We start from the raw sequence: 121,896 nt of genomic DNA on the forward strand, positions 1-121,896 counted from the left end.
GGGGCTGGTAATCAAAGGTTGGGCACCTCAAGTTGCGATCCTGGGACATCGTGCGGTTGGTTCTTACTTGACTCATTGCGGATGGAACTCAACCCTGGAAGGGATCCTTGGTGGAGTACTGTTGCTTGCTTGGCCAATGCAAGCTGACCACTTTAACAACACCAAGCTACTTGTTGATGAATTAGGAGCTGCAATCAAAGTTTGTGAGGGTTTAGAGACTGTCCCCGATGCAACCAAACTGGCTCAAATCCTGGCTGATTCGGTGAAAACAGCACGGCCAGAGAGAATTCAAGCCATGAAGTTGCAGCGATCTGCCTTGGATGCCATCAAAGAAGGTGGGAGTTCCTATAAATCTCTTGATGTACTGGCAGAAGAATTATCTTGCTTAAGTACTTAGTACATGTACTTAGTACAACAAAATAAATCTAAAAGCAAAAAAAAAAAAAAATCTAATCCCTAGGAACTATAGTTTCTTTCGGACTTACTAGTTAAGTGTTTTGCTCCTGATATATATTAAGTGTGTAATGTCTTAGTTTTACAATGTTTGAAATAATAAGTTTGTAATGTTTAGCCTACTGATCTTTGACATGTTGTTGGAATGGATGCTTAGACATTCAGGATTTGAACGAGCTTTTGCAGATAATATGTTTTTCAACCCAATAATTATTAGAATAAAGGGTTTAAAGGTAAATTACGAATTAAAAAACAAAGTTTGTAATGCCTGCTTCTTTGAATGAATAAAATGCATTTTATAAAAAGAATCTAGAACCAACTTTTGGGACTTGATTTTTCCACAAAACCAAAAAATAAATCTTTATACCAATTAAGGATCCAAAATTTTAATGTTCTTTCAATTCAGGCTTTTGAATTTGATTTTAATAATTATTAAAAGTTTTTATTTGATAAGAAAATCTTGTCATTTTGGGTTCGTCGCCCTTATTTATAATTTATTTTTCTTGAACAAACGATATGTTAATTGGTATAAGTAAAGAGTATTTTAAGAGCAAAATTTTGAATGTATCATGTTGATATCGACGAGTGTATCCTCAAATTATCTAATAAAAGAATTAGACCCAAGCAAAACTTGGAAATAACCCTAACTATATTACTAAAAAAAAAAAAAAATGATTCCAACTAGAATTTGATATCATAAAAAATTATCTTTGCCATTTATTCAATTAAACAAGATATATTTAATTAAGGTTTAAACTAAAATTTAGGATATAATCTATACACAAGATCAAATTTTAAGACTTTATCTAGAGGAAAATGTTATTTAGATATTATAAATAACATTTTATTTAGATATTATGTCATAACGTATAAGTCCGTGGACCTACCGCTAGACTGAGAATGGAAAGGAGTCGTTACCAATCTTTTTTGATTAGGTGCGATTGACCACCTGATTTAAGCTGATCTGCAAAATAGAGGTTAGGTTTGAAAGTTAATTGTGCATGAGAAAGGTTGTAGCACCCCCAAAACGTCCATTTAAAAGATAGTACTAGTTTAATTTTGAATTATTTAAGCCTTGTTCATTTTTATAATTTACTAGATAATTTATAAATTTTATCTTAACAGTAAAACCTTTTCTAAATTCTTGTTCATTTATTTATTGTTTTGAAAACATTATTTTCAAGAAAGTTTTTTTTCAAAATATTTTTTTTGTTTGAAATATATTTTTCAAAAAAAGATATCAGTGGCAGAAGTAATTTTTTTTATTCATTTGTTTTTTTTAAAACAAAAAATAAAAAAAAAAGGTTAGAAATAAAATAAAATCAAATCAAATGAAAAAAGAAAAACCTGCGATCGGCTCGGGTCAGGATACAAGTTGGCCTGTGGGTCTTCAAGTCGACACTCGAATTTTAAGTTGCCAAAACGACATCGTGTAGAGGCAATATATAAAGCACCATTCAGTGTTTTTTCCTTAGAACTCTAGAGCCTCTCTCTCTCTACCCCATAAAGCCTCTGACTTCTCTCTAGAAAATCCACCAGAAAGTTCAACTGAAAACTGAAAATCTCATCGATTTCTATAAACTTCATTAAAAAATTCAACCAAAAATTGAAAAATCAACCAGTTTCTGAAAAACCTGCCATATTCTAGAATCTCACTAAAATCTGGTCGAAAACTTTAACCTTCGTCAAAAAATTTCATCGAAAAATTCAAAGTTCTTCAGAAAACAAAAAAAAAAACTCAAAAAAATAAAAAAAAATATGAAAAAATTTCTATATCATCCTAAACTCCTCATGAACTTTATACAACCCTAAATTCACCTCCAAAAGCTTGAATTCACTCCCAGAACCATAAATTAACACCATAATTCCAATTCCCAAATCCCAGAAATTCTTACTACCAAAATTTTCCCAAAACTTCTCAAACAATTTTCTCTCTGTTTTTTTTATGTTTCTCTGCTTGTTCTTGTTCTATAAAATTAGACCAATTTATAAGCAGCCTAGTGATCAATTCAAGAAATGGACAGAATCAATCCCAAGCTTGATTCCTAGGTTTGCATTCTGTCCAGACGAGATTTTAGAGCTAAAATTTCAGTAGTTGTATTAGTTTGATTCTATGTTGACCAAGAAGATTCTGAGCCTAATTTTCTCATGCATGTTGAATCAAAAGAAAAGTAGAAAAAGAACAGAAAAGGAAAAATAATAATAATAATAATAATAATAATAATAATAATAATAATAATAATAATGATGATGATGATGATGATGATGATGATAATAATAATAATAATAATAATAATAATAATAATAATAATAATAATAATAGTAATAGTAGTAGTAGTAGTAGTAGAAAGCATCCACTTGGACCAATATGGGTCATAATGGGCCCAAACCAGGTGGGCCTGATCAAAATAGGCCTAGTTAGGCCCAGATCAAAATAGGATCAATTGAGCTTGGACCAAAATAGGCCCAAATCGAGCTCGGATCAAAATGAACCCAATTGGGCCTAGACCAAAATGGGCGCCTACAGCTATTCTATTTTGCACATCTTTATTAGACAATGATGTTGTAAAGACCTAGACACCCACTCTAGTCTCGAATTTTGAAAAATGACCTAAACTAAGCCAAGGTTAAGTGAACGAAATTAAACCACGAGTCAAATGAAGTGACTAGGACCGAGTTAACGTAAAAAATGAATGATCAAGGTGAAACCACGAATCATAAGAAATGATCTGGATTGAGCCAATATTAGGTGACTGAGACAAAACCATAAGTCAAAATAAAAGCAACCAAGATCGAGTTGAGGTTGAAATAAAGACCAGGATGAAACCACAAGTCATGAGAAATGATCTAGACTGAGCTAAGATCAGGTGACTAGGATAAAATCATAAGTCAAAATAAAACGACTAAGACCAAGTTGAGGTGGCAAATAAATGATTGAGATGGAATCGCAAGTCATAAGAAATGTTTTGGACTAAACCAAAATTAGGTGACTGGGACAAAACTACAAGTCAAAATAAAGTGACCAAGATCGAGTCAAGGTCAAAATTAAATGATCAAAACGAAACCACGAATCATAAGAAATGATCTGGACTAACCGAGATTAGGTGATGTAAATGCATGCTTTATCTAGGATGCAAATGAATCATTAATTGTGATGCCAAGGCTTTTGCCTTTTTCATTTCTATACACTTTTAGCAAAGAAACCATCGAATATTATCTTAAAGAAATCCCCCTTAACTCTTGGCAAAGAAACTATTTTTCATCAACTCGAATGTGCATTTTTGGCAAAGAAACCATTTTTTATTAGCTTGGAAAAATGCAAGGAAACCATTTTTCATTAGCCTGGAGGCATGTTTTTGGCAAAGAGTCTTTCATCTATTTATTTGTTTGTCCCAAAGAAAGCCATAGACGTCAATTTCCTTTTCCCCTCTCTTTTTTTTTTCATTTTATTTAGGGTTCATCTTTTGCCTTTATCTCCTTCACACTTCTTATGATTTTGTTCAATTATTAATCATTATTCCAATTTAAAAGTATGAGGATGCAAGTTATTCATTTCTTCCATTCATGACAAGATATAAAACAGAAGAGCAATGTATAGAATTAAGAGAATAATAAGATGGCTTTCATTTATTTGGACAATCAATTACAAATGATGGTGTGAAGGAAAGAAAATACACAGAGGTAGCTATTTTGGGGTAGTAGTGCCCCAAGATAAATGATTAGATAACTATGATAACAAATCTCAAATCTCCTTTAAAAGCTCAATTAAAACTTGATGCCCTAACACTTTAAAGTTCTCTAAAATTTACTGTCCCTGATATGCCTTTCCAAGTAGTGCCCATTGAAGCTGTCTTTCAAAGTTTCAATCCAAAACTTTGGATCTAAATTGCCCTTCTGAGTTTTCGGCTTAAACTTTCCTTTTTTTTTTTTTGGGTTCAAATTATTTTTTTAAATTTTTAACTTGAACTTCTCTTCCTTTTTTTTTCTTTTTTTTTTTTTTGAATCAAGTGAAATACTTCTTTACTGCGTTAGAAATGATAGGACCGAAAGTTCATCTCCATCCATTTCTAACAAGATCAAAGCTCATCCCTAAAAAGCTCTTTTTACCACGTAAGGCCTTCCTAATTCGGAGTCCATTTTCTTTTATCATCATGCTGACTTGGAAGAATCCTTTTCAACACCAACTCTCTTTTTTGAAACTGCCAAGGTTTGACCTTTTTATTATGAGCTCTCATCATTTTTTTTTTGTACAATTGGCCATGGCACAGGGCTATTAATCTATTTTCCTCAATAAAGTTCCATTGCTCATAGCATTCTTGAATCTATTCAGCTTCTTCTAGTCCCACTTCCCTTAAACCTTTCAAAGATGAGATTTTTACTTTTACTAGCAACACAGCTTCCATCCCATAGACCAAGAAAAAATGAGTTCGATACGCTTGTAGAGCAAAAGGTAATTTTTCGTATCAGTCATTTTATGTTTTAATCATCTTCTCCAGAATCCTTTTAATGTTTTTGTTTGTAGCTTTTACTACCCCATTCATTTCTGGGCGATACGGAGTCAAATTATGGTGTTTGATTCTGAATTGGACACATATTTCTTGCATCATTTTGCTATTCAAATTCTTCGTATTATCTAAGATTATTCTTTTTAAAAGCTTATATCTGTAAATAATTTCTCTTTTGATGAATTTACAGACCATTGATCTAGTTATAGTGGTGAAAAAGGTAACTTCAACCCATTTAGTGAAGTGATCAATCATCACAAAAATAAATCTATTTTCATTTGAGGCTTTTGGTGTGATAAGCCCAATGACATCCACTCTCCACATAGAAAATGGCCAAGGTAGTGCTATGACATGCAAAGCACTAGACGGAGCCTAAATATTATCAGTATAAATTTGGCATTTATGGCACTTTCGAGCATAATCAATACAATCTTTTTTCATTATCAACCAATAATATCTAGCTCACATGACTTGTCGTGCCATCATATACTTATTTGTATGTGTTTCATATACACCATTGTGCACTTCCTCAATAATTCTTTTAGCTGCAGATGCACTTACACATCGTAGTAACACTTGGTTTTTACCTCTTTTATATAAAATTTTCCTATCTAAAAAGAATCTCATGACCAATCTTTTCAAGATTCTTTTATCATTTTATGTAGCTAGATCTAGGTATTACTGGTTCTTTAGATATGACATAATATCATGATACCAGAGAAAGCCATATTTCTCTTCTTTTAAGTTGGTACAATGTACTGGTATGTTTTTTATATCCAATTTGATAGGTTAAATCTCTACAGTGTCACCAATCTATACCATTGCGACCAAGGTAACCAAGGCATTTGCCATCTGATTTTTTTTCGAGGCAAGTGTTCAAATCGAATTGTTTTAAATTGTTTACACAGCTTTAAAATGTATTTATGATAAGATATGAGTTTAGAATCCTTTGTCTCCTATTCACTTTTCAATTAATAAATGACTAGAGTTGAATCCCCAAACATCTTTAATATTTCAATTTTCCTATCTAAAGTCGCATGTAGCCTCATAACACAAGCTTTATATTTAGCAACATTATTGGTGCAGTTGAAATTCAATCTTGTAGTAATAAGATAGTAACGCTCCATTGAGAATATCAAAACTACTCCAATCTTGTACCTCATGGCATTTGGGCCCTATCAAAATACATCTACCATGTTTCTTCCTCATCATCATTTTCTTTCAATTCTGAGATGATCATTAATTTCTCATTTGAAAAATCAAGCCTCATGGGCTCATAATCATCAGTGGCCCTATCTGCCAAGAATTCAACAATGATACTTCCTTTGATCTCTTTTTGGTTTATATATACTATCTCATATTTCAAAAGCATCACTTGTCATCTTGTGATTCTTTCTAATAACGAAGGTTTCTCAAAGATGTATTTAATAGGATTCAATTTAGCTATGAGTAAAGTTGTATGGCACAGCATGTATTGCTTGAATCTCTTAGCTGTCCGAGCTAAAACACAACATATTTTTCCTAATGATGAATACTTGGACTCATACTCTATAAATTTCTTAGTCAAATAATAAATAGCTTTTTCTTTCTTACTGGATTCATCTTGTTGGCCTAACACACATCCTATTGAGCCTTCACGTACCACTAAGTATAAAATCAATTATTTTCTTAAAATAGAAAGAGCTAATATTAAAGTATTTGATATGTACTGCTTGATTTTATCAAAAGTTTTTTGACATTATTCATTCCACTTCCCAGGATTATTCTTTCAAAGGAGTTTGAAAATGGGTTAAGAGTGAGTTGAAAAATAAACCAGGATATATAATTCAATCTACTTAAGAAGCCTCGAACCTCTTTTTGTGTGCTTGGCAGAGATAAAATCTAGATAGCCCATATTTTGTTTGGATCCACTTCTATCCTTTTTTTCCTGACTATAAATCCCAACAATTTTCTTGACCTAGCTTAGAATGTACACTTAGTTTGATTCAGTTTAAGCTAAAACTTTCATAACCTTTCGAGTAATTTTTTGAGGTTGACTACATGATCCTCCTCTTTTCGAGATTGGTAATTATGTCACCATATACACTTTAATCTCCTTATGCATCATATCATGAAATAGTGTTACCATAGTCTTTTGATAGGTTGTCCCAGCATTATTTAATCCAAAAGGCATAACTTTGTAGCAGAAGGTTCTTCATATGGTGATAAAAGTGATATTTTTTATGTCATTTGAGGCCATTTTTATCTGATTATAGTTAGAGAATCCATTTATAAAAGAGAATACCTAATGTTGAACTGTATTATCCACCAGAGTGTCAATGTAAGGTAAAAAAAAAATATCATTAAAGCTAGCTCTGTTTAGATCTTTATAGTCCACACATATCTGCACCTCGCCATCTTTTTTGAGGATGGGCACTATATTAGCCATCCATTCAAGATATTTGATCACTTGCAAGAAGCCTACCTCAAATTACTTTTTAACTTCTTCTTTGATTTTCAACAGCATATCCGATTTCATTCTCTTTAGCTTTTGTTGCACGGGTTTGCATTTTGACTTTAATGGTAACTTGTGCTCTACTATTTTGGTGCTAAGCCCAGGCATATCTTGGTAAGATGAAGCAAATACATCTATAAATTTTGAACAAACCTTCTAACTATTATCAGTCACTAACTGAAAGTGAAGTGCCAATTCTGACTTTTTTTTATTTTCAGTATCACTCAAATTGACCAATTCGACCAATTCTTGATGAGGTTCAATGGATTTATCTTCCTGTTCAATTAACCTCATTAGGTTCGAGGATAAAATATATTCTTCAAAATCTTCTTCAGTATCAAGTTCATCGATATTAATTGAATTATCAAAGTTAAACCCTATATCGTTGTCATGATTGTCTTCACATTCATTTGAGAACCTGAAAGTTAATAGAATAGGAAAATATTGGTAAGAGATTTTGATGGAAAGATGAATGGAATGAAAGAAATGAACAAAATGCATGCTCCTACTTTTATTGAAATAATGAAAAACAAAAAACCTAAACATAAAGTTTCATCCCAATGCTCTTGGGCATAAGCAATTGAGATATATGATTACATTGAAAGAAAATTAGAAATAATAGGTATTTGGATGACCTTTCAATTTTATAATTCATAACCCGACGGGAATGGATAAACTAAGGCATCTTTTTTTTGGCTTCCATCATCCACCACATGAATGGATAACTTGGCAAAAGCTTCTTCTTATTTTGGTTCCTTCTTTGGGTTTTCTTTAGCTTTTGGAAACATGTGTCCTCTAAGAGTGAAAATTTTATTTAAGTGGAGAACAACAATCGACTCATTCCTTGTCCTCTTACTATGGCTTGGTACTTATTTCATCTCATAACCTAATCTTACTCTACCACTATTATCCTCAAGTTTTGAGAATTCTCTTATCCTTTGAAAGTTCTTGCCCAGACTGACCTAATACTCAAACCCTTGTTAATCATCTGATTGATCATAATCTGATTGAATTTGAGCATTTCACCTACTATATTAACAAGTTCAAAGGATCTATAAAAGCATTCCAATGATTCTTCTGTAGCTTCCACATATAGGACTTTTATGGGTTAGGTTACCAGCAAATCTTCCTCTCAGCCATAATTACCAATTATTCTTTCATATTGAATTTGATCTTTTGATGCAATGAAGAATGAAGGAAGCTTGTCTTGTGGATCCATGATCTTCTCAATAAGTAGTTGTATAATTGAAAAATATCCATAACTTGAAACTTTACATTGAAAACACATTGACCAATTTGTATGGGTAGCTTAACATCTCTCAATACTTCTCACCTAGTCTCATCAAATGCTCAAACCACCATTTGACTATCTTGGATATGAGAAATATCAAAGGGTAACTTTGTCAAAGTACACATAGACATTACATTAATGGCTAACCCATTATTAACAAGAACATTGGCTCCTATATGACCCTTACATTTAATAGTGATATGCAACGCCTTGATATTTCTTTTACCTTTTGATGGACTCTCATCATCACTAAAAGAGATATGGTGTGGTACCACTAGATTATTTACCAGATGATTCACATACTCCACGAAAACATTATGGGCCACATACGCTTGATTCAATACCTTTAATAAGGTATTACGATATGGTTTAAAATTAAAGAAAAATGATAATAGAGAAATTTTACCTGGTATCTAATTCAATTTCTCTACCACAAAGTACTCACTATGTTTAACTAGCTTCAAAAACTTGCAAACATCTTTTTCAAGCACAGGTTTTGATGTATCCTTCTCTGAAATCTCTAGTTCAATTTACTTTTCCTTTTTTTTCTATTTTATTCAAAGTTTTCAGGGTATAACATCTCTCGCTTCTAGTTATGCCCCTACTCTTGTTATATGGACAGTTTCAACCTTTATTATATCTTTTTGCTGCCTTTATGTGGTCACCCTACATTCATAGTTTTAAGGCACCGTTTTATTATATTTATAAGGATAAAGGTGTGGAACTTTGAGGGCTACTAGTTTGGGAGCAAACTTATTTTCCAGCTGATTATGGTTTCTCTTTACAGCATATAATGACAGGTTTTGGCATCCACCTATCTGTCATAGCTACCTCGATGCCTTCTAAGGCTTTCAACTTTTCATACAGCTCTATTTGGCAAATGTCCATAAGTTTTTTGAACTTCACCACGAAACTATTTGTAAACATTAATTGAATGACTTGGTGCCCTATTATGATATTTATATATTTAAGTTGGGCTATGTTTTCTTTTATAAGTGTATGGAGCCACTAGTTGTATCATCCCAATTTTATATAAGGCTTCATATAGTTGATCGAATGGCATCTTAAGCTTCTTTATTCTCCTTTTCATATGTTTTTCTCCTATGTTCAAAGTATTAATCATATGACTGGGTAAAGGATTCCCACTGACATTAGGTGTAGAACTTCTGCTTATATCAAAACTTATCAGTCCTTCATTGATTAAGCTTTGTACCTGATGTTTGAAGGGAATATAATTTTTAATAGAATGTCTTACCATTCCAAAATGATAGTCACAATGGGTATTGGAATCATACCTTTTAGGGTAAGGAGGTTCAAGTTGTTTTATAGAAACAAGGGCTATCAAATGATTTTTGTAAAGCTCTTGATATAACTCCGTGTAACTCATAGTTATGGGGTCAAAGGTTGGTCTTTCTCTGGTTCGTGGTTTTTTGGTATTACTTGTGGTGCTAACTAGATGAGCATGAATTTTAGAGAAGATGGATAATATGGTCAAATAGTTTATTGGTATGAGGATGCAGAAGTATGATTTATTATGTAGTGGTATGTAAGGTAAGCAAGTCGAGTGTAGCTTCTGAATTGCTACCCCTCAAGACTCACAACTAAAGTCTTACTTTTCTTCTCTTTAGGTGCTCTTTTAAAAGACTTACCTTCTTCAAGCTTACCATTCTTAATGATCTCTCTTGCAATCATTATGTCTACAAAATTCTTGGTCTTCTTTCCAATCATCCTCTCATAATAAGGCGACTTTAAAGTGCTTACAAACAACATAATGGTTTTTTTCTCTGTTAAGAGGGGTTGTACCTAGGTAGCCACCTCCCGTCACCTTTAAGCATACTGTTTGAAAGACTCAAATGCCTTCTTTTCATGGCTTGTAAAAAAAGATGATCGAGAGCTATGTCAATGATGTGATGGTACTGATTAATAAAAGATCTAGTCAGATCTTTTCATGTCTTGATACGAGTTTCATCTAAGTGAATGTACCATCTTACTGTTGATCCAATCAAACTATCTTGAAATACATGCATAAGTAGTTTTTCATTACTAGCATATATTGTCATCTTGCGGCAATACATAGTGATATGTGTGATAGGATACTAGGTATCATCGTACTTCTCAAACTCTGGTACTTTAAACTTTGGTGGCATTACCACATTTGGTACTACGCAAAGTCCCACTACATCCATGGATCCATAGAAATCTATTCCCTCTATAGCCTTTAGTCTTTCTTTAAGCTTGTTCATAGCCTATTCAATTTGAGAGTTTTCCAAAGGCGTAGTTGCTTGTGGCTATTTCTTTACCTCATCTGTAGTAGGGAGTTGAACGAGCTCAATTGCCTTTTTAGCAAAGACAGGATTATCATAACTTTGGACATTCTCATGACCTGGTGCATAGGTCATTCTTGGGTAGTTGTATTTTGGAAAAGCTACCTGTTAAGGTTGGAATAATGGTGTGATTTGTTATAGATCAAAGTCTAAAGATATACTGAATTAGTAGTGTAGACACCCAATTTGGTCTAGGCCCGGATCAATTGGGCTTAGTCCAAATAGGTAAGCCCATTTCAATTTGTTTTATTTTATTTTTTATTTTGTATTTTATTTATTTTTTGTAATTTATTTATTATTTATTATTACTATTTATTAATATATATTTTTTTTACTTATCTGTTTTAATATTTTTATTTATCTAATTATTTTCTTTTAATTATCTATTAACATGTTTTTATTTAATTTAATTTTTTTTCTTCTTATTCAGCTGGGATTGGGATGGAAATTTGGAATTCCACCATGAATTTGAGATTCAATCAGAGTCCATATTGGATTCAAGGATTGAATCCCAATCCAAAGAGGAGTTGGGATTGATCAGAAACTCTTCTGATCAATCCCTATAAATAGATCCACGAATCACAAAGACCAAAATAGGGAAACGCACACACTGACTGAGAAAAAGAGCAAGAAAAGAAAGAAAAAGGCATTCAAAAGGGCCAGAAGCAATTTCAAAATTTTTTTAGAATTTTAGTGAATTTTTTTCTAAAAATTTTTGAAAAATTTTCAGATTTCGGTTGAATTTTTCAATAAATTTTGAATTTTTCAATATTTTTTTGGCACTGTTTGAATTTTTCGACCAGTTACCCAGTTTTTAACAACAATTTCCAGAAATCGACTAAATTTTCAGTGAACTTTCGATAAAAACTCATATTTCGATGACATTTTTTAGAATCCGATGAGATTCAACCAGAGTTCTTCATCTGTTTAGAAAGAGGGAAGAGGAAAGGAAGGGAAGAGAGAGAGAGGAAAGTATCGATCTACTAAAAAATAGAGGAATTAGCCTTTTATACCTATTGAAAATGACGTCATTTTGGTGTTACTGTACCCAGAGGATCCACGTGTTTTGAAATCGGGCGACCTAACATGAGCGTCAACCCACTTTTGACCTGCATACCACCAGAGTGCGAGCCGCTTTCGAGGTCGAGCCATTCCTAGGTTTTTTTTTCATTTATTTATTTATTTATTATTATTATTATTATTTATTATTATTATTTGTTGATTAGATTAGAATTATTCAGTATTTTTTATTTTATTTTATTCTATTTTTATCCTTATTTTTATTTTTATTTTTATTTTATTTTTATTATTTTCTTTAAATAAAATTCAAAAAATATATATTTTTAAGAAAAAATTGAAAGTATCAATTTTTCTTGAAAATAAGCTTTCTAAAAAATATTTTTGAGAAAAAGTTGAAAGTATCAATTTTTTTTAAAAATAAGTTTTTCAAAAAAATATTTTTGGAAAAAAGTTGAAAGTATCAATTTTCCTTGAAAATAAGCTTTCTAAAAAATATTTTTGGGAAAAAGTTAAAAATATCAATTTTTTTTAAAATAAGTTTTTTATAAAAAATATTTTCGAAAAAAAGTTGACAGTATCAATTTTCCTTAAAAATAAGTTTCATAAAAGGTTTTTTCTTGAAGAAAAGTTGAAAGTATTAATTTTTTTTTAAATTAAAGTTACTAAAAAATATTTTGAGGAAAAGTTGAAAGTATCAATTTTTCATGTACAAAAACAATGAATTTTTGAAGAGAAAATAGTTTATATCTAAAGCAATCATTTTTTTCCTTTTTATTTTCTTGAATTTTTTTAATGTTAAATAATCCGACGATGGAGCTTTTGTAAGTGAAACAGTAGTTTTCTTCCATACTCTTGAGGTGAGGGAGTTTTCTTAATTTTCAGCTAAAAGTATTAGAGTCAATTGAGAATAATTTTCAATAATTAATTACTTAGTAAATTTTTAAAGCTTATTGGATAACATAAAATTAAGCTAGTACCATCTTTCGATAGGCGTTGTGAGGGTGCTATAACCTTCCTCACACGTAACTGAACTTTCGAACTCTGTTCTGGTTAGTAGACCCGAAGCTATTCTTTTAGGGACCCTTAAGCTTAGGTGTTCCTTGAAAGGATAGATTCCTTAGGTGGTCAATCGCACCTAGATAAAAAAGATTGGTGGTGACTCATTCAAGTCAATGTCTAGCGATAGATCCATGGATCTAGATGTTATGATAGCTTGACAACTCCACTAGGGATCTCGATGTTATGACAGATTTTTTTTATTTATTCATGTTTATTTACTTTATTAATTATTCCATTCATATGCATATGCATAACATAAGCTCTATACTCAAGCTTCGTCCCTCTATGAGGGAGTAAAATACCTATTGCTTTCGTGAGATTTAATGCCTCCATAGTGGCTAGCGAAATACTCCCACTCAAATTGAACCTTTTTCGTTTTTAGCCTGTAATGGGTAAGGATTAGGGTATCTTACTAGTCTGTGATGGACAATGATGTAAGGAGTAATTTGGGAACCTTTGACTTTAACTTCAAACCACATATAGTGAACCTTAAAAGTAGCTAACCTATAGATAGAGCCATCATTCCTCCCTTTTAGAATTAACCAAAAGCATAAGATTCACTCCTCTTATTCTGTGTGATATTTTAATTTACTTAGTTATTTATTCATTTCTTCTTTTCTAGGCATACTAAAGTTGCATAAAGAACATTTGCTTGAAAGACGGTCTTCAACAAAAATTTTTCATGGACTCCACAGAATGACTAGTTTGTTCTTCATCTGTATTAGTACCTTGTAAGTCACCCAACGAAGTAAGGGTCCAGTCAGAAAAGATTCAACTAAAGATGGAGGATTGTTTACCAATCGGATATGATTTTACTTTGTCTCAAGAAACATCTATCCTCTTCAAACAAAATAATCTAGAAGATTTAGTTGATATATGAAAGAAGATGAGTCCGTCAAGACAAGAGTAGTTTTACCAGAGACACGGGCATATAACACACCTTCTAGCAGTAGTTGTTGATGATCACCTAATTAGAGCTGCAACACAATTCTAAGATCTTGCATACAAGTGTTTCACTTTTAATGAAGTTGATATGACACTAACCATCGAAGAATATTCGATTTTATTGGGTTTGCAACTCAAGGCTCCTGATAAGATATATGTCAAAAAACACAAGTTAGGATTTCGTAAGGGTTTGGCCTAACTCATGGGAATAGACAAAGAAGTTGTGGATTCTCATACAAAGAAGAAACAAGAACAGGTTTACCTACCTTGAAAATTTTTTCATGAGTTTCTAGTGCAACATGCCAATGAAGAATGGGGATTAGATATATTTGCCTTAGCCATATATGGAATAGTGATATTTTCAAAGGTTTTGGGTTATATTGAGATAGCGATGGTTGACTTCTTCGAGAGCATAATTAACGGTTGTAATCTTTCAATAATAATATTAGCAAAAACTATCAGATATTTGAGTTATTGTTTTCGAATGGAGGGCGTTTTATAGGCTGCATGCAATTATTATACTTATGGATGAAAAGCCATTTCGAATGGGGAAAATGTGCTTTCTCAAAGCTTTATGTCCGTAATCGAGCTTCGATCAAGGAATTTTGTGAAAGTGGGTGGTCAGAATAAAAGTCTAAAAAATAATGGATAACTTTCCTACAAAAATTGATCAGTGTCGAAGTAAGATAGTTAGCCCAATGGATGAATCGTGAACCTATATTGTATCAATGTGGGGATAACACAATGGTCCCACTTTTAGGTTTATGAGGAGAAACAAATTATACACCACTCCTAGTGAGAAGGCAATTTAGGGCAAACAGTTCATTCCTATGACGCATGGACTTCATCAGTTAGATTTCTCTTACAGTGAGTCGAAAGTATTTCAGAGGATGAATGAGATGATTAAAGCATCGAAAAATCCCCGAAGAGTGAGTCTTGGACCGTTTACTGATAAAGTCACTCCAAGGTATTTAGTTTGGAGAGCAAAACGAAGATAAAAAATGGTATTTACTTATGAAAGCTTTCAACCGCCAACAAGAGAAAAATTTGAAGAGACACCATCAGAATTAGAGCTTGCGATAAAAAAGTTTGAGTCTAAAAAGTATAAGTTAAAGCAAGAAATTCAGAAGCTTCGAGAAGAAAAAAACCAGTGGAAAGATAGAGCTAAAAGACATGAAGCCAAAGTTTGCAAGATTGTTAGAGAACGTGATACAGCTGTTAAAAACCTAGCAGAGCTACACTAAGAACATAAAAGATTATACGTGAGAGAAAGGGCCAAAAAGATAACAATTGTTAAGCTGATTGAAGAGAATGCAAGATTGAAACAAGAATATGCTGAATTGGAAAAAGAAAGTACCCAAGTACAGACAGAGAATAACATACTGAATAGTTATCTCAGTAGGCTAAGATAAAAGTTGAATAAACTAGGAGACCATATTACTACATTGGTTAGAGAGCATAGAGAGTTATCATACCAAGTCTGGTGTGGTAAAAGAGAGAACTTAGGAAGACAGAAATACATTGAGTACCTAACGACCCAAATTTGTAAAGGGGTATACAAAACAAAAGAGATGGTAGAAGAGGTAGAAGCATTAAAACAAGTAGTGACCCCAGTAGGAGAACATAGGCAACATCTATTAAACTTCATCGAAGAAGCCAAGGCCCAGTATGAACAAATCAAGCAATTTTATGGTTATAATTCTAGGATGATAACTCAATGTAAATAAAAGTTTTTTGGAATAAATGAAATCTTTTAGTTAAATACTATCTTTAAGGTAAATGTTCATTGCATACATGCATTCTCATTCATTGCATTCTCACTCATTACACTTAACAAAGTAACCATGAGATAGTCATGCAAATTTACTAATTTTAAGATATGGTACTCAAGGTTCAAGGACAGCTCCATCTAGCGAGAACCCTGTCCATCGCTACAACACAAGAGCCAGAGCTAGACAAATAGAGCATAAAAACTTTCACAGATTTAAAAAGCTAAAAAAAGCATAGGAAAAAATTAAAAATGAGTTGAGCAAGATTTTAGATGCTCTCAATAAACTGAACAAAGGAAAAAGAGTAGAAAAAAATACAAGCCAATAAGTTCTCTAATTACAAGAAGTGGCTGACCCTTTGTATCTTTCAAATTTTGGTCCACCTCAAGTCCAGTCTACACAAGAAGTTCCACCACAATACTTCATATATCCTACATATCTTAGAGTGCCATCAGCCTCCAATCCAAGGCATTACCATAGCTATGTAAATCCTGTCTTTACTGAAAAGGTAATAGAACCGATTTTTTATCTAAATGACTTAAAAAATAAGGAGAAAGCAAAAATGATAGAGTCTCAAGAAGATCCAAATATTAGTATACTTAAACAAAGATTATGGGCCATAGAAGGGATTGAATTTTATGGTTCTATTGATACTGCTTGGCTGTGTTTAATCCCGAATTTTGTCATTCCACCAAAGTTTAAAGTACCAAAATTTGATAAATATGATGGTACGAAGTTCCCAAAAACTCATATAACAATTTATTGTCGAAAGATGGCAGCCCATGCCAATAATGAAAAACTACAAATGCATGTTTTTCAAGATAGCCTTACAGGCTCTGCTGCCAGGTGATATGTCCAACTAGACAGAACCCGCATTCGTTCTTGAAATGATATGACTCATAACTTTATCAGTCAATATCGACATATTATCAATTTGACTCTTAATCGTTTGACTTTACAAAACCTAGAAAAAAAAGTAAATAAGTTTTTTAAAGAAAACGCCCAGAGATTGAGGGATGTAGCTTCTCAGGTACAACCTCTTCTGACTGAGAAAAAGACTACAGTGCTATTTGTTAGCACTTTGAAACCTTCCTATTATGAAAAAATGATAGGGAATGCAACCAAAAATTTTACTGATATGGTAATTTCGAAGAAATTATCAAGAGTGCCATCAAGAATGGTAAGTTAGAAGAAAGTGAAACATCTAGCAAAAGAGTCCCAAAAAAGAAAGAGATCGAAGCTCAAGCTGTGAACTTTGATAGATAGTAATTTAAAGGTTATCAACCCTACTCACCATAAGGATACCTTTCATATTACCCTACTATAAATAACACATTTCCTTACCCATACCAATCATTTGTACAGTCATTTTATCCCCAAACATATCAACCTCTTCTTAGGCCTCAGAATACCATATATAATCCTAACACTCAACCTATCCCAAGACCTCAAACTCGTCCAGCTAACCCAATTGGTGGTACACAAAAGTAACAAACTACTCATGAAAAACTTGTATTTGACCTAATCCCAATGACCTATATAGAATTATATCATAAGCTTTACAATAGTCATCTGGTTGCTCCTAGTAAATTAGAGCCTCTCAAGCCACATTACTCAAAGTGGTATGATCCCACAGCCTATTATGACTATCACTATGGGATTACTGGTCACTCCACTGAAAATTGCATCGCCTTGAAACATAAAGTGCAATGGTTGATCAAGGATGGAATGATTAGCTTTGATACAAGAAGGGTGACTACACCAAATGTTAGTGGTAATTCTTTGCCTAATCATAATGTGAATGCTTTGAGTGAAGAACAGGAGTGCCATTTGAAAAAAAAAGTGACAGATATTAAGACACCTCTTAGTTAACTATTTGATATTTTATGAAAAGCTAACATGATACAACCGGTGAGTCCACATAGCTATCATGGAGTATATATAGCCGGCACTAGTTTTAAATACCATAGTGGGGCAATGGGTCACTTTATCGAAACTTGTGAGTAGTTTTACCAAGAGGTGTAAAAGCTCTTTGATTCAAACAAGATGAAGGTCTACGAAAAAAAAAAACTTAAAAAATATTGAAATATCCATGACTGATAAGCCTACAAAGCTATTTCCAAAGCTGGTGACAATTCATTATGGGAACAAGCCAAAGTCAATCATAGACAAACTCATTTCCAGGCTGATCACTTTTAAAGTTTTGACTCCCTTCTCATATAAAGATGATAAAACTGTACCTTAGAAATATGCTGTGATATTGTAGTTTAAGGGCAAGAAGGGGATGTCTTTAAAGCTGACGCCTCTAATATAACTAGTGTAGGAGGTATTATTCGAAGTGAAAGGTACTACACTTCAAAAATATTAGAGAAAACTAGAAGAAAAAAAGTCAAGAAAGGAGAAGGATGAAATAATCGTGAGGTAGAACCTGAGGAAGATCGCCCGAAATTGGTGTCGAAAAAATATGCTTGTAAATTTCTAAAGTTGATAAAACATAGTGAGTATTCAGTTGTTAACCAATTGAACAAAATGTCAGTATAAATCCCATTACTATCACTGTTATTAAATTTGAAGCCATACTGAAACGCCCTACTGAAAGTATTAAACTAGGCAAATGTGGCACATAATGTATCTGTCGAATATATGAACCACCTGGAGGGAAATCTAGTCATGTCGAATTACATTTCATTCAGCGATGATGAGATTCCTTCGAAGAAAAAGGGAAATGTCAAGGCTTTTTATATCACGGTCAAGTGCAAGAGCCATATCATAGTTAAAATCCTTATTGATAATGGCTCTGCTATTAACGTTATACATATGTCAACTTTGGCAAGGTTATCCATTGACTATGCTCATATGAAAGATAGTCAAATGATTGTGAGAGCTTTCGATGGGACCAGAAGAGAAGTCTTCAGAGATATCAAAATGCCCTTACAAATTGGGCTGTGCACTTTTAATGTAAAGTTTCAAGTGATGGATATCTCTCATTCTTACAGCTGTCTATTAGGAAGGCCATGAATTCACATGACAGGTGTTATGCCCTCTACCTTGCACCAAAAGATCAAGTTTAATGTAGAAAGTCAATTGATAGTGGTAGTTAAGGAAGAAGATATGCTAGTGACCCAACCGTTGAATGCTCTGTATGTAGAGGCTAACGAAGAAACTGTAGAATACTCCTATTGATCTTTTGAATTAGTTAATTTTATAGGTGAAAGACTTAAAAATCAATCTTTTTTAAGGATAGTGATGAGCCAAGTCATCAATAAAAGCTGGTATCCAAGATTAGGGCTGGGCAAGAACTTGTAGGAAATAAAAAAACCTCCGACAGTGATAGACAATAGTGAAAGGTTAGGCCTAGGCTATGAGGTAGCAGAATGAGAGATCAAGAGAAGGCCAGCAAGAAAAATAGCAAGACTAATGGTGATCCCATACCTGTACGAGACTTTCAGACCTAGAAGATTCATGTACCCAGATACAAGAAAAAGCATGGAAAAAACTTTTATCTAGTTAACCATTAATGCTATTGAAGATGAAGTGGGGGCTTAATCAAAAGGGTGGGTTCGCCTTTGTCCGTCAGATTATGAGCTGAGCAATTGGAATGCCATTGAAGTGCTTATGACTTTTGAAACTAATACAATGTAATTGTAACATCTCAATAACTGTTACCCAAGACATTGGGGTAATTTTTCTTGTTTGGGCCATTTATCTTTTATTATTTTAATAAAGATTAAAAAGGATGCATTTTTATTCATTTTTTCTTGTGTCTTCATTATTACCATTTTTACAAACACATCTTGCCAACATATCCTATTTCATCCAATTTCAGGTCCTTAAATAAACATGAAGATAATTATGATAATAATCAAGAGGTTAGTTTTGAGAATTCAATTAATACTAATGAACTTGACAATAAAGAGAATTCTGAAGAATATGTTATGCCTCCAGACCTAATGAGATTGATTGAACAAGAAAATAAACCAATTGAGCCTCATAAGGAGATAGTTGACTTAGTGAATCTATGAGATGATTGATTTAGTGAATCTGAGAGATGAAGAGAATAAGAAAGATGTTAAAATTAGCATTTCACTTTCATTAAGAGATAGACAACGTTTGACAGATCTACTTTGAGAATTCATGGATGTATTTGCTTGATTTTACCAGGATATACTAGGACTGAGCACGAAGATAGTAGAGCACAGATTGCCCCTAAAGCCAGAATGTAAGTTGGTCCAGCAAAAATTGAGGTGAATGAAGCCTGAAATGCTACTAAAGATCAAAGAAGAGGTGAAAAAATAGTTTGATGCAGGTTTTCTACAAGTGGCTAAGTATCCAGAGTGGGTAGCCAATATAGTATCAATTTGTAAGAAAGATGAAAAGGTATGAATGTGTGTAGACTATCATGATTTGAATAAGGCTAGTCCAAATGATAACTTTTCTTTATCTTATATCGATACACTAGTAGATAACACGGCTAAGCATTCAACTTTCTCCTTTATGGATGATTTTTCAGGGTATAATTAGATAAAAATGATTGCAGATGATATGAAAAAGATCACTTTTGTGACCATGTAGAGAACCTTTTGTTATAAAGTCTTGCCTTTTGGGTTAAAGAATGCTAGGGCAATATATCAAAGGGTCATGGTAACACTCTTCCATGATATGATGCATAAAGAGATTAAAGTGTATGTAGATGATATGATTGTAAAATCTTATGAGAATGAAGATCATGTTACTAGCCTCAAAAATTTATTTGAGAGATTGAAAAAGTTGCAGCTCAAATTAAACCCAGCCAAGTGCACCTTTGGGGTAAAGTCAAAGAAGTTACTAGGCTTTGTGGTCAGTAAAAGAGGAATTAAAGTTGATCCAGACAAGATACGGGCCATTCAAAATTTGTCACTCTGAGTACACCAAAGGAAGTTCGAGGTTTTTTGAGAAGATTGAATTACATTTCTCGATTTATTTCTTAGCTTACTTATAAATGTGATCTCATATTTAAGCTTCTCTGTAAGAATAATCTTCAAAAATGGAATAAGGAATGTCAAGTGGCTTTTGATAAAATTGAGTAATACTTGTCAAATCCTCTAGTGTTGGTACCACCTGTTCCAAGGAAACCTCTAATTCTATACTTGACAGTGTGTGAAAATTCAATGGGATGTATGCTAGCCCAACAAGATGAGTCTAGTCGAAAAGAGAGAACTATTTACTATTTGAGTAAAAAGTTCACAGAATATGAATCTAAGTATTCCTCATTGGAGAAAATGTGTTGTACATTAGCATGGACTGCTAAAAGACTCAAACAGTATATGCTCTATCATACCACATGGCTCATAGCAAAACTGGATCCAATTAAATACATCTTCGAGAAGTTTTCTTTGTTTGAAAAAATTGCTAGATGGCAAGTAATGCTCTCAAAATATGATATTATATATGTAAGCCAAAAGGTAATAAAATGGGGCACTATAGTGGAGTTCCTTGCAGATCGTACTACTGAAAAATATGAACCAATGAGGTTAGAATTCCCTGATGAAGATGTAATGACTATTTCCTAATTGGAGAAGGGGAAGCATGAAGAAAAATGTTAGAGAATGTATTTTAATAGAGCTGCCAATGCCTTGAGACATAGAATTGGGGTGATTCTGATCTCTTCAAAAGAATAATATTACCTGTAATAGCAAGGTTAAATTTTAATTGCACAAATAACATTGTTGAATATGAGGCATGTGTCATGGGTTTACAAGCTACTATAGATAGAAGAGTGAAAGCAATAAAAGTATTTAGGGACTTAGCTTTAGTTATATATCAGTTAAAAGGGGAATGAAAAATGAGAGATTCAAAACTCGTTTCATATCATAAGTATATTCTATAGTTGATAAAGTAATTTAAAGATATCTAGTTTGACCATTTACCTCGAAAAGAGAATCTGATTGTCGATGCCTTGGTTACTCTGGCTGTAATGATTCAAACTAATGACAATACTGACATTCAACCCATCAGGCTAGATGTTAAAGATATGCCAGCTCATTGCTTCAATGTAGAAGAGGAGGAAGATGAGAAGCCTTGGTATTATGATATCTTACAGTATATTAATGATTAGCAATACCCAATTCAAGTAACAAAAAATAATAAAAGGGTCATCCAAAGATTAGCTATGAGTTTTTTCCTGGATGGAGATATTCTGTAAAAAAAAGTTATGATTAAGTATTACTAAGATGCGTAAGTAAAGCTGAAGCAAGAAAAATCATTGAAGAAGTACATGATAGAATATGTGGGACACATGTTAGTGGATATATGATGGTGAGACAGATCATGAAAGTAAGATACCACTGATTGATAATGGAGAGTGATTGCATTGACTATGCTCGTAAATGCCATAAATGCTAGATATATGTTGATAAGATCCATGCTCCATTATCTGTTTTACATGTTATGGCACCACCTTAGCCATTCTCAATGTGGGGCATGAATGTTATTGGTCCTATCATCCCAAAGGCTTCTAATGGGCATAGATTTATTTTTGTGACGAAAGATTACTTCACAAAATGGGTAGAGGAAGTATCATATGCAAATGTAATACGATCTGTGGTTTACAAGTTCATAAAAAAAAAAAAGATCATCTGTAGATATGAACTTTCAAATAGAATTATTTCAGAAATGCCAAGAATCTAAATAGTAAGATGATGCAAGAAATATGTGCTCAATATAAGATCAAGCATCATAACTCGACACCATATCGTTCGAAAATGAATGGGACAGTTGAAGTAACCAACAAGAACATAAAAAAAATTCTTGAGAAGATGATCAAAACTTACAAAAATTGGCATGAAAAGTTACCATTTGCACTGCATACATATCAAATGTTAGTGCGTACCTCTACTAGAATAACCCCATTTTTTTTAGTTTATGAGATGGAAGCTGTACTACCAATGGAAGTGGAGATCCCATCCTTGAGAGTTTTAAAAGAAGTTAAGTTAGAAGAAGTTGAATGAATTTAAGAACGCTACGAACAGTTAAATTTTATAAAAAAAAAAAAGAGATTGACTGCATTGTACCATGGTCAACTATATCAAAGAAGAATGATGAGGGCTTATGATAAAAAGATTCGACCATGTTGGTTTTGAAAAGGAGAGTTGGTCTTGAAAAGAATCCTCTCAATCTAGCACGATAATAGAAGAAAATAGACTCCGAATTGAAAAGAGTCATATATGGTGAAACGGGCTTTCTCGAGTGAAGCACTGATATTGACTGAGATGGATGGAAATGATTTACCCCATCTTATAAATTTTGATGCTGTGAAGAAATATTATGCTTGAAAAAAAAAAAAGAAAAAAATGAAATGGAAAAAATGAAAAAAAAAAAGAAAAAAAGAAAAAAAATGAATAAAAAAGAAGAACTCAAGGCAAAAACCCTAAAAGGGCGATTTGAGTCTATGAGGTTTATCTAAGTTGAAAACCTGAAAAGGCAACTTAGATAAGAAGAATACAACATCAAATTTGAAAATCCATTGGCACGAAGACTAGCAAATTCGAAGAGGCTTTAAGTTGTTGAATGCATTAGATAATTGGATTTTTAGAAAAACCTTAATGTGTGTTATCATGATTGTCTAATTGTTCATTTTTTGGCATGAAACTCCTCATACTTATCATTGTACTTTTTTTTAGCCAAAATTTGCTCACATTTTGCTAATAAAAGATATTCTATTTCACTCTTTATATACCTCTTCTGTTGACTGTTTCCCAACCATTCTTATTCTTTTTTTCTTAATATCCTACAATGGAATAAATGTGCAAATGCATTCTTACTTGTTGAGTTTGAAATAATGATTGATAAGTGAATAATGGCATGAAAGATTTTTACATTACATTGAAGAAATCAAGAGTGATAAAAGTAGAATCGAGATGTTCAGTTCCTGATAAAGACATTAAATTTGAAAAGAGATTTCTTTTAGAAAGAATGTGAGTGGAAAAGATGATTGAGAGTTACACTGGCTCAATCTTAGAAGAGTAGTGTAATTTAGTCTTTGAAGAATCAAGGGTTCGAGGCCTAAGAAAGAAGCTTGAGAAACTTAAGTACCATAATTGAATAGGAATTAATTAGCCAGCAGTTGCATAACATGCATTGAATTTCACATGCATTGCATAACATATACTACATTCAAAAAAATACAATGCATAAATTCAAGAAGCATGGGTATTTCAATATCCCACATAGAGAAGACGGATGTGAAAATATTTTCAAATTTGAGAAAAAGCTTGTCAGGTAAGCTTCTAATCCTTGAAATAGGATGTCTATCGGTATCAGGGTTGATTTGTAAGACCTTTGGGCATAATCTCCTGAAATTCTTTCAAACACGATTTTCAACTCCTTTGGACATGATTGTCAATGAGCAATTTATTTTTCAAAGTTGTGATGCTTCTGATTAGAGGAGCAATCTATTCTTCAAAGTTGTGATGCCTCTGATTAGATGAGCAATTTATTCTTCAAAGTTGTGATGCCTCTATTTAGAGGAGTAATTTATTTCAAAAGTTGTTGAGCCTCTGATTAGAGGAGTTTTGTTTATTTTCAAAGTCGTAGACCCTCTGATTAGAGGAGCAATTTACTTTTCAAAAGTCGTTGAGCCTCTAATTAGATGAGCCATTTATTTTCAAAGTCGTTGAGCCTCTAATTAAAGGAGCTTTATTTATTTATTTTCAAAGTCGTTGAGCCTCTAATTAGAGGAGCTTTGTTTATGTTTTTCAAAGTCGTTGAACCTCTGCTTAGAGGAATTTTGATCAAAATTTTAACGAAAAAAAGCAAAAAAAAAAAGGTCGAGTGGAGTCTTGAATGGGTGTCTACGCCTTTGCGCAATTTATGTTTCACAGAAAATGTGCAAAAAGGGGCAGCTGTAGACACCCAATTTGGTCCAGTCCTAGATCAATTGGGCTTGATCCAAATGGATAAGCCCATTTCAATTTGTTTTATTTTATTTTTTATTCTGTATTTTGTATTTTTTGTATTTTATTTATTTATTATTACTATTTATTAATATATATATTTTTTCCTTATCTGTTTATATATCTATTATTATTATTTATCTATTAATATTTTTATTTATCTAATTATTTTCTTTTAATTATCCATTAACATGTTTTTATTTGATTTGATTTTCTTTTTCTTCTTATTCTGCTGGGATTGGGATGAAAATTTAGAATTCCACCATGAATTTGGGATTCAATCAAAGTCTATATTGGATTCAAGGATTGAATCCCAATCCAAAGAGGAGTTGGGATTGATCAAAAACTCTTCTGATCAATCCCTATAAATAGATCCACGAACCACAAAGACCAGAACAGGGAAACGCACACACTAACTGAGAAAAAGAGCGAGAAAAAAAAGAAAAAGGCATTCAGAAGGGCCAAAAGCAATTTCAGAAATTTTTTAGAATTTTGGCAAATTTTTTTGGAAATTTCTGGAAAATTTTCAGATTTCGATTGAATTTTTCGGTGAAGTTTAAATTTTTCTGTGACTTTTTCGGTACCATTTGAATTTTTCTACCAGCTACCCAATTTTTGACAACTATTTTCAAAAATCGATCAACTTTTCGATGAACTTTCAGTGAAAAACCTAAATTTCGATGATATTTTCCAGAATCTAACATAGGACATAGGTACTTCACTCCCCTCTGAAGGTAAAGCCCTAGTAGAGGCTTATGTTATGCACATGCAAATGAATTATAGATATAATAAGCAAATATTTAAACAAATATAAGTAAAGGTAGACAAATAAACAATAATAAAGCAAATATAAGCAAAGAGGTAATTTCAAATTTATTAGACAAAGCTTGGATAATAAGAAATCTTTTACAGGCTTGACTCTCATAATGTCCCTAGCGAAGTCGCTAAGCTGTTATAATGTATAGATCCATAGACCTACCACTAGACTAAAAATGAAAATGAGTCGTCACCAATCTTTTTTGGTTAGGTGCGATTAGTCACCTAATTTAAGCTATCATAACGTCTAGATCTGGGGATCTATCGTTAGACATTGGCTTTAGGAGTCGCCATTAATCTTTTTTATCTAGGTGCAATTGGTCACTTAAGGAATCTATCCTTTTAAGGAACACCTAAGCCTAAGGGTCCATAAAAGAATAGGTTCAGGTCTACTAACCAGAACAGGATTCAAAAGTATAGTTACATGTGAGAAAGGTTATAGCACCATCACAATGCCCATCGAAAGATGGTACTAGCTTAATTTTATGTTATTTAATAAGCCTTAGAATTTTAATTTAAAATTTTACTAAGTAATTAATTATTAAAAATTATTCTCAATTGACTATAATACTTTTAGCATAAAATTGAAAAAAATTTTGCACCTTAAAAGTATGCAAGGAAACTACTGTTTCACTTGCAGAGGCTCTATCGTCGGATTATTTAACATTAAAAAAAATTCAAAAAGGAAAAGAAATAAAATGAAAAAAAAAAAGAATAATGATTCATATTTAGATATAAATCTTTTCCTATTCAAAAACTCATTGTTTTTGTAAAGGAAAATTGATACTTTCAACTTTTCCTTAAAATATTTTTTTTTTAAGGAAAATTGGTACTTCCAACTTTTTTCCAAAATATTTTTCTAAAACTTTAATTTCGAGAAAAATTGATACTTTCAACTTTTCCTCAAAAACATTTTTTTAGAAAATTATTTTCAAAGAAAATTAATACTTTCAACTTTTCCTTGAAAATATTTTTTAGAAAACTTATTTTCAAGAAAAATTGATACTTTCAACTTTTTCTCAAATATTATTTTTTAGAAAAACTTATTTTTTAGGAAAATTGATACTTTCAACTTTTTCTCAAAAATATTTTTTAGAAAATTTATTTTCAAGAAAAATTGATACTTTTAACTTTTCTTCGAAAATATTTTTTTAAAAAACTTATTTTCAAGGAAAATTGATACTTTCAACTTTTTCCCAAAAATATATTTTTTAAAAATTTTATTCTTAAAGAAAATTGATACTTTCAACTTTTTCTCAAAAAAAAAAAATTTTTTAATTTTATTTTCAAGAAAAATTGATACTTTCAATTTTTTCTCAAAAATATTTCTTTTTGAAAATTTTTATTTTTATTTTATTTTTATTAAATTAAAACATGAAAAAAAAAGATTCCTAAAAATAAATAACACATAAAAAAACAAATAAATAAACAAACAAATGAATAAAATACCAAAAAAAGAATAGCTCGGCTTGAGAAATTCAACGTGGCTCAGCTCCAGGCATAAAGAACGGTTTGAAGGATGCGGCTTGGCGGTTCGGCTCGGCTCCGAGGATCGGTGAATAAGCAGGTCAAGCGTGGGTCAAAAACAGGCTGACGCTCAGGTTGCCAGCTAGAAAACGCGCGGATCCTGATCCTTTCTTAACCAGATATAATTTTTTTCAAAAAATCTGCTCTTCAAGGTTTAGACTCTCAACATCCAATGCTTGGTCATATTCTGTTAGTGAAAGGTGTGAAGATCGAAAGTTACCCCACTCCATGTTGATAACCATATTCCCTATTTAGGTAAAAGATCGTGCCATTTAGGAATTGCAGGGGCACGCTCTACATAAGCTACATTTGTGCCTGTACCCAATATCACTGTAGCTATAACATCTGGGTTATTGCATCTACCATCGGCCAATGTACCAATTGTATCATTGACCAAAGCAGCCATACGCATGTCAAGGCCAACCCTTTCCATTGCTTTGGTTAATTCTCCTACAACATCTTGACCAACTGTGTCATCTATTGAGAAAACCTTTGTCCATTTTATAAGAGCCCCTAATGATATCGATGTTTGCCTAACAGGAAATGAGAAAGTAAACCCCAGCTCCCTTTGTTTACCAAGTGAAACATGTAAACCTTCACTTTTTGTAGCAACAAATTTTGCAAGGGCTAAAGTAATGTAATCAAATAATGCATCTGAAGATCCAGTCATCAAATGTGAAGGAATTGAAATTTCCTCAAATTTTTGCTTAACAACACGACCTTTTTTACCACTCAACTGTACGCGTAGGACACGAAAATTTGTGCCACCAAGGTCCAGGGCATCAAACAACCCTTTCTTATCACCAGTGGGGAGATTATCCACATAGCTGATAATCCCCTTGAGCTTGCTACCACCTTCTGATGTGAGCCCCGCATGCATCTCAACAGTTATAGCATCTGTCACCTGTTTTAGTTTTGAAATTAAGGTCCCACACTTTTCCTCGAATTCGTTCAGGATAGCTAGCGCCTGGGCCTGCTTCTCTGAATTCTTCATCCTGTGACACACCACAACGTCGCTGCAGCACACACCGCCACTGCTGCCAGTGGGTTTTTTATAGCAAAAATGTCATTGAAATGATGATATAAGAAGGCTGAGTATAACTAGCTAGATTCAGTTTAGTGTTTAGATAGAGATGGCAGTGTGGTGATTGAACTACAGTGGAGTTCTTTACTGGCAGTGACTGAAGAGATGGCAGTAGAGAATGGAGGAGGTCGGCAATAGTATGAGAAAGTTATGGCTTGGCTAAATTGTCTGCGAGGAAAGGGGAAGGGTTCGGCTGATAGTGGACCACTTAAAAACTGATTGAGTTTTATGGGATTTGCTTGACTGTTTTCTCTTTAATTTTCTGTGTTGATCCCCTGTGTTTTTCCTCCTCCCCTTTTACTTCTATGTTCGTGTGATTTTATAAAGCCTAGCAGAAGTGTTATAGGAATCAACTACTGACCAAACTTTCAGATTACCACAAAAACATCAAATTTATCTAATACAAATTGAAACCAACTTTAACATTGCCACTATCCATTCACGGCATATTTTTTTAATTTTTTTTATTTTTTATCCCTTAAACCAATGATAAATAAAAAAAAAATAAATCAAATAAAAAAATAAAATAATCAAAGATCAGCCCAAAAATAAAACCAAATAAAAATAAAAGAATGGCTAATTGGGCATGATAACCTGAGCCCTATTGAGCCAAGCCCAATGGGCTTAAGTCTAGACCAATTGAATCAAGCCCAAATGGGCTTGGGCTCGGACTGATTAGGGTGTCTACATAAGCTAATCTACAAAACAAAGGTTAGGTTTAAAAGTTGATTACGCATAAAAAATGTTGTAGCACCCTTAAAACACACATCCAAGAGATAGTACCAATTTGATTTTGAATTATCCAAGCCTTGCTTATTTTTATAATTTATTAGATAATTTATGAATTTTATCAAAACAATAAAACCTTTCCTAAAATCTTATTCATTTATATATTATTTTGAAAAGATTATTTCCAAGAAAGTTTTTTTTTTCAAAATATTTTTTTGTTTGAAATATATTTTTCAAAAAGAGATATTAGTGGCAGAAGTAATTTTTTATTTTTTTGGTTCATTTGCTTTTTTTTCTTTTTTTTTAAATAAAAAATAATAAAATAAAGAAAATGGGTTAGAAATAAAATAAAATCAAAAAATAAAAAAAAAGAAAAAAAAAAAAAACTTACGATCAGATCGTGTCAAGACGTGGGTCAGAGCGTAGGTCTTCAAGTTGATGTGCGGATCTTAAGCGTTTAAAACGATACTGTGTAGAGGCGGTATATAAGACACCATTCTGCATTTTTTTCTCAAAACTCCAAAGCCTCTCTCTCTACCCCACAAAGCCTCTGACCTCTATTTAGAAAACCCGTCGAAAAGTTCAACCGAAAACTACAAATCCCATCGGTTTATGGAAATTTCACCAAAAAATTCAATCGAAAATTGGAAAACCCATCATTTTTTGGAAAACCTATCAGATTTTGGAAATCTCATTAGAATCTCATTGAAATCTTTAACCTTCGCTGAAAAATTCCATCAGAAAATTTAAAGTTCTTCAAAAAAACCCAAAAAATTATAAAAAAATTTTAAAAAATCCAAAAATATTCAAAAAAATTCCTAGATCATCCTAAACTCTCCTTGAACCTTCTACAACCCTAATCACTTTTAGAAACCTAAATTCACTCCCAGAACCACAAATTACCATCGTAATTCCAAGTCTCAAATCCCATAAACTTTTACTGCCAAAATTTTTTGAAAACTTCCCAAACAATTTTTTTTCTATTTTTTGTGTGTTCTTTGCCTGTTATTGTTCTGTAGAATTAGTCCAATTTATAGGTAGCCTAATAATCAATTCAGAAAATGAACAGAATCAATCACAGGCTTAATTCTTAGGATTGCATTTTGTCCAAACGAGATTTTAAGGCCAAAATTTTAGCAGTTGTATTAATTTGATTTTGTGTTGACTAAGAGGATTCTGAGCCTGATTTTCTTGTGCAGGTTCAATCAAAAGGAAAGCAAAAAAAGAACAAAAAAGGAAAATAATAATAATAATAATAACAACAACAATAATGAAAGCATCCACTTGGACCAAAATGGGCCATAATGAACCTGATCGAAATGGGCTTTGTTCGACTCAGATCAGAATTGATTCAATTGAGCCCGAACCAGAATGAGCCCAAAATCGAGCTCAAATTAGAATGAACTTAATTGGACCTAGACCAAAATGGGTGTTTACATATTATATCTAAAAGAAAATGTTTCTAGAAGGGCATTTGCATTATATATGAAAAAATTAGATTCTAAAAAAAATTTTTAAAATATTTCAATATGTTTTTGTAATATATTAGTGAAGAGTAAGAAATAGACCTTTATTTTTATGCATAAATTCAATATTTTTCCAAGAAAAAATATATCCACTATATAGCTTTCGTACGCCCATCTGCTTTTCTTTTCAAGTTTTCTTGACTTCGTTGAGCCCTCTAGGCATTACACAACTAAAATTCAGTGCTTTGACTGACAGGAAAATGAACCCATCAAATTGCTAGCAGATTTCTTTTCTCATCAAGCTTTCCTTGTCATTCTTTAACTAATATTTATTCCCATCTTAATTCTTTCCTTTTTTTTTTTTTTTTGTCAATTCCCCTTTATGTTTTAGACATAAATTCAGTTATTTTGCAAGGAAATATACCCCCTTTGTCTTTTCTTATAAAGTTTCACTTTTCTGAAAATCTATGGAATTTATAAATGAATTTGAAATTTAATTTAAATAATTTAATCTGAAATTTAATTTAAATAATTTAAATAATTATTTTTAAAATTAATATTTAATAAAATTTAATTTAATTTATTTTTAATACTTAAAAAATATTAAATGCATAAATATTTATGCCTTGCTTAAACATACCCATCTTCATTTTTTTTAATCAAATTCCCACTGTTGGAATATGGTTTTGATCAAGAACTCAAATCCATTAACACATTCATATAAACATTATTTACCTTCTCATATGAGTTAAGTTTGAATTTCATTTTTAATAGAATTTCACATAAGCGTAATTAGATGTATATTTCTAATGGGATTGACATATTTGTTATATAAGTGGACATATATATTTGTGAAAATAATAAGTATTAATTGTAATTACTTTATAAAAAAATTTATATTTCCTAAACTTCTATTACTTGTTTCATAGACTAAAAAATCACAAAATTTGTTTAAAAAGTTTTAAAAAAATTTTTTTGAGAGTTCGTAAAACAAATATCGATTAATTGATTTTAAGAATTTATATTAATGTTTGAGTAGATAATCCTAAATTTACTAATATTCTTACACTCATAAATAATTTTATATAAATTCAATACTTTTGCAAGGGATTATACCCAGCTGACTGGGTAGCTTTATGTTCTCCTGCGTTTGTGAAAATCTATGCGTTTACATAGACAAAATTTTATTGCATTTACAAGGAAATGCACCCACCTAAGTGGTAGCTGGTCCTATTTTATTTTCTTTTAAGCTTCAGATTTCTTTATGGTTTGGTGGTGATTTTGCGTTTATCTTTAATATTTGAATTAATTAGGAAAAAAATATGCTATTAAGTTGTATATAATTATTTTGTAAATATAATTAGAGGTGTTCAAAATTCGATTTTATTTAAATTAATTGACCAAATTTATTTAATTTAATTAATTGGTCAACTGTCGAATCGGTTATTGTTAATGATTTTACAAAAATTTTACTTTTCGGATTAATTTTGTTTGAAAACTCTATTAATCAAAATTTTAATCAAAATATAACAAATACAAATATAAACTAAAAATACTTGAATTGACCATTTCATTTTATAAGTTATTAGAGTTTTTAATTTAATACTTTGATATTTGAATATTTTATTAGATAATTTGTTTAGTTTGTTTCAAATATGAGAAATTAAAATTTTAAAATATAATTTAAGATAAATATATTTTATTATTCGTTTAACTAAAAAATTAAATAAATTGACTGATTTTCATTCAATCAGTTAATTTGTAAAATTAATAAATTTGACTTGATTAACAAAAATAAGATAATATAATTCGATTTTTTATTTATATTTAAGTGATTTTTCATACTCAAATGGGATTGTATTAATACTTTGGATTTTATCTTTATTAGTCTATGTTAGCTTTGTAACCATGTGATTACTTTATTATGGCTTAGCAAAAAAAATAATATAATTCAATTAATTTGATTTTAAATAATTTAATTTAAAATTAATCGAATCTATTGAAAGAATATTATCATATGTGATTTTGAAAGAATAATCAGTAGGTCAAAATAGAACACTACAAAAATTTTAATAGATCAATTGGACAATTTTTCCTATCAAATAATTAACTTAAAATAATTTACTTTTGAGATTTTCTATGCCATTCAAGTGGCTTAAGACTTTATTTAATTTTTTTTATGAGAAGTGGCTGAGACCTAAGTAAGATTCTCATATTAAACCATACGAAGAGAGATTACCAAATTGAATAGAATAGGATTAATAATTTAATTCAATTAATTTATGTATTTATAAAAGATAATATCAAAATTTATGAGTTTAAATCTCAATATAAACAATACCCTTTTTTATTCACAGTTTGCAACCTTTTTTCTGAAAATAATAATAATAATAATTTGAATCACGTGCCTCAAACTTTTTTTTTTTTTTTACATTATCTCCAATTTTTGTGGAAGCATATATGTTGGGATTAAATTAAGTCAACATATATAAGGAAGGAAGATAAAAGTTGTGATGTTAATTTCAACTGCCAGGACACATTTTTGCCTCCCTAATTTGAAAACCATTGAATTTAATGAATTTTTTTTTATTAATTGACTTCTACAAGTCTAAATAGATAAATATATTTTTTGGGGAGGGATTTTTAAAATTTTTGGGACCACTTGAAGGGGGGATAAAATTTACATAAATTTTTTTATGTGAAGTTTCTTCTTAAAAATGATTTAATAAAAACTTTAATAAAAAATTCAAACCAATAAATTGGTAGAGTTCAATAAGAAAATCAATAATATATAAAAAATTATAAAAAAATATTGTTTAAATTTTAAATTTGATTGATATTTATTCAACAATAAATATTTTATTAATATTTTTATTAAAAATATTTATATCAAAATTAATTAAAATTTTTTTCAAATTTTATACACTTGATTTATGGAATGAGATATTTTAATATATTTTTATAATTTTCAATTTTAATTTTTATTTAATCATTTCTCATAAAAAATTTCACCAATTTTACCTTAAAAAGTTCATTTAACTTTTTCCCTTTCAAGTGGTACGCTCCTCTGAGCATATAAATCTCCACGTAAATCTCCATGCAAGCCGGAGGCATATCAAAGCGCCTGATATGGAGAGAGGCCATGGCAAAGGCGCCGCCCACATCTTGATCATCCCATTCCCAGCTGGCGGCTATCTTCTTCCCCATTTGGACCTAACCAACCAGCTCCTCCTCCGTGGCCTGACGGCGACTGTCGTAGTCACACCTAAAATGCTTCTTTGAATGAATAAAATGCATTTTATAAAAAGAATTTAGAACCAACTTTTGGGACTTGATTTTTCCACAAAACCAAAATATAAGACTTTATACCAATTAAGGATCCAAAATTTTAATATTCTTTCAATTCAGGCTTTTGAATTTGATTTTAATAATTATTAAAAGTTTTTATTTGATAAGAAAATCTTGTTATTTTGGGTTCATCTCCCTTATTTATAATTTATTTTTCTTGAATAAACGATATGTTATTGCCATGAAATTTGATGGCCATGATTAAAATGGAACTCATGCTGCTTATTATAAGAGTTTGCATAATAATTAGGCACCTCTTTAAAAAAAAAATTATCTCCGTAATTGTACTTTTAACGTTCAATGAATGCATGTAATAGACTAATGTTAAAGATGTTAATTATATTTAGAAGAATATTGAAACTTCGAGTCCTTAATTGGTATAAGTAAAGAGTATTTTAAGAGCAAAATTTTGAATGTATAATGTTGATATGGACGAGTGTATCCTCAAAATTATCCAATAAAAGAATTAGACCCAAGCAAAACTTGGAAATAACCCTAACTATATTACTAAAAAAAAAAGATGATTCTAACTAGAATTTGATATCATAAAAAATTACCTTTGTCATTTATTCAATTAAACAAGATATATTTAATTAAGGTTTAAACCAAATTTTAGGATATAATCTATACACAAAATCAAATTTTAAGACTTTATCTAGAGGAAAATGTTATTTATATATTATAAATAACATTTTTTTTAGCTATTATATCTAAAGGAAAATGTTTCTAGAAGGGCACTTGCATTATATATGAAAAAATTATATCCTAAAAAAAAAAAATTTAGTATCAAATTTCACTGATTGCTATCGTGAAATGTGCAGGCCATTGCCTTGTCGTGACCACCATGCATCTTTTTCCCAATTTGTGGCATTTGTCCTCTTGTAGAGTAGGTGAAGCTTTAATAGTATAAAAAGTAGTTCATAACAAAAAAACCAAAAAGTCTAGCAAAATAATATCAATAGATTTGGAAACTTATATTTGTATCCTATAAAATATTAATAATTTTTGTTATATTCTATATGATTGATTAATTATTTGATTTTATTTTAGCTGACTTAATTATTTAATTGAATTGGCGGCTTTTTGGCGTAGACATTTTACCATATCAAAAGAAAATTTACTAACTAAGAAACTATATATTTACAAAAAAAAAAAACTCATAATTCTCATATATACTTATCATAAAAACAAATTTGTTATAATAGACTAACAGAAACAACATTTTTGCTACATGGGAATAACAAAAAAAAAAAGATAAAGCAAGCAAGGAGGAAATAACTAATGCATACTCAATTACTCATGATCAATAAATATGTAATATCCTTTTGTTACTATTTTTCATGCACCATTTAAAAAATAAAAAAATTATAAATACCAAAATTTAAATTTCAAATTTATTAAATATAATATTTTTAATATATAAATGAATTTATTTAAATTTCAAATTCAATATTTTGTGTACCCAGTTTTTCAGATGCCATATTAATATCCTCTGATTCAGTGTCCATCAAATTTTCTACATTTTTTTCTCACGTGAATGACAACAACTAGTTTACTTCATAATTTTCCTCTTGATTTCTACTCATTTAAGTTAATCTGTAAAAAATTAGTCTCTTTATATGGTTAAACGCATAAAATTTTTTTGGTCAAAATAAAATTATTAAATTTGATGCTGTATACTCAATGGACAATGGACAATGGACATAAACACGAATTCAATGTTTTTCAATGAAATGAATTCAATATTTTAAGGAAACGTAATTTACTTGTAGTTTTTAGTCTAAATTTTGTAAACTAAGATAATGATTATAAAGTTTAATTATTACATATAAAATTTTCATCTTACAATAACAAGTTTTTTTTTGTCTTTGAAAATATTGATAACTTACCTACGTACACATAAATTCAATGCTTTTTTGGAAATGTACATACCACCAAACTTGTCACATTCCATCTGCCCAATCTTTCTTTCTTATCAATATTTTTTTATATATTTACAATATTAAATTTTAAATTTTATTATTAAAATTAAGAGTTTAATATTATATTAATAGATCATGTGATTATTAGTAATTTTATCAAATTCTTAGATTTTATTTAAATAAGTAATGAAATTAATCTCAATAAAATTAAAAATAGTAATAGATGTGAGATTGATTATTGTAATAATAATAAATAATTAAAACTTAAAAATTAGTAATAAAAAATTAATAAAAGTTTTTTTATTATATTAAATTAATAAAAATATTTCATTATGTTTTTGTAATGTATTAGTGAAGAGTAAGAAATAGACCCTTATTCTTATACATAAATTCAATATTTTTGGAAGAAAAAATATATCCACTATAAAGCTTTCGTACGTCCATCTGCTTTTCTTTCCAAGTTTTCTTGACTTCGTTGAGCCCTCTAGGCATTACACAACTAAAATTCAGTGCTTTGACTGACAGGAAAATGCACCCATCAAATTGCTAGCAGATTTCTTTTCTCATCAAGCTTTCCTTGTCATTCTTTAAGTAATATTTATGCCCATCTTAATTTTTTTTTTGTCAATTTCCCATTATTTTTTAGGGATAAATTCAGTTCTTTTTGCAAGGAAATATACCCCCTTTGTCTTTTCTTATAAAGTTTCACTTTTCTGAAAATCTATGGAATTTATAAATGAGTTTGAAATTTAATTTAAATAATATTTTTAAAATTAATGTTTAATATAATTTAATTTAATTTAATTTTAATACTTACAAAATATTAAATGCATAAATATTTATGCCCTGCTTAAACATACCCATCTTCATTTTTTTATCAAATTCCCATTATTGGAATATGGTTTTGATCAAGAACTCAAATCCATTAATACATTCATATAAACATTATTTAACTTTTAATATGAGTTAAGTTTGAATTCCATTTTTAATGGAATTTCACATAAGCGTAATTAGATATCTATTTCTAATGGGATTGACATATTTGTTATATAAGTGGACATATTTATTTGTGAAAATAATAAGTATTAATTGTAATTAAAAAATTATTTTTCCTAAACTTCTATTACTTGTTTCATAGACTAAAAAATCACAAACTTTGTTTAAAAAGTAAATAAAAAAAGATTTTGGGAGGTCTTTAAAAAATATCTATAAATTGACTTTGAGAATTTATATTAGTATTTGAATAAATAATTCTAAATTTACTAATATTCCTACACTCATAAATAATTTTATATAAATTCAATACTTTTGCAAGGGAATATACTCAGCTGACTGGTAGCTTTATGTTCGCCTGTCTTTCTTTTCGTAAATAATTTTCCTTCGTGAAAATCTATGCGTTTACATTGGCAAAAATTTATTGCATTTACAAGGAAATGCACCCACCTAGGTGGTAGCTGATCCCATTTAATTTTCCTTGAAGCTCCAAATAATGGTGGTGATTATGACGTTTCCTATACTCGAGTTTGAGTTTTGATTTTTTTTTGGTGATTTATTTTCAGCTTTAAGGTGCTTTTGAGTATGCCTACTATTGTGTGGGTGACTTCTTAGAGACTGCCTTGTTGGGAGTTGGTTTTGCGTTTATCTTTAATAATTGAATTAACTAGAAAAAAAAAAAAAAAAGATGCTATTCAGTTGTATATAATTATTTTGTAAATGTAATTAGGGGTGTTCAAAATTTAATTTATTTAAATTAATCGATCAAATTGATTTAATCTTATTTATCGGTCAACCGTCAAATTGGTTATCAAAAATGATTTTACAAAAATTTTAATTTTCAGATTTTTGGATTAATTTGGTTTGAAAATCGTATTAGTCAAAATTTTAATCGAAATATAACAAAATACAAACATAAAACTAAAAATACATGAAATTAACCATTTTTTTATAAGTTGTTAAAGTTTTTAATTTAATACTTTGATATTTGAATATTTTGTTAGATAATTTTATTTAGTTTATTTCAAATATGAAAAATTAAAAGTTTAAAATATAATTTAATATAAATATATTTTATTATTCATTTAACTAAAAAATTAAATAAATTGACCGAATTTCATTGAGTCAATTAATTTGTAAAATTAATAAATTTGATTTGATTAACCAAAATAAAATAATATAATTCGATCTTTGATTTATATTTAAGTGATTTTTCATAATCAAATGGGTTTGTATTGATACTTTGGATTTTATCTTTATTAGTCTATGTTAGCTTTGTAATCCTGTGATTGCTTTAATATGGCTTAGCAAAAAAAATAATATAATATAATTAATTTGATTTTAAATAATTTAATTCAAAATTAATCGAACCAATTGAATGAATATTGTCAGATGTAATTTTGAAATAATGATCAGTAGGTGAAAATAAAACACTACAAAAATTTTAATAGATTAATTGGACAATTTTTCCTATCAAATAATTAACTTAAAATAATTTACTTTTGAGATCTTCTATGCCATTCAAGTGTCTTAAGACTTGATTTTATTTTATTTTTATGAGAAGTGGCCGTGACCTAAGTAAGATTCTCATATTAAACCATACAAAGAGAGATTATCAAATTGACTTGAATCGGATTAATAATTTAATTTAATTAATTTATGTATTTATAAAAGATAATATCTAAATTTAGAGTTTAAATCTCAATATAAGCAATACTTTTTTTTTATTCACAAAGTGTAACCTCCTTTCTAAAAAAAAAATAATTATAAATTGAATCACGTGCCTCAAACATTTTTTGTTTACATTATCTCCAATTTTTTTGGAAGCATATATGTTGGGATTAAATTAAGTCAACATATATAGAGAAGGAAGATAAAAGTTGTGATGTTAATTTCAACTGCAAAGACATGTTTTTGCCTCCTTAATTTGAAAACCATTGAATTTAGTGATTTTTTTATTAATTCACTTTCACAAGTCTAAATAAATAAATATATTTTTTTGGGAGGAATTTTTAAAATTTTTGGAACCACTTGAAGTGAGGATAAAACTTACATAAAATTTTTTACGTGAAATTCCTTATTAAAAATGATTTAATAAAAATTTTAATAAAAAATTCAAACCAATAAATTGGTAGAGTTCAATAAAAAAATCAATAATGTATAAAAAATTATAAAAAAAATATTGTTTTGAATTTAAATTTGATTGATACTTATTTAATGATAAACATTTTATCAATATTGTTATTAAAAATATCTATCTAAAATATATATCAAAATTCATTAGAATTTTTTTCAAATTTTGTACACTTAATTTATATAATAAAATATTTTAATCTATTTTTTAAATTTTTTATTTTAATTTTTATTTAATCATTTCTTATAAAAAAATTTCACGAATTTTATCTTAAAAAGGTCATTTAACATTTTCCCTTTCAAGTGGTCCGCTCCTCTGAGCATATAAATCTCCATGTAAATCTCCATCCAAGCCGGAGGCATATCAAAGCGCCTGAGATGGAGAGAGGCCATGGCAAAGGCGCAGCCCATATCTTGATCATCCCATTCCCAGCTGGCGGTCATCTTCTTCCCCATTTGGACCTAACCAACCAGCTCCTCCTCCGTGGCCTGACGGCCACTGTCGTAGTCACACCTAAAATGCTTCATTGTGTTAACCCTATTCTTTCTTTACACTCTTCCAACATTCAACCGCTAGTCCTTCCTTTCCCAACTCACTCCCCCATCCCTGTTGGAGTTGAGAACATGGAAAATGTCCCCTTACACTTCCTTCCTCACATTGTGACTGCTTTTAGTAAACTCCATAACCCTTTGGTTGAGTGGTTTCGGAGTCACCCGTCGCCTCCAGTGGCTATAATCACTGATTTGTTCTTTTGTTGTTGGGTCAATAAGCTAGCGTCTCATCTCAACATTCCCAACATTGGGTTGAGTGCTCTCAACGCAAATACAGTGTCGTCATGGTTTATAAATGGTAAAGATCCGGCTGCTAGCTTGCCTGGAGAGATTTTTATTGGGTGTATGCAGAGCTGGGGTATCATCTTCAACACGTTTAGAGAATTGGATGGTGAAAAAATGAATTTCATCAAGGAAGATTTCATCAAACACGATAGGCTTTGGGCCGTGGGGCCTTTGCCACGGATCAATAAAGCTCCGAACACGGTTCATAGTGAGAAAGATCAGATACCAAGTTCCATTCCCCATGATCAAGTAATAGCATGGCTTGACTCTTGTGATGTTGATAAGTCTGTTGTTTATGTGGGATTCGGAACTCAAATCAACTTGAGCAATGAGCAAATGGAGGCAGTGGCCTGCGCATTGGAGACGAGTGGAGTCCGTTTCATTTGGACTGTGAAGATTCCATCGAACAGGGACGACCAAAGCCTGGTTATTCCCAAAGGGTTTGAAGATCGTGTGGCTGGGAGGGGGCTGGTAATCAAAGGTTGGGCACCTCAAGTTGCGATCCTGGGACATCGTGCGGTTGGTTCTTACTTGACTCATTGCGGATGGAACTCAACCCTGGAAGGGATCCTTGGTGGAGTACTGTTGCTTGCTTGGCCAATGCAAGCGGACCACTTTAACAACACCAAGCTACTTGTCGATGAATTGGGAGCTGCAATCAAAGTTTGTGAGGGCTTAGAGACTGTCCCTGATGCAACCAAACTGGCTCAAATCCTGGCTGATTCGGTGAAAACAGCACGGCCAGAGAGAATTCAAGCCATGAAGTTGCAGCGATCTGCCGTGGATGCCATCAAAGAAGGTGGGAGTTCCTATAAATCTCTTGATGTACTGGCAGAAGAATTATCTTGCTTAAGTACTTAGTACAACAAAATAAATCTAAAAGCAAAAAAAAAAAAAAAAAAAAAAACTAAATCCCTAGGAAGTATAGTTTCTTTCGGGACTTATTAGTTAAGTGTTTTGCTCCTGATATATATTAAGTGTGTAATGTCTTAGTTTTAAAATGTTTGAAATAATAAGTTCGCAATGTTTAAGTTTGTAATGTTTAGCCTACTGATCTTTGACATGTTATTGGAATCGATGCTTGGACATTCAGGATTTGAAGGAGATTTGCAGATAATATGTCTTTCAACCAAATAATTATTAGGATAAATTACGAATTAAAAAAAAAAGTTTGTAATATCTGCTTCTTTGAATGAATAAAATGCATTTATAAAAAGAATTTAAAACCAACTTTTGGGACTTGCTTTTTCCCCAAAATCAAAATTTTAGACTTTATCTTTCACTTGTACCATTTAAGAATACAAAATTTCAATATTCTTTCAATTCAAGCATGTTTGTAACAGTAACAGGTGCATAGTTACATGCATTGTTTTTGTACATGAAAAGTACAAGATAATTTTTTTTTCTTTAAAAAGTTGACCATTAGAGTGCAAACTCTTACAATAAGCACCATGTGTTCCATTTTAATCTTCATAAAAAAAAAAATGGTTGATTTATGATCAATTGCATGTATGATGAAGACATCCATAATATGAATTTTCTGCATGATAAGACTTGGGAATTGGAGAAAAGTTTGGTCTTTCCTATCAAGAAGAAGGTATCAAAATTTTAAAAAATAATAATAATAACTTATGGAAATGGAAAAAGGAAAACAAGCCGAAGAGGATATATAGTAATTCAGAATCTTTTTGATTGATCTTTTCTTGGTTACATTTTGATCGTAAAGTATCTTGATGGGTTTTGATATTTTTGGTATCTTCGCAATTGATGGGAGGAGTTGTTGACTGTTGCTTTGTTGAAGGACTCGTGAATGAGTTTTCAAGAAAGAGTAAAGACTTTTCAAGTTTCTTGGTAATTTAGGTTTTCAAGTTTGTTTTATCGATTGCTGATGTTCAGGTCTTTGTGTGTTGGGATTATTGTTGCTATCGTTGCCTTTAGGTTTTTTGTTTGATGTCGATAAGAGTTTTCATTCAAGTTAATTTTGAAGTGAATTATTTAAAATCAAATTAATTGAATTATATTATTTTATTTTTATTAATAGAATCGAATATTTTAATTTTGAAAATTAACTTATTGAATTTAATTCGATGAGTTCCATTAATTTTTTTTATTAACTAAATAATAAAATTCATTAGATTAACTTATGTTTTAAATTCTTAATTTTTTATATCTAAAATAAATTAAATAAAATCATCTAACAAAAATATTCAAATATCAAAGTATTAAGTTAAAAATTTTAATAATTTATATTAAAGTGGACAATTTTATATATATATTTTATTATATTTCCAATTAAAATTTTAATTAATTCAATTAATCTGATTTTTGAATCGAAATAATAGAAAATTAATTTTTTTAAAATTATTTTTATAATTGACTAAAATTAATTTAATAACAAACCGATTAATAAAATTAAATTAATTTGATTAAAATTAAATTTTAAACACGCCAATTTGTCGCAATAATATCATTTTAGGTTCTTAGAATTCTTTCGTTTTTTTTTTTAAACTTCTGTTGCATATTTGTAGCCTTTTGGTTACTTTTTAATATAAATTCTTATTTTGGCTTAGAAAAAAAAAAATGCCATGTTGGCATTAGCATGTGGGCTCGAAAGCTGATATGGCCAGTCATATGAAAAAGGCTTCTTACTTCATCACTGCCCATCACTGCCTTGAGTATAATCCATGATCCTTTTATTATGTGGGTTCAAAGCCATCAAAGAGATGTGCTGTCTTTCAAAGCCATCAAAAGTGAACTAATTCAAGCTTGATGACAGAGGCACTAGCTAAGAGTTCTGCGACTTCCAAAGCAAATGAACTTGGAGAAGGTAAATCTCGTAAGATTTAAAGAGGAATGGGAATTTCTCCAGGCAATTAGTCAGCGAAATGGTAGGAAAATCGATGGATACTGTATCATTGTCAAAAAAGCATCCTTTGGTTGGGGTCAGGGACGTTTTTTCAAGAATCAGAATACTATGACAAATCTTCTAAGCCTCTGATGGTTCAAAAGAACAAGGACAACTGGTCTTTTAAAGATGTGTTAGATGGCTCCCTACAGGCACAGAACTTCAAGCAAGATGTAGATCCATGTGTCCATCATCAACATCCCTCAATCAATTTTGATATAGAGATAGACCACGTGTATTTTGATTGGCTTCATAGACGTGCAATAGGATTTTGGTATAAATAAATACATCATTTGTCCTTGCAAAGTACTTTTTTTAAAGAAGGTTTTATTGTCGTGTTCGTCCTATGGGTGGCAATTGTGTTTTGTTAACTTTTAGTGAAACGGTGGAAAAGAAGGCTTGTTTAAAAGATTGGCTGAAGGCTTGGTTTGAGAAAGTCAGTCCATGGGAGGTGCATGATGACAAGATATGATGTTAGACGAGATCGTTTTGTACTGCTTCGGCTTGAAAGAGTTCCCCTTCATCTAGGGCCTGAAGAATTCTTCAAGGCAGTTGGAAATTTATGGGGATCATCTATCACTTTCGATGATAATACTCACAAAATGCTCAGATTTGATATTGCAAGAATTTTAGTTTCTGTTAAAGTAGACTCGGTCATTCCTGCTTTTATTTTCTTTAAAGCCAATGGTGAGTGTTTTAATTTTTCTATTACGAAGGAGCCAGTTTATGGTTTTCCCAATATGTCATCGAACTTGAAGTTGCAAAAGGAAAAGAAGTCGTCTTCTTGTGACTGTTCTTCGTCTTATTCGATTGGATCACCCGAGGTGTCTGAATCTTCAATTCCTGAAACAAATGACATTTTTTGGGGAATGTCTCTAGCTCACAAGCACAAAGGTTTGAATTGGGGAGTGGTAAAGTTGGTCCAGGAAGTGGATTAGCCAAGCATGAGCTTTCAATGGATGAAATTGTTGAGGAAGTGGTAGTAGTGGCACACTCTGAAGATGTCTGCAGGGAGATCGGAAAAGATAACGGGGGCGAGACTAATATTATTAACTCAGCCGAAAAGGTAGACTCAATATCAAGTGAAGAGAACCTGGAAGTAGAGGGTAGGGGAAAGCCGTTGAGTGAGCAGAATTTTTTGGGGAACTCAAAAAGATCTTTTTGAAGGACATTGAGGAAGCTTTATTGAAAAAGCTTTCCCAAAAAGAAAACAAGTGTGCTGGGAAAGGGAAGATGAAAAAATTGAAACCGCTCAAGAATATTGACTCGAAGCAGGTGCAGATGAACCAAGGAGGTCGATTTGCAAACGAATCGTTGTTTGATGGAGATTTTCAAACAGGGTTCTAATGGAGGAAGCTCAAGCCACATTGAACCTTGGGAAAATGTTGGGTTTTCATGCCAATTGTGAGGCTGATGTTATTGTCGAGAGACTGAAAGAGTTGGCGGCTCGAGCTTAAGGCATTCTCCTTGACAGCAAGGGTGTTCTTGAAAGAAACAGAAATGAAAATTCTAGTTAGATTTTGTGGAATTATCAGTTTTAAGGCGATTGGCATTTCCTTAGCTGGTGTTGGTGATTTCAAATTTTATGAGTAGAGGTTTGTTTCATGCTCTCTTTTTATGGAGTTTGGATTCCAGAGTTATAGCAGTGAGGTTGTAAGGGTAAATCATCTACTGATTGAAAGTGAGAGTCGGGTAAGATTTTTGGTAAACGATATGACTTTCAATGTTCAAGCTGTGCAAAATGTGGGTACATGCAGGTGTTTTGGTTGTCCTTTTGCAATTGTTTTGACTGGTTCTAGATTTTTTTCGATGGTTAAGTTCCTTAGAGAGCGGTGTTGTAAGTTTTTCAGGAGTTGGGGCTTTTGACTTGGCCTTTTGTTATTTTGTCTCCCAATTTGCTTTGAATTACGTTCGTTGCTTTGTTAGCTTCTGCTAATTTTTTAACCTCTTGGTTAATAAAATTATTTACCTTTGAAAAAAAGTGATTTTGCAATTGGTTAAATTTTCCCAATCGTCTCTTGTGTTCATTCCAATAGCGATGGGCTGTCAGGCCCACCTAGCTGGTTTGGAGATTTTGTTTAGGATAATTTTGGGCGGACAAAATTTAAATGAAGTAAAATTCATAAAATAGTTTATTAGAAATAAGTAAATAATTTTTTAAAAATTTAATTCGATAAGTTGATAGAATTTAATAAAAAATTAATAATATAAAAAATTATTTAAAATATTATTTATAATTCAATTTTAATCAATACTTATTTAACAATAAAAATTTTATTAATATTTTTATTAAAAATATTTATTTAATAAATATATCAAAATTTATTAAAATTTTTTAAATTTTAAATATTTAATTTATGTGATAAAATTTTTTAAATTTTTTATTTTTTTTTACCTTGAGTTTATCCAGGATCTTTATTTGTTCTTAAAAACTCGAACCTGTAAAGATGGATTTGTCTGTGTTATGTCTCTGACGATTAATGAAACGAATTCCTTTATGGCCAAAAATCAAAAACAGAAGAAATTAGTAACTCAACACCTACTTTGACAATGATGGATGACCAATGCTTTTTGTAGTCAATCATTCATGCGTTTATGTTTGTTTATTTTGTATTTATCTTATATACATTGTAGGTCTAATATTTTCTTAAGTTATAGGTCCAAGATAAGATTAAATTCGTGAGACCTATAAGAAGCGAGTGATTTAGATAAACTCTAAGTAACACCACTGGTAATTCAGTTGTCCTAGTCAGATCTTCTATGGAGTGAAACAGACAGGCATGTGTTAAACCTAATTTGAGGCATGCAATTATGTTAACAGATATAAGAGGTACAAGATAAAAGACTAAGGGGTAAGAGTCCTCCCATCAATTTACTCTAGCTTTTGATCTGACAATTTGTATCATCATATCGTGTTTTACATAAAAATTATGTGTCATAATTTATATTAATATCAAAATATAAAATACAATATTTTGGTTTTATTAAACATATTTATGATTTTTTTAAAGTTTTAAGTCGATGTTATATTTGTATTTTTTATTTGTATCGTTTTCGTATCGAATCATCGTATCATATTTTAAATTATCAGATCTTCTAATTCATAATAATCCTCTTTGCTTTTATTAATTTTTTTTTTTCTTATGTGATTATTGACTTGAGCAGACCACGATTCAAAATCTTAATTTTGATGTTGTTTTAATCATTATTTCCGTCTTTAATAGGTCAAGCGAGCTCTCTTCCATAAACTACTTATAAATTTTATTTTACCAACCCAAAAATACTTCAACAATGAGTGTGTACGAGTGCAAGTAAGTTTGTTCATGGCCCTCACTAAATATCTAGATTTTTAATTTCCATTTTACGAAATACATATTGAATAAGTTTTCATTAAATTTTCTAATAAGAAATTCTTGGATTCACTAAGCATAAGATTGATCCTCCCTATATGGATTTTACTAAAAGAAATTAAGAAACTATGGATTTAGTAATTAGTAGTTAAGGCTGAATTTTCTTCTTATGGAATATTGGAAACCGGAAAGAAGCCATCTTGCCGATAAAATAAGCTATTATGATTAGTGGTGTAATTGATCGAGTTCGAACCGATACAGTATTAAACTCGATTTTAAATTTGAGGTTCGAAATTCGATTCAAATTCAATCAAATTTTATTTTTATAGTTTGAGATTAACTCGAGATAAAAATCAAATTATTCGAATTCGCTTGATTAGACTCAATTAACATGTAAAAATAAGTTTAATTTTTATATTCGACAAAAACTTAATTATTTGTACTCGAGCTCGAATTTGATTCGAGATATTTTATCAATTAAAATTATTAAAATATATTAAAATATAAAAACCCAATTAGACTCACGAATTATTTAAACCGCATATAAAAATATTTGAATTCGACTTAATTGATAAGTCTAGTTATTCAAACTTGAACTTGACTTGATAATAATTAAACCGAATTTGAATCTCATTCGAATCAAACTCAAATAATTTACAAGTACTAATATATCATTTATACCCCTAATTGTGATAATTTATTTTAATCACATATTTTAATACTTTTAGTATCAAAATTTTGTCAAAAAAATATTATTGTGATGACTTAATAAATACCGTCACTAATACAATAGTGACAGAATTATTTATAGCGATAAATAACAATTCTAAAATTGGTCATATAAATTTTATATTTAGTGATTAAATTTTATATTTTTAATAATAATTTTTTTCTCTTCTAAAAAACTATTTTTTGAAGTGACTGTTGTACGATTTTTTAAATTATTAATAGAAGTTTCATTAACTTAGCAAAAAAAACAAAAAAAACTATCACACTTAAACAGATCAATTGAAGTTGACTTTACGTGTTTACAAATTTTATTTGGAATATATATAGGGAGCATATTCACAATCAACTTGTAATATTGAATATATGGAGATTAGTTACACCAAATTTTTTTTATGAAATTATGTCATTTATTAAAACTGATAATTATTATCAAATAGCTTTTACAACGTATAAAAAGAATAAATCAATAAATAAATATACCTCAGGAGACTTGAACCTAATAACAACACATATGTTCTCATCTTGTCCAAGAATATTGGTATTGCTGACTCTAAATTTGGTGAGCTATTGGCTATTTGTGAATTTATTTCTCTATTTGTCTTTTAGATTGACATGACTTAACATAAATTTATTGTTGAAATTTGAAAGCTTGTCATATTTCTAGGCTGATTAACTCAGAATCAAGGCATTGGTAATATTCTAGCATTATCAACTATATTTTGAATCTTTTAAGCTCCATCTAGGGGAGGTTTCATTTATTCACACAAATCGAAATTTCAATCACATGAGTCTTGTATGTTATTTTTTATGTCATTTCTTGTTTTGTTTTGTAATATTTTTATTGGTTTTTAATAAATATTTTAATCTTTCAAAAAAAAATTGATCAAATCAAGAGAACAAGAGCAGGAAGAAAGTAAGTGAAAAAAAGAAGAAAAAAATCCCAAGCTACAATGACCCTATACCCAGCAAGAGGGCATGTGCTTCTCATAAAAATCTCATAAAACCAGATCTAGTTGAAAAGTTTTAACATTTTTTAAATCCACCATTCATTAATAATTACTAAAATAAAAGTTGTTAATATTTAGAGATGATGAAAGAAACCTAGGATTAATTGTGATATTAAAAAATTAACCCTGATTCGTCATGATATTGTTAAAATATTAGCAAGTGGAAACATAAAATAAATGCTTAACAACCAACGAAACATAAAAAATTTGCACTTGAGACATGTTGTCTAAAAATAATAACCCACTTTCATCGGCCTCCTTAGTTTCATCCTGATTCGTCTTCTCTATTATGATTTGTACTTCGGCTTTAAAAGGCTTGAATCCAACACACATAGAATTAGCAAAGATGGAGAGTGAGCTACAATGTTTCGGCAAAGAAGCCGGTGCACACATCTGGGTCATCGCATTCCCAGCATGCGGCCACATTCTTCCTCTCGTGGACCTAACCCATCAGCTTCTTCTTCGTGGCTTAACAGTGACAATCTTGGTCACACCCAAAAACCTTTGCTATCTAAATCCTCTTCTCTCTTTGCACTCTCCCAATGTTAAAACTCTAGTCTTCCCTTTTCCTCCTCACTCTCCTCTCCCTCCTGGAGTTGAGCAGATGCAAGACCTGCCCATATCCTTTGTTCCTGACATAGCAAACGCCTTGGGCAAACTCTATGACCCTTTGTTTCAATGGTTTCAAACCCACACATCTCCTCCTGTTGCTATTCTCTCCGATATATTGCTCAGTTCTTGGACTACTAAGCTAGCTTCCCATCTCAATATACCAAATATCAGTTTTATTCCGTTCAATGTAGCTGCAGTATCTTTCTGGTTTGACAACCTAAACAATAGTGGATCCTTTTACAGAGAAGCATTTACGGCAAGTATACAAAGCCGGGGGCTTGTTTTTAACTCGTTTAAAGAGTTGGAAGGTGTAAAATTGGATATGATCAAGGAGAAGTTTACCCGAAATGATCGGGTTTGGGCCGTAGGGCCTTTGCTCCCTGTAAAAGCTGGGGACAATGGCCTAAATGAGAGAGGAGGACCGAGTTCAATACCACAAGATCAAGTAATGGCATGGCTAGATTCTTGCAAACAGAACAAATCGGTGGTCTACGTGGGATTTGGGAGTCAGATTACGTTGACCAAACAACAAATGAAGGCAATAGCCTCCGCCCTGGAAGAGAGTGGGGTTCGTTTCATATGGGCTGTCAAGGATCCAATGAAAAATGTTGAAGTTGGCGGTGATGATCAATCTATAATTCCCAACGGATTCGAAGACCGAGTGGCAGGAAAAGGCCTTGTGATCAAAGGGTGGGCGCCGCAAGTGGCGATTCTCAGGCATCGGGCCGTCGGTTCTTACTTGACTCATTGCGGGTGGAACTCAGCACTCGAAGCGATCCTTGCTGGAATATTGTTGCTTGCTTGGCCTATGCAAGCTGACCACTTCCACATCACCAAGCTGTTGGCAGATGAATTTGGGGTGGCTATCCGAGTTTGCAAGGGCTTAAAGAGTATCCCTGATGCGACCAAACTAGCTCGGATCTTTGTTGATTCCACAAGCATGACACAGCCAGAACGAATTCGAGCCATGGAATTGAAGAAAAATGCATTGAATGCCATCAGAAAAGGTGGAACTTCCTACCAGGCTCTTGATAAACTCGTAGAAGAATTGTCGAGCAATAAAATTAAGATAAAAAGAAAAAGATCATCCATGTAACATTTGGAATTTTTTTTTTTTTTTTTATGATTGGAATTGTCGAAGATTGAATCTATTATTAATATTAAAATTAAACACTCTATCAACGAATCATTGACAATTGTTATTGATTGACTTAATTCAAAGATGTCCTTAATTTTGTGTTGGTTTGGGAATGTGGCAAGGGTGTTTCCCAGCAATTACACCATGGACTCATGGGAGTTTTAGATTTGCATACAAAATATGAAAAGAATATGATCAATATAATTACATAATTTTTTTCTAAAACTTAGATGATTTTATCACAGCTCCCTAATATAAATATGATTAAAAAGGTACCGGCTAAGTTTTTTTTCTTTTTTCTCAAGAGTCCTCACTATCACTTTTCATGTTAGACCTAATACTCTCCTAAGCTAAAGGTTTAAGATAAATCAAAATTCGTAAAATTGATGGGGAGAAACTGATCTAGATAAACTCGAAAGAATATCACATATATGTCACTTATTTTAATAAAGTTTTATTCATGAGTGAAGAAGACAAGTATTCATTATATTTGGTTCGAACTATATAATTATATATCTCAAATATATAAAAGGTACAAGATAGAAGATTAAGGGAACGAAATCAACTCAACAACTTACTCTAGCTCACAGCAAACTTCTCTGCTTTCACTACTTCTTCATTTGGTGATTACCAATTTAAGTGCCATAGCATGTTTTGAAAACCTAACCCCGATGCCCTTTTGACAATTCTTTTCTTCTTAACAAGTCAAGCAAACTCTCTTATGTAAGCTACCCATGAATCTCATCATATGAACCCAAAAATACTCGATAACGAGTGTGAAAGTGCAATTAGTAGGTTTGTTCCTGAAACAATCTAAATTTTAACTCCTAATCAACAAGCTACATTGGGAGAGAATGAGAGAGAGAGAACTAGAGAGAGAAAGCAATATTAGAATGTCAGGGATCGGAGTCATAGAGTATCAAGAAATCACAGATCTAGTCTACCAAAGAATGTTCACTGGAAAAGAAAGTTGATAACTATATTTGTTGATAATATTCATCCAAAAGGTAGCGAACGTGATCTTTGGAATCTGATAATGTAGTAAGGGAGAATATTTGGATTTCTTTATTCCTCTGACCCAAAGAAAGACAAGATGAAGCAAGTTCGGCTTTTTCAGGTTTAAGGATCTCAGGGAGGCACTGTCAGTTACTAGAGCATTAGATGGTACTCTATGGAACAAATGGAGACTTGCAAAATATGGCAGAGAACATAAGTAACAACCAGTTCAGACATCTCATGGTAGATTAGGTGGAAAAAATACTACAATCCTTTGGTCCTTTGAGTGGAATGAAAACATCTCTTATGCAGAAATGGTGAAAAGAATGCCCGTGCAGTATAATAGGGAAGAGAAAATAAATAAAGGAGGGTGGAGTTCAGATGCTAACGGGGGGCTGTACTTGGAAAATACAAATCATTCAAACTCCATCATTCTGAAAGATAAAGTGCTTGAAATGGGCTGGTTGGAGAGATGTGCCATAGCAGAAGTAAAGAATCCGCAAGCAGTTCATATGCTTCAACAACATATCCCGACTCAAGGTGTCCTTCATTTCTCAGTAACAATTATGGGAGGAAGCATGGTTCTTTTAACATTTGAATCCAAAGAAGAAATGTAAAGCATGTTGGAAAAAGGTAAAACGTGGCTGAGTGAGTGGTTCTTTTGGACCGAGCCATGGAGTCTTGAGTTAGTTTGCTGGTAATGAGTTGCATGTGTTGCCCAATTCAAATGGAACCCAAATCCTAGGAATTATTGATGAAATGAGTTGGATTATCAAGGACAATAAAGGAGAATGCATGTTGGAAAAGACTAGTCACCGTAGAGGATATCATATGTGCAAGCCTGGGTGAAAAAATTGGGTTACCCACTGAAAGCCCAACTAATTAACTATGGGAAGAAGAATGGGCCTATAGCTTCGGTGATGGTTGGAGATGAGAATCCAGATTTCGAAGTGGGCTTTCTAGGCTCGCCTACTGAAGCCTATGGCTTAGAATTAGATAATAGCTCTAACGTGGAAAGGTTGGTACTAATGGAAGAAAAATCAGAAATGGAGTTAGCTTTGAAGAATAGAAAATCTGGAACAGAAAAACGAGGGAAGAGACCTCTTTTGGTGGAACCACCGAATGTTGATATGGGAAGAATAAACAAGGTGATCAACCGAACAAAAAAAGGGAAAAGAAGGATGCAGTACAGCAACATTTTCTGAAGGGGGCTAATGTCTTAGACGAAGATATCAGCAGCAAGAATACGGCTTTGCGTCAGGAGGCCATGAAAAATCTCAAAGTGGGGAAGCTCTCGAGTCGAACTACTGAGGTTTTTGATGATGAGGTCATTGACAAATTGATAAGCACGGAAGCGGATGAAGGTGTCTTTGAAGGTAACCACTAAACCATCAATGGGTATGAATGAAAAAAGGCATGCGTTAAGGAAGCTAATTTCAAAAGAAAACCATCAATGGTTTTCATCCAAAAAACTAAGTTGTCAAAAATTTCCGGTAGAATGATGCACCAAATTTGGGGGAAAATGGGATTAAATTTGCCCATAGTAATGCAAGCGGCCAATCGGGAGGATTATTAAGCATGTGGCTAGAAAAAACTTTCCATTGTTCCTCCATTGTTGTGAAGGATAGGTTTACATGGATTAAAGGAATATTTCCCTCACACTCTGAAAATGTTAACCTGTTCGACCTATATGCCCCCAACGAGGTCAGGGAGAGGAAGGCTTTTCTAGATGAATTGGCTGCTCTAATTACTACGGGAAAATTCTGGTGTCTTGCAGGAAACTTTAACGCAGCATTAAATGATAAGGAGAGACTAAGGGTTTCTGATTATGTGCCAATTTGTCTTGGTATTGATGCTGTGGATTGGCGGCCAAAGCCTTTTAAAGTGTTCAATCACTGGTTAGATGAGGAGGATTTCAATAAGTTGGTGGAAGGCAAAAGGAGTAGCTACGAGGTGGACGGATTTACTGGTTTTCGTCTTCATCAAAAGCTGAAACTACTGAAGAATGATACAAGGCAGTGGCAGGGCTATAAAAAAGGGGGTATAACTGGTGGAATTTTAACAAAGGCAAAGGAAATTACCAACTTGGAGAAAGCCCTTGAAGAACACCCCTCTAATGCTGAGATTGGTTTCTTAGTAAATTCCAAAAGAAATGAGTTATGACAGGTACAAAGTGTTGAAGAAAAGACATGGAGACAGAGCTAGAGTCAAATAGGAGTAAGAGATAAGAATACAAAATTTTTTCATTGCATGGCCGGCAGTCGATCGAGAAACAACTTCCTAGGACATATCTCCTTCAGGGATAAGCAACTTGGTAATCTTAGGGAAATCAAACGGGCAATAGGAACGCACTTCAGAGATCTCTTTGCTAAAGTCTCCAAACCCACTTGTACCTTCCCTCATCTGGAAGTGAATAAGTTGAGTAATCATCAGGCCCGACATCTTGAAGCAACATTTCTCTCATTGGTAGTATCTACAAAATTATTGCCAAGACACTTGCAAACAGGTTGAAGCAAGTTATGGGATCCCTTATCCACCCAACCCAATCGGCATTTGTGGAGGGAAGACAAATAATGGACAGTATTTTAATTGCCAACAAAGTTAATTGTCTCGATCAGGAAAGGAACAGAGGGTGGTCTGGTTTTTAAACTGGACTTCGAAAAAACTTTTGATAGAGTGGATTGGGAATTCCTTGTCTCGATTATGAAACAGATAGGCTTCGGTGGCGAATGGATTAGCTGGATTTCGGGTTGAATCTCTTCGGCATCTATTTCAATTCTCATAAACGGCTCCCCATCAAATCCAATTATGATGCAAAAAGGACTTCGGTAAGGTGACCCATTATCACCTTCTTATTTCTGTTAGCTGCTGAAGGTTTAAGCTTGCTCCTACGTAAGGCAGTATCTATGGGCCTCTTTCAAGATATTAAAGTGGGGTGTGGAAACATACAGATTTCTCATCTGCAATTCGCAGATGATACTATCATCTTTTGCCAACCTCTGGAGGAAAAATTATTAATGATCAAGAGGGTCCTTCAGAGTTTTAAGTTAGTTGCAGGACTAAAGGTCTATTTCAAAAAAAGTGCTCTTCTGGAATTAAAATCGAACAGCAGATAATTGAAATCTGGGCCTCCAAAATCCACTGTCGGGTGGACTCCTTACCGTCTAGATTTCTTGGAATCTCTTGGGTGCTAACCCGAGACTGCTCTCAACCTGGCAGCCTATTATAAATTCTGTTAAGAATAAACTCAGCTTCTGAAAACGCAAGCTTCTATCTCCAGCTGGTAGGATCACTTCGATTAAATCTGTTCTGGCCAACCTCCCTATCTATTACATGTCCTTTCATTTATTAATATCCATCCAAAGTTAGTTAAGGCTGAATTCTCTTCCCTTCGAATATTGGAAACAGTAAAGAAGGCATCTTGCTGGCAAATGATTAACATCGTCACACTCGAACAGATCAACTGAAATTGTCTTAACCTGTTTGCAAATTTTATTTGGAATATATAGGGAGCATATTCATCAATCAACTTGTAACATTGAATACATGGGAAATAGGTAACCCAAAATTTTTTTATGAAATTACATCTTTTAGTAAAAGTTAAAATTATTGTCAAATAGTTTTTAATATTTATCAAAAACAATAAATTAAAAAATAAATCAAATATAAAATTAAACAAAATCGAACGAACTCTATACATTAAAAAATATGAACATGATAACAATCAATATGTTCTTCTATAAGAATATTGGTATTGATAACTCTACTTTTGTTTAATTATTTGCTATTTGTGAAGTTACTTTTTAATTTGTCTTTGGAATCAATTGACATTCTTAAGTTGAATTTATTATTGAAAGTGATTTGAAAGTGTCATTTTTCTTGGATGATTAACTCGGAATCAAGGCATTGGTACTATTATTCTACCATTATCAACTACATTTTTAATATATCTTTTAAGCACCATGTAGGGGAAGGTTTCGTTTATTCACACAAATCAAAATTTCAATCATATGACAGATGCTCTGGCAAAGTAAGGTGCTAGTATAAAATAGGATCTAATTGCTTGGCTGTAATTTTTTATGTCATTTTTTTATTTGTTTTGCAAATCTTTTTAATGATTTTTAATAAATATTTTATCCTTTTCCAAAAAAAAAAAAAAACTTGATTAAAGTAAAAGAGTAAGAGAAAACGAATCAATAAAAGAGTAAGATCAAAAAGAAAACGAATCAAAAATTTTAAAATTTAATTCAATTGATTTACATTGACAAATTTTTACAACTTCTGTGTACCCGTCGGCACATTCAATTGACCCCCACAGGCGTCGGGGCATATGCTTTCGTTATGGAACTAGCCCATTAGCTCCTCCTTCATGGCCAGTCTCATGAATCTCATATCGTCAATCTAAAGATTAGAAGTCGGGAATCTTCAAAAGAAAATTTGATGCTAATCGTTGGAATGTTCTCTGAAAATAAAGTAGAAAGTGACATTGCGATCAGCGAGAAGCCATGTCTGATCAGCAATGGTGCCGCCGCAGGTGATCATCCCATTCCTGACGTGCCCATAGTCATCTTCTTATGGACTTAAAACTCATCAGCTTATTCTTAACGACAGCGACTATGATTGGTCACACCCAAAACCCTCTTCTGTCTTTGCATCATTCCAACGTTCAAACCCCATTCTCACCCTTCCATCCTGCCTGGAGTTGAGAACTTGCAAATTATGTTCCTATAACATTTGCTTTGATCAAGGGGACACGTATGATACGCTCCAAGTTTTTCCCAGTTAGCCTTAAGCTTGTCCTTCCTCATAGCTCACATCCTGCTATGAGCTAACACAGGCAGTCCAAGCAACATTGCCTCAATAATGTTTGGAACCCTAATCACTAACATTGAGTAGCCTGAATATTGCAAGTAGATTGCTTCTTCTGAAGCAAGGATGAAATAAAAACTGAGTTTATCTCGGTTTATGCAATCACGTTTAAGAGATAACATCCATAAGTAAATTTAAAATTCGAATCTCAACAGCTGCAATCATTTTCCTTATTCCCAGACTATGACGTCTTATGTAACAAAAAAAAAATGCAACGGTAAAAAGATGAAGGTAAATTTTGTAATAACATGAATATTCTTACAAATACAGGTACAGATGGTGAGCAGATTCAGGCTGCAATTAGCCATCAAGAAACTTGGAGGGAAAAGATTAACAGCCCTCCACAGCAGATTTTCTTTTGGGGAAAGATTGACATCAGAATCAATTACCAGCAAGGTGGACGCCATTATTTTTATCAAGATCGAATGTCATCCATCATCTCCCTAAAGAGCATTCAACAGAATGTGAAAGAAAAGTGTCATCATCATAAATCAGCCTGCCATGCATAAATGTTTAAATAACAAATTCTCTCCAATTAAGAGAATACAGAGAAGAATAATGGCTGGAAGTAACTACAATGACAACAAAGAGCACCTTTCCTTTTTTTTTTTATAAAGTATCCAAAATATGCCATAAACAACTTGATCATTCTGTTATTCCTTTTTATAAAGTTGCATTCAAACAGACATAGGGAGAGACCAAAATAAGTCAAGTCCAAGTAACCAGCAATTTGAGCACATATAGCTCCACCCGATGAGCTTACACTAAGAAGAGATGTCATCTTGATCAGAAAATAAGCTGTCTCGAGCTTCAGATTCAAGTTCCCTGAGATTGTTGGACACCGCATCAACTTTTAATGATAGCCGCTGAGTGTGTTCTTCAATGCATTTTAGAACCATCTGAAGCTGTTCTTGATAAGCCGCCGATTTCTTTTTCTCACGATGCAGCTCTGTGGACAGTTCCCGGATTTTAAGATCTTTTTCATCCTGCAAACAGGAGCTAATGTATGTAAGGGCTTACATAGCATTACGCCTATTTAGCAAATATGATTAATGAGTACAAAAGGTGTCTCATGGGCATGTAATTCCAGGAAGCTTTTCCATAAATTGAATTAAATGGTCATACCAGGAACATAACCAAATTTCAGAATTATGGGATTATGGCCATATAACCAGGAAAAAACACCACATTATTTAACGGCAGTTATAACCATAAATAATAGCTGATTTTCACCGGTTGATGTCCAAAGGTTTCTTCCTTCCTAAGTTTCATTCTTCTAACAGTTGATCAGAGTGAGTAAAATACCATCTGGAAACATTTCAGTTAATCACAACCATAACAGCAGTTAATGCCCAAACTGCTTCAATTCAAGGATGCAATTATCAATTGATCTCTCATCTCTTTTAATTCATACAAAGCAAAAACTCATTTCAAACTTGGTATTTTGCAGATTAATGAATCAAGAATTTTCTTTAAAGTCAATGCTCTTCTAGTTCTGTTATGCCTACTAATCCTCCTAATTTCCTAGTTATGTATTTCTATTTGTTTCTTTCTAATCTATATCTCTCTATTTTCTACGTGTTTCATCTTCCATCTCTTTCTCTTCTGGTTGGATCAAAAGTCAACCAAATTGCATTAAGCCCTATTCAAGCCTGTTTACTTTACATGGGCAGCAATTGAAATTTGAAACCTATATGTTCCTGAATCCACTAAAATTTAGTGCAATTCGACGTGGCAACCTGTCTTTAGTTGCAAGACAAAGCTTCAATTAGATGTGTTTTAATTTTATAAGGTACACTCAGATGTACCAGTTGTGCATGACAAAGTTTTCCAACATTTTCTACATTCAAAAGGTCACAAAACTCATACATATTATGAATGATCTAAAACTATGTTTCTCAACTGTAATATCAGAAAATAATTTAAACAAGTAACCAACTTTTTCAGTCTGCTATGTGTGGTTCTAGAAGTGATGTCTTCTCAAATAACAATTAGTTAGCATCTCCGTGGTTAACAACTTTAGAGAAGCAATATACTAATATTAGCACAGAAAATGCATAATAGGCACCATTTAACAAAAATACTTTCACTAATTATACCTCACAAAATGCAATTCTATGCGACCGACGAGATGGTATTTTGCTTGGATTCAATTCATGATTATGTTCTTTAATAAAACCATAGACAACCCACTTTCCCCCATCCTTTGCTGCTATTCTTAGCATTGCGTTACATCCCTCTCTTGTGGCAGGCCGTGATGGGAAAACTCTGTTTTCTCTCTTTGTATGTTTTTCTGCACGAAAACCTTCTTTTGAGCAAACAAACTCTCGGCCAATTATTGACTTATCCTTAAGAGATCGACGTGTCCGATTATTCCGAATCGTGAAACCCATACGCCGGCCATACATCTCATAAAACTCCCTAGCATCCTCTGCTAACTCAAACTCCATGCCTTTGTATGGTTCTCTAGGTTCCAAAGTCATAGGAAAGTTTTGATCGGACGGGTTAATCAAATTACTATTTCCATCCAGATTACTATCTGACAACTCATCATCCAGCGTTTCATGGCCATCAAATGTTTCAGCCAGCCATTCTCTATAATTTCTGCTCATGTTAAGTCCCTGACCAGAGGAGCTAGCCATCACAAACCTGTCAAAAACCAAGTCAAGATCAGTCCAAAGCAAAATAACAAAATAGAAATCCCAAAAACATACAAAAACCCTTCTTGTCAACCAAAAAAAGAAGCAATGGCAACAGTGTGTTATGACCAACAACCCTAGACTTATCCAGTAAATGGGATTGGACAAGTAAGTTTCCATAGCTCTCCCAGATTCAATATGTACAACAAGAAGAATTAATTTGCTCTCTTGCTGTAAAAAATACAAAGCACAAACCTCTAATAACTCAACAAAGATCAAATTACTTAAAATTTCCCAAGAAAATTAAAAAAGAAAAAAGCTTGATTTGTTTACTTCCAATTACCAAACAAAGAATATGAAAAAAAAAAAAAAAAAAAACCCAAAATCAATCAACTTTTTGCCTTACCATCCTAAACCTTGGGTGTCTTTTTTTTTCTTTTTTTGTTCTTTAACAAACCAATCTTTTATCATTTTCCAAATAACATAAACCCAACAAGGAAAAAATTTTCCGATAAAATGGGAAAGCAAACAAAGTTAACAAAAGCATTGAAAAAGGAAATAAAAAAATTTACCTTTGTGTTGGTATTAGGGGAGAGTTTCAATTTCACAAGAAAAAGAAAACAGCCTCAGACTTCAGTTTCAGTGGGTTCAGCCACTATGAAGAAACCAGATTTGCGCTTTTTCAGTTCCCAAATTCAGAATTGATAATTGAGATAGAATAAAATGGCGAAATGGGGTGTGTAAAACAAAGCTCAATCGAAACTGGCAAATGGGGGAGTTGAAAATGGAGTTCAGCAAGCAAAACAACGATAAAAATGGTAATCTCAATTTTTTTTTCTTTTAAATTTTTAATCTACTTCGCAAAGACATTACGCCGAAACTTTTCAAACCCGAATTTATTAGAATATGAATTAATTCGAATCAAAATTATATGAATCAAATTGATTTAATTTAATCAAATCCGAATTAATACGAACCAAACTCCAATTGACTTAATTTAGGGAAGAAATTAAATTGCATATATTTTCAGTTTTGAAGAAAAAATTATCAAAAGAGAAAGGATGGTCAGTTAATTAATTTAATTTTATATATTATATTTTTATTTTTATTATAATTTATAATAAAAAATAAATATAAAAATTAATTATTAATTTTAAATAAAATATATTTTGGAGATAGAATGTTAATATTATATTTATTTTAATTATTAAATATAATATTTTAAATATATATAAGTAATTAGTATTAAGATTAGTTGTATTAAATGGATAAATTTCTTAAGTTTTTATGAATAAAATTTAAAAAACGTATATGATATAATTTGTATATGTATAATTATATTTATATATATTTTTAAATATTTTAATATCTTATAATTATTTTAGATTTTAATAATTCAAGAATTGAATTAATTCGAATCTCAACGATTTTTTTTTATTTATAAAATTTAAAGTCAAAATCTTATTTAAAAAAAATTAAATTTTTTATCATTCGAATAATAAATATTAATTATTTTTATTATATATAAAAATAACATTCAAAATTAAATCTTATAAAAAAATTAAAACAAAATTAACCACTTCAAATCATATAATGTCACGTAATGCATGCTGTGTCATACCAACAGCTTTGTGTTATATTCATTATTCATTGTACATTTGTGTTATTTTCTATTCAAATGGTCAGTTATTTAAATTAAATTAATATTATGTATAAATAAATTTGATATTTTAAAACTTTTTTTAAAGCTTTAAGATTCAACCATTATGTCAGTTAAGTGATAAAGTGCTAAAAAACAAAGAACTTTTTTGATATCATCGTACTATTTAATGATGATTTTGACGGTGAATCATTTTTAAATTATTTAGTTATTTGCTTAGTTTTAATTCATTAATGATGAAAATTATAAACAAATACAATTATATGAAATATCAATATGAATCATTAATAATAAATCAATAGTTAAAGCATGAAATGTTTAAAATAAATATTAAATATTAGTCAACAAAAATCATAAACAAAGTTAATTTTATATTATTTTTTGGCCAATCATAATTTCATATTATTATTAAACCATTTAATTTTAATATAATTTAATTATATTTATTTGATTTTAAAAATTAATAAATTAAATATGAATAACCAAAATATTAAACTCCAATAATTAGAAAATTAAATTTGAAAAATTCAAAATCAAAATTACTTAAACTTGAAATGATCTGACTTAATTTATTCTAATTTGAGTGGATCCATATAAAAATATCTCAAACCTAAATTAATCCAATCATTTTTAACCTGTTTGATCTAAATTCAAAATAATCCGATTTTTCTTAACTCTAAATAATTCAATCCAAAATAATTTGATCAAATCCATTCATTTGTCACCTCTAAGCAATTTACATTTTATCTGAATTAATATTCAATTCCCATTTTAAAACTTAATTTTAAGAACTCTAATCCTTCAAAATTTTATTTACGTTTCATATCATTTAAACAAATACAAAATTATCCCAATTCTTCGTAACAATAGTAATAACTATTTGTTTATCATTAATCTATTGATTCGAGTAACAAGTAACTCGATATATTTTAAATAATATTTTAATTTCAAATCTTGTAATTTATTGAGACCAAATAAATTAAGTAATTAATTAGTACGAGCTAATAAAATCTTAATTAAAAGTGATTTTATTTATGTGTCTCATCTTTTTCTTAATTTCTTGTTATTTCCGATTTTGTGTTTTAATATCTAGAACTTATAATTTTATGCAAAAATGAATTTAACCCTTTTGGTCCTCAAATTATATAAAAAAATCATTTTGATCCTTATTCTTTTATTTTTATCAATTTAATCCTTATAATTTTATTTTGAATCAAATTAATCTAAACAATTCATTCGTAATCACCTAATTATCTCCTTTTACAGTCTTTATGCAAATAACGAATTAAAACAGCAGAGATTATGGATTTAAGAGTAAATGAATATATAAATGAAAGATGAATATATCATTCCAGAAATAAGCATTTTTACAATATTTTACATGATTAAGCACAATCTGGTAGGAGACTGAATGTACCAAAGGTAATTCATGTTTTAAACCATTACAGCTAAAGCATTATTCAAAGTTTAAAATAAAATTATTCGCAGTAAAGGGCCACATCATGAGGAAGAAAAGCAAACCTCTTACTGTCTTCATCACATAGCATAACTGTTAAACAACCTCCGGCTCAAATATTCAAGAATGTTCTTTACCTAGAAAACTTTTGCTTTCTCAAAAAAAAAAAGGGTTAACATCGTAATGATTCTTAAATTATAATAAAATATTTAACGTAATACTTAAATTTTAAAAATATATAATATAATACATGCATTATAAATCTGTTAACTAATATGATATTCACCTTTAATGTGATTAATTTCAAATGATGACAAGTGACGAACAAATTTATTGTTCAAATATCACATTAAAAATTTTTAAAGTTTCATTATAATTGAAAGATCATTTATGACATTAATCCAAAAGAAAAATGTCGGTCCCCGATTGCAGTGTCTTGATTGGGGCACTCTCCATACAACTCTAACCCTCCCTCGGTATCGTTGAATTAAGTAGCAGTTCTTCTCATCTGAGCATTTGCACTTGGAAACCCTATTTTTACACAATTCTGCTAGACTCTACACCCACAGAAATAAATGGAAAAATCTAACGGTTATAAGTGAACAAATTATATGATGCATTCTCATCAACTGATCCAGGAGTTACTATGAGATGATAATTATCAGAGCTTTTAGTGGAAGAGGTGTCGGTAGACATACACCGATGACTGAGACTATCTATGTTGCAATAGCTCCAGATCTATGGTCTCGTAGTTCTTCAGGTTGTTGACTACATTTTGAACTTTCTTTGATATTTGGCTGGTATGCTCTTCAACAATTTTCATGAATGCGGTCAGATGTTCTTGATATGCTGCACATAGTCGTTTCTTGTTCCGTAGCTCAGCAGTTAGTTCTTGAATTTTCTTATCTTTTTCATCCTTCAGAGTTGTACATAAAAAGCACATCATTTAGAAAGACATGGAAATCAAAACTTTGTTTCATATTTTCACATGATATCATACTTAGAGCATCAAACCACCCCCCCCCCCCCCCCAAAAAAAAAAGCATAAAGTTCCTGCGAGTATGTTATATGCAAACTAGTATAGATGCCTGAACAAGAAGCATTGAAAAATTTTAAAATGCTCAATTCATTGAAAGATATTAGGGAAAGTAGTGAAAAGGTAAAACCTGTTTATGAGATGAAATATTAAATTGCTGAAGAATAGCAAAAATCAATTGACTCAAGCCTTCCGCTTTAAAATGATGAAACTGCAATCAAATGGGGTAATTTCACTACCTAAAATTACATTAGAAATATTCAATTCACAAGCCTCAATTGGGGTTACCTACATGAATTTGTTTTTCCCATTCCACTCAGTCAAGGGCATATCATTCTAAAGATTTCAAGAAGCCAAATCATCTTTAATGATTTCAACCCATGACATCTTCGGCTTCCACTACCTCTTTTTATTCTTTCTACTGGAATCAATTTACTCTTGGATAATGCAGCATTGTTATATCTACACTGCACAACGATAAACCATCTAAATTAATCACTCCAAGGTTTACCCCCAACTAGTGCCACCTCTACCCTCTCACGAACAGCTTCATTTTTATTCAAACTTTTCATATATGAGTAGACATCATCTCAATATGCTCACTACAGAAAATATGTTGTATTCTAATTGTATGATATTTAATACCATTAAGTTCGATGCTTTACAAAATTGTTGCAAAAACAGATGTTGCAGTTTTATCATCAGCAGATATCATAAGAAAAAACCACACATCTGGCAACATTTATGGAATGTCCCAATAAATGAAAATTAGATATTAAAGGCAAGCATAAATACATAGAAGAGAAGTATGGCTAATTTGGGTCTAAGGATGATTCTTGGTTGAGATGCTAGTTAATTTTCTTTAGCCAGTCAAAGCTTGAAAGTGATTGTAATTCTTAGATTTTTCTTAGATTCGCATCTAGTGAATGTGTCATTTGTCCCATATTAATGTGGTAATTACAATTAGGTTTGAGCACAGTTGCCATTTTCACCAAAGCTGGTATAGTATTCATAGTGCATATGCATGCAAACTACACCTCTTCTTTTTTGGCTAAAATATCTAAAGAAGTAAACAAACCTACAGGCCACTTCCCTCTCCTTCGTTCTTCAATTAAGCAGCTCCCAATCTAGTAGTTAACCCAACCAAACTAGTAGTTAATTCTATTCTTGTGCAGGCATAAAATACTGTATTACTAACCCCATCTACTTATAAAAAATCCATAGGTTCCATGCCTTGTAAAGGAACATGACAATCCTTTGTTCCTAAAACACCTTATATACTTCCATCTTCATCCAGTGGCCTTTTATTCTTCTTAAAAAGCATTGATATCATATCTTTTGGAGAGAAATGGAAAAACATGATACTAGAATATAGAAAAAGATCACAGGGTAATAACTTATTTTCCTACAAACGAAGGCAATCTGAAGTCTGAAGAGAAGACATTAATCCATAAAAACTTGTTAAATAAACCACACAGAAAGTAAAACTAGAAAATTTCACCAAAGTTTTGGATGGTGAACATGGTAACCACACAGCATAGTTCCGAAGAAGAAGAATAGGAGGAGAACAAAGTTAGCAACTCACCATTGTTTGACGAGCCTCACGTGGAGCAACTACAAGTGGATGGTTATGGTCCTTTACAAATCTTGTTATCACCCACTTTCTCGATTTATCTAACTTAATATGAATCATTGCCTTACAGCCTTCCCTAGTGCTTGGCCGAGGCTTTCTGACAGGGCCAAATTTACCTCGTATACTAACACAATGACCCTCCTTATTACATCCAAGTCGACGAGCAAGAATCCTCCCATCTCTTTCAGATCGACGACAAGACATCACACGCATAACAAAGCCTACTCGCCGTGCATATTCATCATAAAATATCTTGGCAGCATCTTCAGACTCAAACTCCATACCTTCATGTGGTTCTGCAATTGAATCTCCTTCAAATGGGACTGCCACTGTCTCCACTCTTGTGAAGCTCTCTATTGCTTCAGCACCCTCATCCAAATCCACTGCCACACAATAACATCAACTATTATTCATTAAAAATTTTGGAAAAAAATATAAAAAATAAAAAATTATATCCTTCGAAAGATGAATATAAGAACTATTGCCCATAACTACAATTCAAAGTAAAAAATTCATTTTAAGCAGTTCAAAATGTTCTTAAACACTAAACCACCACAACAAAAACAACAAACTAAGTTTTTTTCCTAGTATGTGCAGCCGATTTCCAACACCACAAAAATGAAATTTCTAGGGGACCAAAGCAACAAAAATTAATGGTTTCAAGGAGATGCTTTAACTATTACAACGCAAGAGCAAAACTTGAAATTCCAGGTTCAAGTCCTAGTGAAGGGAGGGTAGGATTATGGATGGTAAAGTACTATCTCCTATTGCATAACTCAAGACCTGTGCCTCTGCATATGTGCCCAAAAGGGGAAAAAAAACGAAACCCATGTTTCTTCCCAGTAAAATTTCCATGAATAATTCATCAAACAACAGAATTCCTTTAAAACCCAAATAAGAAATTGGAAGTTAAACCAATCAAACAACTGAAGATTTATATTAAATTCCAAAATAAAGCTAGACACGAAGAGATAGCAAAGGAAAAGAAACAGCCAAAATAAAGCAAACCCATTAAAATCAAAGGTGTCCTACCACTAAATTCACATATTTGAATGGAAAATTAAGCCATAATAAAAGAAAGGATCACTGAAACAGAGGAGAAAAGCAAATGGGGACATGATAAAACAGTGGAAATAAGTTGTTACTTGCTTGGTTTAGAGGATCGAAGACGGAAAACGTAGATCTTCCGTATCTATTTCTATCCAGAGGCAGAGAAAGTACGGCGACTCAACTCGTGATGTCTGGTGGGCTCTGAATGTAATTTGGGAGAAGTTTGAAACATAAATGGAATTTCATGGTGAGGGACTTTTGAGAGTGGGGAATCAGTTGATGCCACGTGTACAAATTGAATGGAAAGAAGAATAAGTTAATTTTTTTATTTATTTATGTGACAATGTTAATGTTAAATTAAATTGAAGGAATCAATAATCTAATCAGATATGATAGACGTCGGTTTCCATCCATTTCTATGAAGAACGAATCCATAGCGGATTTAATATATTATATAATGCATTTTTAATTGGTTTTAAGTAATATTTAATAATTTAAAATAAAAGTGATAATGTTTAGTTTTTTTTTTTTTTTTCAGTTCGAGATATTATATAATATTATAAAATTTTAAATTTTGATTTAAATTTGAATTAAATTTTTATTTGATTTAAATTGAATTAAAATAAATTTTTTATTTGATTTAAACTGAATTAAAATAAAATTTTTGATTCAATTTGATTTAATTTATTAATTTATATATTTTTTTTAATTTTTATATATTATTTTAGTATAAAATTTTAATATATTTAAATAAATTTTTATAGAAAAGTATTATTTTTATTTTATAAAAATTTAAAATATATATAAAATAAATATATATAATTAGATGCAGTTTGATTTTTTTTTTTTTTTTCACCTTTCGATATGAAATCTGATCGAAATTTAATATATACATTTAATATCTAAATTTGATTCGAATTGAATAAAAAAAATTTGATCCGAACCGAATCAAATACTACGATTTTGAATCAATTTTTATATTTTTTGATTTTTTTCATCTCTAATTTAAAATATAATATGATAACATGATATAAAAATGATACGAATAAAATATATGAGAATAATACGATTTAAAATTTAGTAAAAACTATAAATGAATTTAACCAAATAAAAAATATATTTCATATTTTTTTATTGATACAAATTATAAGAAAAAAAATATATGAATTATCAATATTTTACATAATATAAATACATAAAATGTAAGATTTAATTCAAATTCATATTTCATAAATCAAAGTTGATACTTCAATAAAACCAACATGTATAGATGTGGATTATGAGATTTTTAATTTCCCTCAACACTCCATGCTGCTAAGATATTTCAGCCTCTTCCATCAATGTTAGAAACTCATTAATCTTGGTAACCGAATCACACAAAATCTCTTGTGAATGCATGTGATTGTGTTGTAATCGGAAGGCAAGGCTGAAACAATTGCAGATTCTTTCAAGTTATCCACTTTGTCTCCTGCAAATTTCTACTTTCAATTTATGCGAAGTTTGACATTTATATAACCTTTTCCAATCCCCTAAATGGTTTGCTTTTGCATGAACTGAAGGATAAGAAAATACAGCACCCATATAATGAGCTACAGTGTGTAAAAGACAACATCGCGAAGAACATGATGAGTTTATGTCTAAAAGAGTTGGAGACATATATTTTATCAAAAATTATATATGAATTTAATAAAATTTAAAAATTATATTTTATATTTTTATATAAAATACGACATAAATAAATAAATTATTAAAATTTTATATAATTTCAATACATGAACTGTCATATATATTTCATATATTCATTTTTTTTAAATTGTCCTTTTCACTCGTTACTCTTATCAATTGATACTTGTAGTTTTGATAAGGAACTGGCAGACCAATATTTTATTGTGGTTAAAAAAAATTCGCAAACATGCATTTTGCTCCTTTGGTGCTTAAATTGGCCTTAAGAATTGGACCAATTTCTTAGGTTTCATTTGGGAGTGTGGTAATAGCATTCCCACTAATTTCTTAAGTTTCATCTTAGGTTTCATTCAAAGATGCATTTTATAATTAAAACCCACGCTTTTAAATTTGAAGTAAGGTAAAAGATTCTAATATAAAGCACATCAAAGATGAATCTGTCCACAAGTTGGAATAAATTTCTTCTATTTCGTCATGGTTGAATTTCATTATAGATAAAAAATGTGAACATGGTTGAGGAGCAGCCACAGGCTCTTTACTTTCTTCTTTTAGAATTCGACCAGGAAAGGTTAAATCTGGTTTCATTGACTGCAAAAATTTTAGAATCAAGGAAGGTTGAATATGGAATTCTCAATGTTGTGGTCAGTAAACTTTCCATCATCAAGATTGATATATTGGTGATATATCAATATATCAATACACTAGGAAAGTCAGAGAAAAAAAAACACACACACACATGCGAAAATAATGATAATGGAGTTATCAGAGACTGAAACAATACAACATCAACTATATCCCAAACCAATCTTACAATCCTGGAAATCATACAAAACATCATTCGTGATAAAAAAATTTCTCACCTCCCCATTGCACCCTCTTTCCTCCCTCCTTTAATCAAGTTAGTGATTTTGGTGCCGTAACAGGGCCAGCAATTCATCCGTTGTAACCTTACATGATGTGCGCATGCACACACATATAAGAATATCTACAAACTTTTAAGAGAAACCTGCCTTGCAAGTTAAGTTAAAGCACCAAAACCACCTCCCTTCATCATTTGCTTGAATTCTTTAAAATTAACCCTACCATCACCATCCACATCGACTTTCATTATCATCTTCTTGCAATCTTCAATGGTTTTCCCTTGTTTAAGACCAAGTGAAATCAAAACAGACCTCAACTCATCAACAGAAATGTAACCATCTCCATTTTGATCAAAAACATTGAAGGCCTCTTTCATGTCTTCCTCTTCATCCTTATCATCAATGAGAGATTGATACAACTCACCAAACTCATCAATATCAACACAATTATCGCCATTGACATCGATCTTTTCGATCATTTGGGTTAACTCTTCATCAGGGATAAAAATACCCATGTTCTTCAATGAATCATTCAACTCTTCTTTTGTAATCCTCCCATCTCCATTCTTGTCAAACATTTTAAAAACCCTCCTTAACTCTGCATCATCCATTCTTTTGTGGCAACAAGGAAGGGATGCCAATGCCAACGCCAATACCGGTGCTGGTGCTGGTGCCGGTGAAGTGGAGGTGTATGTTTTGGTTTCACCGCCGGCAGAAACAAGGGTGGTGTGGGTAGGATTAATCTAGGAGGGGGCCAGGAAGGACTTGAGTTTCTTAGGGACCAAACAGTCTAAAACAAGATTGTATAGTAAGAAAATCCTTTAAAAAACGGTTGGCATTGAAAGGAAAAAAGACACCAAAACAATGAATTTTCTTTGGTGGAAAGAAAATTTAGGAGCAAAATTTGGAGAAAAATTAGTTGCAAAATTGGAAGAGAAGCCAAACCCTTTTTAGAGAAGTAAGGCTATAACATGATGTTTTTATTATTGTTGCATTAAATTATTATATTAATTGTTTCCAAAAACACGTTTTTTTTAATTAAATAATTGGACCGTCGATGGCAAATCTTAGGGAAAAATTTTATGTTGGGGACAACAATAAAGACGGGGTCGGCTGATGATTTGTGACCGTTGGATATTTATTTTTCCTCAACGGTTTGTTTTCGGGTGTTTGAAACGATGACGACAAGTGGCAGTTTCTATATGCAGAAAGCCATGAATTTGATTTGTTCATGGATAGAAATATCAGATATGGCACTAATAATATGAATTCAAATGTTAGTTTTAGTGATATTTATTTAGTTTAATTTTTTATTCAAATGTCAAACAGCTGGGCATTAATGGTGTCATCTTCTGCAAGTTTTTTTTTTTTTTTATTCAAGAGGAGTAGAGTCTTACATTAAGAGGAGAGAGAAGGTTGGGTTTGAACCCTGATATCTTTTTTAATATTATCTTCACCATTAAACCAAGCAGTCAAATATATTTTCTCGAGTTATTTTAATTGATTATTGCTTTTATTATAAAATTGATTTAAGTCATATTAGTGAAGAGTTGACTGAGCCACTGAAATGCTCCATCCAGAAGAGACAAGTAGAACTTACTGTTAGCCATTTTGATCACAGCTAGTCATTTCTTTAGGGAACACTTGTGTCTGCAACTCTTTTATCTGTCTTTCAGCTGGTTTCTGCAGGTTACCTTGAGGAAAAAGATTGCATTGGATTAGCTAACCCCTTCAATAATAATGACTTCGGATATACAATGTATGAGTAGCTTGGTGCCTTAAACTCTCAACTTGATACATTAATATTGGGAGAACGAAGACAATGATTTTGGGGAAACTAAGGTTGTGTATAAGGGTATAATCAAGTCGAGTCGAGTTGATACAATAAAAAATTTGAGTTCAAGCTTAATTCTTAACTCGTAATTCGATACTCAGTTCAAATTTGATCAAATTTTATTTTTTTAGCTTGAACTTGATTCGTGATCGAAATCGAATTACTAGAGTTCGCTTGATTAAGTTAGATTAATATATAAAAATAAGTTCGATTCATATATTTGATAAGAATTCGATTATTTGTACTCGAATTCGAGATATTTTATTAATTAAAATAATAAAAATATATTTAAATATAAAAGTTCGATTAGGCTCGTGAGCTACTTGAGGCGGATATAAAAAAAACTCAAATTTTGCTCGATCGATAAGTCAAGCTATTTGAGCTCGAGCTCGACTCGATAATAATCGAACCAAATTTGAATTTTATTCTAATCGAATTCAAATACCTTGTGAATATTAATGTATCATTTACACCCATAATTGTGTAAAAATAATAAATGCATATGGATTTAAACTTCCCAATTATATCGATCATTCCACTTTGAAGCAAAAACTGTCCACAATTGTTCTCGTCCTTGAAAGGTAATAATTATATAGAGTTACACTTAATTTATGAAATATTATCTGTTTTAATCAAAATATTTTATGATTTTATTTTATAAAAAATATTTCATAAGTTTGAGTTTAAGCCTCTACATATATATATATATATATATATATATCATAGCAAATTTTCAAAATATCCTGATATGGGATTAAGGCGTTATAAACTTTTCCTGTTAAAGCTTGACGAATTACAACAAACGTTAGACAAACGTTAGACAAGTTCAAGACAAAGCATACATAGATCATAAAATTACACAAGATGTTGAGATTATAGAAGTGACTCTTATCATATAGCACTTAGCTCATGTCTGACTGATGATTGCTTCGATACCATTTATGGAGGCCTGCATCTAACTTTGTGAAATATTGTTTGCTTTGATTCGAAAATCTTACAGTTTTATTCTACAAAAAATAACTTATAGATTTGAGTTTAAATCTTTACATATATATTATAGTAGATCTTCAAAACATCCCGATATGAGATGGTGATGATATAATAACAATTTTGATTGGATCAAATTTGATTCAATTTTTTTAAATAATGTAAAGTATTATAAAATCTTTAAAATTCTATCTTAATTTACACAAGCCTTTTTTAAACCGATCCAATTCTAACCAAAATTTATTGGTTCGATTTATTAGTTTTTAACTTTTATTTTTTTATTTTTTATATATTATTTTAATAAAATTTGTAATATACTTAAATATATTTATATATAAATAATTATTTTTATTTTATAAAAATTTAAAAAAATATAAAAACTCATTAAAATATATAATTCAGTTTGAATTTTTATTTTGATTTTTTACATCTTAATTTAAAATTCAATCTAAACTTAATATATATATATTTAATATTTAAATTTAATATAAATCAAATAAAAAATTAATCCAAATAAAATCAATTTTCTAATTTTTCAATTTTTTTATCCTCCTTGCTTTATCGTTGCCCATTTAGGCCCAAATTTGGCTACACAATAAGCATCAGTAGTTGAGTTCCACGTCCATCTTTCGACTTCAACACCGGCAGCGACCAGTATTCAAGAGTCTTAACCTCAAGACACCATGGTAGGAGGCCAAAACAATTTGGACGTCGCCCTGAAATCACTACTGTAGTAAATGGACTCAAGGACGACGTGATATCCCCGATCCAAACAGACCCTCAAATGGAGCCTGCTTGCAAATCTTACCTCCCCATTGTTTTGATTATCCTGTCCAACCTTTTCAAGATCATACCAGCTAGCCTGCAGAGGTATAGGCGGCAAACCCTTCTCTGCTTCTGGTAAATGATTAATCCTGCGGCATCCAATCCATGATACGAAATAAAAAAATAAAATAAATACGAAATCATATGTTACATCTCTTTTATAAAATTATAAATAAAATCAAATAATTATAAATATATAAATACAACACATTGAAAAACTGCAAAAGAAGAAAAAATCTCAAACTTTGAAATTTTATTTGATGAAACTTTCATTTTTTTATATAAAAGAAAAACAAGTAAAAAAGGATGCTTTTATTTGCATCTTCTTTTTTACTTTTCACACTCACTGTTTTTTTAAATTATTTTTAAGTGAAATTATTTAATTATTTTTTTAAATTTCTAAAAGTTTCTTCATATTTGAATATGGAAGCTTTTCAAAACTTTCAGATTCTTATATTCCAAAGCTTTTAAAATTTTCAAATTTAAATAGCTTAAAATTTTCATTAAGAATAGTAATTGTTTTGATTCTCTTAGATGGTTGAAATAAGAAGAATTTTAAAAGACTCATATGTTGTAATTAGATGCTCTTTTTATTAAAATTATAGCTTTTGTCTATTAATTTGTAAATAAACTTATAATTATTTAAAATAAATTGTTTTTTTTTGTAATGTTATAAAAATTATTAAAGATACAAGATTTTTTTAATTGATTTTTTAGATTTAAAATTTAAAATTTAGTGTTTTTGGATTTTGAGTTTAGAGTAAATTATTTGACTTATCAATACTTATAATCTTTTAAAAGTGAAAAGAATAATTAAGTTTATTTAAAAATAATTTTGAAAAAAAATAAAATAAATGTAAGAAAAAAATTTCATTTAAAAGCTCTCAAATAGAAGGGAGCGATTAAGTACACTTTACCTTTTTTCTTTCTACATTTCTTTTTTTTTTTTTTTAATTTTTTGTAAGTAGAAATATTTAAATATCATTCTCACAAGTGTTTTTATATCTATATCTAATAAATTTTATGATTTTTTGGAAATATATTTTCTATAAGTACTATAATTTTTCAGAAATGAATTACTAAAAAATCATAACATTTCTTAAAAATGTATTTTCAAAAAATTATAACACTTCTCAAAATATTATAAAGAAAATTTTTTTAAAATATTTTTTATGAAATAGTGTAACGAAAAAAGTTATTACTAAAAAATTATAAAATTTAAAATTAATGAAAATTTTATATTTATTATTTTAATTTTAAAGAAAGAATAAAATGTTATGAGGTCCTAATTAAATTAAAGATAAAATAACAAATATAATTTTTTATAAACTTAAATTTTATCAAATTTTAATAAATAATTTTTGTATGATTATTAAAATTTTGTAACAGTTTTAATTAATTTTAATTTATTAAAAAAATCTCTCTATCTATTTATCATAATATTTTTCTCCAATTAACATATTAAATCTTGAAAAAAGTTGCATAATATTCAATAATATTATTTATACAATTTTAAATAATTTTCAACTCTTATATGTTGATAAGATCTTATAATTCTTTTATTATTTTTCGTAATATCAAAAGATAAAATATTTAATTAGAGTTTTATAAAATTTTATTCTTTTTTAATATCAAAATAATATAGGTAAAATTTTTATTAATTTTAAAAATTATAATTTTTAAATAATAATTTTTTATTACATTAATTAATAAAAAATTTAACAAAATTTCTTTTTTTTTTGTAATTTTCTAAAAACTAAAAAAAAAAAAACATTTTGTGAAGTGTTATAATTTTTCAAAAATGTATTTTTTATAAATATTATAATTATTCGATAATTCATTTTTTGAAAAGTTGTAATACTTTTTAAACATACATTTTTTAAAAATAAAAAAATTTATCAAATATAAATATCCAAACACTTAAAACAATATTTAAATCATTTTATTTAAAAATATTAAAAAAAAAGTGCTGAGAGAAAAAAAAAGAGTGCATTTAGATTTTCCCTCGATAAAAAAGAGTACAACAAAAAGAAGGGCAGATTTAGTCCAAAATAATCCGTTATTTACGGGAGTGCCATTCCCATACATCCTATCTGAATCTACTGCAAAATAAGATTTTCAAACAGCATCTGCTGACTCTTGTCCTCTCTCTCTCTCTCTCTCTCTCTCCTTTGCTCAATAGTAAAGCCTTTTTTTGTTTCCCTTCATTTTCCACCACTTTCTGAGCCACTTTCCGGCAAAAAAAACTGGATCAGGTAAAATATTCGCCTTCCATTTCCTCATATTTTTCTTCTTTCTTCTCTTCTAGAAAAGAAAATCAACCTAAAAATAAAATTGTATATTGACCTTTTCTCAACAGTTTTCTTACTCCGAAAATGTATGAAAATTAATTATAAAAGAAAAGAAAATGTATGAAAACAAGAATAAAAAAAAGTCACGCTCTGTGTTTTCGAATTATTTTCTTTTTTTAATACTTTGAGATTTCAACTTCGTTAGGTGAAACTCTCCACTTGAGCTATTTAAATTTTTTTAAAAATTTTTTTGTAGGTTTTACTTTCTTTTCTTTTATTTTATTTTCCAACGGTTTCTGCGTAACCAAATAGGGTTCGTGAGAAAACGTGACTCTATATCTCTTTTTTTTTCATCCCTTTTTCTTTTTTGAAAAATTTTCTTTGGCGTGTGTGTGGTTCTTAAAATGGAGTAGTTTTAAGGTAAGAATATCGAATTTGATATTTCAAATTTTTTGTTATTATTTGTTTAATATTCGTACTCTATATATATACTTTTAATTTGGTATTATTGATGTTTGAAATTGAAATTTATGTAACTAGTTAGAGCAAGAACTTTCATTTGTTAAGTGAATTGAATGATGCAAAAATTAATTTGTTGGCTGTTGTTCTTTATAGATTTAATTGGTAGAAAATAGATGGCAAATAGGGAAGATGAGGGTTTCTATCATAGCCTTTCAAGGAAAGAGCTTCAAGGCTTGTGTAAGAAATATGGTTTACCTGCCAATAGGTCGAGTTCCGATATGGCTAAATCACTGGCCTCTTATCTACAGGTAATTTGTTGAGCTAGCAATGGTTGGTAACTAAGAGTCAAGAATGTGAAGTATATAATAGTGCTTTTCGTTGTTATTTAGCTGTTAGATATGTCAACTTACTGTAGTTTATAGTTTCATTCTGCTATATTTATGTGCCTTGGTATGTTGTATTTGAGCAGATAATTTTATGTTGGCATGTTTTATTGATAGGAGTAATTGATTAGAATTTAAATGTAGTTTTAGAACTTTCTTAATATGAAAGTTGCGGGAAAAAGGAATTCTTCGAGTTTCAAAGTAGAAAGCAAGTAACGGATAAAAAAGGATTGTGAAAATTTATATTGAATGTCCTTTCTGTTGGTCGAGGATACTTATTACTACTTATGAAAATGGATCCAAATAAAAAAAAAAAAGGAAAAGACGATAGGTAAAAAGGGAAAAAATAAAAGGAGTTTATAAGAACATAGAATGGAATTATGCCAAGGAAATCATTTTAAATTCCACAGTTGTTATTTTTGCTTTCCTGTTTTTTATATTTTAATAATGAAGAAAAATTTTAGGATGAAGTGTTCAAATTTTTTAAGAAAGCTCAACTAAGATAAATATGATGCTAGCGAGCATAGTACAGGAGGATTCTAGCCAATGTCTACAGTAATCTGATGTCAAGGCGTATCTTTGCAACAAAGTTGGCACCACCGTTGATTAAGAAGTATTTTATGGAGCAATTGCTCCATCTGATGCGCTATCACATCCATTTATTAAATTGACACATCATTCATGATAAGTGACAGGTTGTTTCTTCAAATAAGGAAAGTAGATATGATCGGGAAAAAGGAAAGTTTGGTGATGAAATAACGTGCAAATGCTTTTTTGGAAGAATTTACTTATCTTTGGGAACTGATGAAATTTTAGTTTGTGCAAAGTCAAATTTTACACTAAGATTTTGTTAAAATTGGCATCTTTTGCAGTATTGCCTTGTTATGTCCACCAAATAAAAGCCTTGATGAGTATCTTAGGGTCTAATTTGGAGGATTTTATTGATTTCAAATGTAGTTTTAGGAAAGTGTCCCCCTACCAAATAACTACATCTTGTCAGAGTCAGAAAAAAAAGGTTTATGTTTATGCCATCTCATTTTTTGGATGTTCATAGTCGTGATATAAGGTTTTATTTATCTTAATTTGTGGCCATAAGTTTTGTTCTTATTGTTTATTAAAGAAGTTTTTGGCTTGTGGTGCAACTATTTGTCTCTGTAAATAGACATCTCTCTTAGCATCTCTTTTCTCAATCATGGTTCTCTTACTTTTTGTTTTCATGCCAAGATAAGCTGCTTCACTTACCATAGTGAATTTTATTGAATTAAGCCCATTCCATTGGAGATGAGCTAATTTGATTCACATTTTTCATGCCAAATGAAACTTAAAATAAGGCTGCTAGCCTAGGAAAATATGTGCACAAAAAGATGCAATCTATACCAATTCAATGTGTATTGGAGATTTTATTAGTTTGCTCACATCATCATCCCATTATCTTTTCCTTGTTTGAAAGTTCGTTCTTCTGAGTCTAGTCACTTGGTTCTATTTTTGTTTAATTAACATCTCTCTTCTTAATTTTACTGGTTCTAGCTAGGTCACATATTTGTGTACACCATTTGTTATTTGGTCTTTCATTTATCTATTATAAGTTAGTCTTAAATTTTTTTTCTTGCATGCATGTAATAAATCAATATAAATAATATATTACACAGGGAGAGAGATACATGTAGACATTTACGCAGTAATGATTTTGTGACTGTGCATATTTATTGCATGTTAAAGGCACTCGTCTATGGAGTTGATATTTCTATACAATATCACTTGTACAAGGTTTCCTTGTATTTTCTTTCCCTCATTTATACATTTGCTGAATTACTGTATTTAGTAATCTACATCTTGAGTTTACAAGAATTTCTTAAAGTTGCAAACTATATATATGTATATAACACACGGGGAGAGGTACATGTATACATATACAAGGTAATGATGTTGTGACTGTGCATATTTATTGCATGTTAAAGGCGTGTGTCTGTGGAGTTGATATCTCTATGCAGTATGACTTGTACAAGGTTTCCTTGTAATACATTTGCGGAATTAACATATTTAGTAATCTGGATCTTGAGTTTATAAGAGTTTCTTAAAGTTGCAAACTTGGATGCAAATGGTGCTGGCCTATCACAAACTAAACAAGCTCTGATATTTCCTTATTCTTCACATGGGTTTCTTATTTGACAAAAAAAAAGTTCCTAAGTTTACATAAATTTGAAGATCTTGTTTATCCCATCATAAAATATCCTGGAAAAAATATGCAGAACCAGGGATTGGTTTCAATGACCGCAGGAGAAAGATTATACGGTATTCAAGAGGCTGGACTTCCTTTGTCCCTGAAACTACAACTGCAGCCTGGAGCATCATTAAACTCTTTCAGGGATGCTGGAAAAGGTAACACTGCTTACTGTGTGCCTAATACGGTTGTGCTTAGTTTTCTCAAACTAATTTAGTAGTATGATTTCCACACTATAATTGATGCATCATTGTATGAATATCATTTGGCTGCTTCTGCAGATTGCTATGGACTCATCTCTTGTCCCATAGACTGGTGTAATGGAGGGAATTATACTCAAGCTGTTAAATGTAATGCATTGGGTTGTTGTGCAGGGGATAAATTTTATCTAAAGGTTCGCTTCTATTCATGGATGTTTATATTTTTGGTGTGGATATTTTTTGACTTCTGATACAGCCAGACAAATCCCAAATGATTCCTATCTTGTTCTTCCCCAGCTCTTGTTCTCTCATCTGGCATGTGTTAGGTTAATGGATTTGTTCTTGATGAAATATGTAGACCTTCTTATCTATCCAGAAGTAAGAAGATTTCTTATTAAGCCCCCCACATCACCAAAAAAAAAAAAAAAGAAAAAGAAAAATAAACAATAATGGTGCACCATGAACTCTACTGGATGACACTTGCCTTTTAGTCTATGGAAGATGAAAAATTAAATTGAGGGCAGCTTTAAGTAAAATGTATGCTGGCAGAAAGATGTGGATGTTTTAACCTTCAATGCTTAATTGTTTGCTTTCAAGAACTGAAAACTTGTATGTAATTTTATGTGTCAATGCAGGATGGCTATGGTGATGGCTCTATATTTTTCCAGCAAACACCACATTCTCAGTTCGTTACTCAATATGATAACAGTGGTTTTAAGAATAAAGAGTTCGCAACAATATGCTTCAATAGAAATTGTTTGAGTTTCACAAGTGATGGAAGGATGAACAGTATCCCTCAAATTGAACACAAAGACACAAATGTTGGTGCTTGTTCTAATAAGACTGCCTTTCCTTCCTCGATAAATACTCCAGTGGTTTCTCCCTCTCCTTTTCAGTTTCATGTCAGCTCAGAAGAGGGAATTAACCTTTATGTTGATTTAAATTCAAAGCCATCAGAGTGGGTTGAGAAATTGAAAAGTGAGGTTTCTATATGCCAGAATATGTCCCATGGCAAATATCAGACTTTTCATAAGGAGCTTGGGCGCTTTGGAGAGAACAGTAAACAGATTAAAAGTTTTTTTCAGTTGAATGTAGATGCAGGGAAACAAAAGGATGGCCATGTACACTCTGGATTGCCCCCAAGTTTGATCATAAAAGAAAATAATCCATTGCAGCTTGATCATCCAGATGGAGATGATGGATCCTTGGGCTCTACTGTAATGACACCATGTGCCATAGCTGTAGATGTGTCGGAGCATTTAGAAGGAGATCAAGGACTGACCTTATTTAAAGTTCGTCCTGAATCCCGGGAGCAAATCATTCCTGGCGGTGCATCCTCTGCCAAAGATGGGTGTTTGATAACTCTTAATTCAAATATTAATTCTCCTATGAAGAAGTTAGCCAGTGATGCTGTATTAAATATATCAGATGGTCCACTAAATCTTCTCACAATGGAGCATCAGAATTCTAAACTTGAAAATGACATATGTGAGAATTCTACCCTGCAAAATAGTTGTAATCTTTTGAGTCCTGGTGGAATAATACCTGGATGCCTGCCGGATGGTTCATGGCAGATGCCAATTGTTCACCAGAAAGATGCGATAGATTCACCTTGCGAAGCTAGTGAACTTGTGGATTTGGTTGTTCCAAAGCACAATATTTATGCAGAACAAGTTGGTAGGTGGATCAACTGAGCTTGATAAGAGACGTATAGGAACCGGCTGCCAACATTAGTTGAAGAACAGGTAAGAGTTCACCTCCTCTAGCTTCCAACTATAATAATACTTTAAAGCAAACTATTATAACTAAGTGGCCGTATTTGGTTGATGTTTTACCGTCATTTTCATTTCTTGGTAATTGGCAAAATGTTGCATTCTTTGCAGCTCTATATGGTGAATGCATGTATATTAGTCAAGGAATTTGCTTGACATGTGTCTGCTTGCATGTGTGTGCCTTTGGGTCATTGTAAATCATTGACAGACAATTGAAGTAGCTGCATTTTTAAATGCTTTCATATTGTTTAGATACAATGTTTGGTCAGTAGCAATCAAGGTCGGCAGAAAGGGAAAAAAAACAGATAACAGTAGATTACAAGATAACTAAATGAAGAAATTTGTTTTCCCCATTCCTTGTTCGCCTATGCGTTTCCTTCTCCCTACAGTGGCATTGTTTGTGAACTTTCATGTCTTGAGGCGGAAATGTGGATGCTGTTCATCAGTTTATATGTGCTTAGGGCATTGTATAATAAGAAATTGGATTTAAAATTTGGCTTTTGTGAGATTGATTGATGGTTGATATGGGGATCCAATTTTAAGTAGTGGAAAAAGGAAGTACTAAACGAAAAAGGAAAGAAAAAAGAAGATCAAGACTAAAAGAGAAAGACTATGAAATTGGATGAAGTTCTGTTTTCGCAAGGAAAGCAAATAAAGCTCAAATAATTATACTTGTTGGATGTTTGTCCTTCATCAAAAAAGAAAGATCGAATTACAAACCTTTTTATATACTGAAAATCTGATAAATATGAGTTATAACTTTTTAGTTAGATAAATCCTAGTAATCAGTTAAAGTCCAATCTGAAAAGCAAAAAGTAGTTAGATGCCCAAGCTATTGATTATGCATTATATATGCAAAAAAGAAAAAAAAAAGTGTTAATTTATTTTTTAAGTTTCAACAGTCAGTAAATAACACAAGTTGATTCCTGCTCTCTATTGTTAACCAAATAAGGTACTTGATGGTTGGAAGAATTAGGGTTTGGAACTAGAACTAAGTTACTAGAATTAGGTCTTATAAGCCTAGCGTATGCATATAACAGCTAGCTTGAGCATAAGTGAAAGAACTTAAAGAGGATAAGAACCTATATGAATAACCTGCTTATTGATGTGGATGTCTCATTACTTGAATATAAAAGACCATGATATATCAAATACGATATGACCTCTTAAACTTGTAGTATAAAGTTAAAGATTCAATGTGAATTAAGAGGAGATGAGTCAACTTTGACTGTCATATCAAACAAGAAGTCGTCTGATATAGCCATTGCAGTAACTTTAGTTTTAGAATTGCATATATTGCAATGTCCTTTCCATTGTAAAATGATGATAAGGTGGTTTTTTTTTTTTTTTTTATTATCAGTGGTTGTGATTCTCCCTTATCTAAGCAGCTGTCAATTAGTTGTGTGCTGTGAAGGACATCAATCTGTTTTGCTCTTTCTAAGTGAGTAGTTTTTTTTTTTATTCTTAATTAGATTACAGATAGGTCAGGAACCTTTTTTTCTCCTTCTCTCTAAATAGAACTATCTTAGAGAAAATAAACAAACATATATTTAGAGGGTATTATAAATGCTATTAATTTCTAAACTGCAATATCTTGTATTCAATTTTAAAGCTTATAGGTTAATGATCAATTTTATTTGGTGAACCCATACCTTAGTTCATCAGGCATCTTCTTTGTGGATGGTAATTTCTCTCATCCTGGTTTAACTTGTAGCATATTAATAACATGGTGATGTTTTTCCATATATCCTCGGTTGACATGATGTTTGTACTCATTCCCTTCCTAATTTGGTTCTATTCTTATGATGTTTTCCATTGTGTTACTGTTCTATTAATATGAGTGCGAGAATTTACTAGTTGGCTATCATTTTGAGAAATATTGTTTAAGGTATTATTTTTGACATTTAAATTTGTAGATTGCTAAGTCATTTGACCATTCTTTTATGACTATCGTATCCCTAATGGGCTGATCATATGGGTAGAAAAATCTTCTTTTCTTATCTGTCTCTTTTAGATTAAATTATTTTCTTCCTTTTCCACTCCCTAGACCACCACTGCATGAACAAAATAATTAACTTACAAAAAGAGAATTATCAAGTTTTCCTTGTTTTCTAGATGATAATCTGAATAATTGAGTTTAGTAAAATCAATTTATTTATTATTATTTTCTTTTGTTTTTCTTTTTGGAAGGGGAAGGAAGGTGGGCTTAGAAATCTAAATAAATATCTGTTTTCTCTCAGTATACTCAATGAAACAACTAAAAATTTTCCTGTATGAAACTGCTTGCAGGATAGGAGCAAAATTATTAATTGGGGAGAGAGTTCGGATTAATTATCCTTCTTAATTTAATTATGTACTAGGGAATATTTATTTTATGTGTTGATTTGAGTGCATAATTGCCGTTTCCAGACGCTCACAAGATGAGTAATTTGAAAATTTTGGAGGGCTTGAAACATTGAATCTAATGGACTTGGCAAAAAGAGGGCATATATTGATGGCAATCAAAATGATTGTAGCATGCTTGATGCCAAGATTTTAAGAAGCACAAACCATCTGGTTAGGAAGGTCCTTCTCCAAGGTTCTTTTTTAATGATTTCCTTTGTTTGTGCAATTAACTGTGGCATTTGCCACCCTGGTGAAATAAAATTACAGATATTGATTTAGACCCCCATCCTGCATCCCCACCCCCACTCCCATATGGAGCAAGAAACCATTCATTTGTTTATATGAGAAAAGTTTTTTTTTTTTTTTTTGTTTTTTCTGTTCTCCTGATTTTATGTTTTAACATAGAAGAAATCAATAGTTAGTCTGAAGATGACAAGAAGTTATGCTATTAGTTTTGTAGTGCACTTGTCTTTGTTTACACAACTAGTTTTCTGTTCTTTTTATCATGCATGTGAGAGATGGAGAGTGAATTTATCACCTAAGTAAAAAAACTCAATATCCCCTATAATAACCTGTTCTTTTCCCTGTCAAGATCTTCAACCTCCACCAAGTTTTTTCTCCTATTGGGCTTTCACAACCTTTTTCTCATGCCTGGGAACAAGTTTGAGATTCTAGATGCACTGTTTTTGATGCAGAGCATGTGTTGTATGTTTGTCTTTAGTTAGCATATGTATATCTAATGAATTTTATGATGATAGTTATTTGATTGCATCATGCTTGATTGCATCTTTTTAAAGATAATACTGAATTTGAAATGTATGAATAGCGTATAAAACTGATTGGGGACCTTTTTTGTTCAATTTAAGAAAACATTCTCATTGCTGGTTTATCTTTTCTATTGTGTGCCTTCATAATTGTATGCAAACTCTGTTAATCTTGGGCTTGCTATAGATGAAGTTGTTTATACTTTCCAGGAAAGAGTATGCAATTAGTTAATTTCCTGGCTTTTGACTAAAACTAGTGATTAGTTAATTTCCCAGTATGGACAGGTCTAGTAGGTTTAAAGCTACCCTTGAGAACTTGGACTTTTAAACAAATAAATGAGATTACAATAATAAGTTAACTTTAAAATGAGCTCTTTTAGAGTTTTTTTTTCCTTTATTCTTTTGGGTTCTTGGTCAAATCCTGCTCTGTTAGTGGCAAAACTTGTGATATGTTTGTTAGCAGGCACAAATCAAATAAAATCCGAGGCAATTCGAAAGTATCCGTTACTTTATTGGGCGGCTTATTGTAGTCTTTTGTGGTGAACATGGAAGTTTCCAGATTTGTGATGTGGTGTATGTTTTAGCATTTCTTCACCATTTGTCTAAATATATTTAAATTTATTCTTTTTCTTCAGTGAGTTTGTGAAGTCTGTGCGGGCCAAATTCAAAGCATTGGTTTCAGTTCATGTCAGGAATTCAATATCGCAAAGCCGATTATTGTCTATAGTAAGTGTGAAGTACCCTCTCCTTCTCTCTTCTAAACCATGATGGAAGCAAAACTAAAATTTTGCTTTATTTTCTACATAATAATTTAATTTGAGCCAATACTTAGCTTTGATTGAGTTTACATTTAAGTAAATAAGAAAATGTTGGTTTAACTGAAATAATTTATGCAACAAGTATATATTTCTTCCCTCACATGCCTGTATAGAGGGAGGGAAAGCGTGCCTGTTTCACAAGATGTTTTCTGTAAGTCAACAAGGTTTTGATCGCCTACTTGGGCGACATAATGATATTTATAACTAGTCAAATTTTATCATATTTGTTTTACATTTGTATTTTCTATGGACTGATTATTACTGATGAATGCATTTTTGGAAAATTGATTTGTGGTGATTGCTTAAAGCTATATCTAGTTTGCTGCTTTTTGTTTCCTCATACTTCATTTGACTAGCAAAATGAGCAATTAGCTAAAACTAATACATATTGAACCAAATTCATACCCTCTTTTTTGCTATTCATCTAGGTCGAATATTAGCGAAAATAGTGCCAAATGAAGCCTTGATTTGTCCAAATCTCTGTTAGTAGCATTGTCATGGCAAAGAACTTATTTAGGGTTAAGGATCCAACTTCTACCTTGAGCTCAGTTGTCGAGAAATTTCGTAATGCTGCAACCTCTTACACATGATGTCGATTTCCTGCAGGTTGCTTCATTCTTTGGATAACAGTTCTTCTCACAGACATAATAAAGTGACAAAGGTATTATTATTCAAGTTGTTTGGTGCCTCCTAATTTTTGTTCTCTTACAGCAAATTTTCAAAGCAAACCATAAATTTTGAAAAGTGATGCATAAATAAAGATTATTTCTTTCTGCTAATGCCGATGTCGTTGTAGTTAAGTTTATTCCCCACAGATTCCTTTTAAACCTCTATATTTGTAGATTTTTCTGGGTTTTTAATCCTTCCGTCCTTCAAACAAATAGGGTTTCGTCAGTCAAATTTCAGCTTTGTTCAATATTTTTGCTGTGGATTAATTTTGTTAGGCCCTTGAATTTGTTGGGTTTATTTGCTTCACTGTCTATCCAACTTCGCATCAGTGAAGTACACAATAATGGTGAGAGAAGGATGGTCTAAAATTATATATATATATATATATATATATATATATATATATATATATATATTGGCAATGCTAACATTTGGAGAAGTTAAACCCTTCTAAAATTCTATCCAAATTAATTTTTAATTCCTGCTTATTTGTATTTCCTTAATTTAATATTACTATATTAAAAATTCTCACTTAATTTGTACTTTTTTTTTTTGAAATTCTTAATTTATTTTTAATCTTTTAATCTCTATGTACTTAATTAATCTATGGAAGACGTGTCAAAATTTTTTCAAACCCAAATAAAATAAATAAAAGAAAATATTTAGTCTGACATTTCAAAATATTTTTTAAAATGCGGGATCCTAGATAGTTTTCGGATAATAATTTCTACTAACATAGTTCCAGCCTCTCTATTAACCGAATTTTCTATAGACTCAGATTTTCTTTCTTGGTCCTTCTTTTGTTTTCTTTTTTTTTTTCCTCGCTGAACATCAATGGCCAGTATCTACCGTCCGTGGTAATTGGGATTGGGTGGCTATGGTAGAACAGATTGACGGTTGCAATGAAATTCAGAAGAAACTTGTGATCTTAATCTTCACGGCAAGCTCATTGACCAACAACTAAAAGAAGTGGTACAGGAATGCAATGCAGCGAAAGGGATGACAAAGAAGTTTCGTTTTTAAAGGTGGCAGTTGAAGTTGTTGTGAAGGAAGATTAAGAAAGCACTCGATTATTGGCAACCTGGAAAGTTTTGTTTTGGAACAACAGGTTTGTAAGTTGATGCTGAGCAAAAAAAAAAAAAAAAAAAGACAATTTTGATGGCCAAGATTGAAGGGTTTACGGCTAGAGTACACGAAAAGATGGAACTTGATCGAATAAAAGTCGAATGTCGCGACGTGGATTGAGCTTTCCCCCGAATTTTTTTTATCATTATATGATAATTACATCATCATCATTTTTTTTAATTTAATTACAAAAAAATTTTGAATTTTATTCGAAGTATATTTTTTTCGGATTGCTTCAAATAAATTTATTTACATCCAATCTTACGAATTAATAAAAAATTATTTTTTCATAATCTTTTAGCGGATTCATCTCCGTTTAAACGAATAGAACATTAAAAACAACAACACATTTTTTTTTATCACTTAAACCAACAGTCTATCCGTATATCATCAACATTTAAACATGTGAAACTTACTCGAATATAAATGTACAGTGATCACAAGTACGTGAAAAGTAACAAAGAGGAGGTCCAATCAGCATAATTTATATACAAAACCTAATTTAATTAAAATTGATTTGATTGCAAAACTTTAAAGACCTACACCTGACTTCAATAGGAACGCCAAAGAATCCAATTCGAACAAGACTGGCTCCAATTACTACTTTTATCATAATAATAATAATAATAATAATAATAATAATAATAATAATAATAGTAACGCGGTTCCTTAAAAATTCAGCACAGATACAAGCATTGAAATGCTTGAATCCCCTGAGGCAATGTGAAAATACAAACTAAGAGAATTCATGAACATTGTTTTGGGAGTAATGTTACTGTGTCACCAAACATGGTAAAACTTTTTTAAATGGAAAGAGAAGAAATAAGTATATTTTACACCGTAAAAAAACAACGGTAGGAATGTAAACGAATAAAATTTTTGATGAATCATTTATAAATATTTTTTACTTTTTGTTCATTTATTATTATTTATTAAATTCAACAAATGATCTTTAATAATATTTTTACTTTCGTTTATTTAACAAAAATGAATTAAACACAAATAAAAATTTATTTAATTCATTTATATCTGCAAATAAGCTATTTAAGATTCCTTGAAAACTAATTCATTTGTTGTTTAGTAATAATAATAATAATAATAATAAAATTATATTTTTATGCTTTACCATAATTCTATTTTAAAATTAATTTATGTTTATTTAAATTTATTTGATTATGATTTACTTACTATTCGTGAATATGTTTATTTATATATATTCATAAACATATTCATTTAATATTCATAAATAAATTTATTTAATTTAATCGAGTCGAACGTAAATTTTTTATCATTTAAATGAATCAAATTCAAAAGAATAAAACAATTTTTTTTTATTGAACACAAAACAAACCCAAACAACTGTAAAAATAAATAAACAAATTATAAATATATATTTATTTATTTATATTCGATTTATTTGCGTAGGATTATAAAATCCTAAAAAGCATAAACAACATACAAATCTAAGTAAAGGGGATGCTATAATCATACATTAATTAATTAACGTGAAAGACCACAAATTTAACAAAGATATGAATTAATTAATGTGAAAGATCATTTATATTGGGTGACCCTTTTAAAATAATAATAATAATAATAATATGAAATTTAATTTGGAAAAATTGCATTATGGAAGCGTGGTCGCTTTCTTTTGTGACTGCTAGGTGCCCTAATCACCCATCATTATTATTTGAACATCAACATGCACACTTCGAAATTAATTCCTACGCCTTTCTTTTCAAGGCGAGTCCGAGAGAAACGAATACGTCAATTTTTTCTTTTTTTTTTTTTTAATTTCTCCAAAAAAAAAATATTAAACTTTATCATGTTCATGGATCAAGCAACCTACTTGCATGATTCATATTCAAGTCGGATCTTAAAAAGTATTTTTCAAACTTGACTTGGATTGATCTTAGGATATCATTTTTTTCAAAAAAAGTTATTATTAATTTTAATTTTAAAAAATATTTTAAAATAATATAATATTAATATAAAAAATTTTAAATAGATGAATCAGGTTAGATCCAGACTTGATATTTAAAAATGCAAACAGAAAACCAAACTTTATCTATCTCAAAATGGTTGCAATAGAGATAAATGTTAAATTATATATCTTTACAAAAAGCTTTTTTTTTTTTCTTACAACCTTCTCATTTTTCTTTTATATATTTGAGATTATCATAAATTTAATTTTTATTATTGAAACTAAGAGTCCAACATTCTAACAACAACATATACATTTTCATTATGAATTTTAATAATAATTTCAAACCAAATAACAGCATTTTTAGAGTGAAATCCTAAAAAGGGATCAATAAGACTCATGAGATAAGAGAAAGTTATTTTTAATTGTATAATTCAAAACCTTTCATAACTAATGTACAAAAATATTTTGCATAATTCTATTTAGAATAAAACCCTTAAATAAGTGAAGTTAAATCCACTCTTTTATTCTTCAAGTCATTTTTGGAAAAGAAAAGATTCTTCCAAGTTCCAACTTAAATGATTTTGTCATCAAATAATGAAATAAGTCTTTAAATTCATATTATTGAATGGGGAAAACTTTGAGAAACAATTTATTTTTAATTTTATTTTTTTCTTTTGGTTAACAATATATCCATCTATATATTTTTAAAATTTTTTATATTAAACTTATGGATGTCAATAAAAAAAAAAATTAACAATAGAATCTAAATTTTACAAATCAATTATTAGATTCTTATCATATAAAAAAATCAAAATTTTGGCTGAATTATTGAAGAGAAAAGCTGGTTCTGAGGGGATAAAAGTCAAATTTTAGTGTGTGAGAATTTATTATTAAATTATTAAGCTAGAAAAAATATGCAATCACACATGGTAAATTAAAGAAAGCTAGAAAAGTATAAGAACCAAAGTTTGAACTTTGAAGTTGGGCAACCAGTTTGAAAGAGAAATGTAATAATGCATGTAATAAACAGTATATATATCGAAAGTTTGTCAAGAGAAGATAAAAGAAAGATCACATGGCATTTAACTTGTCATTTATTGCCTTTACCAACCGTCGCCAATAGTGAGTAGCTGCAGTTTCATCAACATTTAATACACTTTCTCTTTCTCACTTCGTTCTTGGCTGCAACAACAGCAACCATTATCAACATCCCACTTTCACTAGATTTGTTGTCAAGAATTTCCATTTTATTTTCATTTACACTTTTTATAAAGTAACTACATGCAATTGTAAAGCAAAAGTTTGAGCTAGTAGCCAGGGTTTTGCCAGCCAGAAATGCTCACTCAACAACAGCTTCATAGCTGCTTAAGCTAGTTTGTGGCTCCAAATGTGATGTACTGAAAGTTGTTGGGATCACAAGTTTCAAAAAAACCTTTGTGGGTGGTAAGTATTTCTTGACAAGAAAAAAGGAGAAAGAAACAAAAACTTACCTGATATTTTAAGAACAGTGAAAATGGTTTGGTTTCCATTCGAGACTTGCATAAATAAGGAGTATTTGATCTGGGTTTTCGATAAGGAGCTTCTGATATTTGGTTTTGGTCACATCTCAACTCCATTACTATTTTCTTGATGGAAATCATGTTTACACTTTATACTACTGCTGATTAATTTTTGCTCTCTTGAAGCATGAATGCAAATGGTGCATTATGAGGTTTGAATATAGAATTTGGCCTTCCCAAAGGCATTTTTACATCCCAGACTGTACTATTTACTGATTTATTATATGCATTCTTGGTATAAAAGAGAAGCATGCAACTCAAAAGCATTAAAACTGTCTTATTCAAATTCTAGTCCTCGTGGCCCATTATCTGAAGTTTAGTGTTGATGTGGGTGTGGATTCCATTGTCTTTGAATAGTTAGGTTCGAATTCTGCAATGGGAGATATCAGCTTAGTGCTGAGAGGTTCCTCTCAGTGGGTCTTGATGAGCACATGGAAAGTTGAATTTCTTGTACAACTTGTGGCTTTATTAAATTTGTGGTGGGTAGTTTCAGGTTTAGGCTCAATGTCTACCATTGCCATTTCTTATGGTGAGAATGGTCCTGTCTTCTGTGGGTTAAAATCCGATGGTTCTCATCTTGTGACCTGCTATGGATCGAACTCGGCGGTAATATATGGGACCCCTTCTCATTTCCCATTTGTGGGTCTAACTGCTGGTGATGGCTTTGTTTGTGGGTTGTTGATGGATTCCAACCAACCTTATTGTTGGGGAAGCAGTGGCTATGTCCAAATGGGAGTTCCTCAGCCAATGATCAAGGGAGCTGAGTACATAGAAATAAGTGCTGGAGATTACCATTTATGTGGTTTGAGAAAGCCTTTAACAGGAAAGCGAAGAAATTATGCTTTGGTTGATTGTTGGGGATATAACATGACCAAGAACTATGTATTTGATGGGCAGATCCAGTCAATCTCTGCAGGCTCTGAGTTTAATTGTGGATTGTTTTCTCAGAATAAGACTGTTTTCTGTTGGGGTGATGAGACCAGCAGCCATGTCATTGGCATGATTCCAAGAGAAATGAGGTTTCAAAAGGTTGCAGCTGGTGGTTATCATGTGTGTGGAATTCTGGACGGGTTGAATTCTAGAGCCTTTTGCTGGGGAAGGAGCTTGAACCTTGAAGAAGAACTCTCAGTGGCATATTCTCGTCAAGGAAATGTTGATTTGCCACCAAAAGATCCGATGCTTACGGTTGTTGGAGGAAAATTCCATGCTTGTGGGATCAAGAGCAGTGATCATGAAGTGGTTTGCTGGGGTTTTATTGTCAAACCAAGTACCCCAGCCCCTAGAGGCGTTAAAATCTATGGAATTGCAGCTGGAAATTACTTCACTTGTGGTGTTATAGCCGAGAAATCCTTTCTCCCAGTTTGTTGGGGTGTTGGCTTCCCTAGCTCATTCCCTCTAGCTATCTCACCTGGACTTTGCAAAGACACTCCTTGTGCATCTGGTTCCTATGAAGTTACTCAAGACAATGCACCTTGCAAGTCTCCTAACTTTCATATTTGTATGCCCTGCAGCAATGGCTGCCCTCCTGAAATGTACCAAAAATCTGAATGTACTTTGAAATCTGATAGAGTGTGTGATTTTAATTGTTCTAGTTGTAACTCAGTGGAATGCTTCTCAAATTGTTCTTCTTCAGATTCTGATGCTGCTAATGGTAGAAAGAATGAAAGGTTTTGGTCACTGCAATTGCCAATCATCATCGCGGAGATTGCCTTTGCTGTGTTGCTGATGACCATTGTGTCCTTAACTGCAGTTTTGTATGTTCGCTACAGGTTGCAGAGCTGTCACTGCTCATCAAATGAGTCGAAGTCCAAGAAAGCTAATGGGAGTGCTTCTTACCAAAAAGACAATGGGAAAATCCGTCCCGAACTGGATGAGCTTAAGATCAGGAGAGCTCAGATGTTCACTTATGAAGAACTTGAGAAGGCCACAGGTGGGTTCAAAGAAGAATCCGTGGTTGGAAGGGGAAGTTTCTCATGTGTTTATAAGGGGGTATTGAAGGATGGGACTGTCGTTGCAGTCAAAAAGGCTATAATGTCTTCGGATAAGCAGAAGAATTCAAAAGAGTTCCACACAGAGCTAGATCTACTGTCAAGACTGAACCACGCCCATCTATTGAATCTGCTCGGCTATTGCGAAGAAGGTGGAGAGCGGCTTCTTGTTTATGAGTTCATGGCTCATGGATCTTTGCATCAGCATCTTCATGGAAATAGCAAAGCCTTGAAAGAGCAGTTGGATTGGGTCCGAAGGGTCACCATTGCAGTCCAAGCTGCCCGGGGAATTGAATACTTGCATGGTTATGCTTGTCCACCAGTGATTCACAGGGACATCAAATCCTCAAATATTCTCATCGATGAAGAACACAATGCTCGAGTGGCTGATTTTGGTCTCTCTTTGCTAGGACCTGCCGATAGTGGCTGCCCATTAGCTGAGCTACCTGCTGGAACACTTGGTTATCTTGATCCAGAGTACTACAGGCTTCACTACCTCACAACTAAATCCGATGTCTATAGCTTTGGTGTGTTACTTTTGGAAATTCTAAGTGGACGAAAAGCCATTGACATGCAATATGAAGAAGGGAATATTGTGGAGTGGGCAGTTCCTCTGATTAAGTCAGGAAACTTACCTGCAGCTCTAGATCCAGTCCTGAAACCTCCAGCTGACCTTGAAGCCTTAAAAAGGATTGCAAATGTGGCTTGCAAATGTGTTAGAATGAGAGGAAAGGAGAGGCCATCAATGGATAAAGTGACCACAGCCTTAGAGCGGGCTCTTGCACAGTTGATGGGCAGTCCATGTAGTGAACAACCAATTTTGCCAACTGAGGTGATCCTGGGAAGCAACAGATTGCACAAGAAGTCCTCTCAAAGGTCTTCCAACAGGTCGGTCTCGGAAACTGAAGTAGCAGAACCTGAGGATCAAAGGTTTGAGTTCAGAGCTCCTTCATGGATTACTTTCCCAAGTGTCACTTCTTCTCAGAGGAGAAAATCTTCAGCATCGGAAGCAGATGTTGATGGAAAGAACTTAGAAGGAAGAAACATGGGCAATGTGGGGAGTGTTGGGGATACTTTGAGAAGCTTGGAGGAAGAGATAGGTCCTGCTTCTCCTCGAGAAAGCTTGTTCTTGCAACACAATTTCTAAAATGACTCCAGAGACTGTTGAATTGTTATCTGTGGTGGAGGGATGTGATTCGTTTGTTGAAGGAAATGGAAATGGAAATGTAAAAATGGAGAATGGGAGGATGTAATTTCAGGATTTCTAGTATTGCCACTACGACTGCCTTTTTGTTTTGTAACTTACAGCTGCTTAATTTTGTGTGATTCAACTCTGACAAATTGGATTTTTTTTTTTCTATGAGAATTATATTTTTTTATAAAAGAGACCATAATCCCAAATGATATAATGAATAGCAGACGTTGAGATTTGATTTTCGGAGTTATCGAATATGACTTTTTAAAGATTATTACATGAACTAAGTATCGGATTAAAGCTATATTTAGACCTTATTGTTAATGTGCAATCTTTCTGGTGGCTAATGTACTTCTTGTTAATTCTTTTTATTGGACGTCTCTTTTGTTGCTAATGGATGAAATTCCTGTTTGCTGTTCAGTTGCTCAAAATAAGCAGCCGGCAATTTTTTTTTTTATCATGCAAATAACTGCCATTTTCTAGTTCATATCAATGACAAATTGCTTGAATTTTTCAATTTCCTTGCTACAATAGAAAAAGTAAAGGATTAAAATGAAATTGTTTTGAAAGATTAAGGACTGAAATCGAATAATACAAAAATTAAAAACTGTAAGTAGAACAAAATTAAAAGATTATGGATTATGGATGAAATTTACCCTTAATCAATAATTCGAGGATGGCACACTACCATGCCTAACGTAATCATCTTCAAAGAAAAATCTAAAGACTCTTGTATTTGCATGGATGCTTCAACATAAATTAGCATGTCAATGGCATTTTGCTTCTAATTCATACAACAATGTCATACATGCAACTCCACGCATTTCTGTTCAAATGGGTAAATATGAAAAGACCAACAGGTAAGTGTATAGTTTCTCTGCAAAAATTTACCCTGTGAAAGTCGGAAGCCTTTGACAAGTGCTCGGGAACAAACAGCCGAGAACAGATTTGAGACGTGCTTCATGCCTGAAATTTTCACAACAATTTCCTTCAATATAACAATTAAAATTAGATATTTATCAAGGTTAAGGTTGTGCTCACCTAAAGTTTTGCAACTAGATTTAGAGGTAACCAAATTATTCTAGAAGGGCAGTTAGTGGTTAAACTAATTAAAGATGAACCCAGGTCCATTGGCTTAAATGTGTTTCGTGCTGCATGTGCACCATGGAGGCCAAGGACCAAGCACTGGATATGGAACACAACACTAAGGCTCAAGCAACAGATCGTGTGATCAAGCCCCAGGGTGAGAAACAAGGTGCTGAGCGTAAGGGTCCATTCAAGAAGGTTCCAGAATGCTCTTGGAGCCATGAGCAGGTGCCAATACCAGAGCCCGTGACAAATGCGTCAACTTAGTTGAAATGGACATGAAATATAACCATGAATTTAAGGATGAAATCTTAAAACTTATTTTAACGGATGTTCAATTGCTTTAACAAAAATTATAAAGTCAAAGAGATTAGTTCATCTTCATCATGTTAGAAGGCAGGTAACATAAATTATTCTCATTCAATGACTTGAATATTTCAAAAGCTTACAAATCAACAAATGACAGCTAAGCTAAAAATGTGTGATCAAAAAAGAAAAACTGTCCTTCTCAAATTATTAGTCCTACATAATTTTTTTTGTAAAGCATTACAAACTCCTTTTATTCTATCAAAGGGCAATAAGTTCTCTTCCTAAAAAACGTTTTCACCGCTCCTACTTGTCAATAACATTGTTCTTAATTTCTGACATGGAAAACGAATCCTACTTGACAATAAAAAAGTAAACCAAACTCACCAAAATGATGCACTATGCACAGGGGCAAAGTCTCCTGGTATGCCGATGTGAACCATCACAAGACAGCATTGATTGTGTTTGTGTATACAAGCATGCTCCTGGATTCTGAAAGACAGGGAATATATAATTCTCAAGTTTTATTTCTAACTTTCTTATTTTATTGATAGGATTTCAATTTTACAATATGATTTGCGTTTCGTAAAAATGAAAAACCAAGTAGAAAGTAATTATTTCAATTATGAGCATAAAAAATAAGTTTATCACATAGTTTAATTTACTTCCATGGCAAGGTAAGCAACTGGGGATGATATAGCTACATGCTAATGAAAGTTTCAAAAGACATGTTCAAACCATTCCAACTAATCAATAAATTGTCAGGTAGATATACAGTTCTGCAAATATAATGCTTCATGGAAAAAAGGAAATATACCAAATGTTTGGGAGCATCATCAGCAACTTCTGCTGGCTGATCAGCTCCAACACTTGCCAAGCATGCTCCTTTGCAGCTCATATATTTCTGGATACTGTTTACAAAAAATAACTCAAACCAAAATCTAAGAAGATATTCGAAGTGCAGGAAACATATCAATATAAAATAACTTCAAGCACAAATTGTTAACAACCTCCCTGTTTGATTACAACTACACTTTCCTTGGATGTTATAAACCAAAAATAAAAAATATGTGGGGAATACAGCATATTTAAAAGGATTGACAAAATTCAGCTGATTCAGTAGTAGCTTTTCAAAAGTACAACCAGGACAAGTGTAATAACAAGAAGGCTTCCATAATTTACCCTAACTTTAACAAAACCACCTAGCATCATGCTCATAAGGCAATCTCTCTATCATTTAATGGTACATAATTTTCAGCAAAATTTTTTATGACGCAAAAGACAAACATAAAATCAAAATAGGTAAAGTGGAGAAATCACCATAAGATGTAGTAGATAGTTGAGGCAGTTTTTGCATGAGGTTATTTTGTTCTTCCTCACTTACTTTTGTTAATTGATTGGCCTTTCAACTTGTAAGGAGCCAAATTAAGCTCAGCTCGAGAAGGCTACTGAAGCTCACCCTTGTGCCTTAGGCCATACACATAGTGTGAGGAGAAAGAGGGTGACAAAGGGAAAATAAAAGCTTGTCTGTTCTCTTTAAAAAAAAAAAAAAGAAGAAATAAAAGCTTGTCTCTTAACAGGAAGCTAAAGAGAATATCTAAAAAAAATAGAGCTACTGCAAATTATCCCAACCCATACAGCATGTCGGAATTCATGTGTGCATGTCCGTTTTAGGCTCTTCTCAAACTGCATGTAGTTCTTTATGTGTAGTATGTTTCTTGCAATTGCAGGTAGATGAGATCAACCAAACAGATGAAGACACTCCAAAAAATATTTAGCCACGTACTCGAGCAAATAATGAACAGCAAAACCAAATATTAAAAAAAAGAAAAAAGGAAAAAGATGGTGAAGAACTTACATATCACACTGGTTAAGTATCAAAAGCTTGTTGAGTACACATGATTGTCCATTTAACTTGCAAACTGAATCACAAGACTCTCCTTGCCTTTGTTTCATGGGAAAAAGAGAAAAAGTATTAGCACGACAGAGTATTACAAGTTAGAATCAAGAAACAGAAACAATTGCAATGGACATTCACCTTCCAATTACAACATTAATTCCATTTAGTCTGGCTTCTAAAGGTGTGACAGTGGAGCCTGTTGCAAGGAAAATTCAACCATATAATTTAATACTAAATTGCTGCCAACAGAACTGAATCAGAAAGGGAATTGTTGATTCAAACAGCATAGCCATACGAATTCAAAAATATCAAAAGAAAGGGTGTCACTATTGTGCACAAAAATATATATAAGATTGTTTCTTATATTTTATGGGCTCAATAATGATTTTACAGTATTTAACATTATCCAATTAATTAGTCTATTCTTATTTAGCAAGTATTGTGGAGTAGTTTATATCACTTTCTACAAGCTTTTAGATTATTGAGATCCCCTCTTTTCCATTCCACGGCTCATCCATTACCCTCTCAATTTCCTCTGTTTCTTTCCTTTCATTCTGATTTCTCTCTGTTCTTTCTTTTCTCTTTCTTTTCATATCTTGTGCTACATCAGAGGACCAGAATTTAAGAAGAAGATATAAGGTTTGCAAATGTAAAATATCTACAAGGGACGAGCCAAAGACATAATAATAATAATAACATAAAAAGAGAAGTTATGTTGAAATGTACCAGAAGAATTTGATGGCAGAGAAAAGCAATGATGAAATTCGCTAACATAAGCATTTTCATGAACCTGAAACATAAAGCTCATCTAACCAACCTTTGTCACTCTTATTTGAATCACATATATTACCTAAAGAAATGTCACTAGTGAAGAAAATGACACAGGTCATTACATTAAATGGAGGCCATTATTTTGGTTTGTGACTAATATCATTAGCATCACAGTCTTTACCACCAATGATTTCCAGGAAATGATACCTAGATATCTCCTTTTTCTTTCAAAAATAAAAAGAAATGATCCAGGGCACCGTAAATATATTCCTATATCTATAGAATATCACTTACCACACTTTCAGAGTTATGACGACACCTCCCAGCACAAAAATCAAAGACGCTCATATAAGTTCCTGCCAAAAAGAGGCAAAAGAAACAGAAGAAAGAAAAGTTATGATGACCTAGCACCTCTTAGAGAATCCATTAAATGGTAGCTACAGCATGGTTGAAAGAAAATCAGTAGGACAAACTACCACACCAAGAAGATAAGGGTCAGTAATTACTCAGAATCGGGAATAGACCAATCAAAATAAATTTTTATCTTAATTTTTAATTTCGTAGTCCCAAACTTAGGCACAACCATCTCAAAAGAATATTGCAAGAGCTTCTACCATAGGAGATTTCTAAGCAGCTAATATAGTGCCAGATAAGCTATCTTACAAACTGATGATTCGTAAGAAAGGAAGCAAAAGAAATACCTCAAAAGGAGTTAATGATGTATAATTGTCATAATGTGAAAATATGCTTTTAGAAAAAAAATGTCCAAAGAAAAAAGAGTATCTGAGGGTTTTTATTGCAGCAGATAATAATGGTTGAAAATAAGGTTCTTATTAATCACAAACATGTTGCCATACAAAATGGCATCAATTTAGAAGAGACAAGTATCAGAAATGTTAATGGCAGACTGTTTTCATGCCATGAAAACAGACATGAACATTCTAGCAGAAGCAGGAAACTTCATTCCACTGCCCCTCTTCAGAAGGAAATGCACAATTGTGGCTACCAAAACTATAAACTTACCTGATGTAGATGGCTTAGCTATTTTCAATTTCAGTACTTGTTCCTTTTGTGTCTGCAAAAGAAATCTCGGAGTAAATTTTAATTATGCCTATCCATATATATGATAATTAGCCAAAAAAGGAAGAACAAAAGAAGAGTGATACTTGTGCAGGGTGCAGGCAGCATGAAACACAAAATTCATAGGAGTTACAACACTGCGAAAGAACATTGCATCGACTGCAAATGAGAACAGAAGTGTTACAAGGTACCATCAAGATTGTGTTCAAGTCAGCATCATGGAGACATTAGTGAAAAAACTCACTGACAAGAGAATTTGTCTCCTCTTTCAGGACAGCAACGGGATTGTGGATCCAATGAGAGAGCATCACACACATAGCCTACAATGTAAAAAATGGTGTGAACCTAATGAAACTAAAAGATACGATTAAAAGCCAGACTGATTAGATACAATATTTAACACAACAACCAAAGTTAGAATTACAATTAAGAGTTAGGCAGACTCTCAAGTAGTGACAGTATGCATTAACAAGTAATTAGAAAGTTGAATGGAAATTAAAGAAACGACCGTGAAATTAAACACATCATATCAAATTTCTTCCATTCTCCTTCCCATTCTATATCTCAATAGTTTTCTTACCCTTCTGTTTGTTTGTGTGTAACATCTGAATTCCACATTAAGCCTCAGGATTTGCCATAGTACATACGTAAAGACTTAAACCCATACTTGTGAGGCACCTTTTTTTGGACAACCGTGAGACATTCACATCAAAACGGATAATACCTCGCAGGTTGGGTGCAAGTATCCATAATTGGTATTAGAATATTCTGTTGTGAAATTGGGATGTTACATTGTGACCAATGTTCTGATATAGCAAAAGATGAGACTGTATAAACTACGGCGAACAGGTGTATATCTTTGGTAATAATGCTTTCCAATCATTTGGATAAAGAAGAATGTTCTGCTTCAACGACTCTAAGGAAGAAACCGTGTACAACCCCATACTTGCAAGAAAGGGAACAGCTTTTGATTCTCCTCATTCAGATTTTCATACCCTTTTCCCTATATATTTCCAATATTTAATTCTGCTAACAACTAAAAATCCTTATCTATTTTTTTTCAAAATATATAAATTCCAAAGCTTCAACATGGCAGTCCACAATGAAAAATTAAGAATTGACTAACATACCATTATCATCAGATAACAAATACCTTCCTTGAACTGTTGTTCTGCATATGCGCCTCTCTGGAAAGCCAATCTCCTTCCTAGAAAATTAGCCCCATGAAATTTCTTTAATTAAAACGCAGAAAAAAGAAAACTACCCAAGCATTTCGATGATAAAAATGCCAAGAAAATACTTTTTTCTCTCTCAGATTGTAATGTACCTGGGAGCTGCAATTGTCCATGAGAATTCAACAAGGAGTTGTAGAAGGAAAACCCATGATAAACATAACTTGGATTTTGATTTGGACATTCTCAGATTGGATTTTAGCACCGATCAACAATTTCTTGTTTTTTTTGCTTCGTTTATGTCCTGTCTCCCTTTGAGCTCCGACACTCCAGAATGCAAGTTATCGGTTGAAGGGACAGCCCAAGTGCCCCTTCAACTTAATTATTATTTATTGGATAAAATAATTTTAAATATGAATACAATAAAGAATATTTTAGAATTTTTAAAAAAATTCTTTTTTAAATTTAATAAAAACAAATAAAATATCAATACGATAATTTATATATTTATAAAATATTAAAATTTATGTATTAATATGATATTTTATATAAAAATTAAATATATAATTTTTATTGTTACAAAATATGTATTTTTTATTTTATTAAATTTATATATAATTATTGTTAAAATTTTAAATTATAATATATTTTTATTTTTATTTATTTAAAATTATTATATTTATAAAAATATATTTAATATTTAACATATAACATAAATTATAATATAACAATTTTAATTTTTATAAATTTAAAATTTAACTCAATTTACTCATATAATTTTTTTTAGAAGGGTATCGTTTAGATTTTTAATTTTTAATTATAATTTAAATTAATTTTCATGATACAAAATAAATACACGAATATAATATCCACTATTTATTACTGATTTACACGTAACTCTGCGCATTCTCTGCCCCAAACCGTTCGGTTTATTTGCAGAAGGGAACGTGTTTTTCTCTGACGGGAACGCGACCAAAAAATATTTCAACTAACAAAAAAAAATTATAATTTCCCTTTCCCGTTTCAATCATCTAACTTTCCTTAGAGAAAGAGAAAGAAATCCGCTCCAATCAAAAATTTGCCACACCACTATGTCGATTCCTCTGGGGAGCCGACGCCGCTTTTTGGCGGCTCTTCCTTTATTATTTTTCGTGACTTTTTCATTTGCCGTAGCCGCCACTGCCGACGATGATTCTCAGGATGATGGCCCCAAGTTACCTTCCTGTAACAATCCTTTCAAATTGGTAATTTCATTTCTTTTTTTCTTTTTTGTTATTATTAGAATTTACGACATTGCTACATGCTTTTGGCATTATATGTTATTTTTTAATTGGTTAATTGTCGATCTGAATTCCCAAATGATTTGAAATAGTTCCAATTTGTATTAGCTCCCTTAAGAATTTTTTTTTCATTTTTAGGGTTATGAGGAAAAGAGGTAGAGAGATAGAGAAATATAAAGAACAAATTGATTTCCTTTTTCTTTAATTGGAGAGAACAATGGAAAGAAACATTGGTGGGGATAGTGGAATTGAATTTGGGGGTGTTGGTTGCAGCCAATTTGCCTGCTGGTGGTAAATTCCATAGTGAAATTATTACAAACATGATTGTGGAAAATTTCATGGAGGACAACCAATTCTTAGTTCAGTATCCAAGGGATAACGAAAATAACCTAAGTCTAATGGCGTCATCAGGAACACTATTGTGTTTGAATTTGTTTAATATCTCCAAAAAATTTGGATAATCTGCATGGGTGGGATTCATTAACGAGATAGAGGTTCAAATTAGGGGGCTTTTAGGAATTGCATTTGTATAGAAAGGGGCTTGAGATTGTTTGTTAGAAAGGAAGAATTAAACTGGTTGCTAGTTATTTGAAACAAAGGAGTGCTGGGGTGCAAAAATGTAAATGAAGAGAGGTTTTATCTGGAAGATCAAGCTGCTGCAAAGTAGTGCTGTTATATGACAATAATGATACAGTAAAAAGTACTGAAAGATAATTATGAGAAAGGCGAGGATCAACCTTGAAAATTTCAGTTCCTGGGATTTAGGAAATTGGTGTGGTTGTCTAAGGGATATGTGTGGAATTGAATTTTTTTTGTAATAAAAATAATGTTGTACACCTGTTGTTTTAGTGATAAAGAAAATTTTGAGTTTTTGTTAATGATCTGAAGGTTTTTTACTGTTATTTTAGTAAGTTTTGCAGTATTATGAAAGAAGCTGATTACTTTGTTGGTTGATCTTGAAACTTATTCTAAAGAAAAATAGATAAAAGAGAAGTAGTGAATGAGATTTTTGGCATGGTAGGCCCATCTGATTTTCATATGTTAGAGTTATAGTATGTGTTTACATTAATTCCTTAATAATTGAGTTCCAATCTTCCAGGTCAAGTTGAAGATCTGGGTTGATGGTGTTGAAGGTGAAGATTTAGCTGGGTTAACTGCTAGCTTTGGAGCATCATTGCCTGAGGAAGCCAACAAAAGTCCCAAATTGCCCACAGTTTTCTCAAATCCCCTAAATGGCTGTTCTAATTCTTCTTCAAAGGTTCTGTCTTGATTTATCATGTTCTCACAAAATTTTTGGTGAACTTGCCTCTCCAGGAGTCGTTTGGCTTTGTTTTATCAGGAGTCCTCTAAACTTCTCTAAGTTCTGAGAGGACCATGGCAACTTATGAAGTTTGGGAAAACTTTGAAGTTTTGAGATAATACTTTTCTTAAATTTTGAATAAAGTTTAATAGTTTCATAAGCACTATAATGTGATCTAAGCCAAATGAAAATTTAAGATGCATTATGGTTAGAATTTTATTATTACAGCTATCTAGTTCTGTAGTCTTGTCTACACGTGGTGATTGTGACTTCATAACTAAGGCAAAAGTTGCACAGTCAGGAGGTGCTGCAGCCTTGCTGGTGATAAATGACAAAGAAGGTTATAATTTTTTGTTTGCCAGCATATGCTATATGTATTTTAAACTTTGTTTTGCAGTTCATTTGGAAGATTGATTGAAAGAATGTTATTATTTATCAGTCTTTTACATGAGATTCCTTTTTTATAATTTATACAGAGCTTTACAAGATGGTTTGTTCTGAGAATGATACTTCTTTAAATATTTCAATACCTGTTGTGATGATTCCAAAATCAGCGGGAGATTTAGTTAACAAATCTATGGCAGACAAACGTGGTAAGCATTTTAGCTCATATGATATGTCCTTTTTTTCCTCTTATTTTGTTCTTCAGATGTACATTAGCTATTTCCTAGATTGTTAGAAACTAGGATCTCTTGTTCTGAAAGTTATGATGATGTAGGAGGGAATGCACTTAAACCTCTAGATCGGATTAGGGCTACCTTTTTACAGGAAGATATTAAACCTGCCAAATGCAACTAGCTTTTTGATTAAGGCTTGGTTGAGTGAATTTAGTGTAGAAACATGTCTAACCTATTGTTCGGCACAGCTTTATAGAGAATGGGCAAACATTTTCAGGAAACACTTTATTATCCTTTGATTTCAGGAAACACTTTATCATCCTGTGATTAGGTAAATAAAAATTTTAAATGATTCAAATCTAAATGAAGAAATTGCTTAATGCCATTAATATAAGGTTTTTCATTTTGCGGTTATGTATACATCTTCCACAATGTGCAGGTTTGTGTGGTTGAACATGCATGTTTCTATATAGTTGTGCATCAGTGTAAGCAAACTTTAAGCTTTGCAAAGGATAAGAAAATTTGTTAGGATTACTAGAAAAAGTCTTCAATGTCATTTCCGCTATGTATGAACTTTTAATATAAGAATTTGTGGCTTTCTGCTTTTCTTGATAGTAAACATCGGGGTGATCTGAACATCCATTAAAATGGTTTTTTTTTTTTTTTTTTTTTTGAATTTTCAAGCAGATAATAATATCACTGGGGATTTGAGATTATGCCTTAATAAAAAAAAAGAATTCAGGTCTGAGTTGATGCTGGGACTTTTTCAGCGGAAGCTTGAGGGGATGGAATCATGTCAGGGAAAGTTAAGAAACAAAGTAACATACGGATAAAATATGGAGAGAAAGAAAATCATGTCCTGAATATCTATTGTAGGTTGCACTTCATTGTGCTTCAGTTTGTAACATCTAGTCCCAACAAGGCTCATGATTTTCATGTCTATATTTTTATTCTTTTTTTTTTTTCCTCCCTGAATCCCAAATTAAGCCTAATGTCTTGTGACCAAAACTTCTCCCAGCAATTCCTGGTTGAGTTTGACCTTGGTTGCTATTATGAGTGCTTGTCCTTCACTTGAGATTCACGATTTTGCTTCAGTTCTCTATTTGAGGTTCATGCTTTTGCACTGGTTCTTTATTTGAGGTTCACACTTTTGCTACTAAGATTTTTTTTCTTGGGGCAATAGTCTAAACTTGAATATTTAAATAGTATCTGTGTAATTTACATGAAAATAACAATATATATAAATAATGGTTTATTTGATCTTCTATAACTACTGATTGTTTATGCATTTGTTAGTTTTAGCTTTGGGTATATTTACATGTACATTCTTGATGCATACGTTCTTTTTAATCTTTTAAGTTTATTTTCATATGATGATTCATATAAACCAAATCATGTTAATTTCCAATGCAGTGGAACTTTTATTATATGCACCAACTCGTCCTGTCATGGATTATTCAGTGATATTTTTGTGGGCAATGGCTGTTGGCACAATTGTTACTGCTTCACTTTGGCAAGAGTTTGGTACTTCTCAGCATACTGGTGAACATTATAATGAATTATTGCCAAAGGTTTACCACATTCTATTCTCTATCATTGTTATGAAGTTTATAGTTGCATTCTGTATATTCATGTGTGTCTTACAGATATTTGTTGATTATAGGGAATAATTGGTTGTCATGTGCATGAATTACATATCATCTAGGTTATCTTAAAATTTTGAGTACATATTAGTATTCCTGTACAAATGACTTTGATGGTAATATCACCTTCCAAGAAATTTGATTGGTGCTCATAATCAGCTCAAGCTATTTTTGAAGTCCGGGTGGTTATTTGTATAACTGTTTTCCTTTCAAAGTAAGTTCATGGCTGTCCTTTGTGACTGTTTTCTGATTGGTGGGTGGCCTCATATGCAGTATACAATTAAGTGTTTCTCTTTTGAGATATTTTTCTATCATCCAATGAGTTGCTAGATGTTTAGCATCTATATAGTTTCTTATATCTCTCAAATGCCAGTTTGATGGGTAGTATGGTGTTTTTTTTATTATTGCAATAAATTATTAAAGATTTTATGTTGTCACATGACACTGCAATGGGATCTCTTGAACTAAGGTCCTTTTCAAGGAATTAAAAGTGCATATGCAATCGGTACTATATCATCAACACTTATTGCACTTAATACTTTCTTCAAAAGTTGTTCCAAATATGAACTGATGATGTCATAGTTTCTTTGATATAAAACAAGAAACTTTATTAGAGTTTCCATGAATATTTTTGTTTTTGATATGTTCTCAAATTATATATTGAAATTTTACATACAACAATTTTTAAAATATAAATATTGAAGCACCAGTGAAAATCTTTTAACATTTTAATGTTCTAAGTGATTAGTTAATGTTAGAACTGAGGAACTAAAGATAAAAATGAAATTAGGGATTTTATAAGATTTAACCGTTGAGATTCAATTTGATAGGATTCATGTCTAACTCAATAACTAATTACTCGTGAATGTAATTTTTATATATAAAATATCATATTATGTTATTATATTGTGGATATTATAGATTCTTGGTTAACTAGTCTCTCCATAAGCAATTAACCCTGGTAATGCCGGACTGAACTTTTTACTCAAATTATATCTATAGACCTTAGATGTTTGTAGAATACATAGTCCTACATCTAAGGTTGGTTCTGCCAGAGAAAACTAGTTTTATTGCTACTTGGATTTGTTGTGTGAAGAAACCATATCCATTTTATACTAATTTGTCTCTTCCTTTTCTTTGTATAGTTGAATTCTCAGTTTTCTTTCTGATTCTATCCTTATAGCATGATATCGCTGATTATTGAAAGGAAATTTAAGTGATATACTTTTGCTGCTATTGACTAGGAATCTTCCAAAACTGGAACAGGCAGTAGTGATGATGAGGAAATCCTTGATATTAGTGCAAAGGGTGCTGTAGTTTTTGTGATAACAGCGTCCGCTTTTCTGGTGCTACTCTATTTTTTCATGTCCACTTGGTTTGTCTGGTTGCTGATTGTACTCTTCTGCATTGGTGGTGTTCAGGTAACATAATTGTTTTTTGTGCCTAATATGTTATTTATCATGTATGTTTGTATGCATGTTTGAATCTACTAATGGTCAGACAGGGCATGTTAAAAGCAAACTACACTTTTAAGTCATTGGTTTTTTTCCCTTTTTTTTTTTTTTTACATTTTTGTAGCTGGTTGTTTGCAAATGGAACTGCAATGCAGAAAATATTAGCTTAAAATATATAACCATGGCCGATAAATATATACAAGTAACGACTAGAAATGCATAAGTGGATAGGTTCAATGCTGTACTTCTGCATATTTTATGTACGAAAACACCATTTTCTGTGTTATCTGTTTCTGCAACATGCATATGAACGGTAGAGAAGTAGCTATTTTTCCCTCTTTTACTTTTCCTGTTTTTCTATTTTCTTGTTATTTGCTTGTTTTTTCAAAGGGATGTATTCTTTTATCAACCTCTGTGTTGTATATCTGTTGAGGACTTCTTTTTTTTCAGGGGATGCACAATTGCATTATGACGCCAATAGTAAGGTATGCTTGAAATTTGCTTGTCTTTTCTACTAAAACTGTCAAATAGCTGTTTTACAAGATCTAGTTTCTTTTTGTTCCTGTTCCTAACATAAGTGTACAAGCAGAAAATGTAGAAATTGTCCACAGAAGACACTGAATTTGCCTCTCTGTGGGGAGGTTTCTATTGTCTCATTTGTGGTTGCAATATTCTGCTTGATATTCGCTGTTGTCTGGGCTGTCAATCGGCGAGCCTCATATTCATGGGTGGGCCAAAATATTCTTGTAAGTCTCCCATACCACCACTTGTATTCCGGACTGATTATGGGTTTTTTTTTTTTTGGGGGGGGGGGGGGTGTGGGAATTGAGGCCAATTGTAGGACAGGAAAGAAGGTTGTATGAAATTGTCAACAAATTGATGCTATTGTAGGGAAACAAGAAGGATTTTGAGATTAAGTTTTAGGGTTAATTATGTTAAGAGGGTTGGAAATCGTAAGAGTAATGCAAGGTTTAGAATAGGAGAGATTCTGATAAGAAAATCAGAGAGTTAGAGAGTTGTTTAGAAGTGATTCTACTAACATGGACGGTACTAGAACACAGCATAATTCAAACTGTTGAATTAGGTAGGCATGATTGGGTTTTTAAAAAAGTGTTATTTAGGATCTTATGATTGCAATTTAGTTGATCCTATATTTAATTCCTGATGATATCCATTGTTATTCCTTTTTATTTTAATTGCTGCTGTTTCACCTACTCATTTCTGTGTTGTTTTAGGTAACTTGAGGTTAGCATTAAGTTTGATTGCTATTGTTTCTGCATAGAAGTGGTTCCTTCATTGTTCAAATGCCTTTTGCTTCTCATTTGTTGACTACCTTAAAATTGATTCTTTTTTTTTTTTTTTTTGGGTTTAAAAGGGTATCTGTTTGATGATAACAGTCTTACAGTTGGCTCGACTACCTAATATCAAGGTACTATGATTTCTTTTATCTTGTAATAATGAATTATGTTTCTCTCCTTGCCCTGATTGTTCTTCATGACTCAGGTTGCTACAGTGCTTCTCTGTTGTGCATTTGTTTATGACATCTTCTGGGTCTTCCTATCACCACTTATATTCCATCAGAGTGTGATGATTGCAGTAAGTGCTCATCCTTTTGGTTGTTGAATTGAAACTACTTTGCTTTGTGTTAGTTGTTGTTAAGCATTGACTAGTCTTTTGGTTTGACTTCAATTAAAGTATTGAATATTTGCATCCAATGGAGCAGCCGCGTCTTTCTCATTACTTAATACAATACCATCAAAGTGTCAATCATGGCAGTTTATAAACTTAGAAAGCCATGGTCTCATAATTTCCTTTTGATAACTCGATCAAATATATTTTGATAGAACAAAGGTTGGTTCCTTGTTTGGTTTGGTTGAAGCTATGAATTTTCTCATATGCTTCTCATGTATCCCATCAGAAGAAAAGTCAAAAGAAAAATACAATAAATTCAGCTTAGTAGCTCCAACAAGGAGCTGTGCAAAGTAATCTCGAGCAGTAAGAACCACGCATACTTTGTAATCTAGAAATCATTTCTTATAAGTCAAACATGAGTAAAATATGCTAGAACTTCCTATGTAAACTGGTTAGATGTGTGCAAGAATCAATAGTGTTTTAGATGGTCAATGTGTTTCGGGGTTTGCTTCATATGTAAACTGGTTGAATTGGTAGGTCAATCCAGCTGCATAATATTTTATTTTTAACTATGCTAGAACTTGACAATAGTTTATACTTTTAGTAAATGTAAAATCCTGCTCCATGCCCAAAATTCCACTTTAGTAAAAGTGGTCTTGATGGCCCCTCTTTTGTTTTGTTTTTCTTTTTACAATTACACTAAACATCCCGTCAACCTACAGACTTATAATATAAGGTGACAGTCCTGGATGAGCTTTGATCTCTAACATTTTGCTCTTGTTAATAGGTTGCTCGAGGTGACAATAGTGGTGGAGAATCAATTCCTATGCTCTTGAGAGTTCCTAGAGTTTTTGATCCATGGGGTGGCTATGATATGATTGGATTTGGGGATATTCTATTTCCTGGTTTGCTTGTTGCATTTGCTTTCAGGTACCAATTTTCTTTATTCTGTTAGCTTTTATCATCTAATACCAAGAAGCAAAGTTTTCAGTGATTGTTTTTGTTGTAGTTAAGTATATTAAAAGGCTCTTTTTTTTATGGGTTTTTGGTAATGCCCTCCCTAAATGGTAGCATAAAAAACAGAAGGAAAGCAGAAGAAACATTTGAGACAGCATTGTTGTGTATATTCCATCTTCGTAGTTGTTATTTTCCCTTATGTACTTTGCTCAATCATCTGGGATGATATAACAAGTCGTTAACCCTTTTTCTTAGTTTGGTTATATCAGACTCTTTTTGATACAACTTGCTTTCAAGCCGATGAAAAGCTGCTTTAAAAGATGTTGGATGTGACTTTTAAGCTAGAAAATACTATTGGAAATGAGACCAATTTGAAATATGCTATAATAGCAATGACTTCATTTATAATCCCCATAGAGTTGGATGGAGCTAAACTTGCCCATGCGGCTTCAAAAATTTTTGTGCCAAACCTCTTATGTCTACGTTCAGCATAGCATACAGAAAATCAGTTGTTTTATTTGATTTCTAGTTGAACTACTTGCTTTAGTAGGGAGGAAGTCCTGTTAAATTTTGAGTTTGAAAGTCCTTTTATCAACGAAATAATCTCCAAAGCAGCCAACTGTAATGTCCGAAACCAGAGATCCATTATTTTATTCTGTAAAATCACATGAGGGCTTAATTGCAATTTAAATCAGTCTAAGAAGAAGCCATGCTAATTCCGTTGTCCAATTTCATTTTATTTGAATAAGCTAGGTAGTAGCAAGTTAGAAATATTTATAGTTAGAAGGCATTGACTTTTGTTGTTTTCTTTGCACTTGGAGAATCTAAAATTAAGGTCAATTATTTTTAAAAGTAAATCTAGTAATAACTTTTGTTTTCCATTTAAAGGACATGGATTTATTCTCTAAGGAGACATGAAAGTTAAAGGGCGGCTCATTATTTTATTCTGAAACCTTCAGAGCTTATAAGTGGCAGTTGCATCAGTAGGGTTGGGTTAGATTAAGTTTGAATCATTGATTTATTGAATCATTTATATTGTGCTGTTGAGTTTCAAGCAGTTCAAGTAATGTCAACTTTTGCCACCTTTTTTCCTCTACCAAGCTAAGCAGTCAGACAGGTTGAATGTAGGTTGCTTTTGGATTCGTGGTCACATCATTTGTTGACTTTTAGAGTCAAACCAGGTTATGGTGTGTCAGAATAGGTGGGATGTTGTGTCTTTTGGACTTGTTAATTTTGCCACCTCTAAAACTATGATTCTATGATTCTATGAAATAGTTATGCTCTTGCTTTACTAGATCTTGACCAAGGACTATGCCATGAATAAATAAACTCTTAATGCTAAGCACGCTATATATTGACTGGACCACTTTTAACATTGAAACCTTTTCTATGTATGTGCGGGTGTTAAAAATGGATTAATACAAGCAGAATGAAAGGGTAGAAATTGTCTGAATTTTTCTTACCTTTCTAAAAAGAACTAGGAAGGGATTATATTGCAGATCCAACAAGTTTGGGATGTATAGCAACATTGATCTTTATTATCAAGTCTTTAGGTTGCCAGGCATGCTTTCTGGTTCAATAAGGGGGGATTTGAGCTGGGTGTTTGTCGGGCTGGTCAAAAACTGGTGAAACACCTGGTTGAACTGGATTAGACCTGACTGGTTCGGTATTTGAACCGGTTTTAGTGTTAATTTTTGGTTTAATGTTAATATTGCGGACTGGTCTGTTTCTTTTTCATGGCCTTGTTTTTGAATGGTTTTCATCCTTTTGTTATATATGGGTTTATGATTATTTTTCCTGTTTGGTTGTCTCAGATATGATAAAGAAAACAAGAAGCATCTTGCCAATGGGTATTTTCTTTGGTTGATAATTGGCTATGGATTTGGTGAGTGTGCATGCCTCATGGTTTGCTATGCTATTTTTTTTCCTTCCTTCTTTACCATGCCTCTAAGACTTCTTTCCCACCTTATGCGAGAATAACATATTTTATCTGTGAAATATAATAGTTTCATCAGGCTTCCTCTTAAGTTTAAACTGAGTTTAGTTTATTGATGTTTCTGTCTTTGCAATTTCTGTTCCTTGTCTACCTTCCTTACAAATGTTTATTTAACTCGGAATGATTTCAATGACTTTTTGACCCGGCATTTATGTTCTTTGATTTCAAACCATGGCAATTTTTGTCTAGTGCATATGCAAATGTTGAGACCAGCATCTTCTTAGTTATGTACTTATATTCAATTAAAGTCATCATATCTGGTTATCACTGTAGCTTTGACGAGCAATTTTGTTATTCATGGGCATGTAAGTGCCAAAAGCATCAGGTTTAACTTTATTTGATTCAAAATGAAACCAAATTAAAGCCTGGATATAAATGGCCTGTGAAATTATCTATATCATTTCCCGTCAATTTTACTGGAATACATACAGGTATATGATGTTGATGTTTCCTCTTGGAGGGGAAATAATTGATCACACACACACACACACACACACGAACTATTGCCATTAGTTTAGTAGTTTCTAAAATGTGGTGGTTAATCTTGGGAAACAAATTATATGTTTCATACACTATGTACGATGATGAGCATGGTATTGTGTGTTTCCTTGAAAGTACCGAATAACCTTGATGTTTGATTTGTGAAAATGAATGAATATCAGATGTGTATTCTTGTATTTAATGGGCTGAAAAGCTTTTAAAAAAGAGTTTGATATCAAGAAAATAACTATTGTGAAGCTATAGTGATACTTATTTGTTTCAATTTCACACATGGCAGGCCTCTTCTTTACATACCTTGGGTTATATCTAATGGATGGGCATGGTCAACCTGCACTCCTCTATCTCGTTCCTTGTACGCTAGGTAACAAAGTTAATAATTCCACCTGGACACGCCAGTTCTGGCTGGCTTGTTGGGAGGCGTCTCATACGCTGTCTCGTTTTAACTCTTTTTGCCCCTTCCCCTTTCTTCTGATTTTTTTTTTTTCATTTTCAGGTGTTGCTGTTATATTAGGTTTAGTAAGAGGAGAGCTAAAAGGGCTTTGGAATTACAGCCCGGAGTCATCTTCCACGGCAAATCCCTCTGGAGAAGCTTGATGCAGGTAATTTTCTTCAAAATGATAATGCTGATCATCAGACAGAGATGGGTTTGGTGTTATCTACACGAATGCAGGGTCAGGGTTCAAAAGAAGGCAACAGTTCGAGTTTTCGGACCTGTCTCTTCTGTTGCATCTATCTAGTGATCATGGCTGGATTCTTACCACCAAATTTATGCTAATGTTGTAATATTCTGGAATGTTATACAGGTGTGTCATTTTTGTTTGTGCAAAAATTGTGGGCAAGCAGATATAACTTCAAGCATAGGGTAATTTTTGTACTTTTTGTTGTTAATACTTAACTGATTCCAGTGCCATTGGAATGGCATGATGTACAATGTTGTGAGAAGAGAAATATAATCAAGTAATTTTCAGTTCTTTTTCTTCAATTAATATACATGTTGCTTGAGGGGCCAAAAAAAATTTAAGTTTATCTTTTTTATTAAACTTATTTTATTTTTGGTTAAAGCCCTAGAATGAAATTTAATAATTATCTAATCCCTTGTTGTATATTCGTCAAAATTTTTTTTATTATTTTATTGCGATCAATTAAGGTTTCAAACATATATTTTCATGGTCTTTATGAACGAAAATGAATCAATTATCATTCAATTAAGGGTTTAATTGAATAAAAATAAATATTTAAAAATTTAATAGAAAGAAAATAAATGTTTGAAGGTTTTTAATTAATTATAATAAAAAAATAAGGGTTTAAATAATTATATAATTTTAATTTAAAGTTTTTATAATATTTAAATAGTTAAGATCATGTTTGATACATAAAATTATTGATAAAATATAATAATAATTATTTTATATTATATTTGATTTGTATTTAAAGATGCAGATAAAATTATAATGAGGATTAATATCCTTTTGATATAAGATTATTTAACTTTTTTCAAGTGAAGATTATTTTTAATTTATGAGATTTAAATTACATGTTTAATTATAGATTATTTTTAATTTATGAAATTAAATTTATATGTTTAATTATATATTTAAAAATTATATAAATTTTGAAGAAGAAAAATTTTGACAAATAAATAAATTATTTTATTTTAATTTTTATATACATCAAATATAAAATAAAATGATATTATTTAATTTAATTTTATTAATAATATTATATTATATTATTTTATTATAATTTTACATAAAAAATACTCACTTGAACTTCTTAGTAACCTACACGAGTTAGGAATGCAAAAGGAGTTAAGAAACTGGGACTTTGTTATTAGTTTGATTTACTCATTGTTGAATATTGAATAATGTATATTTATAGCAAAAAATAAAAATTGTATCCAACATTAATAATACCTTAGAAGCTAAAGGGCACAAATGAACTAAGATATTATAATTCATTCCAATCAAGTAATTCATAAATATACGATACTATAATTAATCAATAAATTATTATTACATTAGGTGGGACAAAAGTGTTAGGATGAATATATAACATTTTCTTTTATTTAGTGGGCACTTTAATTAAAAATTATAATATATGGTGCTGAAATTAAAAGAGAATATTAAAGAAGACAAATTAAAAAAAAAAAAAAAAACAATATAGATGGTGTATATGTCAAGATTTTATATATAGTAAAATTAGAACTTAATTAATTTCATTTATACAAATCATCAATAAAAGAAGATTTTTTGTAAGTATGGAATTTGAATTTCAATATTTATAACTTATTTTTTTATCTTTAGACTGGGATCTTTTATAAATAAAAGAATTGATATATAGTAGAGAAGACATAAAATTAAATAAATAATGGATGTTTATGCCAATTGACGGATGGGTTGGAAATGTTGGGGATTTTGTTTCTTGTTCAAAACATGATGGTGGCCTGGGTTTTAAAGGACTTTGTAGCGTTTAACTTGGCTTTCTTGGCTAAGCAGCGGTGGAGGCTGGTAGTGATTTAGACCTTAAAGCAAGATGCTTCCCTTTTGCCACTCCCAAGCAGGCTGGTAAGGGTTATGATCTACCATGGCATTATTTGTAATCTATATATATATATATATATATATATATTACATACGCATGGAAGTTATGCGATTCCTGAGTTCTGATTGGAACGAGTCAGTTGTGTGACTTGGAACAAGTCATTGACGGGCTATTCTCTGTGAGGATCAGTTTACTCGATGGCTAGACGTTTAATTGGTAGAGATGGGATTAATGCTCAGAATGATATATTCCAACGTAAACAAATTTTATTATATTCATAATTTATTTATTTAATTAACAAGTTTTAAAATATTATTCATAATTATTTATTAAATTTAACAAATTTAACTGTTTGTTTCTTGTTCTTTTTGTTTACACTTTCACTCTATAAATGAAGTGAGCGTAAACAAATTTCACTATATTCAAATTTTTTTTTGTTTAATTAATGAATCTTAAAATATTAATTAATAAATTCTAAAATCTTATTCGTGATGATTTATTAAGCTTAATGAATAAATATAAATGAATAAAAGTCAAATATATGCACCCATACATATAGATCTAGAATGATGTGGAACTCGAGACTGAACAGCTTACGTAATGCCCAAATAATAAAGAGTTCTGCAAACTCTTATATTTTCCAATGAAGATGGTTGAATCCATCTTATAGTTAATGGGTCAGAGAGCTGAAGGTTTGAAGAGTAAGGATGCCTGACAGTTCCCAAGAATAATTCCTTTCATTAATCCGCATTATGTAAAGAATATCTGTTTCATGATACCTTTCTTACAAATAGGCAACCAAGTTACCCCCCAAGAACCCTCTGAAACCAAATCTCCATAACCCCCAAACAAAGAATAATTGTCCGTGATATTGGTACACCATACCTGATAGGGGAATGGGGGAAAGGAAAATTTTTGTAGACTACCACTTGACCAAAATCATCAATACAAAAACCCTATTTATTTGCCATCTGATTACCATGGCAAGACGTATCATGGAATATGCAATGGACCATCCTTAGTTACCGCCTGGAGAGATGATCGGATTCACCAATCTGGGAAAACCTCAACCAATGGAATGACCAAATGATGGAAGAGAGGGTGAGAGACGAAGAGGACAAGGAAGAAGAAAAGAAGCAAAAGGAAAGACTACAAGGAAACAGCGCAAATTGGTTGAGACGGGCCTTTTCTGCCAAAGAATTGCCAGACTCACCAGACTAACCAAAATCACAAACTGACAAAGTGGCATGCTCTGAGTTCCCTAATCCTGCGATCTGCTTATGATTGAGAACTTGTGCACACAAAACTCCACGCACTTGAACCTCAAAACCCTTGAGGTTTAATCACCTTCAAAGACCATATAGGAATCGATGAATGTTTTGGAAGGCAAAACAACTCTTGGTTTCATGAAGCCATTTCTAAATGAATGCAACTATCAATGAACTCATAGGGCAAACCAAAAATTCAATCCAAAACTGAACTCACGATGGAGAAGCAGCAGCAGCAGTAGCAGATGCCTTCTCCATTTTCTCCTTTTCAATCTCTGCTCTCCTCTGTTCGGCATGCTGAGCAACACCATTCGCCAGAGATTGATAATGGAAATCCCGCATCTGCGTAAGGTTCTGGAACCTCATAGGATCTGATGCTTGCAAAGCTAGATTCAAAATTGGGGAAGCGAAAAATAGGTCCTCATTTCAGACGCCATGGAAAATCAACAAATGTAGAAGATGCATATAAACAAACTTAAAGGTGAATAAACATTTACCCTTGATAGTATCAACAAAGAAAACAAATGGGTCCACTTCATCAATTGGTGACTGTAACTCTTCATCATCACTAAAGTCATAATCTGAGTCATCATCAGCAGCAGCAGCACGGAAAGCCTTTGCCTATAGAAAACAAAGTCAGGTGGTGTTAAACAAAAGTGTGGGAGGCCCTAGAATCCATTCCTGAAAAGATATATAGGATTATTTACATGGATATGTCCTAAATACAAGCTTATTAAAAGGCCACAGCATTAATATTAAATTTGCAGTTATCTGTTCTACCCCTCATCATCAAACAAGTCATCGGTACCTACATTTCTATCTAGAAGACAAGTGCAATTTATGAAAATACATAAAGAAATGCCGAGGAATTTTAATCGAAAGTTTTTGGGGCACAGGGAAGGTGTGTCACCAAGAGTAACCAACCAACCTGTACAGGCAATTGTCTTAATGCCTTTGCTATTGGTGCCGACAATTACTCTAGCACTATTGTTCAGATTGTACAGCTCCTATTTAATTGCCTATCCCATATTTTTTAAAGACGAGACCAAAAGTGTGAAGGCCTTTATTATGAGTGAAAAAAGCCAACTGATTCTATTCATTTTTTTTTTGTACTAAGGCGTACCATAAAAGCTGGCATTATCCACTTGATTTCTAATACTTCAGCTTTGTGAATTTTTGGGAACAACTATCAAAACAGAATGCCATCATCCTGTCTATAAAGTTGCTAGATATTCCCCCACAGATGTATGAAGAGTTCAGGACTTTCAATAACGTGCGAGATAAAGGGGTAGCTTTCCAATTTTTTTCCAAATTCTCATATTCTAGATAGAAGCAAAGTAACAAATAAAAAACCTAAAGGATCAAAATTATGTGCAAACCTGGGCAGCCAATTTTTGAAGCCTGATGCTATCAGCTTCATCCCCGTCCTCTGCACCGACTCCCATTTCCTTGTCAGAACCATCACCATCATCATTGTCATCATCAGTCTGGAAACCATCCATGTAATCATCATCTTCAGCCTCTTCCTCCTTTGCAGCATCTGCTCACACATAAATAATGTGTGGAATAATCCAGGTATTATGGAAAAAGACAGAAGGATAAACGCTCCAAAAGACAGCAAACCAAAGCCAAAAAAAGGAAACGCTTGGAAATTAATACACAAAACATTGCACAAGCAGACACACAAACACACTCACAGAGAGAGAGAGAGAGAGAGAGAGACCTGCAACTTGATCCTTGTATGCAACTAGGAGATCAAGGGTAGCCCTGAACACACGCCCAAGAGCCTCCCCAACTAAATGTTCACCAGGAAGTGCAAGCAGTGACGTAAGACCCAAGCAGCAAACTTTCTTATCATGTTCACTGTAGCACCCAGAAAACTTATAGTCACAGCCAGACAATACCCAAGATGAAAATTTCATTACAAAAGTAATGATATTATGCTTAAGGCTTGTACAAGTGAAACAGAAAATGATCAAAGAAAATAAAAAACTACCTACCGCTTAAAATTTACCCGTAGACCACTCTTTCTAACTTGTTCCAACAACTGGAACCAAAGGTTGAACACTTCCATTGTAACACAAAACTTATTCAATATGCTGAGTGTCAATGCTGCATTGTAATAGACCGCATTGGCAATCTGGGTTAAAGAAAACCAGCATTGTGTTAGAAAATCACAGGCCAAACCCGTTTCCAGAAATAAAAAGTATTTCTGAAAGAAAACTAAAGCAACTTGCAAAATAATAGTAGCCATTATGCCCAGAAGAGTAAATTAACATTCCAAACAGCACAAGCTGTAGGCATTAGTAGCTACTTCTCACCATATTTTAACATATAAGGGACAAATCTAGATCCTAATAAGAACATTCTGAGATAACATAGACTGCTTAACTTCAAACTTGTAACAGGAACGAACAAAGAAAATTTGAGACAGATAAAAACATATCAAATTAACTTAAATTGGCAATAAATGAATCTTCAACTAGTGCTTTCTCACTGTGTTGTATAGAAAATTTGATGCATAAGGACCCTTGTTTGGGTGCATAATTTGGGAACACAGAAAGTGTAATAATTACAAGACATAAGCATATAAGCAATGACATCATCTTGCAGAAAAATAGAGCTAGGTCCTGACACCTTACCACTTGTACAAGAAGACATTTCAACCGTGATTTCTCTGTTCTATGCAATCGATCAAGTGTGATTCTCAGATATGGCTCGACCCAATCATCCACCTGCCCTCTACAGTTTTGAAACACTACTTCTATCAGCTTTGAAGCTGGCTCAATATCATCGTCCTCTAAATTTTTATCTGCCATAATCTGCCAAAAGAAAAGAAAATAGCATAAACCATATAAACCAAAGGGATGCTGACTTAAAGTAAGATAGAAAAATTACAAAAAGATGAAAAAAACTGGAGAATGTATAGTTCATTTTCATTTTCCCAAGAGTTGTCCATCTACAAGCAACTTCATCAATACAAAGGAACTCACTGACGAAATCATATTCCAAAGACTTTGCTGGTAATCCAGTTCCTTGCAAGAAAGAAAATGTGCAGTTCCCCTAGATATATAGTTGTCCAAAGGAACCAAAATATCTGCATGAAAACAGCTACAGCTTAGAAACAACAAAAAAAAATACAGATGAATTCAAAAATAACTAATGATAAATTGAATTTGATTGACAAAAAAGAGTGAAACTTCCCACTTTCTGTTGTTAAGATGTTACCTACTATTTATAAGGACATCCCAGAACCAAAAGAAATGAACCATCCGCATTCTATCATAAACAAATCTGAGCACTCACGTTGCAGTGGTAATCTGATCCTCAATTAGGGATGGTCTTAGAAACTTTTCCAGTTATCAAAACTTGAAGCAATGAGGATTTTTGCGAAAACATGTTAAATCTAGGATTTGTAGGAATAATATATGCTTTAACAAGTCAACAAACACAATTAATTCTACCAACAAATTAGACACAAAAATTTGCAGTTTATTTGGAAATGTGGATCTTAGGGGCACATGCATAAAACACAAGTTTCAGATCAATAATACCAGGCATAATGTATTTCAAAGATGAATAGTATCACTAAGTAGCTTATCATGCTGTTGACCATGAAGAAGATGCATTAATCTTCCCAGTACAATTTGCAATTCTTTTCCCAAGTATAATTTCAGTTAATAACTAAATAAAAATTAAAAAGTTCAAACTGATGAGTAATATTAAAGGGAAAGTTTAGTTAACAATTCCTAAAACATTCAGACATGGAAATAATAAGGGAACTAAGAAAAGCCGAAAATGTAAATAGAATCATACTTGGAAAGAAGTCTATAGCCCAATCAGCTAATGCTTCAATCATCAAAGGCCAAAGGCTCCACATATCCAAGGATATAGTCGGGGAAAAGACGGTTATATACGAAACAATCTCCAAGACTTCTTCAAAAACCTCTGTAGAAGAATACAAAAAGTTGATGAAATAAACCCTATACAATGATATAACCAAATACCATCTTATCAAGTCCAATTTACCATGATTGAAATGCAATAGCAAATAAATTCCTTGCTTATGTATTTTATAAACTCACTTTAACATTTTGTTTGGCACAAAATTTACAACTCAAGTCCTTTTTAAGAGTTTAAACCGTGCTGACACAATGGTTTTAAGGTATCTTCGCAACAAAGCATACCCTTTCATAGAGCATGCCTGCTACTAACTCATCAAAAAGGTAACTGTTTATGGTCAGTTTTTCTGGTTATTTTAGCAAATGTTTAAAGTTTTTATGAGCATATCTTATTCTATATAAACACCTTCTGGATCTAAATACATTTGCCACTGTTACCAATAACATGATACAATTCTAAACTAAGAGGCAATGGCTAATGCCATAAGGATGCTCTTTGATCTACAATTAATAGATTTATAAAAAATTTAACATAATTAAAGAGTTATTAACATCTAGTAATAAAGTTCAGCTTTTGCCAATAGGGATAGAACAAAAACTTTCCTTTCTCTCAATTGCTCATCATCAAAATCAATAACCTAATAAACACTTGCAAAATTAAAGAGAAAGCAGCATCTAAGCTATAGCAGCTTATCATTCAATTTTCACGTCTAAACTTTAGATTCTTTAACCAACTTATACTATATACTCAATCCGGTCAAATTTTAAGCACCATTTCTCATATCTGGTTGCCTCAAAGTATGTATCACTGTTAAGAAAATAAAACAATTAAACGGCATCATTGGGACAGAAAAGAAAAAAAAGGAGAAACAGTGTATTTACCTTGTCCATCAGTTGTCAACATTCTTCTCATGATGGGAAGCAAAGTTGGCTCAATCTGAACAAAAAGATGCGGAAGCCTACTAACTGATTCAAGTATTGTGCTTATAGCACGCAAACAGCCAACTGCAGCCAGAGCACCAGGATCATCAACTTCATCATCAGCTTCTGCAGTGTTCATACACCTCCAAAATGCAGCTGCCTGAAAGTAGAGACACGATAATAGTTTCAGGTATAAGACAATTTGAAACTTAGTACTTAAAAATAAGGCGGGAACAATGCATTACCAAATTCTGACATAATCCAAGAGCATATGGTGCCATCTCCTCCCCAAACTTGTCAACTATAGTCTCCAGAGTAAAAACAAGGTCCTCATTTTCAACCTCATTCATAAGTTTAAAAATCTCTGGAGGAAAAGAAATTGCAATTTCTTGACTAAATCCCTTGAATAATGAAAAGTAACTGTCTATTGTGTGAATGTTCAATAGCATCATGCACATGATCCCAAAGTTCAGAAAAGAAGCAAAGACAAGTACAGAAGTGTTCCCAAGAGCCAAGTTAACTTGACACAGCCATCAGATAATCCGAAGCTGTTAATAACACAACCAAGTTCCAGACACCACTTACCATCAAGTAGTTGAGGAAGAATTGGACGAATCTCATTTAAATCTGCATATAAAACAATTTCTTTTCTGTTAAACAGTCAACACTCCAATTAATGAAGAAATAACACGTGAATAGATAAAACATCCGTAGAAATCAGCAATGGCAATCTAACCACAAAAAGCAGCAGATTTGGCCCCAAGCATGCTCAATTCAAACCCAACTCAAACAAAATATAAACTAAAGTTCAAAGAGGAAATATCAACTATATACCTTTGCAAGCTTCAACAAATGATCTCAATGCAAAAACTGAATCAACACGAACAGGAAGTTCTGGATCACACAACCCAGAAACAACATTAAGCAGTGCTTGGCGGAAATTATTCTGGTCAGAGAAGTTTATATGGGCATACTGTCCTGCTACCCAAGCTGCCTATTATCCGAACCACAAAAGCATAAAAACGAAAGATTTCACACACATAGAAATTTGTCAATATATATATCTAGGAAACCTTGAAAACAAGCAATGAAGAAGGATTAAGATGTCCCCAGATATTAAAAAAAAAAAAAATTTAAAACCTTGGCTCTAAGATGACCAACAGGACTGCGGAACTCAGGAAAAACATGTTGCATTAACATATGTTCCAATTCAGATTTATAGGGCTCTGTTTGTTTCAGTTTATCACAAAGTGCTCCAACAGCAAGGAGAGCACCATCCTTCAGTCGGTGAGGCTTATATTCTACAGGTGCTTCATCATATCTGGAACAAGAAAGAGGTATATCATGAATATACCATACCATATCAAAAATCAAGTCAACAACAAAGACTATTCCCTGTCGATATTAGGCTTACCTCTTGAAATTTTCCACAATGAATTGAACGAACTTTTGAAGATTCTCTTTCCCACGTTTCCTGACTAACTCACTGACAAAGTCCATGGAAGCAGTTCTTGGACTATATAAATCTTCAATTATATCTGCAGTACAACAATAAAACGTATGAACCAGTGTGGCTCATTCAAGGTTTCCAACAGGCATACCATATTCTGTAGCTTACCATAGCCCTTCCTTACATACTCATGTGGATCTTCCTCCCAAAGCTTTTGGTCATTGTCATTGAAGCACATGAGAGGGAAGACTATCTCAAAAATAAGTACATTAAGCTGTGGCTGCAACAAAGTATACATGCTATTTTTCGAGATGCTGCATATAAATTTTTTTTTGGTCAAAATCCATTATTAACATTTCTAAATTCAAATACAATTTGCAATACGGAAACATAGGACAAGAGGATATGGCATCAGTGAAAGATGCATGTCGTCAATAATCTTGACAAAGACCAAAACTGAATAATACTATGCCAACAACGCAAGAGTACAGAAGAACTGCTTAACAAATGTGCACATATATTCTTTCTGAGCAACAGAAAGAAACAGGAAACACTGGAAAGAATATATTTGAAAACAATTCTATTCTTTCAGTTAAATGCAGGACAACCTTTAGCCTAAAAAAAAGTATGGTCCAGCAATCCTGAAATAATGGCAAGTTACTTGCTAACAAAGAAATAATCCAACATCTTACACTAACTAAAAAAATCAAAAGCACCAGTTATTGACATTATCTATGCAGAAACACATTGCAAACCTGCTGCTTAGATATTGAAGAATAAGGTTGGTAACTCTGTCAGGGAGATAGCCACCAACATGAATAATACCCAATAACTTTAGGTAGCATTCCAAAATTTTTCCTGCATAATTCTTCTGAAACATTTGGGCAAAAGCCCTGTTTTCTGGATTCCTTAGCTTTAAATCTCCAAACCTATAAAATGGCCACCAAAATCACAAATAACCTTAGAAACTTGAGGCCTAGCATTACTCCATACATTTTCTAATTTTCAAAACTTACCGAGTGTATAGCCTATTTAAAATATGAACCGTCCATTTTTTCACCTTCCACCACCCCCATGATTTCCTAAGCTCAGGATCTAAAGGTTGGCCTTCCAGAGGAACAGATCTCTCCAAAACATTTAACAAAAGTATCATCCAAGCATTGAACACATTTGGATCAAGTAATTGTTTTGGAATCTCCAACTGTGAAGTACAGAAAATATGTCAATCATACAAATATCATAAAACAGGTCACAAGAAACTAGCTGCAGTAAACCTAAAAACACTGCAGTACAAGTAGTTTTGCTCAAGATATTTGGCATGTGATTTTTCCTCAAGCTTAAAAAATAATAAAAATGCACTAAAAAGGATTAGTTAGCATGCTAGTAATTAGATTGAGAAACTTTTTACATCTGAATAACAATAAAAGTAAGAATGCCTTACTTTTCATTGCAAACGGAGAGATTAAGAGTTCATAGCAATAGCATTATACAACATCATCAAATCCGCATAAAAAAACACTTTGTTTACAAACAACCATAACAATAATTGCAAATAAGAACGAATGTTTTTAATAAATATGCCAAAATGTTCCCCTTGACAAAACAGAAAATGGAAAATAAAAGAGTAAACAAAAATGTAGAATGATGCCAGAAGCTCCCCTTTAGGACCCCCATTAAAATATGGGGTAATAAAAGCAATGAAGATGCACTATAAAACTTACATAGATAGATGACCAGAAAATTTTACAAATAAGCTTGATTAGATCTGCCACTTCCAGTGCTGGATTTTCAATCTGGACAAGTCTATTGAATATATTAAGAAGATGAGGAAATGTCTCCTCAACGATGCGGTGAACTGGACTTCTCTCCTCCTCTGACTTGAACCTAGAATGATAAAGGAAATGATTAAGTTACTACTAAAAAAATTCAAAGAGAAAAAACGCAAGTATGCACCAAATTAAGAGAAACAATGAGTTGTTATTTTAATTAAAGCATCACAACACTTCTCAACGGACAAAGCTGCCTGCTAGCATGTAATGCAATCAAGCATTAAGGCATGGAGAGATGACAGTGGAATTAAACAAATACTTCCCATCACCTTCAACGAGCAACTTACATCAAAATAAAGGTTACATTTATATAAAGATAACAATTCATGCCAGAAATAAAGAAACCAGGCACCCAAAAAATAGAAAGATATGGTATATACTTACTCATATTTTCTAGCAAGAATCCGCAAGACAAACAGAGCCCCATAAACCTGCTGATCTTGTAGGTTATGCTTCACCCAGTCCAGAAGCCGCGGCCACCGCTCTGGATAATCAGCATGGATAATGGTCTTGAGGCACTCACCCAATTGCACCCTGCATTAAAACCGATATGACGCAGAGAGCAACTTAAGCAATGTAATCTACAAGCACTAGCAATGAAACAGTAAACAATTCTAAACAAACAATCAAAAGAAAGGGACAACAAACACTTGTACCTCAACAAAGCAGGAACTTGAGCTACAAATACAAGAATATGATCGCGAACCATATCTTTATCACTTTGCAAAATTTTCTGTTGCTCATCTACATTTATTAAAAACAAACAAAAATATATTCATATCCATAAACATAAATATGGCAAAAAAATAAAATTGATTGAATATTCGATACTTGGATCAAGCGGAGCCCAATTCTTAGCAATGAAGTTCTTGAAATGAATAGAAGCCACTTGACGAACCGCCATATGGCAATTATTATCCACGATGATCTGTAACAGTCTCACCAGATGCTGAGGCGTATGTTGAAACTGCAACCAAACAAAATCCAAAAAATTTAATCTTTTGATCTAAAAAACAAATAATCAAAATTCAAAAACAATTAATAACAATTAAAATTAAATTAAAGAAAAAAAATTAGAAAAACCTGATTGAGGCTTTGTTCGGCAGCTTTGCGTTCAGCGGGATTGGGACTAAGTGCAGCTTGAAGAACAACAACGAGACTTGGAAGATCCATTTTTTATTAATCCGATGATGAGAAATTAGAATTTTAAAATTTTAAAACAAAAATCTAAACCCTAGATGCTCAAAATCAGTTAATGAGAAGAGTGTCTAGGGTTTAGAAAAGATAGGAACATCGAAAACAAAAAAAAAATTAAAGAAAAAAAAAAAAGGAGAGAAGTTTGCGGAGGAAGAGACAGCCAGAGCTACAGAGAAAAGTGAAAGGCGACAAATTTTAATGATTAGGGTAGGGTTTACGGTTGCTTAACTAAACCAACACTAAGTTTTACACGCGCGGTCAACTCAAAATTCCTGTTAAAACGGTGTCGTTTGTATGTTTAGTAGACAATTACTAGTAATAGCCCTGGAGCAGCAAGACCGCAGCCGCACGGGCATGCCTCCGAGCGTGTTTTTCACGTACGAGAAAATGATTTATTTTTGTTTGACAATAATAATTTGG

The 121,896-nt window shown here is 31.8% G+C and overlaps 8 protein-coding genes and 4 pseudogenes across 22 annotated transcripts; 6 read left to right on the top strand and 6 right to left on the bottom strand.

Annotated features, from left to right (window-relative positions):
• The window catches only part of LOC111287716 (flavonol 7-O-rhamnosyltransferase pseudogene), a 1,517-nt pseudogene extending 942 nt beyond the window's left edge, over window positions 1–575 (top strand).
• A 26,414-nt stretch (window positions 576–26,989) lies between these two features.
• On the bottom strand, window positions 26,990–28,811 carry LOC111288087 (hexokinase-1 pseudogene; annotated as a pseudogene).
• A 10,299-nt stretch (window positions 28,812–39,110) lies between these two features.
• Window positions 39,111–40,684, top strand: LOC111288038 (flavonol 7-O-rhamnosyltransferase pseudogene; annotated as a pseudogene). Its single transcript, XR_016341341.1, has one exon. The product of XR_016341341.1 is annotated as a flavonol 7-O-rhamnosyltransferase pseudogene (transcript).
• Window positions 40,685–47,863: 7,179 nt separating this feature from the next.
• On the top strand, window positions 47,864–49,417 carry LOC111288557 (flavonol 7-O-rhamnosyltransferase-like). The gene has a single exon (XM_022879489.2). The coding sequence runs from the start codon at window positions 47,926–47,928 to the stop codon at window positions 49,342–49,344; it is 1,419 nt and encodes a 472-aa protein (XP_022735224.1). The 5' UTR covers window positions 47,864–47,925; the 3' UTR covers window positions 49,345–49,417.
• Window positions 49,418–55,732: 6,315 nt separating this feature from the next.
• Window positions 55,733–58,820, bottom strand: LOC111287803 (protein FAR1-RELATED SEQUENCE 5-like). 2 transcript variants are annotated; one of them, XM_089758981.1, is made up of 3 exons: window positions 58,463–58,820; window positions 57,351–57,900; window positions 55,733–56,237 (listed from the first exon to the last, which is right to left on the bottom strand). In XM_089758981.1, exons 2-3 carry the CDS (start codon window positions 57,891–57,893, stop codon window positions 56,016–56,018), a joined length of 765 nt encoding a protein of 254 aa, XP_089615107.1. In that variant the 5' UTR covers window positions 57,894–57,900; window positions 58,463–58,820; the 3' UTR covers window positions 55,733–56,015. The 2 variants fall into 2 exon arrangements, with proteins under 2 accessions (XP_089615107.1, XP_022734205.2); XM_022878470.2 differs by lacking the exon at window positions 58,463–58,820 and adding an exon at window positions 58,297–58,431.
• A 2,530-nt stretch (window positions 58,821–61,350) lies between these two features.
• LOC111288340 (protein FAR1-RELATED SEQUENCE 5-like) lies at window positions 61,351–64,958 on the bottom strand. Of its 6 annotated transcripts, none has more exons than XM_089758983.1 (4): window positions 64,821–64,956; window positions 63,628–64,058; window positions 61,705–61,922; window positions 61,351–61,563 (listed from the first exon to the last, which is right to left on the bottom strand). In XM_089758983.1, coding segments are annotated over exons 1-3 (636 nt in total). In that variant the 5' UTR covers window positions 64,822–64,956; the 3' UTR covers window positions 61,351–61,563; window positions 61,705–61,718. The 6 variants fall into 6 exon arrangements, with proteins under 6 accessions (XP_089615109.1, XP_089615108.1, XP_022734924.1 ...); XM_089758985.1 differs by lacking the exons at window positions 61,351–61,563; window positions 61,705–61,922 and adding exons at window positions 62,033–62,253; window positions 62,335–62,509 and having other exon boundaries at window positions 64,821–64,958; XM_089758982.1 differs by having other exon boundaries at window positions 61,351–61,922; window positions 64,821–64,955.
• A 2,272-nt stretch (window positions 64,959–67,230) lies between these two features.
• On the bottom strand, window positions 67,231–68,151 carry LOC111288322 (calmodulin-like protein 3 pseudogene; annotated as a pseudogene).
• A 4,859-nt stretch (window positions 68,152–73,010) lies between these two features.
• On the top strand, window positions 73,011–82,989 carry LOC111287296 (uncharacterized). Of its 3 annotated transcripts, XM_022877739.2 has the most exons (8): window positions 73,011–73,169; window positions 73,821–73,975; window positions 76,300–76,429; window positions 76,553–76,665; window positions 77,107–78,216; window positions 79,604–79,684; window positions 82,028–82,118; window positions 82,817–82,989. In XM_022877739.2, the coding sequence occupies exons 2-5, from the start codon at window positions 73,841–73,843 to the stop codon at window positions 78,163–78,165; spliced, it is 1,437 nt and encodes a 478-aa protein (XP_022733474.2). In that variant the 5' UTR covers window positions 73,011–73,169; window positions 73,821–73,840; the 3' UTR covers window positions 78,166–78,216; window positions 79,604–79,684; window positions 82,028–82,118; window positions 82,817–82,989. The 3 variants fall into 3 exon arrangements, with proteins under 3 accessions (XP_022733474.2, XP_022733471.2, XP_022733475.2); XM_022877736.2 differs by lacking the exon at window positions 79,604–79,684; XM_022877740.2 differs by lacking the exons at window positions 79,604–79,684; window positions 82,028–82,118; window positions 82,817–82,989 and adding an exon at window positions 81,856–82,005.
• Window positions 82,990–86,998: 4,009 nt separating this feature from the next.
• On the top strand, window positions 86,999–90,903 carry LOC111288062 (serine/threonine-protein kinase-like protein ACR4). The gene has a single exon (XM_022878818.2). It carries the CDS (start codon window positions 87,866–87,868, stop codon window positions 90,623–90,625), a length of 2,760 nt encoding a protein of 919 aa, XP_022734553.2. The 5' UTR covers window positions 86,999–87,865; the 3' UTR covers window positions 90,626–90,903.
• Window positions 90,904–91,380: 477 nt separating this feature from the next.
• On the bottom strand, window positions 91,381–97,355 carry LOC111288604 (uncharacterized). 3 transcript variants are annotated; one of them, XM_022879561.2, is made up of 12 exons: window positions 97,144–97,355; window positions 96,947–97,023; window positions 96,061–96,136; window positions 95,903–95,975; window positions 95,760–95,811; window positions 95,031–95,092; window positions 94,692–94,755; window positions 94,104–94,161; window positions 93,924–94,010; window positions 92,883–92,976; window positions 92,453–92,557; window positions 91,381–91,639 (listed from the first exon to the last, which is right to left on the bottom strand). In XM_022879561.2, the coding sequence occupies exons 1-11, from the start codon at window positions 97,230–97,232 to the stop codon at window positions 92,465–92,467; spliced, it is 825 nt and encodes a 274-aa protein (XP_022735296.2). In that variant the 5' UTR covers window positions 97,233–97,355; the 3' UTR covers window positions 91,381–91,639; window positions 92,453–92,464. The 3 variants fall into 3 exon arrangements, 2 of the variants coding, with proteins under 2 accessions (XP_022735296.2, XP_022735292.2); XM_022879557.2 differs by having other exon boundaries at window positions 94,692–94,773; XR_016341342.1 differs by lacking the exon at window positions 91,381–91,639 and adding an exon at window positions 93,386–93,532 and having other exon boundaries at window positions 92,513–92,557; window positions 94,692–94,773.
• A 536-nt stretch (window positions 97,356–97,891) lies between these two features.
• LOC111287084 (signal peptide peptidase-like 3) lies at window positions 97,892–109,350 on the top strand. Of its 2 annotated transcripts, XM_022877303.2 has the most exons (15): window positions 97,892–98,232; window positions 99,368–99,526; window positions 99,797–99,908; window positions 100,045–100,161; window positions 101,599–101,756; window positions 103,073–103,249; window positions 103,733–103,767; window positions 103,872–104,028; window positions 104,658–104,711; window positions 104,786–104,878; window positions 105,702–105,844; window positions 107,686–107,756; window positions 108,646–108,729; window positions 108,862–108,967; window positions 109,172–109,350. In XM_022877303.2, the coding sequence occupies exons 1-14, from the start codon at window positions 98,080–98,082 to the stop codon at window positions 108,960–108,962; spliced, it is 1,614 nt and encodes a 537-aa protein (XP_022733038.2). In that variant the 5' UTR covers window positions 97,892–98,079; the 3' UTR covers window positions 108,963–108,967; window positions 109,172–109,350. The 2 variants fall into 2 exon arrangements, with proteins under 2 accessions (XP_022733038.2, XP_089615114.1); XM_089758988.1 differs by having other exon boundaries at window positions 108,862–109,350.
• Window positions 109,351–111,627: 2,277 nt separating this feature from the next.
• Window positions 111,628–121,663, bottom strand: LOC111287083 (importin beta-like SAD2). Of its 3 annotated transcripts, XR_016341343.1 has the most exons (24): window positions 121,363–121,663; window positions 121,111–121,246; window positions 120,936–121,023; window positions 120,664–120,813; window positions 120,172–120,334; window positions 119,467–119,651; window positions 119,206–119,379; window positions 118,619–118,764; window positions 118,415–118,538; window positions 118,141–118,321; window positions 117,835–117,994; window positions 117,586–117,627; window positions 117,246–117,364; window positions 116,962–117,160; window positions 115,994–116,125; window positions 115,171–115,274; window positions 114,820–114,999; window positions 114,178–114,317; window positions 113,901–114,040; window positions 113,557–113,717; window positions 112,675–112,798; window positions 112,395–112,563; window positions 112,123–112,256; window positions 111,628–111,964 (listed from the first exon to the last, which is right to left on the bottom strand). XR_016341343.1 is itself a non-coding variant. In XM_022877301.2 (23 exons), exons 1-23 carry the CDS (start codon window positions 121,450–121,452, stop codon window positions 112,253–112,255), a joined length of 3,111 nt encoding a protein of 1,036 aa, XP_022733036.1. In that variant the 5' UTR covers window positions 121,453–121,663; the 3' UTR covers window positions 111,628–112,252. The 3 variants fall into 3 exon arrangements, 2 of the variants coding, with proteins under 2 accessions (XP_022733036.1, XP_089615113.1); XM_022877301.2 differs by having other exon boundaries at window positions 111,628–112,256; XM_089758987.1 differs by lacking the exon at window positions 111,628–111,964 and having other exon boundaries at window positions 112,252–112,563.
• Between the last annotated feature and the right edge of the window lie 233 nt (window positions 121,664–121,896).

Source organism: Durio zibethinus, chromosome 4 (assembly GCF_047325235.1).
Source record: "Durio zibethinus cultivar Kanyao isolate XHJ-2024 chromosome 4, ASM4732523v1, whole genome shotgun sequence".
Taxonomy (NCBI): domain Eukaryota; kingdom Viridiplantae; phylum Streptophyta; class Magnoliopsida; order Malvales; family Malvaceae; genus Durio; species Durio zibethinus.

Bases quoted from the DNA above. Each gene is read 5' to 3' on its own strand.
- LOC111287803 (XM_022878470.2), bottom strand. From the start codon at position 58,361: ATGATAAAAGATTGGTTTGTTAAAGAACAAAAAAAGAAAAAAAAAGAC. The intron at 57,901-58,296 runs GTAAGGCAAAAA...GGTTTTTGACAG, and splicing joins GACACCCAAGGTTTAGGATG to GTTTGTGATGGCTAGCTCCT. The intron at 56,238-57,350 runs GTATAATTAGTG...TCCTGTTTGCAG, and splicing joins ATAGAATTGCATTTTGTGAG to GATGAAAAAGATCTTAAAAT.
- LOC111288557 (XM_022879489.2), top strand. From the start codon at position 47,926: ATGATTTGTACTTCGGCTTTAAAAGGCTTGAATCCAACACACATAGAA.
- LOC111288340 (XM_089758983.1), bottom strand. The intron at 61,923-63,627 runs GTGAGTTGCTAA...ACAACTCTGAAG, and splicing joins GTGAGGCTCGTCAAACAATG to GATGAAAAAGATAAGAAAAT.
- LOC111287084 (XM_089758988.1), top strand. From the start codon at position 98,080: ATGTCGATTCCTCTGGGGAGCCGACGCCGCTTTTTGGCGGCTCTTCCT. The intron at 103,768-103,871 runs GTATGCTTGAAA...GTGTACAAGCAG, and splicing joins ATTATGACGCCAATAGTAAG to AAAATGTAGAAATTGTCCAC. The intron at 104,029-104,657 runs GTAAGTCTCCCA...TGGGTTTAAAAG, and splicing joins GGGTGGGCCAAAATATTCTT to GGTATCTGTTTGATGATAAC.
- LOC111287083 (XM_022877301.2), bottom strand. From the start codon at position 121,452: ATGGATCTTCCAAGTCTCGTTGTTGTTCTTCAAGCTGCACTTAGTCCC. The intron at 120,814-120,935 runs GTACAAGTGTTT...GTTTTAATGCAG, and splicing joins CAAGTTCCTGCTTTGTTGAG to GGTGCAATTGGGTGAGTGCC. The intron at 114,318-114,819 runs GTAAGGTGTCAG...TCTTTAACCCAG, and splicing joins AATGTCTTCTTGTACAAGTG to ATTGCCAATGCGGTCTATTA.
- LOC111288062 (XM_022878818.2), top strand. From the start codon at position 87,866: ATGGGAGATATCAGCTTAGTGCTGAGAGGTTCCTCTCAGTGGGTCTTG.
- LOC111288604 (XM_022879557.2), bottom strand. From the start codon at position 97,232: ATGTCCAAATCAAAATCCAAGTTATGTTTATCATGGGTTTTCCTTCTA. The intron at 96,137-96,946 runs GTATGTTAGTCA...TTTACATTGTAG, and splicing joins TTTGTTATCTGATGATAATG to GCTATGTGTGTGATGCTCTC. The intron at 92,558-92,882 runs GTATATTTCCTT...CCTGTCTTTCAG, and splicing joins ATGATGCTCCCAAACATTTG to AATCCAGGAGCATGCTTGTA.
- LOC111287296 (XM_022877739.2), top strand. From the start codon at position 73,841: ATGGCAAATAGGGAAGATGAGGGTTTCTATCATAGCCTTTCAAGGAAA. The intron at 76,430-76,552 runs GTAACACTGCTT...CTGCTTCTGCAG, and splicing joins TTTCAGGGATGCTGGAAAAG to ATTGCTATGGACTCATCTCT. The intron at 76,666-77,106 runs GTTCGCTTCTAT...GTGTCAATGCAG, and splicing joins GGGATAAATTTTATCTAAAG to GATGGCTATGGTGATGGCTC.